Here is a 144,179-nt window from a genome sequence, read left to right on the forward strand (position 1 = left end):
GGTGGTGGTTTAGTTGCTAAGTCATGTCCAACCCTTGTGATTCCATGGACTGTAGCCCGCCAGACTCCTCTGTCCATGGGATTCTCCAGGAAAGAATACTGGAGTGGGTTGCCATTTCCTTCTCCAATACACACACTCACACACACACACACATACATGTACATATAATATATATATATATATACACACACACACACACACACACACACACACACACACACACACACATGGTCTGTTTTGGCCAAAAGATCTTTCACATGACATATTGTGTGTGTGTGTGTGTGTGTACATATATATATATATATATATATGTAACTGATACATTTTGCTGTACAGGAGGATCTAATAACTCTGTAAGTCAACTATACTCTAAAAAAATTTGAAAATATAAAATGATAATTTTCCAGAAACCAATCTTAATGTCATGGAAGATTGTTATCAAACAAATAGAGAATTCAAGAAAATGCCATGAAGTTATTCAATAAGCTGCAAGAAACCATAGGTGATTCTTCTTTGAGAGTAATCTTAGCAATGTTTTTGTATGTATCTCTCCAGGCAAGGGAAATAAAAATAAACAAATGGAGTATATTTGTTTGCACAATGAAGGAAAGCACCAATAAAACAAACTATCCATGGGAAAATATATTTATAATGTATATATCCAATAAGGGATTGCTATCCAAAAATATAAAGGATTGAATCAACTTAATATTAAAAAACAAATAATCTATTAAAAGTAGGCTGAAAATATTCAATAGGCATTTTCCCAAGGAAGACATACAGATCTTCATTGAAGAATATGTGTATTTTGCAGTTTTGAGGTCCCATGGAGGGTCAGAGCACCTAACTGTTGTTCTGTGCAAAGGTTAGCCGTAATGGATATCATCTGACTCTGCCACTTTATGTAAAGATCTGTTAAAATTACCTGTTTGTTCTTGTACAGTTGTCTTAAATTTTTCACTTATTAACATTGTGATGGTTGCTGTCACTTCATATTGTAACAATGATAATTATTTAATTAACCTAAGTTGAATCCAGCTCCACTGTATTATTTTCTTTAGATTCAGGTTTCATTTCAGAATTTTATGTTTTGATCCCTTCTTGATTTGTTTTGTTATTGTCTGTTTGCATTATAAAGCACATCAATACTCAAGTTAATACTTGAAACGGTATGGAAGTCCTTTTGGCAAATATTTATTTAAAGCTTAACTTTAGTGTGATACTTTGTCCACCTTGTACCATTTTCTTCTTAATATCCATGAAAATACTATTGTCTGTTGAATAAGGGTACTGCAGCTGTATGTTGATGCTTCAGGGTGTGGGGATCCGTTTGCCTCTTACCCATGGAAGTTCAGTACTGACTTTGTTGCATATCTAGGTCAGTCTTGACCCACAGGCGAGAGCTATGCTTTTTTGACTAAATCGCTTTGTGTGTCCCCAGGGAGTTTAAGTAGTCTATATATGAGTGGTGTGCTTCAGGAGGGCGTGACAGGGCAGAAGACAGATTTCAGTGAGATTGTCTTACTCTTATAGCTATACATTGACTATTAAATACATTTTAATATCAGCACAATTAGAATCTAGACCATCAACTAGTTTTGTTACTGAGTCCAAGTTCACTTTGCTTGCCACACGACAGGGCAGTGAATCCCAGAGATGAGCTGTTGAGACAAGGAAGGACTTTATCTGGAAAGCAGCTGATGGAGAAGATGGCAGGCTGGTGCCTCAAAATAACCATCGTACAGGGTCTGGATGCCAGGTTCTTTTATAGATCAGAGATGTGGGGGAGGTGAGGAAGCAAAGTAAAAAGACTGTTAGTCTTGCAAACATCTTTCAGAATGGCAAGCTTCAGTCAGGGGATGTGTTAATTTCTCCCTTCTGCCATCTGCAGGTGGACAGGGTTCTGAACAAAGGCATTTTAGTTTATAGGCAAGCACAGGGCCAGGGTCCTCCAGCCAAGCCATTAAGTATGATCATAATAATAGAAGCAAGTCAAAGAAACCATTTCCAACATGGAGTCAGGATTGGCTTCCTCCCTGCAACAGTGTAACTATTAAAGCATAGTGTTGTTGAGCAATACTTAGAGGGGAGGCATCTTTTGTTCTTGGAGAAGGAAATGGCAACCCACTCCAGTGTCCTTGCCTGGAGAATCCCAGGGACAGGGGAGCCTGGTGGGCTGCTGTCTGTGGGGTCACACAGAGTCAGACACAACTGAAGTGACTTAGCAGTAGCAGTAGCTCAACTGGTAAAGAATCCACCTGCAGTGCAGGAGACCCTGGTTTGATTTCTGGATTGGGAAGATCCCCTGGATAAGGGAAAGGTTACCCACTCCAGTATTCTAGCCTGGAGAATTCAATGGACTGTATAGTCCATGGGGTTGCAAAGAGTCAGATACGGCTGAGCAACTTTCACTTTCAGATACCTCTTCAGTCAAATGGACTGTTCATAACCTTAGGCAGATCCTTTCACTCTTTTGAGTCACATTTATGCAAGTGTAGAATGAACTATTAATACATCATAGTGCAAACATCAGAAAATAAAGTTTCATGAAAATAAAATAAGACAACCCATATAAGATTCCAAGCTCAGTGCATGGTGCACCATTTGATGGAGACATATCATCTAACTGACATTAAAAAAAAAAGATGAAGCACTAAATGACACTTCTTAACTTATATCATTAACATGAATGTCCTAGTTGACTTATTAAAATCATCATGAAGCCAATGATCATACTAGTCATGTATTTATATCAAAGGAACATACTTCTATCTCTTGTTGACGAAGGGACTCCCAATTTACTAGAAATCTCAGGAGACTTTCCCACCACAGGACAATATTTTGGAGATCCTTGGAACCTGGTCAACAAAGGTTCCACAGTTTCAGATTTGGGGAAACCATTAACTCAGTATTGCAATAAGCTGGGAAATCCCCATGGACAGAGGGGCCTGGAGGACTACAGGTCACAAAGAGTCAGACATGACTGAGTGACTAAGTGCAGCACAGCATAGCAGTGAAGCTAAAACTCTGGGAGGCAGGAAAGTTCATGGAGAAAGAGTAATAAAGACTGGATTCACCTGTCTTTCAATGTGGGCTCCAAGGAACAGAGTCTCAGCAGGAAAACAAAACAAAAACAAACTCTTTCCATCCATACTAGTGGCCCTGAGGACAATGATGTGAGCAGAGGTGAGAGTAACAGTGAAAGCAGTGCCTAATGAGCAGACACAGGGAGTTACGAATATCTCCTCTACAATCTTAGGCAGACAGGACACACTTCCTGGTTTTCAAGTCATAAATCTGGCTACCTGAGAACTTAAGCAGCCTAACCCAGAGCCAAGAGATTACCACATTTTTTTTTTCCTAGGTTGACTAATACATTTAAAATTGATTGATTTAATATATGAAAAGATTATTGTCTGCTGACTCAGTAATACAAGTATCATTGTTGACAAATGAGTGATGGGAATGGAATTCCAGTTGGATGAGAATGAATAAGGAATGGAAGGAATAAAGTGGCTCTGGCAAAAACAGAACATATCTGAGGAGTTTTGCAGTTCATGGGAGTAGGAAAGCAGAGTATTAGGTTTGGAGGTGTAAGCATTGAAGGCAGGGTATTTAGATTTTTTTTTCAGGCTCAATATTTCAACATGTCCTGTATTTATGAGAAGAATCCAGACCCACGGAGGTAGATGCTATGTTACAACTGCAGTATTTGGGACACATATTTTACAGTATTGCCTACCAACTTGATATTCCCATGAAAAAGAGCATTGTATGGAATATGCACGAAGAGGTATGTCAAGGAGTATTACTTGGTAATTATTTCATTACAGGATGGCTAAGCCTTCCCTGGTGGCACAATGGTAAAGAATCTGCTTGCCAATGCAGGAGACGTGGGTTCAATCCCTGGTCCAGGAAGATCCCTTGGAGAATGGAATGGCAACACACTACAGTATTCTTGCCTGGAGAATCCCATGGACAGAGGAGCCTTATGGGCTACAGTCCATGGAGTTCCAAAAGAGCTGGACACGACTTAACAACAGAACAACACCACCAAAACAGATGTTTGGTTTGTTAGCCATTCACTTTCTATATGCAAATTGTCTTTGCAAGAATTTTGCTTTGTGTCTTGGAATCTGAGTGTCTTTTTTTGTTTTTTCATTCTTTCAAAAATTAGGAATTTTTTCATCAAGTTTGTAGTTTGTCATTTAATTCTTCTATGTAGGTGTAGTTCCATTAATGGGGATGTGTGAGAGTTTATAAATTGTGTTTAGTCAAAACTATCAGTTGGTCACATTGTGTTCCCCTTATTACTTTTAAACATGGAATGTTCATCTTTAGTAGTAAGGAATAGATATTATGCATATTTCTATCTTATTTCATATCCAACTATCCTAATTTGTATTATTTTATTTTGTGATTAAACCCATTTTTTGAAAGCAACTATCTTTTCTGAAGTTGTGGAACAAATTCTTTTGCTTTTAACTAGAGATATCTTATGGGGTTTCCCTGGTAGCTCAGCTGGTAAAGAATCAGCCTGCCGTGCTGGAGACCTGGGTTTGATCCCTGGTTTGGGAAGATCCCCTGGTGAAGGGAAAGGCTACCCACTCCAGTATTTTGGCTTAGAGAATTACATGGACTGTATAGGAGTCGGACATGACTGAGTGACTTTCACTCACTCACATTCTGCCTGCTACAAAGCCTTCTTAACATATATTTTATTTCAGGTTACTCAAGAGCTATTATATTTCAGTGATCTAATACATAATTTATCATGACCTATAAAATTAATGAGAAAAAAACATATCTTTTGCTGTCTCGCATACAGGGTTGATGTTACCATCTTTCTAAATTCCATATATATTTGTTAGTATACTGTATTGGTGTTTTTCTTTCTGGCTTACTTCACTCTGTATAATAGGCCATAATATCATATAAGAAAAAAATCGCCAGTCCAGGTTCAATGCAGGATACAGGAAGCTTGGGGCTGGTGCACTGGGATGACCCAGAGGGATGGTATGGGGAGGGAGGTGGGAGGAGGGTTCAGGATGGGGAACACGTGTACACCCGTGGCAGAGGCATGTTGATATATGGCAGAACCAATACAATATTGTAAAGTAAAAAAAATAAAAAAAAAAAAAACCACAAAAAAACACACGTATCTTTCAAAGTTACATAAACATCCTTGGTGGAGGAGACTGAAACTGTGTATACTTGACTAACGCAGGACTACTGTTGTGATACTCAAACTGTGATCCACAGACCAAGACCTACAAGTTCATCAATACCTAAGAACTTGTTTGAAAGGCAGTTCCTGTGTCTGCGAGAGACCCAATGAACCATAATTTGCATTTGAACCACAAACCTTGATGATTTGTATGTATAATGAGCTTATTGGAGCTCTGGTCTAGAATAGGTTTTCTTACTGTTGGCATTTGGGGCAAAAACATTACTTCTTCGGGATTCTGTCCTGTGGGATATAGGAGATAAGTAGCATCTTTTTCAGTTCAGTTCAGTCGCTCAGTCGTGTCTGATTTGTGACCCCATGTATCGCAGCACGCCAGGCCTCCCTGTCCATCACCAACTCCCGGAGTTCACCCAAACTCATGTGCATCGAGTCGGTGTTGCCATCCAACCATCTCATCTTCTGTTGTCCCCTTCTCCTCCTGCCCTCAATCCCTCCCAGCATCACGGTCTTTTCCAATGAGTCAGTTTTTCACATGAGGTGGCCAAAGTATTGGAGTTTCAGCTTTAGCATCAGTCCTTCCAGTGAACACTGAGTACTGATCTCCTTTAGGATGGACTGGTTGGATAAGGGACTCTCAAGAGTCTTCTCCAACACCACAGTTCAAAAGCATCAATTCTTCGGTGCTCAGCTTTCTTCACAGTCCAACTCTCACATCCATACATGACCACTGGAAAAACCATAGCCTTGACTAGACGAACCTTTGTTGGCAAAGTAATGTCTCTCCTTTTGAATACGCTATCTAGGTTGGTCATAACTTTCCTTCCAAGGAGTAAGCGTCTTTTAATTTCATGGCTGCAGTCACCATCTGCAGTGATTTTGGAGCCCCCAAAATAAAGTCTGACACTGTTTCCAATGTTTCCCCATCTAGTTCCCATGAAGTGATGGGGCCAGATGCCATGATCTCAGTTTTCTGAATGTTGAGCTTTAAGCCAATTTTTTCACTCTCCTCTTTCACTTTCATCAAGGGGCTTTTGAGTTCCTCTTCACTTTCTGCCATAAGGGTGTCATCTGTATATCTGAGTTTATTGATATTTCTCCTGGCAATCTTGATTCCAGCTTGTGCTTCTTTTAGCCTAGTGTTTCTCATGATGTACTCTGCATATAAGTTAAATAAGCAGGGTGACAATATACAGCCTTGACGTACTCCTTTTCCTATTTGGAACCAGTCTGTTGTTCCATGTCCAGTTCTAACTGTAGCTTCCTGACATGCATATAGATTTTTCAAGAGGCAGATCAGGTGGTCTGGTACCTCTTTCATAATTTTCCACAGTTTATTGTGATCCACACAGTCAAAGTATCTTTTTGCTGCTGCTGCTAAGTCACTTCAGTCATGTCCAACTCTGTGCAACCCCATAGAAGGCAGCCCACTAGGCTCTCCCATCCCTGGGATTCTCCAGGCAAGAATACTGAAGTGGGTTGCCATTTCCTTCTCCAATCAAAGTATCTTTTTGGACATCACCAAATATCCCCAGCAGCAAAATCACCTTGGCTGAGAATCACTGCTCAGAGTGAGACCTGGAGGCATCATGACACACTCCAGTCAAGATTCCATCCCTTACTTTGTTTATACTTGTAATCAGAACACTGAGTCCCTCTGAATCCTATTTCTACACTGGAGAATGGAGTTCATAAAAGTATTGCTTCATAGAATACATTGTTGTAGAAATTAAATTTGACAGTCAGCTAAGCTAGTGGTGCATAACAATGTCTATACATGTCTTTCATAGTTACAAGTATTTTATACTGAGGACTCTTAAATGACAGCTATTAACTCCTGATATGAGTAGGGAATCCTTATTGGCTTTGCAAAAACTTTCATGAAACCAAGGATTATAATATCCAAGTTTTATATTAAAGGAGAAAAGTTATCCCCTTTTGAAGAAGGGAACAGTCATATTCAGAGGTTTCAGGGGTTGTGTTCCCAACAAAAACCAAAGCTTTGAAGGCCCTGGGGACCTAGTTGAGGCAAATTATCCATATTATATTAATGAGATAATTTGAACTCAGGGATGTGATGAAGTCTTGGGAGGCTTAGTGCTTTGGAAGGAGGAGAGGTAAAGTCAAAGGAACTACAAAAACTGAATTCACCTAACTTATAATGCAGTCTCGTAGGAACAGAATCAGCAGGAAAAAAAAATTCTATCCAGATCAGTGTCTCTAAGGGAAATAATGTACTTAGAAGCTGAATTAACAAGAGGAAAACATGCCTAATGGACTGACACAGGAAGCTGAAAACATTTCCTCCGCCACAGTCCCTCAGCCTGTGCCTCTTTGATTGCATAGGATGTGGTTATTTACTTTTGCAGTCCTACATCTGGCTGGGAGACTAATGCTTGATTTTTATCCTTTCCTGTTTTCTTGTTTGAGGATAAAACTTTGATCTGCCTTGTCAATTAATTAGGGAGAAATTTTGACCTTCACAGAAAAATCATCTACCCAGAGTTCCCAAGCAGGTGGGTCTGAGAGCCCCACAGACACTGGAGGGGAGGATTAGATGGGATGGAAGCCAGGAACGTGTACCTAAGGTCACCTGAGGACCAATCGAGCATAGCCCAGATGCAGAGGTCTCTGTGGTTGTTTGCTGCTCTTCATAATAATGCATTTATTTATGATGTAAAAAAAGTGACCATTGCACTTGGAAACAAGGATGTCGGTTTTGACAATTAAATCTGCTGGAAGAGGAAATGGGAGACACAGGATATTACCTGTGGTGGGACACACAGTGAAGTGACAGGATTTCTTTTTATTGTAAGATGGGGCATATTAGACTTGGTTTCTACATGCAAGAGAAAGATCTGTACCTAGAACTGTTTGCAAAGACATGCTTGCAATACTTGTGCAATAAACACACACATTGCAGTACCTTCTCTCATGCTAGGTATTCATGTAAGGGGAAAAACTAAAAAACAAACTTAGTTACATAGATGAAAAGATGTATGATAATGAGGTTAACTTTTTAATTATTATATTACCTGTGAGGTTGAATACAGTTGATGATTTGTTAGTCATTCAGTGTTTTTCTATTTAAACATGTCTCTACAATTCTGTTTTATAAAGTGCTGTCACTTATTTTTTTATTTTTAATTGAATCCTTTGAAAGAAGAAATTGTTTTTCCTTTTCTTTCTTTTTTTTAAAATTTATTTATTTTAATTGGAGGCTAATTACTTTACAATATTGTATTGGTTTTGCCATACATCAACATGCATCTGCCACGAGTGTACACGTGTTCCCCATCCTGAACCCCCCTCCCATCTCCCTCCTCATACCATCCCTCTGGGTCATCCCAGTGCACCAGCCCCAAGCATCCTGTATCCTGCATTGAACCTGGACTGGTGATTCATTTCTTATATGATATTATACATGTTTCAATGCCATCCTCCCAAATCATCCTACCCTCTCCCTCTCCCAGAGTCCAAAAGACTGTTCTATACATCTGTGTCTTTTTTGCTGTCTTGCTTACAGGGTTATTGTTACCATCTTTCTAAATTCCATATATATCCGTTAGTATACTGTATTAATGCTTTTCTTTCTGGCTTACTTCACTCTGTATAATCAGCTCCAGTTTCATCCACCTCATTAGAACTGATTCAAATGTTTTCTTTTTAATGGTTGCGTAATATTCCACTGTGTAAATGTACCACAGCTTTCTTATCCATTCATCTGCTGATGGACATCTAGGTTGCTTCCATGTCCTGGCTATTATAAACAGTGCTGTGATGAACATTGGGGTACATGTGTCTCTTTCAATTCTGGTTTCCTTGGTGTTCATGCCCAGCAGTGGGATTGCTGGGTCATAAGGCAGTTCTATTTCCAGTTTCTTAAGGAATCTCCACACTGTTCTCCATAGTGGCTGTACTAGTTTGCATTCCCACCAACAGTGTAACAGGGTTCCCTTTTCTCCACACCCTTTCCAGCATTTATTGCTTGTAGACTTTTGGATCACAGCCATTCTGACTGGCGTGAAAAGGTACCTCATAGTGGTTTTGATTTGCATTTCTCTGATAATGAGTGATGTTAAGCATCTCTTCATGTGTTTGTTAACCATCTGTATGTCTTCTTTGGAGAAATGTCTATTTAGTTCTTTGGCCCATTTTTTGATTGAGTCATTTATTTTTCTGGAATTGAGCTTTAGGACGTGCTTGTATATTTTTGAGATTAGTTGTTTGTCAGTTGCTTCATTTTCTATTATTTTCTCCCATTCTAAAGGCTGCCTTTTCACCTTGCTTATCGTTTCTTTTGTTGTGCAGAAGCTTTTAAGTTTAATTAGGTCCTATTTGTTTATTTTTGCTTTATTTCCAATATTCTTGGAGGTGGGTCATAGAGGATCCTGCTGTGATGTATGTCAGAGAGTGTTTTGCCTATGTTCTCCTCTAAGAGTTTTATAGTTTCTGGTCTTACGTTTAGATCTTTAATCCATTTTAGTTTATTTTTGTGTATGGTGTTAGAAAGTGGTCTAGTTTCATTATTTTACAAGTGGTTGACCAGTTTTCCCAGTACCACTTGTTAAAGAGATTGTCTTTTCTCCATTGTATATTCTTTCTTTCTTTCTTTTTTAACAAAAGTTGAATGGCAAGTCGTTCTTTGTGGGGATTGTATGTTGTTGTTGTTGTTGTTTGGTCACCAAGTTGAGTCCAACTGTTTGCGACCCCATGAAATATAGCCTACCAGGCTCCTCTGTCCATTTGATTTCCCAGGTAAGAATACTGGAATGGGTTGCCATGCCCTCCTCCAGGGGATCTTCCTGACCCAGGTATCTAACCCAGGTCTTCTGCATTGGCAGGTTCATATTTTACCACTGAGCCACCAGGGAAACCTGGGAATTGTATAATAATTCATTTTTTGGGTCAAATTTGGGGCCAATTTTTCTGTTAAATCTGTCAGTTTATGCTATAAAGTATTATGAACTATATATAGTCACCACGCTGTACAGTACACCCCATTTGTTGCTTTTTCATTGTCACTTTTCTTACTGAATGAATTCAGTTATCACTTTAATATTCTTGATGTTTCAATCCTTGTTGTAAACCAAAAAGGAAAGTGAGAATTCTGCAGCATCCTTAGTGATATTAATAATAAGGCAAAGGCAATGGCACCGCACTCCAGTACTCTTGCCTGGAAAATCCCATGGAGGGAGGAGCCTGGTAGGCTGCAGTCATGGGGTTGCTAGAGTCGGACACAACTGAGCGACTTCACTTTCACTTTTCACTTTCATGCATTGGAGAAGGAAATGGCAACCCACTCCAGTGTTCTTGCCTGGAGAATCCCGGGGACAGGAAGCCTGGTGGGCTGCAGTCTACGGGGTCACACAGAGTCGGACATGACTAAAGTGACGTAGCAGCAGCAGCAGCAGCAGCACTTTATACATATTTACTTGTAGTTTCACGACTGTTATTTTTTATTGTTCCTTTTAGCCTTCTAATTAAATCTATTTGCAAAAGTTGCATCAGCTCTGGACATAATTTGAAAGACATTCTTCTTTACCATATTAAACATTGCCTTCACATTTTGGCAACCCACTCCAGTATTCTTGCCTGGAGAATCCTATGGATGGAGGAGCCTGATGGGCTGCAGTCCATGGGGTCCCTAAGAGTCGGACATGACTGAGCTACTTCGCTTTCACTTTCCACTTTCATGCACTGGAGAAGGAAATGGCAACCCACTCCATTGTTCTTGCCTAGAGAATCCCAGGGACGGTGGAGCCTGGTGGGCTGCCGTCTATGGGGTCGCACAGAGTTGGACACGACTGAAGCGACTTAGCAGCAGCAGCAGCATTTCAATATGAGATGAAATTACAAATTTGGTACTGCTCCGTATCCTCATTGTAGATGTCCTGTTATATTCTTTCGTTTCCCCATTTTGGCAATTTCAACGTGAATTAGAGACCAGTGCTGGTATCGTTAAATTCTTACTCTATGTTTTTACTAGTTAGTGGCAGATTTTCATTCAATTTTTTACCTACAGTTGTTCAGGAAGCAATGTATTTTACCTTATTTTGCTTCATAAGGTTAAGTATATTTATTATTGCATAAGTTTTTATTTATGGAATAAGTATTTTTTATTCCTTAAGTTTTTAGTTTCCTTTAAAAATACCCTTCTAAAATATGCACTTATACATATTCACATACTTTTATACAAAGGTATAAATATAATCCTAAATACATCATTAAATTTTCTTTATGTTTTACTGATAAGTGGCCAGTATGTTTAATGTTTTTCTACAATTTATCCACTTTTGTCTATTTCTCAGCAACAACTCAGGGACTTGCTTCTAAACAACTAGTAATAATGCTGTATTAATAGTAATATCATTAATAGCATTAATGCTAGTAATAATAGCATTATTTCAATGTCTGTATAATATTCCATGGCTGTGTGGCTGTGTGACTCATACATTCTATGGTCTGTATCATTGTTTAGCAATAAGGACTATCATATCACTGCTACAAAATTATTTTGAGATTGTTAATTTAACATTGCACTTTTTTTTTTTATTTTATTTTTCTTGAGATTTCAGTTTGGTTTTATTTTTTTTTTCTTTTTTTTTAAATTTTATTTTATTTAACTTTGCAATATTGTATTGGTTTTGCCATATATCAAAATGAATCTGCCACACTGCACTTCTAAACCAAGGATAACTGTCCCTCAGGGGATGTTGAGCAATATCAGTAGACATTTTTTGCTGTCACACTGATGAAGGGCAGGTAGTGGGCAAGGATGCTTCTAAGCATCCTACAATGTACAGGACAGACTCCACTACAGAGAAGGACCTGGCAGAGAATATCCAGTAGTACAGAGACAGAGGACGCTGAATTAAAGAATATTTGTGTTTCTATTATCGATAGCTGTCTTAGGTGGTTTCCACAATGTTCTCCATTTCATATCTCTGCCACAGAAATTAGAGTTCCCCTTATGTCTGTAATACTTGTTTAAAAGTTTCAACCAATACAATATTATAAAGTAATTAGCCTCTAATTAAAATAAATACATTTAATTAAAAAGAAGTTTCAACCTCAATCAACATTAAGTTTTTTCCCAGGCTGAAGGTTGTGAATTAGATATCTTCCTGTTTATTAAACTAGTACTCACTTTGAGCAAAGATTTGTATATTCAGTAAGCAAGTTATTTATTATTACCATACATCTACATAACTTTATGCCTTCTTCTCAACAGTTAACCACATGTCCAAAGATTTTTTATGAAATATTGTTCTGCAATTGATTTTGGGGTGGGTACTTTTGACCATAAAATGTTTTAAATTTTTATATAGTTAAATTTGTTTTTCTTTTTACTTCTGATTTTCTCCCTTCATAAGAATAGTTTTCTCACCTGTAGATTTTATGTATGGTTTTATATGATCATCTGAAATGGACTGTTTGCTTTTACACTGGGGACTTTTGTCTTTTTTAAAAAGATGAATTAAATAGTAAACCACTTCATTTCCTTCCACATAGATGACCATTTATTCCAAATTTTATTCAACAATCCAGCCTTTTCCAATCAAATTGAAGTACAAAAAAAAAAAATATTGGAGTACAATCTTCCCATACACTAGTGTTCATATCTAAGGGGATCTAATTCCTAATCATTCAACAAATATTAACAATACACATGCTATTTGCTAGAAATTCCTGGGTAGATTATATATTAGATTCTCTTGAGTCAAGGTATTTTCTAAATTAGTTATTAATTCATTATTAATTATTGTTTTGATTGTTCTGTTACTGCTAAAAACTGAATGGAACATCAAAAATTGATTAAAACATAATGGTTTTGATGTTCCATTTAGTTTTGTTTAATGCATTTATCTGAAATTACTCTTTTAACTGGTTTAACATTTTTGCCATTCTATTTCATAATTTATAATTGTCTTAATTGTGTTTTTAAAATAAATGCACATGTATTCATGTACATATGGGAAAATAAGAAGTAAACAAGGGAGCTGAAATCACTGATGCTTGGAATCTTGCATTACAGTGACAACATCACAGTATACTGAAATAAAAATGTCCTTAGGCTTAAATCTGGAGAAGGTAATGGCACCCCACTCCAGTACTCTTGCCTAGAAAATCCCATGGACGGAGGAGCCTGGTAGGCTGCAGTCCATGAGGTCACTAGGAGTCGGACATGACTGAGCGACTTGACTTTCACTTTTCACTTTCATGCACTGGAGAAGGAAATGGCAACCCACTCCAGTGTTCTTGCCTGGAGAATCCCAGGGATGGCAGAGCCTGGTGGGCTGCCTTCTATGGGGTCACACAGAGTTGGACACGACTGAAGCAACTTAGCAGCAGCAGCAGCAGGCTTAAATCATGTGAAGAAATTTATCCAGAATAAGAGAATGAATTTTCATGACCTAATGGACTCACAGAGTATGGTCTGGAAAAGTCCTTGCATGCTGTCCAAAGATCAGAACTAGAATTAGGATGTTCCCAGTGGATTTATGAAAAAAATTAAAAACATTTAGCCCAAGAATAACAAATAAAATACATCTCATAAAAAAAAAAAAAAAAAAAAACAGAGATAAGGGCACTTTCCTGGCTCTCCAGTGGTCAGGACTTTGCCTTCCAGCACATGGGCTGTGGGTTCAATCCCTGGTTGGGAAGGTAAGATCCCACATGTCTCACAGCTAAAGACCTAGAACATAAAACAGATGTAATATTGGAACACTTTTAATAAAGGCTAAAAATGGTCCACATCCAAAAAAAAAAAAAAAAAATGAAAAGAGAGACAGGGCAAATTGATAAGGTTTTTCACACCCTACAGATATCATTGCTTCTGTCTTTGGAAAAGAGGTATTTTTCTTTCTGATCTTTCCTGGGTATCAAGGGAGATAGCTGAAGTTGAAATGTTGCCAAATCAAGAACACCACATTGTCTCAGGGGCTATTTGAGCTTGTTAGATCTTTCCCCTTTATTTTATCTCTCTCTCTCTCCCATGCTTTATATATTTATTTAAATATAGGGCAGAAAGTCATTGTAGCTAAAAGGAATCTCAACTGTATTATTCGCTCAGTAGCTTGTGAACTGGAATTTCTGGGTACTATTTAAACATCCTTTAGGAGAAAGATAATCTGATCTCACAAGCTTGAGGTGTCATCACCCATGGCTTAAGGAAGGTGGTGCTGGGTGAGAAAATCATACAGTAACACAGCCCATGAGGCTATGGTGTGTGTGTATACTTGTGCCTTGTGGAGTGAGAGCAGTTGTTAAAGCAAAGGCAACTGCACCCACATATTAAGGTGACATAATAAGGTGACAGAGGCCAAAACTCCATCAAAGATGGTACTAAGAAGATGATCTGATATTATTTACAGGATTTCTTTGCAGCTAAATCCATAAAGTTCTGGAAACAACATGGAAGGATGGATTCTCTATGGACTGAAGGTTCAGCTATAGCAGGGAAGCCACCTTGTTCCTTAGGATCCTTGACACCATCTCTAACGACTCCCCCTCCTGCTTGTTCCTTCACTCCACTGGCTTCCTTGCATTTGAACATGTGACCAGCTTCTTCCTTAGTTACTTTGCAGTGGCCGTTCCCTCTGCCAGACACATGCTTCTCCTGGTATCACAGTATTACCTTCTCTCTTTGCCTTGATGTATCTTCGTAGAACCCCTTGTTTGTAAGCCTTGCCTGAATACTTGGTACAAAATAATGTTCATACTATACTCTCCTTTGTACATGTTTTTGTTTTCTTCATAACACCTGTCACCTTATAACATATTCTATATTTATTTGAATATTATCTTTTACCACCCTTGGATTGTGAGAGATTTGTTTTTAAGTGTCTCTATTTATCCCCTATATGTACTTGAAACATGTTGACTAGCATAATGTTTCTCAAATGTGTAAAAGACTTTCTCATTAAAACTGTAAATGCATGAACTCCTTGGAAATGTTCTGAGAATGAGACAAAAGTATCTAATTAGAGGTGAAATGGAATATACCTTCAAGGAGAATTTATCTATATACAACTCATTAACATCAATTTCTTGTCAGCAAAATAGAAATTACAGAAGTTCAGCTATGTGTGTTACACCTGTTTGAAAATTATTCACGCTATTTTCTTTTTTCCCAGTAGTCATTTCCATCACATGGAATCAAGGAACAAGACACAAATTTCAGAATTTCTCCTTCTGGGACTTTCAGAGGAGCCAGCATTACAGCCCCTTATATTTGGGCTTTTCCTCTTCATGTACCTGATAACTGTGATTGGAAACCTGCTCATCATCCTGGCCATCAGCTCAGATCCCCACCTTCACACCCCCATGTACTTCTTCCTCTCTAACCTGTCTTTTGTAGACATTTGTTTTACATCCACCACCATCCCAAAGATGCTGTGGAACATCCAGACACAGAGCAAAGTCATCACCTATGAAGGCTGCATCATCCAGGTGTATTTTTACTTACTCTTTGCAGCATTAGATGACTTTCTCCTGACCGTGATGGCCTATGACCGGTATGTGGCTATCTGTCACCCCCTGCACTACACAGTCATTATGAACCCCCGGCTCTGTGGACTGCTGGTGCTGGTGTCCTGGATCGTGAGTGCCGTCTTTCCCCTGTTACACAGCTTAATGGTGTTGCGACTGTCCTTCTGCTCAGATTTGGAAATCCACCACTTTTTCTGTGAAATCACATGGCTGTTCTGACCCCTTTCTCAATAACATGATGATGTATTTTGGATCTGTAATTCTCGGGGGTGTTCCCCTGGCTGGTATCCTTTACTCTTACACTAAAATAGTGTTCTCCATCTGTGGAATCTCATCAGCTCAGAGGCAGTATAAAGCATTCTCCACCTGTGCATCTCACCTCTCAGTTGTCTCCTTATTTTATTTTTCAGCCTTAGGAGTGTATCTTAGCTTCACTACTACCCACAGCTCACACATGAGTGCTATAGTATCGGTGATGTACACTGTGGTCACACCCATGCTGAATCCTTTCATCTATAGTCTGAGAAATAAAGACATAAAAAGGGCTCTGAAAAGATTCGTTGGGATGGAAATGTTTGTAAAAGAGCTATTTGCCCTTGGGCTGAAAAACTGCCCATGATAGCAGGGTCAAAGCCTCATAGGGGGATATGTGATTCCTTGATTAGACTATGATAATAGCAATTGCTTCTTCAGTTTATAGCCTGGTATTTCCATTTCTTTGATTTCAACTTCTCTGTATGATTTTAAAAGCAGCCTTTCTTAACTTTTCTGTTCCTTATCATCTAAGATTTTGCTCTTGTTATTTTTCTACTCTTTCAAATTGATTCAAAACCATGTGTGAAACATATGTAAATTCCCATTTATCTCATGATGCTTCATACATGTCTTAAGAACAAATTCTTCTGAAATGATATACTTTATACTGAATAATTTTTCTTTCTTTTTGCTAAAAGAATAATCATGAACTGTGCTACTTCTGTGGGAAAAAAACTAACTTGGAAACCAAACCAATTACATAGTTTCATAGGAGAGTAAATGTGGAACTACAGTTATCATGCCTTAGTTTTTCATACCTTAGAGCATCACTACCATAATTGTTTTTTTTGAAAATGTAGATGTTAACAGATAGTGTATTTCATAAATGGTCATCTGATTTTACTCCTTCACAGGGTACAATTCTTTATTTAACCTAGCGTCTACATTCTGTATAGGAGTTACTGGTAAAGCTGATCATCAAATGCATGTCTCTCATTGACATCTATGTGAAACAGAAATTTCAATAAAGACTTTGACATAATAAGACCTAGAGTCAGAGAGACCTTAAGTATGATGCAGCAAAAATTTGTGTCAGATTATATCTTTGCAAATTATTTTTTCATGATGTCCATTTACTTATTGAGGTATGTAATTTAGTATCTGTGTGTAAAGGGGTTTATTGTTGGGGCAAAAGAGTTTTTGGCATGATTATATCTTTCTGCTGGCAAACTTCCATTGTTGCTTACAAATAAATGGCTCCTTCCTTTGCTCTAGTTGAAATATTTCCCCCATTCCATTTCTGTTATAATCAATGAAAGAGTGAACGAATAATATAAATATCATATTTATATGATATGCACAATATATATAATATTATATATATCCAAATTATGGCTCATTAGACCTTAAATTCCCTTCTAGTCCGGTGATAAATGGGCTTTTCTGATAGCTCATTTGGTAAAGAATCCTCCCACAAAACAGGAGACCCCAGTATGATTCCTGGGTCAGGAAGATTCACTGTAGAAGTGGATAGGCTACCCACTCCAGTGTTCTTGGGCTTCCTTTATGGCTCAGCTGGTAAAGAATCCACCTTCAATGCGGGAGACCTGGGTTGGGAAGATCCCCTGGAGAAGGGAAAGGCTACCACTCCAGCATTCTGGTCTGGAGAATTCCATAGACTGTACAGTCCATGGCATCACAGAGTCAGACTGAGTGACTTTCATGTTTTCACTTTCCTGTGATAAAGGTATATGTTTCTCACAAATAGGCATATCCTTTTAACCTTTCTTGCTTACCTACAAGGAAAACTAAATGGAATCCCTTTTAAAAAAATTGTATGACATAAACTTGAATAATAGAGAAGTCATGAATGCTATTCAGATATCATAACAATTGCCTAGAAATAAAGCAACATATTATTATAATTGTCTCAGTTCTGTTCACTTGGATTAGTGTATATCAATTAGCTGTTGCTACATAACAAGTCACCCTAAAACAAATTATTTAATATAATGATTTTTTTATGTAATGAGTTTCTATGATGGGGAGTTGATCTGAGTTATGATTGTTTCCTCATGGATCTCAGCTGTCAGACTCTATTTTGTGTTTTAAAGGCTGCTCCATGATGGTGTGTTCAGCTACAGTGGTCTTCTGTCTTAAACTACCTTATGTCAATTTCTTCCTTTTATGTAAGTAGGTTAGTCTTTAGTTTATTGAGGATGGTGACTGCATGAGAGTTGGACCATAAAGAAGGCTGAGCATCAAAGAATTGATGCTTTCCAACTGTGGTGTTGAAGAAAACTCTTGAGAGTCCCTTGGTCTGTAAGGAAATCAAACCCATCAATCCTACAGGAAATCAACCCTGAATATTCATTGGAAGAACTGATGCTGAAGCTGAAGTGCCAATATGTTGGCCACCCGATAGGAAGAACTGACTCATTGGAAAAGATCCTGAAGCTGGGAAAGTTTGAAGGTAAAAGGAGAAGGAGGTGGCAGAGGATGAGATGGTTAGATTGCATCATTGACTCAATGGACATGAATTTGAGTTAGCTCTGGGAAATGGTGAAGGCCAGGAAAGCCTGGCATGCTGCAGTCCATTGGGTTGCAAAGAGTCAGATATGACTTAGAGATTGAACAACAGTCTTTTACTTTATAAGAAAAAAAAAAAACTTTATTTCTCAAATGTTAATCACTATATTTAAATTTCACTGTTCCTAAATCCATATATGCCACTTTGCTTTCTTCCCAGTTATAGGAGCTACCTCTCAGCAGTATTAGTGTGATTAATATACTACCCCTGGAAAAGACCCTGATGCTGGGAAAGATTGAAAGCAGGAGGAGAAGGGTATGACAGAGGATGAGATGGTTGGATGGCATCACTGACTCAATGGACATGAGTTTGAGTAAGCTCCAGGAGTTGGTGATGGACAGGGAGGCCTGGAGTGCTGCAGTCCATGAGGTTGCAAAGAGTTGGACATGACTGAGCGAATGAACTGAACTGAACTGAACCGAACATACTACCCTTAAAAATACACAACCAGAAAATTTTAATTCTTAACTAATTCATTAGAGTGTAAATATAATAAACTACACATTTTAAAAATATACAATTTTATAAATGTAAAAACCAGCAGTATACTACATAGTTCCATTTGTGTATAATTTTAAAAGGTCCACAATATATTTTAATTTCTTTATAATGTTATTGTTAATAATGGAAATGCCCTGAGCCTCAGTTTTATCTTTCAGAAGGAAATGTGAGATAATAAATCCTAACTTTACTTGGAGGTTGTGATGAATGTATAAAATGTATGTAAATACTTCTCTGAGTCTCCAAACATTGTTCAAGTTTAGGAATATGTATATGTGTCTGTATCTGTATACACTTTCTTTGAAATAAACACACATGCACACATATATTTAAATATACTGCTTCATTTGTAATTCCATTCGTTGTGCTGAAAGAAAACGTGAGAGAAAGTTTGAAGGATAGAAGTAAAAAAAAAAAAAAAAAGAATGCTTGGTTATTCGAGGTTTTTTGTATTTCCATACAAATTGTGAAATTATTTGTTCTAGCTCTGTGAAGAATACCATTGGTTGCTTCATAGGGATTGCATTGAATCTATAAATTGCTTTGGGTAGTATACTCATTTTCACTATATTGATTCTTCCAATCCATGAATATGGTATATTTCTCCATCTATTAGTGTCCTCTTTGATTTCTTTCACCAGTGTTTTACAGTTTTCTATATATAGGTCTTTAGTTTCTTTAGGTAGATATATTCCTAAGTATTTTATTCTTTTCATTGCAATGGTGAATGGAATTGTTTCCTTAATTTCTCTTTCTGTTTTCTCATTATTAGTGCATAGGAATGCAAGGGATTTCTGTGTGTTGATTTTATATCCTGCAACTTTACTATAATCATTGATTAGTTCTAGTAATTTTCTAGTAGAGTCTTTAGGGTTTTATATGTAGAGGATCATGTCATCTGCAAATAGTGAGAGTTTTACTTCTTCTTTTCCAATTTGGATTCCTTTTATTTCTTTTTCTGCTCTGATTGCTGTGGCCAAAACTTCCAAAACTATGTTGAATAGTAATGGTGAGAGTGGGCACCCTTATCTTGTTCCTGACTTTAGAGGAAATGCTTTCAATTTTTCACCATCTGGAGGAATCAACCTGCCTGACTTCAGGCTCTACTACAAAGCCACAGTCATCAAGACAGTATGGTACTGGCACAAAGACAGAAATATAGATCAATGGGACAAAATAGAAAGCCCAGAGATAAATCCATGCACATATGGACAGCTTATCTTTGACAAAGGAGGCAAGAATATACAATGGATTAAAGACAATCTCTTTAACAAGTGGTGCTGGGAAATCTGGTCAACCACTTGTAAAAGAAGGAAACTAGAACACTTTCTAACACCATACACAAAAATAAACTAAAATGGATTAAAGATCTAAATGTAAGACCACCAGAAACTATAAAACTCCTAGAAGAGAACATAGGCAAAACACTCTCTGACATACATCACAGCAGGATCCTCTATGACCCACCTCCCAGAATATTGGAAATAAAAGCAAAAATAAACAAATGGGAATTAAATAAACTTAAAAGCTTCTGCACAACAAAGGAAACTATAAGCAAGGTGAAAAGACAGCCTTCAGAATGGGAGAAAATAATAGCAAATGAAGCAACTGACAAACAACTAATCTCAAAAATATACAAGCACGTTCTACAGCTCAATTCCAGAAAAATAAATGACCTAATCGAAAAATGGGCCAAAGAACTAAATAGATATTTCTCCAAAGAAGACATACAGAGGGCTAACAAACACATGAAAAGATGCTCAACATCACTCATTATCAGAGAAATGCAAATCAAAACCACTATGAGGTAACATTTCACACCAGTCAGAATGGCTGCGATCCAAAAGTCTACAAATAATAAATGCTGGAGAGGGTGTGGAGAAAAGGGAACTCTCTTGCACTGTTGGTGGGAATGCAAACTAGTACAGCCACTATGGAGAACAGTGTGGAGATTCCTTAAGAAACTGGAAATAGAACTGCCTTAAGATCCAGCAATGCCACTGCTGGGCATACACACTGAGGAAACCAGAATTGAAAGAGACACGTGTACCCCAGTGTTCATCGCAGCACTGTTTGTAATAGCCAGGACATGGAAGCAACCTAGATATCCATCAGCAGATGGATGGATAAGAAAGCAGTGGTACATATTCACAATGGAGTATTACTCAGCCATTAAAAAGAATGCATTTGAATCAGTTCTAATGAGGTGGATGAAACTGGAGCCTATTATACAGAGTGAAGTAAGCCATAAAGAAAAACACCAATACAGTATACTAACGCATATATATGGAATTTAGAAAGATGGTAACAATAACCCTGTATACTAGACAGCAAAAGAGACACTGATGTATAGAACAGTCTTATTCACTCTGTGGGAGAGGGAGAGTGTGGGATGATTTGGGAGAATGGCATTGAAATATGTATAATATCATATATGAAATGAGTCGCCAGTCCAGGTCCGATGCAAGATACTGGATGCTTGGGGCTGGTTCACTTGGATGACCCAGAAGGATGGTATGGGGAGGGAGGAGGGAGGAGGGTTCAGGATTGTGAACACATGTATGGCTGTGGCGGATTCATTTTGATGTGTGGCAGAACCAATACAATATTGTAAAGTTTAAAAATAAAATAAAATGAAAAACAAAAGAATGTTGAATGAACATAAATTAGAAAAAATGTAGAAACGTTAATACATTTTGTTAATAAATGTGACCTGAATTTTAATAATGACTTACTTTTCCTATCTTTAATTCCAAAGGTCTCAGAGTCAGATGCACATTTACACTTAGACAAAGTGAAATTCTCTGTACCAGCTAAGGGGGCGAAATCTCTCCAGAATGACTAAAATTTTCTCCTATTAAAAATCAGAGTGTAACATAAAATGATATTATATAAGGGAAGCTCACTGATTGACTCCAAAGGGTTAAACTCAACTAGGAGCAGTATGTGTGCTGTTCTGTGCTAAGTCACTTCAGTCTTGTCCAACTCTGCGACCCCATGGACTGTAGCCTGCAAGGCTTCTCTGTTCATGGGATTCTCCAGGAAAGAATACTGGAGTGGGTTACCTTGGCCTTCTCCAGGGGATCCTCCTGATCCAGGGATCCTACCTGTTTCTCTTAATTTCCTGCATTGGCAAGTGGATTGTTTAATTTCTGCTGCAAGTAGGAAATCAGTTTAGGCTTTGGAAAACTTGCATGCAACCAAGGATTATAGTAGCCAAGTTTTATATTAAAGGAGCAAAGTTATCCCCTGTTTTGAAAAGGGCAATGGTCATCTTCAGAGATTTATTGGGTTGTGTTCCCACAACAGATCAGAGCATTGAAGACCCAAAGGACCTAGTCAAGACCAATTGTCAATATTATACTTTTGAGAAAACTTGAACTCAGGGATGTGATGAGGTGCTGGGAGACTTAGAGCTTTGGAAGCAGGAGAGGTAAAGGCAAAGGAGTGAGGAAACTGAATTTACCTAACTTATAATGGAGTCTCTTAGGAACAGAGAATCAGAAGAAAAAAATGCATTCTGTCCAGACCAGTGTCACCAGGGGAAATAACGAACTTCCCCTGGGGTAACAAAGGGAAAACATATTTAATGAGCTGACATGGAAGATGTAAATATCTCCTCTGCTGCAGTCCCTCAGCCTGTTCCTTTTTGGTTGGACAGGAGGTGTTCATTGCTTTTGTGGTCCTACATGGGACCACATGGGAGACAAATGTTTGATCTCTTAGCTGTCCTGTGCAGAGACAGGAGATGAGTCTGCATCACCAGCTACTTATGGGGGAACTTTGACTTTCACAGGGAAATTTCCCAGGCAAAGTGAGACAAACCTCCCAAACAGGTGAGTCTGAGAGCTCCACAGACACTGCAGAAGAGGATCAGAAGGATGGAAACCAGGAATGTACCTGAGATCACCTGAGGACAATGTAGCATAGCCCTGAGGCAGAGGTCACCATGGTTGCTTGCTGGGTTTCCTGAAGATGCATTTATTTATGATGCTGAAAAGGAACAGTGAACTTGAAAATGAGATCGTCAATGTTGACAATTAAACCATGCTAGTGGAAGCCCAACAGAAGAACGGATAGGAGGGATAAACTGAATCCAGTAAAATTGGAACATGAGTCTAAGGTTCTTGTTAATTAACAGGAGTAGACAAATAGGGTATTAATTGTGGAGGGGCAGTCAGTGAGGTGAGGGCATTTCATTTTATTGCAAGATGGGGCATATTAGACTGTGCCTCCACACAGAGGAGAAAGATTTAAACGGAGGACTGTTTGCAAATACACACTTTCAATAGCTGTGTAGGAAACACACACATTACAGTATCTTCTCTTGTTTTTGTGTTCACTTAAGAGAAAAAAAAAAAAAAACTTAGTTATATAAGTGTAAGGATGTATGCTAGTGAGGTTTACTTTGCAATCATTTTATTATCTGTGAGGCGAAATAGATCTATGGATTTGTTAGCCATGCAGTGTTTCTCTATTAAAAAAATGTCTCTATAACTATTTTGTTTTACACAGTGGTATCAGGTGTTGTTATTCCTTTTCTAAATTGCATTCTTTGATAGGAAGGGTTATTTTTTAACAAAACTTAAATTTGTGATTTAGCTCTTTTATATATACATAGATGTATTTGTGGGATTGTATAAGAATTGATAAATTTTGTTGGTCAAATCTACCAACCCTCTCCTCATTGCTTTTCCAAAAGAATTTAGGTATAACTGATCTTTGACAATATATGAGTTACAGGTGCACAGCATAATGGTTCAATATTTATATTGCTAAATGATCACCACAGTAAATCTAACATGTCACCACATATAGTTACAATTTATTTCTTGTGAGGAGAGCTTTTAGGATATACTGTCTCTTAGCAACTTACAATTATTCTAAAAAAATGTGTTATGAACTATAGTCACCATGCTGCATAGTACGGGCTGCTCATTGCTCTTTATTGTTACTTTTCTTGTCATAATACTTTAGTTGTATATTTTAATATTCTTCATGTGTCAACTCTTGATGTAAGCCAGAAAGGAAAGTGGGAGTTCTTTAGCATCCTTAGTGCTGATAAATAACTTCTTATACATATTTACTTCTATTAAGACTTTCTCATCTGTTTTTATTTTTATTCCTTTTGGCCTTCTGATTAAATCTTTTCCTAAAAGTTGCATCACCTCTTACCGTAATTATTTACTATTTGACTTACATTCTATAGCCATATTTGAATTCCTCTCTCTATATAAGAGAAAATTATAACTTAGATACTGCTCCTTTCTCACATTGTAAATGTTCTTTTGTTATATTGCTTCACTTCCAAATCTTTGGCAATTTGATCTTGAATTAGTGACCCATGTTAATATTGCTAAATTTTTACTCTTTTGTGCTTTTTTTTTCAGTTAGTTGTAGGTTTTCATTCAATTTTATTATTCAATTTATTATTGTGGCGCTTTTGGTAAAGAACCTGTCTGCCAAAGCAGGAGAATTAACAGATGCAGTTTTGATCTTGGGGTTGGGAAGATACACTGGAGGAGGGCATGACAACACACTCCAGTCTTCTTGCCTGGAGAATCCCATGGACAGATGGAGGCTACTGGCAGGCTACAGTCTATAGGGTTGTATGGAGTCAGACACGACTGAAGTGGTTTAGCACATAGCACATTGCCCAGGAAACAGTACCCTTAACATAATTGCACTCTCACTGATATATTTTGTCCCATAAATTCTTAGTTTTTTGAAAAATCTCTTTCTAAAATGTGTTCTTATACGTACTTACATACTTTTACACAAATGCATCAATATAATCCTGAATACATCATAAATGGTTTTTATATTTTAGTGGCAAATCATCATTATGTTTAATGTTTTCTACAGTTTGTCCCTCTTTTGTTTCTTTCTCAATAATACCTTAGGGACTTGCTTCCAATCAAGCAGTATAATGGTGGTTCATTATTTTAATATCTGTATAATATCACATGGTGTGGCTCAGACATTTGGTGGTCTATAACATTATTTATCAATAAGTGACTATTATATCACTGCTGCAAAAATATTTTGAGATTCTTAGTTTAATACAGCGTCCCCACTAAGGGTGTCCCTCATGGTCCTTTAAAAAATATTCATAGACATTATTTGCTGTCACTGATGAGTGGTAAGTGGTGGGAAATGATGTTTCTAAACATCCTGCCATTTACAGGACAGACTCTACCCCAGAGAAGGATCCAGCAAAGAATGTCCAATACTGCAGAGACTGAAGAATCCAGATTTTAAAACTGTTTCTGATATCAGTAGAAATGAAGTTCCAATGTAGTTTTTTATATATTTGTCTAAAGTGGACTGTTTTATTTTACACTGGTGTCTTTAGTGCCTTTTAAAAAGATGTGTCAGATAAGGAACTACCTAATTTCCTCCTAGATAGATGGCCATTTATTCCAGATTTTATTCAACGATCCTGCCTTTTCCTACCAAATTGAATACAACTGTCCCACAGGATAGTGTTCATATCTAAAGGGATCTAATTCCTAATCATTCAAAACAGTATAACAAAGCATATGCTATTTGCCAGAAATTTCTGGGTCATTGTATGCTATGTTCTTTTGAGTTGAGGTCTTTTTCTAAATTAATTATTAATTCATGTCATAAGTGTTTTATTACTCCTATTAATTCCCTGATGGCTCAGACGGTAAAGTGTCTGCCTACAATACGGGAGACTCAGGTTCGATCCCCTCCTGGGTCGGGAAGATGCCCTGGAGAAGGAAATGGCAACTCACTCCAGTATTCTTGCCTGGAAAATCCCATGGATGGAGGATCCTGGCAGCCTACAGACCATGGGGTCGCAAAGAGTCAGACACGACTGAGCAACTTCACTTTCACCCTTAGTGTATGTCAAGTTTCAGTCAGCTTTTGCTGTTCCATTCAGTTTTCTTTAATATAATTATAGGAAATCAAACTTTCAACTGGTTTCATATTTTATCCATATTTTGTCATTTTATAATTTATCATTTTTTAAAGTGTGTTTTTTAAATAAATGCAAATATATCCACAGACTTGGGAAAACAAGAATTGAACAAGGCAATTTAAGTCTTTGATGATTAGTATCTTGCAATATAGCGACAATGTCATAGAACACTGAAATAAAATATAGTGTCTTCAGGTTTAACTCATGTAAAGAAATTTATCCAGAATAAGAGAAAGAATTTTCATGACCTGCTCAAGCTTTATAGCGTTTGGTCTAGAAAGGCCTTTGCCTGTTGGACAAAGACCAGAACTAGAATTGAAGTGTGCCCATTGGATTAATTAAAAAACTGAAAACATCAAGCCCAAGAGTAATAAACAAATTATGACCTATAAGAAAAGAGAGACAGGGCTTGCCTCATTCAGTATCCGAATGCACAAAAAAGGTCAAACTGTATAGAGAAGCACAGGAAAGACATCTTCTACTGTCTCATATAACATATACATAACTTTTGTCATATTTTATATGTTTTTATTTTTGAATTGTTGAGTTTATGACCTTTACTTATTTTACTCTTGGGGTATTAAATCTGTATGGTTTTTCACATCATACATGTATCACTGCTTCTGTCCTTGGAAATAAGATATGTTTCTTTCTGATTTTTCCTGGGCATTAAAGAGATATAGCTGAAGTTGGAAGGTTGCTAATCCATGGAAGCTTTCCTTCATCAGATTGTTTCGGGGATGATTTGAGTTTTTTAGATCTTTTTCCTTCATTTTATTTCTCCCTCACATTTCATGTTTCTTTAAATACAGGGCAGAAAGTGGCTGTAGCTAAAAGGAACCCCAACTTTACTCTTCCCCCAGAAGTTTATGATATGGAATTTATGGGTGCCATTTAAACATTGTTTAGGAGAAAATTAATCTGATCTGACTAGTTCGAGTGGTTACCACCCCTAGCCTAAGGAGGGTGGGTCTGGTTGAGAAACTCATGACAGAAACACAACTCAGAAGCCATGGTGTGTCTGTGTATTGTGGAGTGGGAGCAGGTCTTAAAGCACAGGCACTGGGACTCATACATTAAGGTGATACACTAAGGTGACAGAGGCCAGAACTCAATCAAAGATGGTACTGAGACTAGGATCTGCTTTAATTCACAGGAAGCCTTTGCAGCTAAAACCATAAAGTGCAGGGAACAATGTGAAAGGAGGGATTCTCTGTGGACTGAAGTGTCAGCTCTAGCTGGGAGGCCACCTTGTTCCTCAGGATCCCTTACACCGTCTCTAATCACTACCCCTCTTGATTATCCCTCTGCCCTGCTGGCTTTCTCATTTGCCTTTGAACATGTGGAACCAGCATCTTCCTCAGGTCCTTTGCAGTGGCAGTTCCCTTTGCCAGACACACACTTCTCCTGGTATCTCACTAGGTACTTCTCTCTCTTCCTTGACATCACTTCAAATAACCCCTTGTTTGCAGCCCTTGCAACTTGGTATAAAATAATGCCACCTACTATTCTCTCCTTTATACATGTTTTTGTTTTCTTCATAACACCTGTCACCTTCTAACATATTATATATTTATTTGAATATCATCTTTCACCATCCTTGGGTTGTGGGGAATTTGTTTTTAAGCACCTCTACTTATTCTCTGTATGGCTTGGGACAAGTTTGCTCTCAATATTTTTCTCAAATGCATGAAAGAACTTCTCATTAAAACTGTAAATACATGAACCATTTGGAAACATACTGAGAATGGGACAAAAATTTCTATTCAGAGGTGAAATGGGGTATAACTTTATGGAGAATTTATTACATACAACATATTAACATCAATTTCATGCCAACAAAATTAAAATTATAGTGTTTCAGTGATGTAAGTTGTGTCTGTTTGGGTGAAAATTCTTCATGCTATTTTCTTTTTTCCTGATAGTCACCTTCATCACATGGAGCCAGGGAACAGTACACAAATCCCAGAATTTCTTCTTCTGGGATTTTCAGAGGGACCAGAATTGCAGCCCCTCATCTTTGGGCTTTTCCTCTCCATGTACCTGATCACTGTGTTTGGAAACCTACTCATCATCCTAGCCGTCAGTTCAGACCCCCACATCCACACCCCCATGTACTTCTTCCTCTCCAACCTGTCCTTTGTAGACATCTGCTTAACCTCCACCATCATCCCAAAGATGCTGCAAAGCACTCAGACACAGAGCAAAGTCATCACCTATGAAGGCTGCATCATCCAGGTGTATTTTTACTTATTCTTTGCAGGATTAGATGACCTCCTCCTGACTGTGATGGCCTATGACAGGTATGTGGCCATCTGCCACCCGTTGCACTACACGGTCATCATGAGCCCCTGGTTTTGTGGACTGCTGGTGCTGCTGTCTTGGGTGTTGAGTTCTATGCATTCCTTGTTACAGAGTTTAATGATTTTGCGATTGTCTTTCTGTTCAGACTTGGAAATCCACCACTTTTTCTGTGAAACCACATGGCTCATCCAACTGGCCTGTTCTGACCCCTTTCTCAATAACATGGTGATGTCATTTGGATCTGTAATTCTCGGGGGTGGTCCCCTGGCTGGCATCCTTTACTCTTACTCTAAGATAGTGTCCTCTATCTGTGGAATCTCATCAGCTCAGGGGCAGTGTAAAGCATTCTCCACCTGTGCATCTCACCTCTCTGTTGTCTCCTTATTTTATTGTTCGGCCTTAGGAGTGTATCTTAGCTTCACTGCTACCCACAGCTCACACACAAGTGCTATAGTATCGGTGATGTACACTGTGGTCACACCCATGCTGAACCCCTTCATCTACAGTCTGAGAAACAAAGACATAAATAGAGCTCTAAAAAGATTCTTTGGGATGGAAACTTTTAGAAAAGGTCCATTTACCTTGAGCTGAAGAATGATAGCAGGGCTTAAAGTCTCAGAGTCAGATAGTGAGATTATTTGTTTAGATTATGGTAATAGCAACTGCTTCCTCATTTTATTACCTGGTATTTCCATTTCTTTGATTTCACTTCTCTCTACAATTTTAAAAACATCCTTTATTAACTTTTCTCTTCTCTGTCATCTAAGTTTTTTCTTTTGTTATTTTTCTGCTCTCTCAAATTGGTTTAAACCTTGTGTGAAACATATGTAAATTCCCATTTATCTCATGAGCTTTCACACACTTCTTAAGAATAAATTCTTCTGAAATGAAATGCTTTGTACTGAGTAAACTTCTTTTTTCATTTTATTAAAAGAATAAACATAGTTTGTGCTACTTCTATGAAAAATCTAACTTGGTAACCAAACCAACTATATAATTTCATAGGAGAATAAAATATGAAACTATAATTTGTTACTGTTTTAATTCATCATACCTTGGAACATCACTACCATAATTTCTCTTTCTGGAAATGTAGACATGAGCAGATGTATGTTTCATAATTGGTCATCTGATTTTACACCCCTCAGGGTACTATTCTCTATTTAGCTCAGTGTTGCATTCTCTACAGGAATTACTGAGAAAGAACAGCATCAGATGCATGTCTCTAATTGGTATCTATATGAAACAGCAATTTCAATACAGAGTTTGACATAATAAGACCCAGAGTCAGACAGGACCTTAAGTATGATGCAACAGAAATTTATGTCAGATTATTCCTATGTAAAGTAGTTTTTCATAGTGTCCATTTAGTTATTGAGGTCTTGGTTTAGTGTCTGTATGTAAAAGGGTTTATTGTTGGGGTGAAGGATTATTTGGTGTAAATATATCTTTCTGCGTGAAAACTTCCATTGTGCCTAAAAATATATGGTTCCTTCCAATGCTCTAAATGAAATATTTCCCCCATTCCATTTCTGTCATAACCAATAAAGGGACAGTGAATAAATGATAGGAATATCACTTATATTGATGGAATATCACTTATATTCCTATCATTTATTCACTGTTCCTTTATTATATATAATGTATATCCTATAATATTCCACATATCTCACATATATATTGTATATATATATATAATATATATAACGTCATATATATGCATATATATATATATATATATATATATATATACATCTCCAAATCATGGCTCACTAGAGAGCTTAAATTCCTATCCAGTCCTGTGATAAAGGTGTTGCTGCTGCTAAATCACTTCAGTCGTGTCTGACTCTGCGACCCCACAGACGGCGGCCCACCAGGCTCCCCCGTCCCTGGGATTCTCCAGGCAAGAACACTGAAGTGGGTTGCCATTTCCTTCTCCAATGCATGAAAGGGAAAAGTGAAAATGAAGTTGCTCAGTCATGCCTGACTCTTTGCGACCCCATGGTCTGCAGCTTACCAGGCTCCTCTGTCCATGGGATTTTCCAGGCAAGAATACTGGAGTGGGGTGCCATTGCCTTCTCCAGTGATAAAGGTGTAAGTTTTTACAAATAGACATATCCTTTTCTCTCTCTCTCTCTTTTTTTTTAAATTAATGTGTTTTTTATTGAAGGATAATTGCTTTACAGAATTTTGTTGTTTTCTGTCAAACCTCAACATAAATCAGCCATATGTATGCATATATCCCCTCCCTTTTGAACCTCCCTCCCATCTCCCTCCCCATCCCACCCCTCTAGGTTGATACAGAACCCCTGTTTGAGTTTACTGAGCCATACAGCAAATTCCTGTTGGCTATCTATTTTACATATGGTAATGTAAGTTTCCATGTTACTCTTTCCATACATCTCATCCTCCCCTCTCCCCATGTCCATAAGTCTATTCTCTATGTCTGTTTCTCTGTTCTTGCCCTGTAAATAAATTCTTCAGTATCATTTTTCTAGATTCCATATATATGTGTTAGAATATGGTATTTATCTTTCTCTTTCTGACTCACTTCACTCTGTATAATAGGTTCTAGGTTCATCCACCTCATTAGAACTGCCTCAAATACATTCCTTTTTATGGCTGAGTAATATTCCACTGTGTATATATACCCTAACTTCTTTGTCCGTTCATCTGTTGATGGACATCTAGGTTGCTTCCATGTTCCAGTTATTGTAAATAACACTACAATTAACAATGGGATACATGTGCCTCTTTCAACTTTGGTTTCTTCAGGCTATATGCCTAGCAGTGTATTGGTGGGTCATATGGTGGTTTTATTCCTAGTTTTTAAGGAAAAAGTCCAAACTCCATACTGTCTTCCATAGTGGCTGTATAAATTTACATTCCCACCAACAGTACAAGAGTGTTCCCTTTTTTCCACACCCTTTCCAGCATTTATTGTTTGTAGACTTTTTGATGAGGACCATTCTGACTGGTGTGAGGTGATATCTTATTGCAGTTTTGATTTGCATTTCTCTAATAATGAGCGACATAGTGGCAGATTTATTTTGGGGGGCTCCAAAATCACTGCAGATGGTGACTGCAGCCATGAAATAAAAGGACGCTTACTCCTTGGAAGAAACGTTATGACAAACCTAGATAGCATATTGAAAAGCAGAGATATTACTTTGCCAACAAAGGTCCGTCTAGTCAAAGCTATGGTTTTTCTGGTAGTCATGTATGGATGTGAGAGTCGGACTATAAAGAAAGCTGAGTGCCAAAGAATTGATGCTTTTTAACTGTGGTGTTGTAGAAGACTCTTGAGAGTCCCTTGGACTGCAAGGAGATCCAACCAGTCCATCCTAAAGGAAATCAGTCCTGGGTGTTCATTGGAAGGACTGATGTTGAAGCTGAAACTCCAATACTTTGGCCACCTCATGTGAGGAGTTGACTTATTGGAAAAGACTCTGATGTTGGGAGGGATTGGGGGCAGGAAGAGAAGTGGACAACTGAGGATGAGATGGCTGGATGGCATCCCCGACTCGATGGACATGAATTTGAGTAAACTCCAGGAGTTGATGATGGACAGGGAGGCCTGGCGTGCTGAGATTCATGGGTTCACAAAGAGTCAGACATGACTGAGCAACTGAACTGAACTGAATATACTGCTAATTTTTAAAATTCAGAAAGTTGAATACTTTAAAAATGTGTAGTTTATTGTATGGAATTTCACTCTAATAGCATATCCCAGAGGCAGAGGTCACCATGGTTGTTTGCTGAGTTTCCTGAAAATGTATTTATTTACGATGCTGAAAAAGGAACACTGCACTTAAAAACGAGAGTGTCAATGTTGAAAATTAAATCATGCTAGGCAAAGGCTACCCACTCCAGTCCATGGGGTCGTGAAGAGTCAGACACAACAGAGCAACTTTAACTTTCAGTGAAAGTCCAACAGAAGAATGAATGGGAGGTAGAAATTGCATCCAGTAAAAGTGGAACCTGAGTCTAAAGTTCTTGTTAATTAACAGGAGTAGACAAATAGGGTATTAATTGTAGAGGGTCAGTCGGTGAGGTGAGGGCATTTCATTTTATTGTAAGATGGGGCGTATTAGACTGTGCCTCCACATAGAGGAGAAAGATCTAAACTGAGGACTGTTTGCAAATACACACTTTCAATAGCTGTGTAGGAAATACACACATTACAGTATCTTCTCTTACTCTTGTGTGCACATAAGAAACAAAAATCTTAGTTATGTAAAAAAAAAAAAAGATGTATGCTAGGGACATTTACTTTGCAACTATTTTATTATCTGTGAGGCTAAATAAATTTATGAATTTGTTACTCATGCAGTGTTTCTCTATTTAAAAAATGTCTCTATAACTATTTTGTTTTATATAGTGGTATCAGAGTGTTGTTATTCCTTTTTAAAATTGCATTCTTTGACAGGAAGGATTATTTTTTAACAAAAACCTTAAATTTGTGATTTAGTTCTTTTATATATGCATAGATATATTTGTGAGATTGTATAAGAACTGATAAATTTTGTTGGTCAAATCTGCCAACATTCTCTTCCTTGCTTTTCCAAAAGAATTTTGGTATTTGGCCTACAACAATATATGAGTTACAGGTACACAGCATAATGATTTAATACTTGTTTATACTGCTAAATGATCACTACAGTAAATCTCCTTAACATCTGTCACCACATATAGTTACAATTTATTTCTTGTGAGGGCAGCTTTTAGGATATACTGTCTCTTAGCAACTTTCAATTATGCTAAAAAGAGTATTATGAACTATAGTCACCATGCTGCACAGTACATACCACTCATTGCTCTTTATTGCTATTTTTCTTACCGTAATAATTTGTCACTTTAATATTCTAAACGTGTCAACTCTTGCTGTAAGCAAGAAGGGAAAGTGAGAGTTATTTAGCATTCTTAGTGGTGATAGACAACTTATACATATTTACTTCTATTTAGAGTTTCTCATCAGTTATTCCTTATTATTCCTTTCGGCCTTCTGATTAAATCTTTTCCTAAAAATTCCATCTCCTCTGATCATAATTCTTTACCATTTGACTTACATTCTATAGCCATATTTGAATTCCTCTCTCTACACATAAGATAAAATTATAACTTATATACTGCTCCTTCCTCACTTCGTAAATGTTCTTCTGTTATATTGTTTCACTTCCAAATCTTTGGCAATTTGATCTTGAATTAGAGATCCGTGTTAATATTGTTAAATTTTTACCCTTTTGTGTCTTTTTATCAGTTAGTTGTATATTTTCATTCAATTTTATTAGATCCTATTGTTCAGGAAGGGGCTTCCCAGGTGTACTAATGGTAAAGAACCCATCTGCCAATGCAGGAGAATTAAGAGATGCAGGTTCGATCTCTGCTTTGTGAAGATCCCCTAGAGGAGGGCATGGCAACTCACTCCACAGTTCTTGCCTGGAAAATCCTTTGGCCAGATGGAGGCTACTGGTAAACTACACTCCATAGGGTCACATGGAGTCTGACATGACTGAAGTTACTTAGCACATGGCATATTGCTCAGGAAACAATATACTTAACATAATTGCACTCTCGCCGATATATTTTGTTCCATAAGTTTTTAGTTTTTGAAAAATCTTTTTCTAAAATGTGTTCTTTCTAAATTCTGTATATCGTTACCATCTTTCTAAGTTCCATATATATGCGTTAGTATACTGTATTGGTTTAGAAAGATGGTAATGATAACCCTGTGTGGGAGACAGCAAAAGAGACACAGATGTATAAACAGTCTTTTGGACTCTGTAGGGGAGGGGATGATTTGGGAGAATGGCATTGAAACTTGTTTCATATAAGAAATGAATCATCAGTCCAGGTTCAATGCAGGATACAGGATGCTTGGGGCTGGTGTGCTGGGATGACCCAGAGGGATGGTATGGGGAGGGAAGTGGGAGGGGGGTTCAGGATTGGGAACACGTGTACACCCGTGGAGGATTCATGTTGATGTATGGCAAAACCAATACAATATTGTAAAGTAATTAGCCTCTAATTAAAATAAATAAATTTAATTAAAAAATAAAATGTGTTCTTATACATACTTATATATACTTTTACACAAATGAATCAATACAATCCTGAATTTATGATAAATGGTCTTTATATTTTAGGGACAAATAGTCATTATGTTTAATGTTTTCTACAATTTGTCCCTCTTTTGTTTCTTTCTCAATAATACCTCAGGGACTTGCTTCCAATCAACCAGTGTAATGCTGGTTCATTATTTCCATATCTGTATAATACTGCATGGTGTGGCTGTGTGACTCAGACATTTGGTGGTGTATTATATTATTTATAAATAAGTGACTATTATATCACTGCTACAAAAGTACTTTGGAATTCTTAGTTTAATATTATTTTTCTCAAACAAGGATAATTGTGTCCCCCAGGAACCTTTAAGCAATATTTCTAGACATTATTCACTGTCACACTGATGATGGGTAAGTGGTGGGCAAGGATGCTTCTAAACATCTTGCAATTTATAGGACAGACCCCACCCCAGAGAAGAATCTGGCAGAGAATGCCCAATAGTGCAGAGACTGAGGAATCCTGAGTTAAAAGTTATCCGTGTTTCTAATATCAATGGAAAAGTAGTTCCAATGTAGTTTTTCATATATTCGTCTAAACAGTACTGCTTACTTTTGCACTGGGGTCTTTAGTCCATTTTATTTTTTTTATTTTTTATTTTTTTTGTGTGTGTGTAATAAAGTTTTAGTAAAGTATAAAGGAGATACAGAAAGCTTCTGACATAGGCATCAGAAGGGGGCAGAAAGAGTACCCACTTGCTAGTGTTAACAATGAAGTTATATACTCTCCAATGAATCCAAAGAATGTCTGGAGGTTGTAAAGACCTCATCAGACCTACTCCCATAAATTACATTTTAAGATAACAGAATTAGCCAGAAGGTTTAATCCAAAGACTGTCCTTAGGCAAGATACATTATTGTTATATAACCCTAAGGAATGTGGAGAAAGAAAAAAAGTTTGTCCTTTCTTCCTCCTTGAGAATTCCAGACCCCTCTTTCCTTGGGGACCCCTAGACTCCCTATCAACCTGCCTAGGAACTGACTCTCTCATTCCCCCATTTTCTTTTAGGAGAATTATGTTGCCTAGGGAAAAGGGGCATCGTTCTTGTTCCATAACTGCTTCCGAGCTGATAAGGGGTGTTGTCCTTAAATTGGTGAGGCAACATATTCTCCTAATCCTCATATTGAGGATATCTGATCCAGGGGCCCCAAATAGTAGTTGGAGGAAGCTACAGCAGTAGCAGGAGTTTGAGCAATCATTTGTAACTTAAAAGCTTTCATGCGGCTAGAAACAAATCCAGTTATACAATTACAGATGCAGAGAGCAAACGGCAAAAACACAACATTCACAATCATAATTAAAAGTCACATTATGTCCATAGTTAAAGTGCAAAGTGTTGCCCCAGTCCATTTTAGGGTCGGTAGATGTCATCAGATGAAGAAGAGGCATCACATGTGATTGTTGTTGAAGGTATTCACAGACTTGGAGAAAGTCTTTTCCTTGAAGTGGAGATGTCCACCACGGGAAGCCTTCCACTGACAAAGAGGGGAGTGCTCTGCAGACCCAGCAGTTAGACCGATTGTGGAATGCAGCATAGGAGTGAGCCCAGGACAGGAAGACATTGTCTTGAGGATCCAATGGCAGACTCAGGATATTTGGAGTCAGCAGAAGTAGACTCACATAGATTATCAGGCCCATCCGCTGCCCTTTGCTTAACTCTAGAGCTCGGGTCAGAGCCATAAGCTCCGCTAACAGAGCACTGGTTCCCTGACGGAGAGATTTTGCTTCCAAAACCTGTTCAGCAGTCACCACGGTGTAACCTGCTTTACGCTTTCCATCCTGAACAAAAGAAGTGCCATCTGTAAATATTTCCATGTCAGGATTGTCTAATGGGGTATCCTTTAGATCCTCCCGAGCTGCATAGTTTAAAGTTAGGAATTGAGAACAATTGTGATCAGGTGTTTCATTTTCCTTCTCAGGAAGGAAAGTGGCAGGATTTAGATTTCCACAAACTTTAAGCTTAGTTACTGGTCCTTCTAACAACAATGACTGATACTTAAGAAGCCTACTGTCTGTCATCCAAATATTAACCTTAGAATTTAAGTTTCCACTCACATCATGAGAAGTCAGTACAGTAAGGTTTCGTCCATTAATTATTTTAAAAAGATGTGTCAGATAAGGAACTACTTAATTTCTTTCTAGATAGGTGGCCATTTACTCCAGCTTTTATTCAACAATCCAACATTTTCCAACCAAATTGGATGCAACCATCCCATAGGATAGTGTTCATATCTAAAGGGACCTAATTCTTAATCATTCAACAAATAATAGCAAAACATTTGCTACTTGCAAGAAATTTCTGGATCATTCTATGTTATATTCTCTTGAGCCAAGGTCTTTTCTAAATTAATTCTTAATTCATGTCATAACTTCTTAATTACTCCTATTATATATATCATGTTTCAGTCAGCTTTTGCTGTTCCATTCAGTTTTCTTTAATACAATTGTGTGAAATCACCCTTTTAACTGGTTTCATAATTTAGCCATATTTTGTCATTTCATAATTTATATTTTTCTTCAGTGTGTTTTTAAATAATTGCAAATATATTCACAGACCTGGAAAAATAAGAATTGAACAAGGCAATTTAAATCTCTGATGATTAGCATCTTGCAATATAGTGACAATGTCACAGTACACTGAAATAAAATATAGTCCTCAGGCTTAAATCATGTAAAGAAATTTATCCAGAATAAGAGAAGGAATTTTCATGGCCTACTCTATAAAGTAAGGTCTGGAAAGGCCTTTGCCTGTTGGTCAAAGACCAGAACTAGACTTGAAGTATGCCCATTGGATTAATTAAAAAATTGAAAACATTAAGACCAACAGTAACAAACAAATTATGACTCATAAGAAAAAAAGAGACAAGGCTTGCCTCATTCAGTATTCAGACCACACAGAAAAAGGTCAGATTATATGGAAAAGCACAGGAAAGACATCTTCTACTGCTTCATGTAACACATATGAAACTTGTCATATTTTGTGTATTTTTATTTTTGAATTGTGAGTTTGCTATCTTTACTTATTCTTCTCTTGGGATATTAAATCTGTACGGTTTTGGTTTTTCACATCATTTAGATATAACTTTCTCTCATTGGATAAGAGATATGTTTCTTTCTGATTTTTCCTGGGCATCAAGGAGATGTAGCTAAAGTTGAAATGTTGCCAAACCAAGGAGGGTTTTCTTTGTCCCATTGTCTCAGGGATGATTTGAGCTTGTTAGATCTTTTCCCTTCATTTTATCTTTCACTCCCATACTTTTTATATTTCTTTAAACACAGGACAGAAAGTGGTTGTAGTTAAAAGGAACCCTAACTTTATTACCCTCTCAGAAGCTTATGAACTAGAATTTCTGGGTACCATTAAAACATTGTTTAGGAGAAATGTAATCTGATCTGACCAACTTGAGTTGTAACCACCCATGGCCCAAGGAGGTTGGTTCTGGATGAGAAATTCATGCCAGTAATGTAGTTCAGGAGGCTGTGGGGTGTGTGTGCCTGTGCCTTGTGAAGTGAGAGCAGTTCTTAAAGCAGAGGAACTGGACTCATATATTAAGTTGGCATGAGAAGTTCACAGAGGCCAGAACTCAATCAACAAATGAAACTATGAAAGGGATCTAATATAATTCATAGGACATTTTTGCAAGAAAATTAATAAAGTGCAAAGAACCACATGGAAGGAGGAATTCTCTGTGGACTGAGGTGTCAGTTGTAACAGAGAAGCCACTTTGATCCTCAGCATCCCTGACACCATCTCTAGTCACTCCCCCTCCTGCTCATTCCTCTGGCTTCCTTGTTTGCATTCAAACATGTGGAACAAGTGTCTTGCTCAGGACCTTTGCAGTGGCTGTTGCCTCTTCCAGCCACACACTTCTCCTGGTGTCGTACTATATCCTTCTATTTCTTTCTTAACGTTTCTTCAGATAACCTCTTGTTTGTTGGCCTTGCCTGAACACTCAGTGCATAATAAATTTCCCTCCTACTCGCTCCTTTATACCTGTTTTTGTTTTCTTCAAAACATTGTTCACCTTCCGACATAAAATATATTTATTTGAATATTATTTTTCACCATCCTTGGATTGTGGGAAATTTGTTTTTCAGTACCTCTACTTATTCCTTATATGTTCTTGGAGCATGTTGGCCCTCAATATAAAATATTCTTCAAATATCTGAAAGAATTTCTCATTAAAACTGAAAATACACGTGTTTCCCATCCTGAACCCTGCTCCCACCTCCCTCCCCTTACCATCCCTCTGGGTCATCCCAGTGCACCAGCCCCAAGCACCCTGTATCATGTTGATGTATGGCAAAACCAATACAATATTGTATAGTAAAAAAAAAAATCAAAACTGAAAATACATGAACTCTTTGGAACTATGCTGACAATGTGATAAAAATATCTGGTGAGAGATGAAATGGGATACATCCTCAGGGAGGATCTGTCTATATACAATATATTAGCATCAGTTTCTTGCAAGCAAAATAAAAATTATAGTATTTCAGCTATGTGAGTTATGCCAATTTCAGGGAGAATTAGTCATGTTGTTCTTTTTTTTTCCCGAGTCACCTTCACCATATGGAACTAGGGAACAATACACACATTTCAAAATTTCTTCTCATGGGACTTTCAGAGGTACCATAACTGCAGCCCCTCATATTTGGGCTTTTCCTCTCCATGTACCTGATGACTGTGTTTGGAGACCTGCTCATCATCTTGGCTGTCAGCTCAGACTCCCACCTCCACACCCCCATGTACTTCTTCCTCTCCAACCTGTCCTTTGTAGACATCTGCTTCACCTCCACCACTATCCCAAAGATGCTGCAAAATGTTCAGATACAGAGCAAAGTCATAACTTATGAAGGCTGCATTGTCAAGATGCATTTTTACATTCTCTTTTCAGGATTAGATGACTTTATCCTGACTGTGATGGCCTATGATCGCTTCATGGCCATTTGCCACCCCCTGCATTACACAGTCACCCTGAACTCCCAGCTCTGTGGATGGCTGGTTCTGGAGTCCTGGATCATTAGTGTCCTGAACTCCTTATTACACAGCTTAATGATATTGTGATTGTCCTTCTGCTCAGACTTGGAAATTCACCACTTTTTTTGTGTGAAATCAAACAGCTAATCCAGCTTGCCTGTTCTGACACCTTCGTCAATAACGTAGTGCTGTATTTTGGATCTGGAATTCTTGGAGTTGTTTCCCTGGCTGATATCCTTTACTCTTACTCTAAGATAGTGTCCTATCTTAGAGTGCAAAGCATTTTCCACCTGTGCATCTCATCTCTCTGTTGTCTCCTTATTTATTGTACATGTTTAGGAGTATGCCTTAGTTCTGTTGGTACCCACAGCTCAGAAGCAAGTGTAATAGCCTCAGTGATGTACACTGTGGTCACACCCATGCTGAATCCCTTCATCTATAGTCTGAGAAATAAAGACATAAAGAAAGCTCTGAAAAGATTCTTTAGGATGGAAACTTTTTAATAGGGCCATTTGATCTTGGACTGAAAAAATGCCCATGATAGCAGAACTCAAAGCCTCATAGGCAGATATTGTGATTCTTTGTTCAGATTGTGATGATAGTAATTGCTTCTTCAATTTATAGCCTGGTATTTCTGTTTCTTTTATTTCAACTTCTCTATACAATTTTAAGGACTTCCCTGGTGGCTCAGATGGTAAAGCATCTGTCTACAATGAGGGAGACCCGGGCTCGATTCCTGGGTTGGGAAGATCCCCTGGAGAAGGAAATGGCAATCCACTCCAGGAATATTGCCTGGAAAATCCCATGGACAGAGGAGCCTGGTAGGCTACAGTCAATGGAGTCACAAAGAGTCAGACACAACTGAGCGACTTCACTTCACTTTATACAATTTTAAAAACATCCTCTATAAACTTTTCTCTGTTATCTAAGTTTTTTTCTTTTGTCATTTTTCTACTTTCTCAAATTGATTCAAACTCTTGTGTGAAATATATATAAATTCCAATTTACCTCATGAGACTTCACCCATTTCTTAAGAATAAATTCTTCTGAAATGATCTACTTTTTACTGAGTAAATTTTATTTTGTTTTACTAAAGAATTATAATGAATTTTGCTACTTCTATGGAAAAAACTGTATACCCAAACCTATTACATAATATCATAGAAGAGAAAAATATGAAACTACATTTTATCACATTTTGGTTCTTCATACCTTGGAACATCACCACTAATTGCTCTTTCTGAAAATGTAGACATTAACAAATAGTGTGTTTCATAGTATGTCATCTGCTTTTATGCCCTCACAGTGTACTGTTCTCCATGTAGCTCAATGTCCACTTTACCTACATGAGTCACTGGCAAAGTGAGCATCAAAATCATACCTCTAATTGGTGTGTGTGTGGGACAAAAATTTCAGTAAAGAGTTTGGCATCATAAGATGTGGAGTCAGAGGGGACCTTAAGTATGATGTAGCAAAAATTCATGTCAGATTATTTCTATGAAAACTGTTTTTCATGGTGTGTGTGATTTCATTGTTTGTGTGTAAAGAGATTTATCACTGGAGCAAAGGATTGTTTGGTGTAATTATATCTTTCTGCTTCTGCTTGAAGAAATTCCATTGCTGCTGCCTACAAATATGATTCTTTCCAGTTCTCTAAATGAAATATTTTCCCCATTCTAATTTCTTTCATAATCAGTAAAAGTCAATGGATAATATAAATATCATATTTAAATGATATATGTGATATAAAATATATAAATAAAACACTTTGACACTTTCCTTTCTTCCTAAAAGAGCTATCTCAATCAATTTTCAGTGTGACTCAATTACCTGTGCTTAGCATATTACCCTAAACCATGCAGCATGGTTTAATTCATGTTGTAACTCAGAAATGTTTAATTTTTAGCTAATTCATTAACATGTAATTACATACATTAAACTGCACATTTTAAAAATATACCATTTTCTAAATTTCAAAAATTAAGGGTATATTACATGGTTCCATTTGTGAATAATTTAAAAAGGTGCACAATAAGTTTTAATTTCTTTGTAATGTTGTTAACAGTATAATTGCCCTGAGCCTCAGTTTTCACTTCATAAGGAAATATGAGATGATAAATTCTAGCTTCACTTGGATATTGTGAGGTATGGATGCAATGCATAGAAATATTTGCTGAGTCCACAAACCTTGTTCAAGGTTAGGAGTACATATATGTTTATATGTGCCTTCATCTGTATCCACCAGTCTCTGAAATAAACCCACTCACACATATATGTATTGCACACAGTCTCATTAGTAATCTCACCCATTGTGTTGAAGGAAAACTTGAAAGAAAGTTGGAAGGATAGAAGTAAGAAAAATAAAAAAAGAATGCTGGAATTAACACAAACTAGAAAGAATGTAGAAATGTTAACACAAAGATTTAAAGTAGGATATTAATTTCAATAATGAGGTACTTTTCCTATCTTAAATTTCAAAGGCCTCAAAATCAGAGCCACATTTACATTTAGATAAAGAAAAATTTTCTGTATAAACTAATGGGAAAAAGATCTCTAAAGTGACTCTGATTTCCTCCTATATATGGTAGGAGTTCAACACAAAATGCCCTATTTAAGAGAAGCTTATTGTGTGAATCTGCCGGAGCCCGCCGGCAAAGTCGATCAGGTCCCGAGAACGTGCACGGCGGGGCTAAGAAAGAAACTAAAGCAAGAGACTACAAAGATGGGGTCGAGAGGTTCAGACACGTCACCACGAAGGGACGCAGTCTGACACCAACTTTATTCAGCATCTTATATTTATACAGAAAAGCGTGAGAAAGACAAGACAGTTGACATTTTTTCTTGGTTGACCTATACATCTTACAAACAGTCACAAGAAATCTTGAGAGCATGGGAATGGCTCCCTGTTATTATTTCTTACACCAGATAACATTTCTCTGTGCGTGAGAAGTTTGCACAGAACTCCAGGTGCCTGCAGTAAATAAGCGCCTAATCTGTGGGGTGGCGGGACAGAGAGCTATGTTTGCAAGCAAACCCTCAAGGACTGAGGCAGCTCCCAGAGCTGTGTCCTTCAGACAGAGGACCCCGTTCTCACGGGCAGCTCCCTGCATCTCCCCCTTTCTTTTTATATAGGCGCACACTTATGTTCCTTTAACTGCAGACCATTTCCATACATGGAAGCCTTTATCATCCATAGATCATCAATTAGTTTTTTAATTAAACAAGGTGCAAGAAATAAAACAGTTTTATTAGTGTATATGGGAATGGTCTGACCCTCCCAGACCACCGGTTGGAGAAGGGGAGGGTCAGGAAAATAAGCCCAGTAAGCATTTGAATATTTTTTAGAGTGTGCAGTGTTAATATGATTTAAGATAATTAATAAGGTTATCAGGAAGCTTAAAGGCGATATTGGATCACCCTGCACAGCAACACGATTCTGTGCCTCTCGCAGCAATGTCTGAAGTTGTTGCCGAGATGGTAATTTATCATGTTTTTGAATCGTCAATCTCCTTATCTGGCTTGCTAGAGATCGTCTCCGCCGTGCGTACCAACCTTTTTGGCAGCCAGCGCGGCGCTTTGGCATCCTGTGGGAAAACACAAACATGTCCTCGTCCCCAGATTAGTACTGGATCTGGTCTATACCATTTTCCCACAAGTGGGTCTTTCTAAAAGACTTTAGGTCTTATTGTTTGTGCATCAAAGTTCCAAAATCGCTGTGCTGCTGAACGGCCACTTATATCCAATTGTAAAAAATTTAGAACAAATAAAGCATGGTTTAGAGAGTTGGAGTGGGTATTGGGATACAATTCCCCCTTCTTTAGTTTTTGTAATTGATGTTTGAGAGTTTGATGTGCCCGTTCAATGATTTTTTGACCTTGAGGATTATAAGGGATACCTGTTTTATGTGAGATAGACAATTGTGTACAAAATAATTGAAAACTTTTTGCAGTGTATCCTGGACCATTGTCTGTTTTTATGGTTTTAGGGGTTCCCATAACAGCAAAACATTTAATGCAATGAGCTATACAATGTTTGCTAGCTTTTCCGGATTGTAGAGAGGCATGTAAAAAGCCGGAGAAGGTGTCAATAGTAACATGAACAAATTTTTGTTTACCAAATTCAGGAATATGGGTAACATCTATTTGCCATATATCGTTTGGCAACAATCTTCGAGGATTAACTCCATAGTGGGGGACGCTAAAAAAATGAGGACATGTTTGACATTGCTTAACAATCTGTCTGGCAGCTTCTCGAGTAATGCCAAATTGAAGTCTTAAGCTATTGTTGTTTTGATGGTGTAAGCTGTGGGAAGTTTTTGCCATTTGTTCCAGTGAAGGAAATATCATACGTGTAGCTTCATCAGCCAAAGCATTGCCTCGTGCTAAAGGTCCAGGAAGCCCAGAGTGAGCACGAATATGACCAAAATAGCATTTATTAACTCTGGAACAAATGATATGTTGTATATCAAGAAAAAGAGTTTGGATAGTAGAATTCAGGGTACCAATAAATGGAACAGTCTCAATAGTGTTTAATGCTCTTATGATATATTGACTGTCAGAATATAAATTAAATGGAGCAGAAATTTGTAATAAAGCCTGAAAAATGGCAAATAGTTCTACTTCTTGAGCAGACTTATAATTAGTATGCCAGGTGGTAGTATTGTCCTGTATAATCAAACTAGCTATTCCATTAGAAGAGCCATCAGTAAATACAGTTAGGGCATCGGCAAGGGGCTGAGAAACAATGATTTTGAGGAAGAGAAATTGGTGATAATGAGCAAATTGCAAAATTTTATCTGAGGGATAATGATTATCAACCGTCCACTAAAACCAGCTAAGGCAATAACCCTTGTAATGCCGTGGCCAAAGTTATGCCTTGAATGTAGGAAGGGCCGATATCAGCACAAATTCGTACATAATCGGATAAGCCTCCCTTTTTCCTGTAAGGTCTCAGGGCAGCTTGACAAGCCGAATTGGCATTCTCATAAGCAAGCTGTTTAGTCAACACCATCCCCGCCTGCTCATCCCCTATCATTTTACCAATTGCCTCAAGCAGGCGGGCAACAAAATCTTGATATGGTTCATCTGGCCCCTGGCAAATTTTAGATAAATCTTCAGTATTTTTATCAGAATTTGGAAGTTTTTTCCATGCTTGTAGAGCCGCAGCACTAATCTGAGGGTAGGCTCCAGGCAAATAGTTAAGTTGACTATTAGTGTCTCGATATTCTCCCTCTCCCACCATCATTTCATAAGTGGTGTTCAGTCCCTGTCGCCGATTGATGTCACCGATTGATATCCCACATTGCTCAGCAAACTCAGATTTCCATAGTAAATAATCTCCTCCAGATAAACAAGCTCGAGCAACCTGTTTCCAATAATTAGGTGGCAGATTTTGATTTCCTAAAGCCTCTATAATAGCCTGAGTAAACGGCGCAGTCGGGCCATATTGTGCACAAGCCATTTTAAACTCTTTCAGTTGCTTAAAGGGCAGCAGCTCATAATACCTCTGCTGTTGAGCATTTTCAAACACTGGATAGATTCCTGAAAACCCAGGAATATGTTCTCCTTCTTCATTAGCTCGCTTAATCGCTTGTTGAAGAGGAGATAATAATATCTCACTTTTAATTTTTATGTTTTCACCGGGCAAAGAAGCAGGGATAGATATAAGCTCTCACGGTTCTACGAAAGGCAGAGGTGGATCGAGTCCAGCAAGAACCGAGGGAGGATATGCTGGAGGCGCAGGCTGGCTGGAGTGGGAGTCTCCCTGTGCATCCTTTTTTAGTGCTATAACAATCTTCTGAATTAAATTCTCCAGCTGTTCTTCAGAAAGCCCTGAATGTTTTAATTCCCCTTTTCCTGAGGGGGACTGCATGTTAACCATCATCTCCAAGGCATATCCTCTCTATGGTACTGAGCCACTTGTTCATTTAACTCTTCCTGTTCATCAGAGCTTAACACATCATCACTACCTCCAGCCTTACAAGCTGTTCCCTCAGGCACAGCATAAAGCGGCTCAGGTGGAAGGGCAGAAGGCTCTGTAACTTCGGGTCCTGTGGAATCCCTGAGAGCCATTTGAATTTTATGTCCCTCATGTTCAGGATCCAGGCAGTCTCTTATGAGAGTCCACAAAGAAAAAGCATCCACAGGAACACGATTGGGACCATGTAAGGAATAATATGTCTGCAATTGTTTTCCTACTTTTTTCCAAGTTTCCAGACTAACTGTTCCTTCCTCTGGAAACCAAGGACAAACCTCTTCTATAAAAAGTAAAAACTTTTCTAGCTGTAACTTATTTACATGAATTCCCCTACCTTTTAACATAGTTTTCAACATATGTACAAATAACTGGCGGCTATTGCCTTGTTCCATGATTTATTACTCTCGAAAATCACCCTCCCTGCCCTTTACTTTTAATTACTTAGGAATTCCTCTTTACTTACCTCAATCTTGGCGGGCAGCGGCCGTCGTCGCACTCCGATTCTCGAGTCCCTGCTTCGGGCGCCACCTGCCGGAGCCAGCCGGCAAAGTCGATCAGGTCCCGAGAACGTGCAAGGTGGGGCTAAGAAAGAAACTAAAGCAAGAGACTACAAAGATGGGGTCGAGAGGTTCAGACACGTCACCACGAAGGGACGCAGTCTGACACCAACTTTATTCAGCATCTTATATTTATACAGAAAAGCGTGAGAAAGACAAGACAGTTGACATTTTTTCTTGGTTGACCTTACAAACAAGTCACAGGAAATCTTGAGAGCATGGGAATTGCTCCCTGTTATTATTTCTTACACCAGATAACATTTCTCTGTGCGTGAGAAGTTTGCACAGAACTCCAGGTGCCTGCAGTAAATAAGCGCCTAATCTGTGGGGTGGCGGGACAGAGAGCTATGTTTGCAAGCAAACCCTCAAGGACTGAGGCAGCTCCCAGAGCTGCGTCCTTCAGACAAAGGACCCCGTTCTCACGGGCAGCTCCCCACATGAATCGAAAATCTTTAGCTCAGCTCCTAGAAATGGTAGATGACTGAACAAATATATTTTAGGCTCCTATTGCTCCAATAACAAATTACCACACCAGTGGGTTAAAAAAGTACCTGTCATAAAATTATTTAAGATCAGAGGCCTGAAGTCTCATTGAGCGAAAATTTAGATATCTACAAGACTGTGATCCTTAAGGATACTCCAGAACAGGTTACATTCAATTTCCTGTTTTACTTCCAGTGGCTACCACCATTCCATAGTTCACGGTCCTTCCTTCATATTCAAATACAGGTGTATGGCATTTTAACTCTCTCTCTAATTCCAATTCTTCCCCTCTCTTTAATGGTTAGAAAAATCATAACTGTATAAGTCTGACCTGGATATCTGTGCTAATATTCTTTTTTTGTGTGATGCTTTCTTTTTTCCCAGTGTTTTATTTATTATTATTATTTTAATTTAAATTTCTTTATTTTAATTAGAGGCTAATAACTTTACAATATTGTATTGGTTTTGCCATACATCAACATGAAATGGAATATTACTCGGCCATTAAAAAGAATACATTTGAATCAATTCTAATGAGGTGGTTGAAACTGGAGCCAATTATACAGAGTGAAGTAAGCCAGAAAGAAAAACACCAATACAGTATACTAATGCATATATATGGAATTTAGAAAGATGGTAATGATAACCCTGTATGTGAGACAGCAAAAGAGACACAGATGTATAGAACAGTCTTTTGGACTCTGTGGGAGAGGGAGCAGGGGATAATTTGGGAGAATGGCATTGAAACATGTATGATATCATATAAGAAATGAATCGCCAGTCCAGGTTCGATGCAGGATACAGGAAGCTTGAGGCTGGTGTACTGGGATGTGCTAATACTCTTATATCAAGAAAAATGATCAGCAACCTTATTTCCTCTGCTATTGTAATTAAACTAGTTATGTAAATAAGGCTATTCCAAAGTTCTTGAGATTTTTCTGTAGAAATCTTTTGGAGGATCTTATTGTGACTACTGCAAAATATTATCCTAATAGAAATTATTTGATGTCACTTTGGTGGCTCAGAGGTTAAAGCATCTGCCTGCAATGCGGGAGACCTGGGTTCGATCCCTGGGTCGGGAAGATCCCCTGGAGAAGAAAATGGCAACCCACTCCAGTATTCTTTCCTGGAGAAACCCATGGACAGAGAAGCCTGCTGGGCTACAGTCCATGGGGTCGCAAAGAGTTGGACACAACTGAGTAACTTAACTAATACTTTTATAAAAAATCAAACACAAAATTTATCACTACCTAACAGGTGACCAAAAATTTTTTCTTTCAAAATTAAGAAAGATTGGAAGATTCTGGGTGAAGGCCTAAAACTACTTACACCTGAATCTAACACAGACCATTTTCTTGCTACTCAAATTGTCATCCACAGGCCAGGACCTGTACTATCAAATAACACTTAGAATCTTGTTACAAATGCAGGGACATGGGCCCCTGATCTGGCCTACTGAATAATAATTTACATTTGAAATACAATCCTTGGTAATTTGCAGAAGCAATGGATTTAGAGAAGTGCTAGTCTAGAATAGGTTTCATCACCTTCTCAGTGTTGATACTTGGGAAGTATGATTACTTGCATTGGATGATGTCCTGTATGTCAGAAGAATTCAGTAGGACCCCTTCAAATATTGCCAAATATCTTTAATTGCAAAATCACTCTTGGTTGAGAATCACTGCTCCAGTGTTTGAAAACTGGGAGCCTCCTGAGAGATTCCAATCAAGACTCCATCTCTTATTTGGTTTAAAATATTGAGCACTTCCCCGGTGGCTTAGATGGTAAAGTGTCTGCCTACAACGCCAGGGACCTGGATTCAATCCCTGGATTGGGAAGATCCCCTGGAGGAGGAAATGGCAACCCACTCCAGTACTCTTGCCTGGAAAATCCCATGGACAGAGGAGCCTGGTAGGCTACAGTCCATGGGGTCCCAAAGAGCTGGGCATGACTGAACCACTTCACTTTCACTTTTATTGAGCATAACATTAAACCCTTCTGAGTATCATTAACATAATGGGGAATGAAGTGCATAAGGGGACTACATCATAAATGTAGTATGAGGACTACATTTATTTATGACTACATCATAAATAAAATTTTTTGCAATCACTATAATGTTCTAAGGTAGGTTATGGTATGTTGTTACTCTTGTTCACTCACTAAGTCAAGTGCTTGGTTTTCATATTAATTAGAAAGATCCTGACCGAGTTGTTCAATCCCACAGTCATGTCTGGCTCTTTGAGACCCCATGGACTGCAGCAACCCAGGCTTCCCTGTCCTTCACCATCTCCTGGAGCTTGCTTAAATTCATGTCCATTGAGTCAGTGATGCCATCCAACCATCTCATCTTCTGTTGTTCCCTTTTCCTCCTGTCTTCAATCTTTCGTAGCATCAGGGTCTTTTCTAATGAGTCAGACTTCACATCAGATGACCAAAGTAATGAAGCTTCAGCTTCATTATCAGTCAGTCCTTCCAATGAATATTCAGGATTGATTTCCTTTAGGATTGACTGGTTTGATATCCTTGCAGTCCAAGGGACTCTCAAGAGTCTTCTCCAATACCACAGTTCAAAAGCATCTATTCTTCTGCACTCAGCCTTCTTTATGGTCCAACTCTCTACCAGAAAAACCATAGCTTTGACTATGTGGACCTTTGTCAGCAAAGTAATGTCTCTGCTTGTTAATACGCTGTTTATGTTTGTCATAGCCTTTATTCCCTGAAGAAAATAAAGTCTATCACTGTTTCCATTGTTTCTCCATTTATTTGCCATGAAGTCATGAGACTGAATGCCATGACCTTAGTTTTTTGAATGCTAAGTTGTAGCTAGCTTTTTCTCTCTCCTCTTTCACCTTCATCAAGAGGCTCTTTAGTTCCTCTTCACTTTCTAGCATAAGAATGGTGTCATATGCCTATCTGCGGCTTTTGGTATTTTTCTGGCAGTCTTGACTCCAGCTTGTGATTCATCCAGCTCAACATTTTACATGATGTACTCTGAATATAAGTTAAATAAGCAGGGTGACAATACACAGCTTGATGGATTCCTTTCCCAATTTGGAACCAGTCCAGTTCTAACTGTTGCTTCTTGACCTGCATACAGATTTCTCAGGAGTCAGGTAAGGTGGTCTGGAATTCCCATCTCTTGAAGAATTTTCCACAGTTTGTTGTGATCCACACAGTCAAAGGCTTTAGTGTAGTCAATGAAGCAGAAGTAGATCTTTTTTCTGGAATTCTCTTGTTTTTTCTATGATGCAATGGATGTTGGCAATTTGATTTCTGGTTCCTCTGCCTTTTCTAAAGCCAGCTTGTCCAACTGGAAGTTCTCAGTTCATGTACTGTTGAAGACTATCTTAGAGGATTTTAAGCATGATCTTGCTTACATGTAGAATTAGTGAAATTGTGCAGTAGTTGAACATTTTTGGCATTGCTCTTCTTTGGGATTGGAATGAAAACTGACCTTTACCAGTCCTGTGGCCACTATGGCCAAATTTCCTGACATACTGAGTGATGCACTTTCACAGCATCATCTTTTAGGATTTGAAAGAGCTCAGCTAGAATTCCATCACATCCACTAGCTTTGTTCATAGTGATGCTTCCTAAGGCCCACTTGACTTCACATTCCAGGATGTCTGGCTCTAGGTCAGTGATCAACCATTGTGGTTATCTGGGTCATTAAGATCTTTTTTTGTATAATTTTTCTATGTATTCTTGCCACCCCATCTTAATATCTTCTGCTTCTGTTAGGTCCATACCATTTCTGTCCTTTATTGAGCCCATCTTTGCACGAAATGTTCCCTCAGTATCTCTACTTTTCTTGAAGAGATCTCTAGTCTTTCCTATTCTATTGTTGTCCTCTATTTCTTTGCATTGATCATTGAGGACGGCTTTCTTATCTCTCCTTGCTATTCTTTGGAAATCTGCATTCAGATGGATATATCTTTCCTTTTCTCTTTTGCCTTTTGTGTCTCTTCATTTTTCAGCTATTTGTAAGGCCTCTTCAGACAACCATTTTGCCTTCTTACATTTCCTTTTCTTGGGGATGGTTTTGATCACTGTCTGGTGAACAATGTTATGAAGCTCCATCCATAGTTCTTCAGGCACTCTGTCTATCAGATCTAATCCCTTGCATCTATTTATCACTTCCACTGTGTAATCTTAAGGGATTTGATTTAGGTTATACCTGAATGGTTTAGTGGTTTTCCCTACATTCTTGTATTTAAATCTGAATTTTACAATAAGGATTGCAAAAATAAATCCTGACCAAGGGATTTATGCAAATACATGCCTACTGCAGCATTACTTGGAATTATATATCTCAGTATCTTGTCTATCTCTGGATATTCACATAAAAATGTTTTATATGAAAATGGGCACACTAAAGAGCTTTAATTATTATTAATTATAACACTTGAAATTATTTTATTACCAATGATGCTGTATATATATTTCAATTTTTTAGTCATTTACTTTCTTGATAAAAAGTATTGTCTGAAAGAGTCTTTTGTTTTGTATGCTCTGGTTGAATTGGTTGGATTCCTATGTTTGATCATACTTTTCAACAAAAATTTGATGTTTCATTTATTCACAAAATTTTTTTTCCTTTTTTAAAAATTTGGTTCTTTTATTTATTTATTTTATTTTTTTTACTTTACAATTTGTATTTGTTTTGCCATACATCAGCGTCTGCCACGGGTGTACACGTGTTCCCCATCCTGAACCCCACTCCCACCTCCCTCTCCATACCATCCCTCTGGGTCATCCCAGTGCACCAGCCCCAAGCCTCCTGCATCCTGCATAGAACCTGGACTGGTGATTCGTTTCCTGTATGACATTATACATGTTTCAATGCCATTCTTCCAAATCATCCCACCCTCTCCCTCTCCCACAGAGTCCAAAAGACTGTTCTATACATCTGTGTCTCCCTTGCTGTCCCACATACAGGGTTGTCGTTACCATTTTTCTTTTCTTTTTTTAAAATTTTATTTTATTTTTAAACCTTACTATATTGTATTGGTTTTGCCAAATATCGAAATGAATCCGCCACAGGTATACATGTGTTCCCCATCCTGAACCCTCCTCCCTCCTCCCTCCCCATACCATCCCTCTGGGTCGTCCCAGTGCACCAGCCCCAAGCATCCAGTATCGTGCATCAAACCTGAACTGGCGACTCGTTTCATACATGATAGTATACATGTTTCAATGCCATTCTCCTAAATCTTCCCACCCTCTCCCTCTCCCACAGAGTGAATAAGACTGTTCTATACATCAGAGTCTTTTTTGCTGTCTCATATACAGGGTTGTTGTTACCATCTTTCTAAATTCATATATGTGCATTATTATACTGTATTGGTGTTTTTCTTTCTGGCTTACTTCACTCTGTATAATAGGCTCCAGTTTCATCCACCTCATTAGAACTGATTCAAAGGTATTTTTTTGAATGGCTGAGTAATACTCCATTGTGAATATGTACCACAGCCTTCTTATCCATCCATCTGCTGATGGACATCTAGGTCGCTTCCATGTCCTGGCTATTATAAACAGTGCTGCGATGAACATTGGGGTACACGTGTCTCTTTCCCTTCTGGTTTCCTCAGTGTGTATGCCCAGCAGTGGCATTGCTGGGTCATATGGCAGTTCTATTTGCAGTTTTTAAAGGAATCTCCACACTGTTCTCCACAGTGGCTGTACTAGTTTGCATTCCCACCAACAGTGTAAGAGGGTTCCCTTTTCTCCACATCATCTCCAGCATTTATTGCTTGTAGACTTTTGGATCGCAGCCATTCTGACTGGCATGAAATGGTACCTCATAGTGGTTTTGATTTGCATTTCTCTGATACTGAGTGATGTTGAACATCTTTTCATATGTTTGTTAGCCATCTGTATGTCTTCTTTGGAGAAATGTCTATTTAGTTCTTTAGCCCATTTTTTTATTGGGTCGTTTATTTTTCTGGAATTGAGCTGCAGGTGTTGCTTGTATATTTTTAAGATTAGTTGTTTGTCAGTTGCTTCATTTGCTATTATTTTCTCCCATTCTGAAGGCTGTCTTTTCACCTCGCTTATAGTTACCTTTGTTGTGCATAAGCTTTTACTTTTAATTAGATCCCATTAGTTTATTTTTGATTTCAACACATTAAAAAGATCATACACCATGACCAAGTGGGCTTTATCCCAGGGATGCAAAGATTCTTCAATATCCACAAATCAATCAGTGTAATATGCCACATTAACAAATTGAAAAATAAAAGCCATATGATTATCTCAATAGATGCAGAGAAAGCCTTTGATAAAATTCAACATCCATTTATGATAAAAACTCTCCAGAAAGCAGGAATAGAAGGAACATACCTCAACATAATAAAAGCTATATATGACAAACCCGCAGCAAACATTATCCTCAACGGTGTTCCTAAAGTCAGGAACAAGACAAGGGTGCCCACTCTCACCAGTACTATTCACAAAATTATTGCATGCAATTTCATTATTTTAAGTATGTAGATATATTAGAATGTTTGATAACATATACTCAATCATATGTTGTTCTTTTTATTACTCAGTTCAGCTAAGTCACTCAGTCGTGTCCAACTCTTTGCGACCCCATGGACTGCAGTGACCCAGGCTTTCCTGTCGATCATCAGCTCCAGGAGCTTGCTCAAACTCATGTCCATTGAGTTGGTGATGCCATCCAACCATCTCATCTTCTGTCATCCCCTTCTCCTCCTATCTTCAATCTTTCCCAGCATCAGGGTCTTTTCTAAGGACTCAGTTCCTTGCATCAGCTGGCCAAAGTATTGGAGTTTCATATTCAACATCAGTCCTTCCAATGAATATTCAGGATTGATTTCCTTTAGGATTGACTGGTTTGATATCCTTGCAGTCCAAGGGACTCTCAAGAGTCTACAACACCACAGTTCAAAAGCATCAATTCTTCAGCGCTCAGCCTTCTTTATAATTCAACTCTCACATCCATACATGACTACTCAAAAACCCATAGCTTTGACTATGTGGACCTTTTTCAGCAAAGTAATGTCTCTTCTTTTTAATATGCTGTCTAGGTTGGTCATAGCTTTTCTTCCAAGGGGCAAGTGTCTTTCATTTTCATGGCTGCAGTCACCATCTCCAGTGATTTTGGAGTCCAAGAAAATAAAGTTTGTCACTGTTTCCATTGTTTCCCCATACATTTGCAATGAAGTGATGAGACTGGATGCCATTTTTTGAATGTTGAGTTTCAAGCCAGCTTTTTCACTCTCTTTCACTTTCATCAAGAGGCTCTTTAGTTCCATAGCACTCAGTCATATGGTGTTCTTTCTATTGCTTTTCTACTTTTTGGATTTTTTTTTAATGCAATAATTGAACTGTCACTTTAATACTTGTCACTTGCAAATCCTTCTTATAAACAAAAACAAGAGTGAATGTTCTCTTGCATAGTGTGAATAAATAAACTTTTATACATTTATACACATGGAAATCTGTTACTTGTTATTGCTCTTATCAGCCTTTCTTGATTAAACATATTTCTAAAAGTTGTATCACTTTTGGTGAGCACTTGGAAAGCATTATTCTTTGCCATTTGAAAAATATCACCGTCATCTTTCATATGTGTATTTGAATCCAAACATACAAACATGAGAACAAATTGTAACTTAAGTACTCCTTTATTCTAACATTTTAAAATCCTTTAAGATATTTTATTTCTAAGTCTTTGGGAATTTAAGTTGAAATAGTAGCTCATGTTGGTATCATTAAATTGTTAATATTTTATGTCCTTATATAAGTTAATTGTAGATTTTTATTCAATATTGTTGCATTCAGTTATCTTGAAATCACTACAAAAAGTGAAAGTGTTAGTTGCCTAGTTGTATCTTACTTTTCAGGATTCCAGGGACTGTAATCCATCAGGCTCCTCTGTCCATGGAATTCTCCAAACAAGAATACTGGAGTGGGTAGCCATTCCCTCCCCAAGGGATCTTCCTGACCCAGGAATTGAATCTGGGTCTCCTGTATTGCAGCTGGATTCTTTACTTACTGAGCCAGCTAGAAAGCCCAATGTGCATTTCTACTGTACCTGATTCTTGATTCATTAAACAAATAATTGAACATCTACTATGTGCCACTGTTTCTAGGAACACTGAGTATTACATTCAGTTAAAACTCATCAGTGGCCACAGAACTGGAAAAGGTCAGTTTTCCAATCCCCAAAAGGGGCAATGCCAAAGAATTTTCAAATTACTGCACGATTGCACTCATCTCACATTCCAGCAAAGTAATAATCAAAATTCTCGAAGCCAGGCTTCAACAGTCCATGAACTGTGAACTTCCAGAAGTTCAAGCTGAATTTTGAAAAAGCAGAGGAAAAAGAGATCAAATTGCCAACATCCGTTGCATCATAGAAAAAGCAAGAGAGTTCCAGAAAACATCTACTTCTGCTTTATTGATTACACCAAAACCTTTGACTGTGTCGATCACAACAAACAGTGTAAAATTCTTCAAGAGATGGGAATACAAGACCATAGACCATCTGACTTGTCTCCTGAGAAATCTATATGCAGGTCAAGAAGCAACAGTTAGAACTGGACATGGAAGAACAGAGTGGTTCCAAATTGGGAAAGAATTATGTCAAGGCTCTGTATTGTCACCCTGCTTATTTAACTTATATTCAGAGTACATCATGCAAAATGCCAGACTGGATGAAGCACAAGCTGGAATCAATACTGCTGGGAGAAATATCAATAACCTCAGATATACCCTTATGGCAGATAGTGAAGAGGAACTAAAGACCTTCTTGATGAAGGTGAAAGAGGAGAGTGAAAAAACTGGTTTAAAACTCAACATTCAAAAAACTAAGATCATGGCATCTGGTCCTATCACTTCATGGCAAATAAATGGAGAAACAGTTGGAACAGTGAGAGACTTTATTTTGGGGGGCTCCAAAATCACTGCATATGGTGAGTGCAGCCATGAAATAAAAAGACCCTTGCTCCTTGGAAGAAAAGCAATCACCAATCTATACAACATATTAAAAAGCAGAGACATTACTTTGCCAAAAAAGGTCCATCTAGTCAAAGCTATAGTTTTTCCAGTAGTCATTTATGGATGTGAGAGTGGGACTATAAAGAAGGCTGAGTGCTGAAGAATTGATGCTTTTGAACTGTGGTGTTGGAGTAGACTCTTGAGAGTCCCTTGGACTGCAAGGAGATCAAACCAGTCCATCCTAAAGAAAATCAGTCTTGAATATTCATTGGAAGGACTGATGCTGAAGCTCCAATACTATGGCCACCTGATGCAAAGAACTGACTCATTAGAAAAGACCCTGATGCTGGGAAAGATTGAAGGCAGGAGGATAAGGGGACGACAGAGGATGAGATGGTTGGATGGCATCTCTGGCTCGATGCACATGAGTTTGAGCAAGCTCCTGGAGCTGATGATGGGCAGGGAAGCCTAGGTTGTTGCAGTCCATGGGGTTGCAAAGAGTCAGACACGACTGAGTGACTGAACTGAAATGCATGTCTACTCTTTTGCCAATTTTATTGCTATTCTATGTCAGATCATTAAGTCAATACCATTTTTTGCTTAAGTTATTTTTTCAATTGAAGTATAGTTGATATGGGCTTTCCTGGTGGTGCTATTGGAAAAGAACCCACTTTCCAATGCAGGAGACATGAGATGTGGGTTTAATCTGTGAGTTGGAATGATCCCTTGGAGGAGGGCATAGCAACCCATTTCAGTATTCTTGCCTGGAGAATACCATGGACAGAGGCCCCTGGCAAATTACTGTCCATAGGGTTGCAAAGAACTGGACACAACTGAAGCGACTTAGCACACACAAGGATAAAGTGCAAGGAGGTTAGACCTCTGGAAGGCAGGCAAGTTCATGGGAAGAGGGTAATAATAACTAGACTCATCTGACTTCTAATTAACCTTCTGGGAAAAAAGACTCATCAGGAAAATTTTCCTATCTAGACCAGTGTCCCACAGGGAAGTGTTGTGCTCAGATGTGGGAGTAACAATGGAAACAGTGCCTAATGAACAGACATGGAGAGCTGTAAAATCTCCTTGGCTGCATCCCTCAATCTGTACAACCTTGAGCTGCACAGGGCATGGTTATTGGTTTTGGAGTCCTACATCTGAATAAGGACCAATGCTTCCCTCTTTCCTTCTGACCTGCCTGAGAACAGAGCTTCAGCCTTCATCATCAACCATCCACGGAGAAACATGGATATCCACACAGGGACTTTCCTCCTGTCGTCCCCATCCAGGTGAGTGTGAGAGTTCCATAGGTACTTCAAGGAAGTTTGAGAGAGAATACAAGTGGAAAACTTTTTTCTGAGGTCACTTGAGAGCCTAATCAGCCCACACCAGGGCTGAGATATTAGCCATTGTTGTTCATTAGGTTGACTAATTAACTTATAATTCATTTATTTTATATGTTAATATTTTTGGAGATGTGTCTGATGAATTCAGCAGCACAAGAATCAGTGTTGACAATTAAGTGATGGGAATGGAAATCCAATTGGATGAGAATGAGGAAGCAATGAGGAGCATAAAGTAGTTCCAGTAAAATCAGAGCATACTACAGGAGTTATACATTTAAGGAGAGTAAGAAAAGTGGGTTTGGAGGCATGTGAAATGAAATATCCACATTTACAAAAAGACTTTTAAAATTGGGAAGTATTTGAATACCTTCCGTTTTTATTAGAATGACCCACATCTATGGAAGTATATACTGCCTTGCAACACTGTTCTTGAGACAAACATTTCACTGTATTTTTCCTCACGTTAGATATTCACAAGAAAATATTGTGCTTAGAATGAAAAGAAGGATATGAAAAGGAGTCTTACTTTGGAATTCTTAAATACCAAGAGGTAGGGAAGCAAGGGAAGAATTTGGAAGGTAGAAAGAAAAAAACAAGCAAATTCACATCTCTGTGATACCTACTAATTTAGTATGAGAAAGGAACTATGCTAAACTTTTACATATATTGACTAAATTTGCCTTCCAACTTAGGAGGATAGATACCACTATCCCCACTATTTGAGTTCGGTCATTAATGTTTACAATGGGTCTGTAGATCCACTACATTCAAACAGCTAATATATGATAACACTGAGTTCCAAAAGTCAGTTTTCTGAATCAAAAGCTTTGTATTTAAGATCATTTACAAAAGTCTGTTACCATTTATCTTTTTTTTTTAATTTTTATTTTTTTTCAGGTTTATTTATTTATTTTCTTTACAATATTGTATTGGTTTTGCCATACATTGACATGAATCACCATGGGTGTACATGTGTTCCCCATCCTGAACCCCCCTCTCACCTCCTTCCCCATCCCATCCCTCTGGGTCATCCCAGTGCACGAGCCTAGAGCATTTATCTTTTAAAATCCTCATCTATAATTGTGTATTGTCTATTTTCTGTTGTCAGTTGTGGGTTTATTCCCTTGGAAGTGTTAGTTGCTCAGTTGTGTCCAACTCTTTGTGACCCCATGAGATCCTATCCATGGATTTCTCCAGGCAAGAATACTGGAGTGGGTTGCCACTTCCTACTCCAGGGAATCTTCATGATTCAAGGATCAAACCTGGGTCTCCTGCATTTCAGGCAGATTCTTTACCATCTGAGCCACCAAGGAAGCCGTATTCCCTTTGCTTACTTTCTACTGTAATGCTCCTGTTGTCCTAAAATGACTACTCCTTCCTGCTTTGATAAATTGCTTTAGAATATTTTATGAGGTATTTTGAGCATCAAGGCAATACAACTGTCATTGGAAAGCTATCAGAATCAAGGAATCTTTCTCTTTTCCATGGTCTCTTAGGGACCAGCTGAGTTTATTCGATTTTGCTTTGAAAATGAAAGTATTCAATACAGGTTTGTAAGGGAGACCATGGTGTAAATCCCTGATGCCATCAGACTTGTCATAGAGGATGAAATGTCTGCATAACTGAGGTATACATACTCCAAGGCCTGTATCCTAGGACAAGGCAACCAACCACCAAGGAATGTGACCCACAGGTAGACCTTATTTTCCTCCACAGGACTTTTCATTTCCTCAGTTTTTTGAACTACTTTTTTTTTTTTTTTAATGCATGCATCCTTCATCAATTGCTTCAGTCATGTCCAATGCTTTGCAAGTCCATGGACTGTAGTCCACCAGGCTCCTCAGTCCATGGGATTCTCCAGGCAAAAATACTGGAGTGGGATCTTCCCAATCCAGGGATTAAACCTGTATCTCTTGCATCTCCTGCACTTCAGGGGGATTATTTACTGCTGAACCACAGGGGAAGCCCAATACAGGGCACAGAGTAGTCACATTTAAATGGAATACAGTCCATAGGAAGTTTACCATCTAGAACTTGGGTACTATTTCTACATTTTCTTGGGCAAAAATAACATAGTGTTGATGACTTTCTTTCATCACTGCTTTCATAATTATTGTAGCCCAAAGTGAAAAGAGCCAGAGTTACAAGCCCATTAAGAAATGATATGTGTGTGTGTGTGTGTTTGTGTGTGTCTTGTGTGTGTGTGTGTTTTGGGGAATGAGCAGTTCTCTGGAAAGTGATTCTTAAATTATCCACTCCAAAATGTTACCCTTAAAACACAGACACAATAATGTCAACCAGAAGATGCAAATAAAGGAATCAATTCATTTTAATTCATAGGAATCAAAACAAATGTAAAAATGTGAAAGTAACAACATGTGGATGAAGGACTTCTTGTGTCTTGAAGGTTCAGCTGTAGCAGGAAAACCTTGTTCCTTAGCATCCTCTGATACCATTTCTCCTCACACTCACTGTTGTTTGTTCTCCTCGACACTTTTGCTGCTTTTTAAGTCTTGAATATTTGAAACAAGCCCTGCCCTCAGGTACTTTGCAGACTCTTTTCTCAATAGGGCACACTGGTCCCCCAGGTAAACTGATGTCTCTGCTTTGTCTTGCTTCAGGTCTCTGTTCAAATGTTTCTGGTTGTTGTTGTTGTTGTTTTTGCATATCTTCCTGAACTCTCAGTAAAATGTAACATACATGCATGGTAATTTATACCTGCCTTTTCCCCCCCATATCATCTGTCACCACATGAGATGACATATATATATATATTTTTTTTTTTTTCATTTGCTATCTCATATTCTTTCTTCATCATTGCATTGTTTGAAGTTTTGTTCTCAGCATCTCACACATTTAGCCTAGAAGATGGTTGATACTCAACATGAATTTCTAGAATATATGAAAGACATTTGCTTTAAAACTAATCATGACCTCTTGGGGAAAAGGTTGAGTGTTAGGAATTTCTAATCACAGATGACACAGTAGATTACTTAAAGATGATTAAATATTGTAATTCATAGCATTTTACTGTGTTAATGTGCACACATGTAGAAATTAATCATGCTATATTTTTCTTCGCTAGTAGTTATCACCACCACGTGGTACAAGGAAATGATACAGGAATGGCACAGTTTATTCTTCTGGGATTATCAGAGAAACTAGAACTGCAGCCTCTCATATTTGGACTTTTCCTCTCCACGTTCCTGATCACTATGTTTGGGAATCTGCTCATCATTCTTGCCACCGTCTCAGACTCCCACCTGCACACCCCCATGTACTTCTTCCTCTCCAACCTGTCCTTTGTAGACATCTGTTCCATCTCCACCACCATCCCAAAGATGCTGGTGAACATACAGACACAGAGCAAAGCCATTTCCTATGGAGGCTGCATCACCCAGATGCATTTTCACATACTATTCGTAGAGCTGGAGAACTTAATTCTAACTGTCATGTCCTATGACCGCTTCATAGCCATCTGTGACCCCCTGATTACACAGTCATCATGAGCCCTATTCTCTGTGGACTGATGGTGCTCCTGTCCTGGATGATGAGTGCCCTGAATTCCTTGGTACAAAGCTTACTGGTACTGAGACTGTATTTCTGTACAGTCTTGGAAATCCCCCACTTTTTCTGTGACTTGAAAGAAGTACTCCGACTTGCCTGTTCTGACATCGTTCTTAATAATGTTGTGATATATTTTGCAATTGGGCTCTTTGGTGCTGTCCCTCTGGCTGGTATATGTTACTCATACTCTAGGATAGTTTCCTCTATATGTAGAATCTCATCAGCTGAGGGGAAGTATAAAGCATTTTCCACCTGTGCATCTCACCTCTCTGTTGTTTCCTTATTTTATTGTACGGGTTTAGGATTGTATCTTAGCTCTACTGCAACCCACAGCTCACACTCAAGTGCAATAGCCTCGGTGATGTACATTGTGGTCACCCCCATGCTGAACCCTTTCATCTACAGTCTGAGAAATAAAGACATAAAGAGGGCTCTGAGAAGATTCTTTGGAGTGGCAGCTATGAAAGGGCCATTTGTCCTGGGGTTGAGGAAGTGCTGATAATTGCAGTGCTCAAAGCATTAGAGTCAGAAATTGTGATTCTTGATCAGATTGTGGAAAGAGCACTTGTTCCTTTTATGTATTGCCTGGTTTTTTGCACTCTTTGATATAAGTAACTTGATTAAGCTTTCTTAATAGGTGATGCATGGACAATTTTCCATTTTTTCTATTTTTCTACTTTCCCTAAATTTTTACCAAACATGGGTAAGAAATATTTGGAAACTTCCATTTCTTTGGTAGGAAAAATTGGATTTATTAAGGCCTTTGTCTTAAGAAACATCCATCTTCTCAAGTATTTTTTTAAAAAAATCATCTTTACTCATGAGGAAAAAACGCCTTTGGCAGCTAAAGTAACTTATAGAATTCAACTGCAGAGTAAAGTCCGAAACCAATGTTTTTATTTTGGCTCTGTAATTTTTCTGTATCACCAGTTTAACTGTCCTTCCTGATAATATCGACTTTATTCATGCTACTGAGTTTTAGAACTGGTCTTTTGGTGTCATACAATTATTCAGCCTGTGTCCCCAATATCTACCACGTGTTGCTGCTATTGTTGTTTAGTCGCTAAATCGTGTTTGCCTCTTTTGCAATCCCATGAACTGTAGCCTGTCGGGCTTCTCTGTCCATGGGATTTTCCAGGCAAGAATACTGGAGTATCCTTCTTGAGCCTCCCTCCCACACCATACTACTCCTCTAGGTTGTCACAGAGCATGAAGTTGAGCTCCCTGTGTTATTCTTTTTTGGCTAAAAAAAATTCTGTGCTGTCTACAATTATGGCATATATATTTAATTATGGCATGTATAATTATGACATATATATCTCTATTGCATATAAGTTAAATAAGTTAAATAAGACAATATACAGCCTTGATGTGCTCCTTCCCCAATTTGGAACCAACCCGTTGTTCTGTTGCTTCTTGACATGCATAATGGTTTCTCAGGAGGCTAGTAAAGTGGTCTGGTGTTCCCGTATTTTTAAGAGTTTTCCACAGTTTGTTGCCATTCACACAGTCAAAGGCTTTAGTGTAGTCAACAGAGCAGAAGTAGATGTTTTTCTGGAACTCTCTTGCTTTCTCTATGATCCAACGGATGTTGGCAATTTGACGTCTAGTTCCTCTACTTTTTCCAAATCCAGCTTGTGCATCTGGAAGTTTTCAGTTCATGCACTGTTAAAGCATACCTTGGAGGATTTTGAGCATTATTGTCCTGGCATGTGAAATGAGAACAAATGTGTGGCAGTTTGAACATTCTTTGGCATTGCCTTTCTTTGGTATTGAAATGAAAACTGACCTTTTCCAGTCCTGTGGCCACTGCAGAGTTTTCAAATTTTGCTGGCATATTGAGTGCAGCACTATTGCAGCATCATCTTTTAGGATTTGAAATAGCTCAGCTGGAATCCCATCACCTCCACTAGCTTTGTTTACAGGGATGCTTCCTAAGATTCACTTGACTTCACACTCCAAGATGTCTGTCTCTAGGTTAGTGGTAACACCACTGTGGTTATCCAGATCATTAAGATCTTTTTTGTATAGTCTTTATGTGTATTCTTGCCACCTCTTCTTAATATTTTCTGCTTTTGTTACGTCCATAGCATTTCTTTCTTTTTTTGTACCCATCTTTGCATGAAATGTTCCCTTGTAATCTCTAATTATTTTTTAAGAGATTTCTAGTCTTTCCCATTCTGTTGTTTTCCTCTATTTCTTTGCATTGCTCATTTAGGAAGACTTTTTTATCTCTCCTTGTTGAACTTGCATTCAAATGGGTGTATCTTTCCATTTTTCCTTGCCTTTTGCTTCTCTGGGAAAAGGCAAAAAGATATGACAGTGAAAGATAAACTCCCAAGGTTGGTAGGTGCCCAATATGCTACTGGAGAAGAAGGGAGAAATAGCTCCAGAAGGAATGAAGAAGCTGAGCCAAAGTGGAAACAGCACCCAGTTGCATATGTGTTTGGTGGTGAAAGTAAAGTCTGATGCTATAAAGAAAAATATTGCATCAGTTCAGTTCAGACGCTCAGTCCTGTCTTACTCTTTGTGACCCCGTGAATCGCAGCACGCCAGGTCTCCGTGTCCATCACCATCTCCTGGAGTTCACTCAGACTCACGTCCATCGAGTCCGTGATGCCATCCAGCCATCTCATCCTCTGTCATCTCCTTTTCATCCTGCCCCCAATCCCTCCAAGCATCAGAATCTTTTCCAAAGAGTCAACTCTTCGCATGAGGTGGCTAAGGTACTGGAGTTTCAGCTTTAGCATCATTCCTTCCAAAGAACACCCAGGGCTAATCTCCTTCAGAATGGACTTGTTGGATCTCCTTGCAGTCCAATGGAGTCTCAAGAGTCTTCTCCAACACCACAGTTCAAACCAATACAATATTGTAAAGTAAAAAATAACAATAATAAAAAATTAACTAATTAATTAATTAATTTTAAAAAAGGATCAATTCGTCAGCACTCAGCTTTCGTCACAGTCCAACTTTCACATCCATACATGACCACTGGAAAAACCATAGCCTTGACTAGATGAACCTTTGTTGGCAAAGTAATGTCTTTGCTTTTGAATATGCTATCTAGGTTGGTCATAACTTTCCTTCCAAGGAGAAGCATCTTTTAATTTCATGGCTGTAGTCACCATCTGCAGTGATTTTGGAGACCCCGAAAATAAAGTCTGACAGTTTCCACTGTTTCCCCATCTATTTCCCATGAAGTGATGGCACCAGATGCCACCATCTTAGTTTTCTGAATGTAGAGCTTTAAGCCAACCTTTTCACTCTCCTCTTTCACTTTCATCAAGAGGCTCTTTAGTTCTTCACTTTCTGCCATACGGGTGGTGTCATCTGCATATCTGAGGTTATTGATCTTTCTCCCGGCAATCTTGATTCCAGCTTGTGCTTTTTCCAGCCCAGCGTTTCTCATGATGCACTCTGCATATAAGTTAAATCAGCAGGGTGACAATATACAGCCTTGAAGTACTCCTTTTCCTATTTGGAACCAGTCTCTTATTCCATGTCCAGTTCTAACTGTTGCTTCCTGACCTGCATATAGGTTTCACAAGAGGCAGGTCAGGTGGTCTGCTAGTCCCATCTCTTTTAGAATTTTCCACTGTTTATTGTGATTCACACAGTCAAAGGCTTTGGCATAGTCAATGTTTTTCTAGAACTCTCTTGCTTTTTCGATGATCCAGCAGATGTTGGCAATTTGATCTCTGGTTCCTCTGCCTTTTCTAAAACCAGCTTGAACATCAGGAAGTTCATGAGTCACGTATTGCTGAAGCCTGGCTTGGAGAATTTTGAGCATTACTTTACTAGCGTGTGAGATGAGTTCAATTGTGCAGTAGTTTGAGCATTCTTTGGCATTGCCTTTATTTGGGATTGGAATGAAAACTGATCTTTTCCAGTCCTGTGGCCACTGCTGAGTTTTCCAAATTTGCTGGCATATTGAATGCAGCACTTTCACAACATCATCTTTCAGGATTTGAAATAGCTCAACTGGAATTCCATCACCTCCACTAGCTTTGTTCGTAGTGATGCTTTCTAAGGCTCACTGGACTTCATATTCCAGGATGTCTGGCTCTAGATGAGTGATCACACCATCATGATTATCTGCGTCATGAAGATCTTTTTTGTACAGTTCTTCTGTGTATTCTTGCCACCTCTTCTTAATATCTTCTGCTTCTGTTAGGTCCATACCATTTCTGTCCTTTATTGAGCCCATCTTTGCAAGAAATGTTCCCTTGGTATCTCTAATTTTCTGGAAGAGATCTCTAGTCTTTCCCATTCTGTTGTTTTCCTCTATTTCTTTACACTGATCGCTGAGGAAGACTTTCTTATCTCTTCTTGCTATTCTTTGGAACTCTGCATTCAGATGCTTATATCTTTCCTTTTCTTCTTTGCTTTTCGCTTTTCTTCTTTTCACAGCTATTTTTAAAGCCTCCCCAGACAGCCATTTTGCTTTGTTGCATTTCTTTTCCATGGGGACGGTCTTGATCCCTGTCTCCTGGTCAATGTCTTGAACCTCCATCCATATTTCATCAGCACTGTGTCTATCAGATCTAGTCCCTTAAATCTATTTCTCACTTCCACTGTATAATCATAAGGAATTTGATTTAGATCATACCTGAAAGGTCTAATGGTTTTCCCTACTTTCTTCAATTTAAGTCTGAATTTGGCAATAAGGAGCTCATGATCTGAGCCACAGTCAGCTCCCGGTCTTGTTTTCACTGACTGTATAGAGCTTCTCCATCTTTGGTTGCAAAGAGTACAATCAGTCTGATTTCGGTATTGACCATCTGGTGATATCCATGTGTAGATGGACATCTTCTTCTCTTGTGTTGTTGGAAGAGGGTGTTTGCTATGACCAGTGTGTTCTCTTGGCAAAACTGTATTAGCCTTTGCCCTGCTTCATTCCATATTCCAGGGCCAAATTTGCCTGTTACTCCAGGTGTTTCTTGACTTCCTACTTTTGCATTCCAGTCCCCTATAATGAAGACATCTTTTTGGGGTGTTATTTCTAAAAGGTCTTGTAGGTCTTCATAGAACAGTTCAACTTCAGCTTCTTCAGCGTTACTGGTTGGGGCATAGCCTTGGATTACTGTCATATTGAATGGTTTGCCTTGGAAAGAACAGAGATCATTCTGTCATTTTTGAGATTGCATCCAAGTACTGCATTTTGGACTCTTTTGTTAACCATGATGGCTACTCCATTTCTTCTGAGAGATTCCTGCCTGCAGTAGTAGATATAATGGTCATCTGAGTTTAATTCACCCATTCCAGTCTATTTTAGTTCACTGATTCCTAAAATGTTGACGTTCACTCTTGCCATCTCCTGTTTGACCCCTTCCAATTTGCCTTGATTCATGGACCTAACATTCCAGGTTCCTATGCAATATTGCTCTTTACAGCATCAGACCTTGCTTCTATCACCAGTCACATCCACAGCTGGGTATTGTTTTTGCTTTGGCTCCATCCCTTCATTCTTTCTGGAGTTATTTCTCCACTGATCTCCAGTATCATATTGGGCACCTACTCACCTAGGGAGTTCCTCTTTCAGTATATCATTTTGCCTTTTCATACTGTTCATGGGGCTCTCAAGGCAAGAATACTGAAATGGTTTGCCATTCCCTTCTCCAGTGGACCACATTCTGTCAGACCTCTCGACCATGACCCACCCGTCTTAGGTGGCCCCACATGGCATCCCTTAGTTTCATTGAGTTCGACAAGGCTGTGGTCCTAGTGTGATTAGATTGACTAGTTTTCTGTGATTACGGTTTCATTGTGTCTGTAACGATGTCCTCTTGCAACACCTACCGTCTTATTTCGGTTTCTCTTACCTTGGACGTGGGGTATCTCTTCTTGGCTGTTCCAGCAAAGTGCAGCTGCTGCTCCTTACCTTGAACGAGGGGTATCTCCTCACCTCCGCCCCTCCTGACCTTGAACGTGGAGTAGCTCCTCTAGGCCCTCCTGAGCCCATGGAACCACCGCTCGTGGACATGGGGTTGCTCCTCTCAGCCACCGCCCCTCACCTTGGGCGTGGGGTAGCTCCTCTTGGACACTGCCCCTCAGGCATGGGGTCCTCCCGGCTTCTGCCTTTTACCTTGGACATGGGGTAGCTCCTCTTGGCCGCTGCCCCTGACCTCGGACACGGGGTAGCTCCTCTTGGCTGCCTCCCCTGACCTCTGATGTGGGGTAGCTCCTCTCAGCCATGCTTATGTGCCATCACAGCCACCCACACTTATTCCTAGTGCAATATTGCATAGGAACCTGTAATGTTAGGTCCATGAATCAAAGTAAATTGGAAGTGATTAAACAGGAGATGACAAGAGTGAACATCAACATTTTAGGGATCAGTGAACTAATATGAATGGGAATGGGTGAATTTAATTCAGATGACCATTATATCTACTACTGTGGCAAACAGATGGGGAAACAATGGAATCAGTGAGAAACTTTATTTTGAGGGGCTCCAAAATCACTGAAGATGGTGACTGCATCCATGAAATTAAAAGATACTTGCTCCTTGGAAGAAAATTATGACAATCCTAGGCAGAATATTAAAAAGCAGAGACATTACTTTGCCGACAAAGGTCCATCTAGTCAAAGCTATGGTTTTTCCAGTAGTCATGTATGGTTGTGAGTTGGACTACACAGAAAGCTGGGCTCTGAAGAATTGATACTTTTGAACTATGGTGTTAGAGAAGACTCTTGAGAGTCCTTGGACTGCAATGAGATTCAACCAGTCCATCCTAAAGGAAATCAATCCAGAATAATCATTGGAAGGACTGATGCTGAAGCTGAAACTCCAATTCTTTGGCTGCCTGATGAGAAGAACTGACTATTGGAAAAGACCCTGATGGTGGGAAAGATTGAAGGCAAGAGGAAAAGGGGACGACAGAGGATGAGATGGTTGGATGGCATCACTCACTCAATGGACATGAGTTTGAGTAAGCTCTGGGAGTTGGTGATGGACAGGGAAGCTTGGCATACTGCAGTCCATGTGGTCCCAAAGAATAGTACACAACTGAGTGACTGAACGGACAGTGGGCAAGAATCCTTTCAAAGCAATGGAGTAGCCCTTATAGTGAACAAAGAGTCTGAAATGCAGTATTTGGGTACAATCTCAAAACAGCACAATGATCTCTGTTCATTTTCAAGGCAAACCATTCAGTATCAGAGTAACCCAAGTCTAAGCCCCACCCACTAATGCCGAAGAAACTGAAGTTGAATGATTCTATGAAGACACTCAAGACTTTCTAGAAATAACATCAAAAAAAGATGTCCTTCTCATCATAGGGAACTGGAATGCAAAAGTAGATAATCAAGAGATACCTGGAGTAACAGATAAGTTTGACCCTGGAGTACAAAATGAAGCAGAGCAAAGGATAACCGAGTTTTGCCAAGAGAATTCACTGGTCACAGCAACACCCTCTTCCAACAACACAAGAGATTACTCTACACATGGACATCACCAGATGGTCAATACTGAAATCAGATTGATTACATTCTTTGCAACTGAAGATGAAGAAGCTCTATATAATCAGCAAAACAACTTTGGGAGCTGACTGTGTCTTAGATCATGAACTCCTTATTGACAAATTCAGACAACTGGAAGAAAGTAGGGAAACCTACCAGGCCATTCAGGTAAGACCTAAATCAAGTCCCTTACAATTATAAAGTGGTGAATGTGACAAAGACTCAAGGAATTAAATCTGATAGAGTGCCCAAAGAACTATGGACTGAGGTGCATAACATTATACAGGAGGCAGTGATCAAAACCATCCCCAAGAAAAAGAAATGCAAAAAGACAAAATGGTTGTCTGAGGAGGCCTTACAAATAGCTGAGGTTTTTATACTTATTTAAATATAAGACAGAAAATGGTCACACTTTAATGAAGCACCAAGTTCACATGTCCCAGGCAGGCTCACCAACTGGACTATGAATGTTATTTCTTTACTCTTTAGGATAAAGATAATTTGATCGACAGCTTTATTTCTAGAGGTTTTTTTTTTTTTTTCTTTTCTTCTTAATTTTGGTGGTTAGGAATGAGAAGGTGCTACCTTGGTGGCTTAGACAGTAAAGACTTTGCCTGCAATGCAGGAGACCTGGGTTTGATCCCTGGGTTGGGAAGATCCACTGGAGAAGGCAGTGGCAGCACATACCAGTATTCTTCCTGGAGAATCCCATGGACAGAGGAGCCTGGTGGGTTACAGCCCATGGGGTCACAAAGAGTTGGACACAGCTGAGTGTCTAACACTTTCACTTTCTTTCAGGGATGAGAAGAGCCTGGGTGTATTGTGCCCCTAACAGGACAAAATATACTCTGTGTTGTGTGTGTGTTGTGGCTGATGCACAGTTCTGAGTGTTGACTACTTGAACCCATATACAGTAAAGTGACTGGTAAAAGACAGAAACCAGAATGTTAACCAACATATGAAGATAAGGAGAAGCCCTGTGACTAGGATCCTTGCCTTGAAATCAAAATTAATGTTGAGCAAAGAAAAGAATTTGACAAAAGGACTCCTTGTGCCCTGAAGTTCCAGTTGTGGTAAGGAGTCCACTCTCTGACACTATCTGTCATCACTCTCCCTGTGCTCTTTGCTCACCACACTGGAAATATATTGAGCCTGGAATGTCTGAAATGAGAATCTTCTTCAGATCCTTTGCACTGACTCTTTTCCCTGCAGGGCACACACTTCCCCAGATAACTCTTTGTTTGCCAACTTTTTTTCCTTAAGGTTTATATACAAATATACCCTAGTTTTTCAGTCTTCCTGAACTTCCAATGAAAATAACAAAACCACCCACTCTCTCTTATGTTTACTTTTGCTTGACATACAACTGTAATTACAGCATTTTCAACATTTTACTGATGTCCATTTATATAAAAATTAATCATAGTATTTTAAAATTTTAGTCTTTACCACCACACATGAAACCAGGCAATGATACTCAATTTTCAGGATTTCTCCTTCTGGGGTTATCAAAGGAACCAGAACTGCAGCCCGTCATATTTGGGCTTTTCCTCTCCATGTACCTGATCACTGTGCTTGGAAACCTGCTTATCATTCTGGCTGTCAGCTCAGACTCTAACCTCCACATACTCATGTGCTTCTTCCTCTCCAACCTGTCCTTTGTAGACATATGTTTCACCTCCACCACCATTCCAAAGATGCTGTGGAATATCCAGACCCAGAGCAAAGGTATCACCTATGAAGGCTACATCACCCAGATGTATTTTTCCATACTCTTTGGACAAATTTCTACTGGCTTTGATGGCCTATGTCCACTTCTTCACCATCTGTCACCCCCTGCGCTACAATATCATCCCGAGTCCCCAGCTCTGGGGACTGCTGATGCTGGTGTCCTGGATCTCGAGTGTCCTAAATTCCTTGTCATAAAGCTTAATGATGTTGTGATTGTCCTCTGTACAGACATGGAAATACCCCACTTTTTCTGTGATCTCAATCAGATGTTCAAACTTGTCTGTTCTGACACTTTTCTTAAAGATGCTGTGTTTTATTTTTCAACTGGGTGCTGGCTGTGGACCCCTTGCTGGTATCCTTTACTCTTTTTTTTTTTTTTTTTTAGTTTTTTCTTGTATTTTTTTTTCTTTTTTTCTTTAATAGAAAATTATTTAATTAGTATACATGTGTTCCCCATCCTGAGCCCTCCTCCCTCCTCCCTCCCCACACCATCCCTCTGGGTCGTCCCAGTGCACCAGCCCCAAGCATCCAGCATCAGATAGTTTCTTCTATATGTAGAATCTCATCAGCTCAGGGGAAGAATAAAACATTTTCCACCGGTGCTTCTCACCTCTCAGTTGTCTTCTTGCTTTATTCTTCTGTCCTAGGAGTGTATCTTAGCTCTGCTGCTATACAGCTCACCCTCAAGTGCAATAGCCTCAGTGACATACACTGTGGTCACATCCATGCTGAATCCCTTCATCTACAGTCTGAGGAATGAAGACATTAATGGGAGCTCTGAAGAGATTATATGGGATGGCAGGTATAAAAGGACCAATCATTCTGGAGGTGAAGAAGTGTCCTTGATTGCATGACTCAAAACTTCAGAACACAAAATTGTGATTCTTTGAGCACTGTGGAATATAATTTGTTTCCAATTATTTCCTGGGATTTCTATTTCTTTGAATTCAACCTTTGTATACAATTTCAACAATTCAATTTATTAATCTTTCTGCTCTGTCTGGATACAGACAGCTTTTCTTTGGGGCCATTTTCATATATTCCCAAAGTTTTCTGTACTTTGTATCAGATATATTTGTAAATTAACATATATTTCATGGAGAGACTTAGATTTTTAAAAAATATTTTCTTCTCAAAAGACTTATACTGTCCCACACAATTGTCCTTAGTTTCCATGAAAGAGCTATCATGAGTTGTTATACTGATATGAATAAAACTATACTTGGCATCTAAGATCATTTATGCAATGCCTTTGTAGGGGGAAAGATGAAACCACAGTTTCACGTTGGTATTGTCACTCTGCTTTACATTATTATTTTAACTGCTCTTCCTGGTAATGTGAACTCTCTCATGAACCCAATTTCAGTATCTATCTACTGATATGATGCTGTTGCCTAAGAATGCCTGGGGGGCGTTGCCCAGGCCCATAATGTTTGTGATTTTGATCTGAACAAATGTTTTGACTAAACCAGCCCTTATGTTGTTGTTTTAAATGAAACATAACTGATATTACCTTATGTTAGTTTCCAGTGTACAACATAATGGCTTGATCATTTGTGTATATCACAAACTAATCACCACAATAAATCAAGTTAGCTTTCATCATGATGTTGTTGTTTTCATTTGCTAAGTCGTGTATGACTTTGTGATGACATGGACTATATAGCACACCAGGTTTCTCTGTTCTCCACTACATCCCAGAATTTGCTCAGATTCATGTCTATTGAGCTGGTGGTGCTATCTAAACATTTCATCCTCTACAACTTCCTTCTCCTTTTGCTTTCAATCTTTCCCAGCATCAGGGTTTTTCCCAGTGAATCAGCTCTTCACATCAGGTGGCCAAGGTATTGAAGCTTCAGCTTCAGCAACAGTCCTTCCAGTGAATATTCAGGATTGATTTCCTGTAAGATTGACTGCTTTGTTCTTCTCGTTGTCCAAAGAACTCTCAGGAGTCTTCTACGGCACCACAATCTGAAAGCATAATGCTTTCTTTATGGTTCAACTCTCACATCATTACATGACTACTGGAAAACCCATAGCTTTGACAACATGGACCTTTGTCAACCAAGTGATGTGTGTGCTTTTTAAAATGCTTGTCTGGGGAGGGAAGTGGGAGGGGGGTTCAGGATGGGGAACACGTGTACACCTGTGGTAGATGCATGTTGATGTATGGCAAAACAAATACAATATTGTAAAGTAAAAAAATAATAATAATAATAAATTAAAAAAATAAATAAAATGCTTGTCTCAATTTGTCACAGCTTTTCTTCCAAGGAGCAAGCATCTTTTAATTTCATGGCCTCAGTCACCATCCAGTGATTTTGGAGCCCAAGTAAATAGAATCTGTCACTACTTCTACTCAGATTATAACTGGGAGATCACTAACCCCTATGAACCCCATTTCTACAATGGAAAACCGAGTTCATAATAGTACTACCTCACAGAATGAAGTTTTCCAAAAATAAATCATACAATCTCTAGGAGATGCTAAGATCTAAATACACCTCTTAAAACTAACAAACACTTTCTAATGAGGAACAAAATAACCAGTCTTGTGCTGGAAGTATGAAATGTGTAACTGTTTTGGCAGTATTGTCATAAATCCAAGCAGTGTCCTGTCCAAGGTTTTATATTAAAGTGACACTGTTAACTCACTTCTTAAAGATGATGATAGGATTTTAGGGGCTGTGACCCACTACAGTTGGTGCTTGATTAGGGCCCTAATCAAGACAGAATACCAATCTTGGATTCTAGATAAAGATGGATTCATGGTTGGGATAAGTTGTTGGGAAACTTAAGGTTTATTCCTCTGGGTAGATACGACAGTTCATGTAAAGAGTAATAAATGTTGAATGCATCTGATTTGTAATATTGTCTCCTAAACATAGAAAATGAGCAGGAAAATTTTTTTATCTGTCCAGACCAGTGTCCCTCAGGGAAATCAGTTATTAGAGGTGGTGGAAACAAGAGAGAAACATGGTAATGAGTAGACCCAGGGAGCTGTAAATATCTCCTCTGCTGCATCCCTCAGCCTGTGCATCCTTGGTCTGGACAGGACTCAGTTGTTGTTTTTGGAGACATAACTGACTTAGGGGACTGATGCTTGACTGCATCTCACTGTCTTGTCTGGGAACAGAGCTCCTATTTCCATCATCAACCACTCAAGAGGAATTTGGACATCTCTGTTGAGACCTTCCTCTCAGAGACTCGCCCAGGTGAGTCAAGAACCAGATAAATACTGCAGAGTGTCAAAGGGAATAACAATCAAGAACATTCACCCGAGTTCACCTGAGAGCCAGTCCAGGCTAACCCAGAGGCAAGATCACTGAGGTTGTTTGTGTGCTTGCTTAATAATATATTAATTTTTTATTCCAAAAATAGAAGTGAAAATTGAACTAACAATTCAAGGTCAAGGTTGACCATTAAAAGATGAACATGAAAGCCCAATGAGAAGAGGGAATAGGAGGTATAAAGTCCTTCCAGTAAAAGTAGAATCTAAGTTTAAGGAGTTTGCAATTAACTGGAGTAGAGACAAAGGGTATTAGCTGTGGAAGGATGTACAGCGATGCAAGGATTTTTGCATTTTTTTTAATATGGAGCATATTTGACTATGATGAGAAGTATCCAGATTAAGGAATGCCTCCACATATTTTCTTGAAACAGCAGTTCATGAGATATATATTTCACAGCATTTCTCCTCTCAATGTAGAAAATAAAACACATTATCATGTGAAAAATGGTGTAGTAATGAGCTTCATCTGTAGTTATTTCCTGTAAGAGTGAATACATTTGTAGATTAGCTAACCAATCACTTTCTCTGTTGAAAATATAAAGACATGACTAATCAGGACCTTTCCTTTTTTAATTTATTTTTTTAAAAATTTATTTACTTATTTTAATTGGAGGATAGTTACTTTATAATACTGTGATGGCTTTTGCAATGCATTAATATGCATTGGCCATAGGTATACATGTGTCTCCCCAGCTGACACCCCCTCACACCTCCCTCCCCACCCCATCCCTCTAGGTGAATCCAGCATGTTTTATTACTGTTTTATATTTTATTCTTTCAAACAATTAAATTTTTTCATCAAGCTTGATGCTTGCCTTTTACTTATTTTCTGTATATACAAAACAATGTATATATAACATGTGAGAATTTATAAATTTTGTGTGGTAAAATCAGTGTCAATTCATCTTATTGCTTTTCACTTTTTGTAATTCATCTCTATTGCTTTAAAAAAAAAAGTTTAACTGAAGGAATAGAGTTGTCATTTAAATATTCTTTACTTGGAAAACCCTTGCTTTAAATAGAAATGAAAATGTTCTTCTGTATATTAGGTGCTAATAAATCATGATTTTAATGCATTTCCAACTACCTTTCCTATCTCTTATCCGTTATTGTTTAAATTATTCTATTTTGATCAGATCTATCTATGAGAGTTGCAGATATTCAGCCACTACCATTTGGAAGGCATTCTCCTTTGCATTTAACCAAAGACAACTTTGTATTCCATACCTGAATTTGAGTCCATATGTCCCCATGGAAGAGGAAATTATAACTTAGGTACTGCTTCCTCCCCACATTAAAAAAGACTTTCTGTCATATTCTTTCATTTCCAAATCTAAAATTGAATTAGTAACACACTTGATATCATTAAATTGTAATTTTGTATATCATTTCTTTGAGAAGTCATTTCTAGATTTTCCTTAAATTTTGTTTCCTATAGGCATTTTTTAAAGGTATCTTTTATTGAGATGTAATCAACACATGTTATATTATATTAGTTTCAGGTTTATGCATAATGATTCAATATTTATATATATTGTGAAATGGTTTTCAAAATGAGTCTATTTAGTACAAATCACCAAGTGTACTTTCAAATATGCAATGCAGTATTATTAACTATTGTCACAATACTGTGTATTATAGCCCCATGACTTATTTATCTTATAACTGGAAGTGTGTACATTTGACCCCTTTCATCTAGTTTACCCTCTCCCACTCCCTGCTCCTGCCTCTGGCAGCCACAATCTGTTCTCTCTGTCTATGAGCTTGGCTTTTGGCTTTCGGCTTTGTTTTGTTTTGTTTTGTTTTGTTTTTGATTCCACATATAAGCAAGATGTCACAAGTGTGTGTTTGTCTCTGTCTGACTTATTTCACTTATCATAAAAGCCTGCATGGCAATGAAGACCCAGGACAGCCAAAATAAATAAATAAATAATTAAAAAAAATAATAAAGAAATAAAACAAAACAAGATATAAATCTGTAATAGGCAGAGTATAACCAATATTTTGTAATACTTTTAAATGGAGTATAATCTATAAACATATCAAATCACTATGTTGTACACCTGAAACTAATAAAGAGTTTAGATCAACTATATACCAGTTCCTAGGAAAAGAATGAAATCTTGCCATTAGCAACAACATGGTTGGAACTTGAAGCCATTATGATAAGTGAGATAAGTCATATAGGCTTTTTAAAATATGGAGTTTCCTAAAGCACTGAAGAAAATTTATGACCAACCTAGATAGCATATTGAAAAGCAGAGACATTACTTTGCCAACAAAGGTCCGTCTAGTCAAGGCTATGGTTTTTCCAGTGGTCATATATGGGTGTGAGAGTTGGATTGTGAAGAAAGCTGAACTCCAAAGAATTGATGCTTTTGAACTGTGGTGTTGGAGAAGACTCTTGAGAGTCCTTTGGACTGCAAGGAGATCCAACCAGTCCATTCTGAAGGAGATCAGCCCTGGGATTTCTTTGGAAGGAGTGATGCTAAAGCTGAAACTCCAGTACTTTGGCCACCTCATGCGAAGAGTTGACTCATTGGAAAAGACTCTGATGCTGGGAGGGATTGGGGGCAGGAAGAGAAGGGGACAACAGAGGATGAGATGGCTGGATGGCATCACTGACTCGATGGACGTGAGTCTCAGTGAACTCCGGGAATTGGTGATGGACAGGGAGGCCTGGTGTGCTGCGATTCATCGGGTTGCAAAGAGTCGGACATGACTGAGTGACTGAACTGAACTGACTGAAAGCACTAAAGACACATGTGGGCTTCATGATTTGAAGGTTCAGCAGTAACACGGAGGCTACATAATTTTTCAACCTTCTCTGACAATATCTCTCCTCACTAATCCTCCTGCTCATTTTCTCTCACCAGATTGGCTTCCTTTTATCAACTTGGTCATCTTAAGCAAGCATTCTCCTCAGGGCCTGTGCACTAGTTGCTCCCTTGTAAGGACACCCTCCCCCAAGTCTGTTCATGACAGTCACCCTTCTTTGAAGTCTGTTCAAATAACATCTTGTTTGCAGTTCTTGTCTAAACAGGCCTAAAATAGTATTTCCTTTTCACCCTTGCTTTTATGCCAGCTTTCTTTTCTTTTTATTTTATGAGTCTCTTTTTAAGAGACCCATAAGCATAAGACATGTTATATATACATTTAAATTTCTATGTAACTTTTTATTTGTTTATATTCTCTCTGCACAACCAGATTTTATGAGCTTTTGTTTTCCAACACCCTAACTCCCTGCATAGATAGTACCTCGAATATTGTCACAATTCAATTTATATTCCTCAAGTGTATGAAAGAATTTCTCATTAAAATTGTAGTAAATACATGTTATGTAAAATACATAACATGTTGGGGGAAACTGACCATGAGACAACTTTGCTAACTAGAGATGACACAGGAGATTCCTTCAAGTGCACAAAATCCATGAACAAAATGCTGAAAGCAATTATTGATGGCAAAATATAAATGGTAGCATTTCTACCACATGAGTAATGATGCTTTTGTGTGAAAATAAATCATGCTATTTCCCTATTTTTCTATAGTCACCATCAACACATGGCAATAAGAAACCTAACAGGAGTTTCACAATTTCTTCTTCTGGGAGTCTCAGAGGAATTAAAATTGCAACACTTCATATTTGGTCTTTTCCTCTCCATGTACCTGATCACTGTATTTGGAAACTTGCTCATCATCCTGGCCGTCAGCTCAGACTCCCACCTGCACACCCCCATGTACTTCTTCCTCTCCAACCTGTCCTTTGTAGACATCTGCTTCACCTCAACCACCATCCCAAAGATGCTATGGAATATCCAGACACAGAGAAAAGTCATAACCTATGAAGGCTGCATCACCCAGATGTATTTTTTCACACTCTTTGCAGGACTGGACATCTTGCTTCTAACAGTGATGGCCTATGATCACTTCATGGCCATCTGCCACCCCCTGCACTACACGGTCATCATGAACCCCCAGGTCTGTGAACTGTTGGTGCTGGTGTCCTGGGTCATCAGTGTCCTGCATTCCTTGTTAGAAAGCTTAAGTTTGTTCAGACTGTCATTCTGTACCTTCTTAGAAATCCCCCACTTTTTCTGTGAACTCAATCAGATGATCCAACTTGCCAGTTCTGACACCTTTCTCAATAATGTGGTGATGTATTCTGGAGCTGTGTTCCTGGCTGGGGGTTCCTTCATGTGTATTCTTCACTCTTACTCTAGGATAGTTTCTTCCATAGGCAGAATCTCATCATCTCAGGGGAAGTATAAAGCATTTTCCACCTGTGCGTCTCACCTCTCAGTTGTCTCCTTATTTTATTGTACAGGTTTAGGAGTGTACCTCAGCTCTGCTGGTACCCACAGCTTCCACTCAAGTGCAACAGCCTCGGTGATGTACACTGTGGTCACACCCATGCTGAACCCCTTCATCTATAGTCTGAGAAATAAAGACTTAAAGAAGGGTCTGAAAAAACTCTTTAGAAAGTTAATCATAAAAGGTCCTATTGGCATAGGTCTTAAGAAGTGCTTAGCCACTCAGTCATGTCCAACTCTTTGTGACCTTTTAGACTGTAACCCGTCAGGCTCTGTCCATAGGATTTCCCAGGCAAGTATACTAGAGTGGGTCGCAATGCCCTCCTCTAGGGGATCTCCCTGAACCAGGAATCGAACCCATATCTCCTACATCTCCTGAATTGCAGGTGGATTCTTTACTCACTCAGCCATCAGGGAAGCCCAATAGATCTGAATTCTCCTGGCTTATAACCTGATCTCTTGAGAACAGAGAATCAGCAGGAAAAATTTCTTTCTGTCCAGACCAAGTTCTATAGGGAATTCATGTGCTTATAGGCCATTGTAAAATGAGAGAAATGTACATAATGAGCAGACAGAGAGAGCTGTAAATATCTCCTCTGCTGTGGTCCCTGAGCTTGTACAACTTGGGTGTGGATGAGACACAGTTGTTGCTTTCGGAGTCCTAAGTCTGGCTCAAATTTCGATAGTTTAACCCTTCATGCTGTCTCATCTGCACACAGAGCTTCAGTCTCCATCATCAACCATCCAGGAAGGGATTCAGACTTCTGCCTAGAGAACTACCTCTCAGAGTTCCCATGCTGGTGAGTCCAAGAACCCAAAAGACACTGCAGGAACAGGTCATAGAGAATGAAAATCAAGAATATTTGCCTGAGGACACTTGAAAAATAATTCAGTCTATCCCAGAGTCCAAAGAACATTGTGGTGGTTTGCTTGTTTGATTGAAATATCAAAGTATTTTTTAGATGCTAAAAAGAGAACTCAGTAAGGCAATGCTCAATGATGACAATTAAATGACAGGAAATAAAGCCCAATTACAAAAGGGAAGAGAGACATAAAGGGCTTCCAGGCAGAATATAATAGAATGTATATCCAAGTATGTTACTAATTCACTGGAAGAAAGAGGTAAGGTGTTAACTGGAGGGACATAAAATGAAGTGAAGGCATTTTTTTCGAACTTTCAATATAGGGCATATTTGACTATATTTCCTTATTGATGAGAAAGGTCCACACCAAAGAAGGCCTGCAAACACATCCTTGCAACAGTAGTTGCAAGAGACATGTATTTCACAGCATTTTTTATGGGGAAAACAAAGGAAGGAAAATAATTAATTTGCATAAAGAGGAATGCTAATGAACTTGAATTATTTATTCCATTACTTGTGATGCTTGAATATGTAAGTGGATTTGATAACTATTTACTTTCTGTATCTCAAATTATCTTTGTGACTCCTTTCCTTGGTAGAATAGAACTGGAGAATTTCTATTCTTGTTTATAATTGCTGCTGCTGCTTCATCTTGTCCGACTCTGTGCAACCCCATAGATGGCAGCCCACCAGGCTCCCCCATCCCTGGGATTCTCCAGACAAGAGTACTGGAGTGGGTTGCCATTGCCTTCTCTGTGTTTATAATTATGATCTTTCAAATAAACAGTTGGAGGTTACCACTACCCCCTCATACTGGTTGTTTGTCATTTTGTTCTTTATTTATGTATAGATGTGTTTGAGGGGAATTGTGAATATATATGAATTTGGTGTGGTCAAATTTCTCAATTAATCATATTGTATATTCTCCATTGCCTTCTATTTATTTATTTATTGGTGTATAGTTGTTTTACCATATTGTGTTAGTTTTTGTAGTGCTATGAAGTGAATCAGCTGTATGTATACATACATCCCCTCCCTCTTGGGCCTCCCTTCCATCCCCCATCCCATCTATCTAGGTCATCATGGAGCACCGAGCTGAGCTCCCTGTGCGGCACAGTAGGTCCTCACTAGCTATCTGTTTTACACATGGCAGTGCACCTGCGTCAGTCCCAATCTCCAAATTCATCCCCCTTCTCCCCCCTAGCTGTGTCCATATGTCTTTTCCCGACGTCTGTGTCTCTATTCCCGCCCAACAAAAAGGTTCCTCAGTGCCATTTTTCTAGATTCCATGTACATGCATCACTATATATTTGTTTTTATTAAAAATTTTTTTTTTCTGAAAGAAACTGAGCTGTCAGTTTAATATTCTCCACTTGCCGATCACTGTTTTAGACAAAAATGAAGTTGAAAGTTCTGTATCCTTTGTGCTAATAAATCACTGATTACAGTTTTTCCAACATGCATTTACATCTCTGCTATTTCTAATTGCTCCTTTATTTATTTATTTTTGGCCACCCTACATGGCATATGGGATCTTTGTTCCCTGACCAGGGATGGAACTTGTGCCCCCTGCAATGGAAGTGCTAATTCTTAACCACTGGACCACCAGGGAAATGCCTAATTGCTCCTTTTGATTAGACCTATGTTTAAAAGTTGCTTCACATCAAACCATCATTTGGAAGGCATTCTTGTTTATCATTTGACTAATGTTCACTATACCTTCTGTGAAATTTGAAAGTGAAGTCATTCAGTCATGCCAGACTCTTTGTGACCCCATGGACTCCTCTGTCCATGGAATTCTCCAGGCAAGAATACTGGGGTGGGTTGCCATTCCCTTCTCCAGGAGATCTTCCTGACCCAGGAACTGAACCCAGGTCTCCTGCATTGCAGGCAGATTCTTTTCTATCTGAGCCACCAGGGTACACTGAAATCCACAACTATTCATATAAGGTGAAATTATAACTTAAATACTGCTTTTTCCCTACATTTAAAAAGTCATTCTGTTTCATTCTTTTTTTCCAAGTCATTGGCAACTTAACTTTATATTAATGATCCATGTTGATTTTGTTAAATTGTTACTATTTCACATTTTTATATAGCATAGATTTTCATTCCATTTTGTTACATACAGTTGTTTTAAAACTACTCTACTTGACCTAGTCTCACTCAAGTTAATATTTCTTTTGCCATAAATTCTTAGATTATTTTAAAACTTCTCTTTCTGTATTATGCATGAAGTCTTAACTACCAGACTGCTAGGGTAGTTCCCAAAAATTAACATCTTGTTTGTACTGTCCACTTTGGATATATTCTTGACTATGGTAATTGTTAAAGATGTTTGTCAGCCTGAAAGCATTTAAATTCCTAATGGAAAAAATCTTACTCATTATTGAAATAAAAATTGATTTAAAGTGAAAAAAGAATATTTTTAGTTTAACTATTAATAGCTATCTTCAGATTGTTTATCAGAGACTGCTTCTTTACTGCTACTAGCACTTTTAGGGGTAATTATTCTTACCCCAAAATCTGAAAGGCCTTTAAGTTTATCCCAGAACAATGGTATGAAAAATATTTTTTGTTGTTCTCTTAAACTATATACTGAGTTCAAGCAAAGATTTTTATGCTTGGTCATGATTTTGATTTGCCTGGTATTATTATTATGTACCCACATATTATATGTCCATTTTTCTATCAATATCAATATTTCAAATAATTTTTACAAAAGACTGTTTTTGAACTGACTTTAATTACATGCTTTTGGTCATAAATTAAAAAAATTCTCTCTAGTTAAAAATGTCTATCATCTTACTTCTGAGTATCTTGACTTATTTATCAGGATTTTGCGCATGCAAAAACTTTATAGGTATATTGCAAGATGTTTATCTATGAAGTCTCTGTTACACTTACACTGAGGTCATAATCTTTCTAATTTTTTGCAAGATGTTTTGGGGTAGGAAACTACAGACTTGGTAAAATAAATAGACACTTGTGTTTAATTTTATCAACAATTCACTTCTTCCAAATAAAATGAAATACAACCTTACCACATATTAAATGTCCATAAATAGAAACCTAAGTCCTAATGTATCCATCAAATAACTGAGAATATGCTATATACCAGATCATTCTAGGAGGATTATGTTTTATGTTATTTGATACCTAGGTCTTTGTCAACTTAATTAATCCATTTTTATATCATGAGTCAGAAAGTCACTCAATCATGTTGACTTTTTGCGACCTATGGACTATGCATACAGTCTATGGCATTCTCCATGCCAGAATACTGGAGTGGGTAGCCATTCCCTTCTCCAAGGGATCTTCCTAACTCAGTAATCAAATCCAGGTCTCCCGCATTGCAGGTGGATTCTTTACCAGTTGAACCACAAGGAAAACCCATAAGTTATTGCTATTATATTTCTTATACAATTAGTTTTGAATGCTCCATTCAATTTTGTTTGCTAAAATTGTCTTGAAACCATACTATTTAACCTGGTTTCATTCTCCTTTCCCCAATTTTTCATTTTTTTAAAATTCATTTTTGTACAAGCACATATATATTCACACATGGTTAAAATACAAAGTTGAACATAACAGGTGAAGTCTTTGTCTGCTTGGATTCTGTGTTCATTGAGAAGATGAGTACAATGAAAGAAATGTACAAATAACACAATGTCTCAGGTAACTAATATGAAGAATGTTACTCAGAAGGTTGGAATCATCATGACGTGTATATCTTATGTGTATGGACCTTGGAAGTCACTGATGGTTGGGCAAACTAGGACCAAAGTGTGCATACAAGAATTAACAGAAAAAGGATGAAAACCCAAGGATAGCAAAGAGAAGGGGCCACATACGAAAAGAGAGAAAGAGGACTGCCTAGTCTGCTATCAGACCACATAAAAACAATTAAACAAAAAAATATAAAACAGGCACAGGAAAAACAGGTTTTGCTGCCTCATCTTACAGATGGGCTTTCCAGGTGGCACTAGTGGTAAAGAACCTGCCTGCCAATGCAGGAGACATGAATTGTGGGTTAGATCCCTGGGTCAGGAAGATCCCCTGGAGGAGGAAATGGCAAGCCACTCCAGTATTCTTTTTTTTTTTCTTCACTTTTCTTTTTTTCTTTTTTAACTTTACAATATTGTATTGGTTTTGCCATATATCAACATGAATCCGCCACAGGTATACATGTATTCCCCATCCTGAACCCTCCTCCATCCTCCCTCCCTGTACCATCCCTCTGGGTCATCCCAGTGCACCAGCCCCAAGCATCCAGTATCGTGCATCGAACCTGGACTGGTGACCTGTTTCATATATGATATTATACATGTTTCAATGCCATTCTCCCAAATCATCCCACCCTCTCTCTCTCCCACAGAGTCCAAAAGACTGTCTGGAGAATCCCATGCACAGAGGAGCCTAGAGGGTTACAGTCCATGGGTTTGCAAAGAGTCAGACATGACTAAAGTGACTAAGCACAGGATACCACATTAAAAGTGGCCAACATTCATTTTACATTATGTATTGTACTTTATATACATCCTTTTACAAGCGTTGTTTTTTTGCCTTTACTCATTTTTATCTTGAGTGGTATAAACTGCAAACGTTTTATAGCATAGACATGACTACTTTATCTTTTGGGTAAGTGTATTCTTTTTTTTTTAATCATTTTTCCTGTGCATCAAGGGAGTATTCAGTTCAGTTGCTCAGTCATGTCTGACTTTGCAACCCCATGAATCACAGCATACCAGGCCTCCCTTTCTATCACCAACTCTTGGAGTCCACCCAAACCCATGTCCATTGAGTGGGTCCATTGAGATGGCATCCAACCATCTCATCCTCTGTTGTCCCATTCTCCTGCTGCCCTCAATCTTTCCCAGCATCAGGGTCTTTTCAAATGAATCAGCCCTTCGCATCAGGTGGCCAAAGTATTGGAGTTTCAGCTTCTACATCAGTCCTTCCAATGAACACCCAGGACTGATCTCCTTTAGGATGGATCTCCTTGCAGTCCAAGGGACCCTCAAGAGTCTTCTCCAACACCACAGTTCAAAAGCATTAATTTTTCAGCACTCAGATTTGTTCACAGTCCAACTCTCACATTCATACATGACCACTGGAAAAACAATAGCCTTGACTAGATGGACCTTGGTTGGCAAAGTAAGTCTCTGCTTCTGAATATGCTGTCTAGGCTGGTCATAATTTCCTTCCAAGGAGTAAGCGTCTTTTAATTTCATGGCTGCAATCACCATCTACAGTCATTTTGGAGCCCAGAAAAATAAATTCAGCCACTGTTTCCACTGTTGCCCCATCTATTTGCCATTAAGTGATGGGACCAGATACCATGATATTCGTTTTCTGAATGTTGAGCTTTAAGCCAACTTTTCTCTCTCCTCTTTCACTTTCAAGAGGCTTTTTAGTTCCTCTTCACTTTCTGCCATAAGGGTGGTGTCATCTGCATATCTGAGGTTATTGATATTTCTCCAGGCAATCTTGATTCCAGCTTGTGCTTCTTCCAGCCCAGGGTTTCTCATGATGTACTCTGCATAGAAGTTAAACAAGCACGGTGACAATATACAGCTTTGACGTAGTCCTTTTCCTATTTGGAACCAGTCTGTTGTTCCATGTCCAGTTCTAACTGTTGCTTCCTGATGTGCATATAGGTTTCTCAAGAGGCAGGTCAGGTGTTCTGCTAGTCCCATCTCTTTCAGAATTTTCCACAGTTTATTGTGATCCACACAGTCAAAGGCTTTGGCATAGTCAATAAAGCAGAAATAGATGCTTTCCTGGAACTCTCTTGCTTTTTCGATTTATCCAGCGGATGTTGGCATTTTGATCTCTGGTTCCTCTGCCTTTTCTAAAACCAGCTTGAACATCTGGAAGTTCATGGTTCACATACTGCTGAAGCCTAGCTTGGAGAATTTTGAGCATTACTTTACTAGCGTGTGACATGAGTGCAATTCCGCAGTAGTTTGAGCATTCTTTGGCATTGCCTTTCTTTGGGATTGGAATGAAAACTGAACTTTTCCAGTCCTGTGGCCACTGCTGAGTTTTCCACACTTGCTGGTATATTGAAAGCAGCACTTTCACAACATCATCTTTCAGGATTTGAAATACCTCAACTGGAATTCCATCACCTCCACTAGCTTTGTTCATAGTGATTCTTTCTAAGGCCCACTTGACTTCACATTCCAGGATGTCTGGCTCTAGGTGAGTTATCACACCATCGTGATTATCTTGGCTGTGAAGATCTTTTTTGTACAGTTCTTCTGTGTATTCTTGCCACCTCTTCTTAATATCTTCTGCTTTTGTTAGGTCCATACCATTTCTGTCCTTTATTGAGCCCATCTTTGCATGAAATGTTCCCTTGGTATCTCTAATTTTCTGGAAGAAATCTCTAGTCTTTCCCATTCTGTTGTTTTCCTCTATTTCTTTACACTGATCGCTGAGGAAGACTTTCTTATCTCTTCTTGCTATTCTTTGGAACTCTGCATTCAGATGCTTATATCTTTCCTTTTCTCCTTTGCTCTTCACTTCTCTTCTTTTCACAGCTATTTTTAAGGCCTCCCCAGACAGCCATTTTGCCTTTTTTTTTTTTTTTATTCTCAAGGGAGTATAGAAGCACATGAAATGTCACCAGAACCAAAGAAGGTTTTCTTTACCACAATCTGTCAGGGACCATTTGAGTTTATTAGATTTTTCTTTTCTCTTCTGTCCAGTTTCCGTCTCTCTCCTTTGATACATACACACATCATTTTTCAGTTTTATTTATTTATTTATTTTTGCCTGTGCTGTGTCTTCATTGATGTGTGGGCTTTTCTCTAGTTGGGCAAGCAGGGGGCGCTTTCTAGATGCACTGTGCAGACTTCTCATTGTGGTGGTTTCTGTTTGGGGGAGCACGGGCTTTAGGGCACTCTGGCTCAGTAGTTACCATGCATGGGCTTAGTTATCTGGCAGTATGTGGAATCTTCCTGGACCAGGGATTGAACCTGTGACCCCTGCATTGACAGCCAGATTCTTAACCATTGAACCACTAAGGAGGAAGTATATATATATATATATATATATATATATATATATATATATATATATTTGAGAATGAAAATCATATATATATGTGTGTATACACACACACACACAAGCATATAGCATCACAGACTCAATGGACATGAATGCGAGAAAACTCTAGGAGATAGTGAAGGACAGGGAAGTCTGATGTGCTACAGTCCATGGAAAGAATCATACATGACTTATCGACTGAACAAAAACATGAGTTTATGTAATACATTTTCAACATAAGTTTAATAGAAAACATAAACTGGCTATATAAAAACAGAGCTCCAAGTTTATTGGTTCTGTGTTCAGTTGTTTCAGTTGTGTATAATTCTTTGCAAGCCTATGGACTGTAACCCACCAGGCTCCTCTGTCCATGGGATTCTCTAGGTAAGAATACTGGAGTGGGTTGCCATGCCCTTCTCCAAAGGATCTTCCTGACCCAGGGATCAAACTTGGGTCTTTTGTGTCCCCTGCATGGCAGGCAGATTCTTTACCTGTAGAGCTATCTTGGAATGTTGGAAAATTTACAAACTGGAATTTCTGGATGCCATTTCTAGATAATTTGCCATGATCATCTTGAGTTATATCAACATCTAACTTAATAAGGGTAGTTAGGGGTGAAAAAGACATGGAAGTTACACAGCATAGGAAAGAAGATTCTACTGTGTGTGTGTGTTTTCATGCCCTGTGAAGTGTGTGAAGTCCTCCAAATAGGAGTACTGAGCACATATATTCCAAGGTGAATCTTATAACAGGGCTCTAAACTCAACTGACAGAAAGGATTCATTAGTACTTACAAGCCAACTTTGCAACAATTTCCTAAGGTTCTAAAAATACGTAATGTATATAAGGGACTCCTTGATATTTGATGTTTCAGCAGCAGCAGGGAGGCCACCTTGCTCCTCAGCACCCTATGACATCATCTCTCCTCACTTTCCCTCCTGCCCATTACCTTTCCCATACCGCACATCTTAAAGAAGTACCTCTCTTTGCACTGCTGTTCTCCCTGCCTGGCACACATTTCATCTGATATGTTCATGGAAATGTCACCTTGTTTTTCAAGTTTTCAAGCCTTAGCATGAACATCCATAAAAAATAGCACCCCTTCTTTACTCATTCTCTTATACCTGCTTTCATTTTCTTCATAGCATCTATCACGGTCTGAGAAGATATACATACCTTTTTTTTTTTTTAATTCTCTGGATATTTCTCTGTAGATGGATAGTAAGAATTTTTATTTTTAAGCTCCCCATACTCATTGACTAGACAGCACCTGGAACATTGTCAGCACGCAATTTAAATGGCCTGAAAAAATGAAAAAAAATTATCCTTCAATATGAGAAATATTTGACTTGCCAGGGAAAATGCTGAAAGTTGAACAAGCTTGCTAATAAAAGATTACATAAGAAATTCCGCCAAGGGGACTGAATTCATAAACAAATTTTTGAAATTAATATTTTGATAAGTGATTATAAATGGCAGCCCTTCAACAATGTGAGTAATATCTGATTGTGTAAAAATCAGTCATGTTATTTTCCCCTTTTCTCATAGTTACCTTCAGCCCATGGTACCAAGGAACCTAACACATGTTTCAGAATTTCTTCTTCTGGGATTTTCAGAAGAACCAGAACTGCAGCCCCTCATATTTGGACCTTTCCTCTCCATGTACCTGATCACTGTGTTTGGAAACCTGCTCATCATCCTGGCCGTCAGCTCAGACCCCCACCTCCACACCCCCATGTACTTCCTCCTCTCCAACCTATCCTTTGTAGACATCTGTATCACCTCCACCATCACCCCAAAGATGCTGTGTAACACCCAGACACAGAGCCACATTATAACCTATGAAGGCTGTATGATTCAGATGTATTTTTTCATGCTGTTTGCAGGGTTGGATGACTTCCTCCTGACTGTGATGGCTTACGACCGCTTTGTGGCCATCTGCCACCCCCTTCACTATACAGTCATCATGAACCCACAACACTGTGGAATTCTGGTTTTGGTTAGCTGTATCATTAGTGTCCTACATTCCTTGTTAGAAACCTTAATGGTATTGACACTGTCCTTCTGCAGAGAGGTGGAAATCCCTCACTATTTCTGTGAACTCAAGCAGTTGATTCAACTTGCGTGTTCTAACAACTTTCTTAATGAACTGGTGATGAATTGTGCAGCTGGGCTTCTGGGTGGTGTTCCACTTGCTGCTATCCTTTACACTTACTGCAAGATAGCTTCCTCAATATGTAGAATCTCATCAGCTCAGGGGAAGTATAAAGCATTCTCCACCTGTGCATCTCACCTCTCAGTCGTCTTCTTATTTTACTGTACATGCTTAGGAGTGTATCTTAGCTCTGCTGCTCCCCACAACCCACACTCAAGTGCAACAGCCTCAGTGATGTACACCATGGTCACACCCATGCTGAACCCCTTCATCTACAGTCTGAGGAACAGAGACATTAAGAGAGCCCTGAGAGCGTTATTTCAATTGTGAGCTATAAAAAAACGTAATTCACCTGGGCTGAAGAAAGGCCTCAGAATCATAAATTGCCAGGCTTTGATCAGGCTGTGGAAGTTGAACTTGCTCTTTCAATTTATTTCCTGAAATTTTCCTTTTTTTGACTTCAGCTTCTCCATACGATTTATATACCTTAGTTAAAGCTTGTGATATCTCTCATAATTCAAACATTTTTTTTTTTCATTTTATGGTTTTCCCACTTTCTCAGATTTATTCTTAGCCTTGGATCTGGATAATTTGGGAATTAATCCTTTTTTCATACAGCTAGATGAATTTCTTAAAATTGCATGCATGCTAAGTCACTGTAGTCAAGTCCAACTGTTTGTGACCCTATGGACTATAGCCTGCCAGGATCCTCTGTCCATGGGATTCTCTAGGCAAGAATACTGGAGTGGATTGCTGTGCCTTCCTCCATGGGATCTTCCGGACCCAGGGATCTAACCTGCATCTCTTATGTCTTACCTGCAGGTTCTTTACCACTAGCGCCACCTAAGAAATCCTTCTTAAAATAATTTATTCTCTGATCATCTGTTTTACATATGGTAATATGCATGTTTCAATGGGGAGGGAGGTGGGAAGGGGTTCAGGATGGGGGTACATATTGCACCTGTGGCTGATTCATGTTGATGTATGGCAAAACTATCACAATTTCATAAAGTAATTATCCTCCAACTAAAATTAATTTATTAAAAAAGAAAAAAAATATTTGTTCTCAAATAAAACATATAGCATCAATGACTTTTTTGTTGTTTGTATAAAGAATAGTCATGAGTTGTAGTTCTGCTATGAAGAAAAACTACTCTAAGCATTTATGTCTGTTCATGTATTTGTAAAGATTAAAATCTCATACAACAGATTTGATTTTTGTTTGTATCATTTCTTTGTATATAACTACCTTCACTCTTTTTCCTGATATTCTAGACTTTTAAAATTTAATGTCATTTGTAACATGCAATTTAATTGTTTTCTCCTCTTTAGGTTCCTATTATCTTGTTCACATACCTACCATGTGTGTGCATGCATGCTCGGTTGCTTCATTTGTGTCTGACTCTTTGTGACTCTATGGACTGTAGTCTGCCAAAATTCCTCTGTCCATGGAATTTTCCAGGCAAGAATACTAGAGTGGGTTTCCATGCCTTCCTCCAGGGGATATTCCCAGTCCAGGGATTGAACCTGTGTTTCCTGGGTCTCTGGCATTGCAAGCAGGTTATTTACCCACTGAACCACCTGGGAAGCCCCATACCTATCATAGTTAATGGCAAAAATAGATAATCAAATGCCTGTATCCATGTGGTATCCCCAAGGCAATGCACTTTTGGAACTTTTCCCCTGATTTTTAAATCTGAAGTAGAGTTGATTCACAATGTCTTATTTATTTCAGGTGCATAACACACTGATTCAGTATTTTTACAGATTATTTTTTGCTGGGGTCCAGCCCCAGCTGATCCAGGGTATTCAAAGGGGAGAAGGAGTCAGCGACTATTTAAATATTCATCAAAGATATAAAGAGTAATAGAATGAGGATAGCTCAGTAGGAAAATTCAGTGGAGAAAAGAGGCTGAGTAGCTTGGTTTACGCGGGAGACCAATAAAACTTCAAGACAAGAAGCTTGCACCACGTACGTAGGCCACAGGCATCCTTCCATTCTCCCGAAGGAGAGGAGACACTGAGGCCTCCCTGGTCGGATCTTAGAAGCCCAGGCATAATTAGTAAGCATGGCAGGTTCCACGCTCCAGATGGAGACTCAGCCAGAGTTTGAGAGAGAGAGAGACATGGGGAGACCAGTATTTCGAGGAACTGATCCCAATTCTTTATTTTCCAGAATCTGTTTTTATACACTGAGATGTTATGCAAAAGTCGTCAGGTGCTTCACACAAATGTATACAGAGGTCTTAGGGGTGTTACATCATCTTCTGGCCAGGGGGGCCTGCTGACAATTTACGACCCTCTCCTTGTGACAGTGGTCAGTCAACACTTATTTCTCCAGGGTTGATTATTCTTAAAACAGATGTCACTCAAATAAAGTTACATTCCTATAGGGTGAGGGTGTAGTGGGTTTTAGTTAAGGAAAGAATTTACTTGGCCTAAGGTCTAACGTGATTTATATCAAAGGTTAATACTTATTTCTTCTATATATTCATTAATGTGTGTAAGGGCAGGGGATGTGGAGTCTTAGCAACAAACATTGGCTTAACAAATGAAAAACCCTTCACCAATACAATTTCTAATCAGCCCACTATACTTATACTAATGGTTTTCTAACTTTTCTAAGGAACCTGTTTTTAGAAGGTTTAAAGCATCTCGTGCCTCTCACGGTTGGGAGGCTGTGAGCAATCACATGTGGCCGGACAAGCCTGTCAGGCAGGCTAGAGAACCTTCAGAGGAGTTTGTAGGTTGAAACACTCCTATCATGCCCAGGAATTATTATTAACTGAAGCTCTAAGTTAACTCCTTCTCCAAAAGAGGTGGTGGGGGACAGCCCCCCATAAAGTCAGAGGTGTAGGGGAGAGCACAAAGTAGTAAAGTAGGCAGGCTCTGGTTATGGGGGTAGATGCTCGAGAATTTCCAGGGGGACTCCTGAGGCTCGATCCTGCCTTTGCATATGTTGAGTCTCCTTCCTCATGACCTTTGCCATGGGCAGAGTGCCTCACGCCAGCCCCCAACAATTTTTCACTAAAAGTTAATAAAAGATAATGCCTATAATTGCCTGTGCTACACAATATATCCTTGTTACTTGCCTATACAGTAACTATCCTCTCTTTTTCCCATACTGCTAATTTGCTCATACCCCATTTTCTTTACAGTCTGGTAACTTTTAGTTTGTGTTTTGTATCTGTGAGTATATCTCTGTTCGCATATATTCTCATTGTATTATTTTTAAGATTCCATATGATCATTTACCATACATCGTAAGTTATATCATACACTAGTTTTTCTCTCTCTGACTTATTTCACTAAACCTAATAATAATAGGTCCATCCACATGGCTTCAAATAGCAGAATTTCATTTTTTAATGTCTGAGTAACATTTCACTATTTATACATATTAATGTTTATTTATTTGTGGCACATATTCTTTATATACTTGTCTATTGTTGGACATTTGAGTTGCTTCCATATTTTGGCTATCGTAAACAGTGCTGCCATGAACATTAGGGTGCATGCATCTTTTCAAATTTGTCCTTTTATAGTTTGGGGGTATATATTCCCAGAAGACTGGAAAAGGTCCGTTTTCATTCCAATCCCAAAGAAAGGCAATGCCAAAGAATGCTCAAACTACTGCACAGTTGCACTCATCTCACATGCTAGTAAAGTGATGCTCAAAATTCTCCAAGCCAGGCTTCAGCAATACGTGAACTGTGAACTTCCAGATGTTCAAGCTGGTTTTAGAAAAGGCAGAGGATACAATTATGTAAAGTTTAAAAATAAAATAAAATTAAATAAATAAATAAAAATAAATAAAAAATTTTACCGAAAAAAAAAAAAAAAAGAACAGGCAGAGGAACCAAAGATCAAATTGCCAACATCCGCTGGATCATGGAAAAAGCAAGAGAGTTCGAGAAAAAAACATCTATTTCTGCCTTATTGACTATGCCAAAGCCTTTGACTGTGTGGATCACAATGCCAGTCCAGGTTCGATGCACGATACTGGATGCTTGGGGCTAGTGCACTGGGATGACCCAGAGGGATGGTATGGGGAGGGAGGAGGAAGGAGGGTTCAGGAGGGGGAGCACATGTATACCTGTGATGGATTCATTTTGATGTTTGGCAAAACTAATACAATTATGTAAAGTTTAAAAATAAAATAAAATTAAAAAAATAAATAAATAAATAAAATAGAATGATATTCCTGCTAGGAAAAAATCTTAACAAATGGAACAGAAAAAAATAAAAGTTTCAAAGATTTAACACAAGAAAAAATTTATGAAATGGTAAAATAAAGTTGTGCTGTGCTAAGCCAAAAAAAAAAACAAACAAACAAACAATAAACTGTGGAAAATTCTGAAAAAGATGGGAATCCCAGACCACCTGACCTGCTTCTTGAGAAAGCTATATGCAGGTCAGGAAGCAACAGTTAGAACTGGACATGGAACAACAGACTGGTTCCAAATAGGAAAAGGAGTACATCAAGGCTATATATTGTCACCCTGCTTATTTAAATTATATGCAGAGTACATCATGAGAAATGCTGGGCTGGAAGAAACACAAGCTGGAATCAAGATTGCCTGGAGAAATATCAATAACCTCAGATATGCAGATGACACCACCCTTATGGCAGAAAGTGAAGAGGAACTAAAAAACCTCTTGATGGAAGTGAAAGAGGAGAGAGAAAAGTTGGCTTAAAGCTCAACATTCAGAAAACGAAGATGATGCATCCAGTCCCATCACTTCACGGGAAATAGGTGGGGAAACAGTGGAAACAGTATCAAACTTTACTTTTTTGGGCTCCAAAATCACTGCAGATGGTGACTGCAGCCATGAAGTTAAAAGATGCTTACTCCTTGGAAGAAAATTTATGACCAACCTAGACAGCATATTCAAAAGCAGAGACATTACTTTGGCAACACAGATCTGTCTAGACAAGGCTATGGTTTTTCCTGTGGTCATGTATGGATGTGAGACTTGGACTGTGAAGAAGGCTGAGCACTGAAGAATTGATGCTTTTGAACTGTGGTGTTGGAGAAGACTCTTGAGAGTCCGTTGGACTGCAAGGAGATCCAACCAGTCCATTCTGAAGGAGATCAGCCCTGGGATTTCTTTGGAAGGAATGATGCTAAAGCTGAAACTCCAGTACTTTGGCCATGTCATGCGAAGAGTTGACTCATTGGAAAAGACTCTGATGCTGGGAGGGATTGGGGGCAGGAGGAGAAGGGGACGACAGAGGATGAGATGGCTGGATGGCATCACTGACTCGATGGACACGAGTTTGGGTGAACTCCGGGAATTGGTGATGGACAGGGAGGCCTGGCGTGCTGCAATTCATGGGGTCGCAAAGAGTCAGACACGACTGAGTGACTGAACTATATAACTATTCCCAAGAGTAATTTTCAGGGTCATATAATAGTTCTATTTTTAGGTCATTGAGAAACCTCCCTGCTGATTTCCAGAGTGAATGAGTGAGTGAGTGAGTGAAGGTCGTTTAGTCATGTCTGACTTTGTAACCTCATGGAGTAGACAGCTGATGGAATTCTCCAGGCCAGAATATTGGATTGGGTAGTCTTTCCTTTCTCCAGGAAATCTTCCCAATACAGCGATCAAACCCAGGTCTCCCACATTACAGGCAGATTTTTTACCAGCTGAGCCACAAGGGAAGCCCAAGAATACTGAAGTGGGTAGCCTATCCCTTCTGCAGCAGATCTTCCCAACCCAGGAATCAAACCAGGGTCTCCTGCACTGCAGGCGGATTCTTTACCAACTGAGCTATGAGGGAAGCCCATTTTCCTTAGTGGCTGTACCAATTTATAAACCCAACTATATTAATGGACAGATGGTCCAAACAGAAAATCAATAAGGCATTGGTTGTCTTAGATGACATTAGTCACTTAAATAAACCAGTTGGATAATAGGTAACACAAATTTGAATAAATATTTGACATAAAGAATGTGACCTCTCCTTTCTGGAGAGGACATATGCATGCCTATGGCCCATTCATGATGATGTATGGCAGAGGCCATCACAATATTATGAAATACGATATAGCAAAATCTTTGTTATATGTCAACTCCTTAAATTATGGAAAATCAATATTCAAGTGAGAGGAGGTTTATATGTTGAAGTGAAGGATTCAATGGCTTATTTTATGTGCTTTTATTAGATTATCTTCTGGTTTCTGGTTGAAAACTTAGAGTGCTGCCTATACATGAATTCTGCTGCTGCTCTAAAAAAATATCGTCCTATTTTCTAAGTTAGGCATAATACTAACTTAGGAGAAATGCATATACATTACAAATAAGAACACTTTTATGTCCTCTCTATGGTAAAGAATCTCTTCAGTCTTTATAATAAAAGGGTGACTCACAAGAACAATTGAATTCCTGTCTAGTCCTGTGTTTTAGGGTCATAAGTTTTTCTCCACATTCATTTTCTTTCAAACTCCTCTGGTTCCCCGAAAGGGAACTTTAATGGAGTTACATTTTAATAATGTGATCTAAATTAAACTTGAATAACAAAATGGTCATTTATGTTGTCTTGATAGCAAACCAAATGTCAAAAGTCTTCACTTCTGCTCATTTGGGCTGTTGTATCAGTAAGCTCTTGTTGCATAACAAGCCATTCTTTTTTTTTTTTTTTTTAATACTTTATTGAGGTATAGTTGATTTACAATGTTGTGTCAATTTCTGCTATATAGCGAAGTGATTCAGTTATACACAGATACGCTTTATTTTTAAATCCTTTTTAATTATGCTTTATCACAGAATACTGAATATAGTTCCTGTGCTATAGTGTAGGACCTTGCTGTTTATTCATGCTAAATATAATAACTTGTATCTGTTAATTCCAAACTTTCAATCCATCCCCTCTACACTCCCTCTCCCTTGGCAACTGCCAGTCTGTTCTCTATGTCTGTGAGTCTGTTTCCGTTTCAGAGATAAGGACATTTGTTACATTTGTGTCATATTTTAGATTCTTCATATAAGTGATATCATATGGTGTTCACAGCAAGCCATTATAAAAGCAAACAATTTGACATGTTTTGCTAACATGAAATTATATGGTGATGTTTCTTCTGGTGCAAATAAAAATTGTTTACCTTGAAATTTTCTTGTGTCTGTATTGCCAAATATTTCTATCTTAGTCAGTTTTAGTATATCTCATAGACTTAAGTATGTGATATTTTTATTTTCATTTGTCTTCAGGTGATTTTCTATTTCTCCCTTGGTATTTTTATTGACCTCATAGTTGTTCAGTAGCATGTGTTTCAGTTTTCACATAGTTCTGTTTTTTGTTTCCATCTTTCCTCTTTTATTTAATGTCTAGTTTTATATCTTAGTGATTGGAAGAGAAGCTTGATGTGATTCAAAATTTCCTAAATTTATTGAGGCTAGTTTTGTGTCCCCAGAACGCGGCCTATTCTTGAGAATGCCCCATGTACACTTGAGAAAAAAGTGTATATTCTTCTACATTAGGATGGAATGTTCTATATAAATATATAAAATGCATCTGGCCTTATATTTAATTTGCTGCTACTGCTGCTAAGTTGCTTCAGTCGTGTCAGACTCTGCGACCCCAGAGACGGCAGCCCACCAGGCTTCCCTGTCCCTGGGATTCTCCAGGAAAAAACACTGGAGTGGGTTGCCATTTCCTTCTCCAATGTATGAAAGTAAAAAGTGAAAGTGAAGTCATTCAGTCGTGTCCGACTCTTAGCGACCCCATGGACTGCAGCCTACCAGGCTCCTCTGTCCATGGATTTTCCAGGCAAGAGTACTGGAGTGGATTGCCATTGCCTTCTCTTCTCTATTTAATTTAGCTGATACTTATTTTTTGACTTTCTAGTTGGATGATATTTATTCATATATCAGGATTGTTAAAGTCATGGGCTATTATTGTGTTACTGTCAATTTCTCCCTTTAGGTCTGTTAACTATTGTTTTATATGTTTGGTGCTCCTATTTTAGGTGCTTGTAAATAAAAAAACGATTATGTGTTCTTGATGAACTGTCCCCTGTAGCATTGTATTCTGTCCATTTTTGTCTTTTGTTTCCTCTTTTATCTTGAAATCCACTTTTTTTCTGGTATGATTATGGCTACAGCTTTTATGTTGCCATTTGCTTGGGCTATCCTTCTCTGTCACTTAATTTTAAATCTATATCTAGACATGAAGAGTCTCTTGGGTTTAGTATGTATGTGGGTCTTGTATTTTAATCCACTCTGTATTTTTTATAGGTGCATTCAACACATTTAGAATGATTATTGACAGATGAGGATTTAGTACTGCTATTTTATCTTTTCTATTCTGGTTATCCTATTCCCCACCCTCCTTTTTTCTTTTTCCTGAGTTTCTGTCTGCCATTTGGATTTGGTCATTTTTCTATGATTTGTTTTAATCAGCTTCCTCTTTTTTGATGTTTTGAGTCATTAGTCTAGATTTATGTTTTGTGGTCACCATGGGTTTATGGTAAACATCTCATAGGTAAAAATAGTCCTTTTCCCACTGATAGCATCTTATTTTTGTTGCACACATGGGTTCCTTAGTTTCCCTCTTCCCGTTTTGTGTTTTAGTTGCCTTTTTATGTTGTGAGCTTGTTACCTAATTGAAGTAGCCATAATTGTTTTCTGCTTTTTCTCCTCTTTGCACATTTCATGATAATAAGGTATTTAAAACTCTGTTCTGTAGTATTTTATAATTTTATGACTCTATTTGTCACCTTACTCAAAGTTTTGTGTGTTTTTGCCTTTTTTGTTTCATGTTGAAGAGCTTCTTTCTACATTTCTTGTAGGTTAGGTCTAGTGTTGCAAAACTCCCTTAGCGTTTGTTTGTATGAAAAAGTATTTCTCCTTCATATCTTAATGATAATTTTTATGGATAGAATATTTTGGGGTGAAAGTTTTTATCTTCCAGAATTCTGAGAATGCCATTCCATTCCCTCCTGGCTTGTAGAATTTCTGCTGTGAAATCTTCTTTTAGCCTAATGAGTGTTTCATGAAGGCTACAATCCTGTTTTTTTCTGTCTCAGCCTCTAAATGATTTTTTGTTCATGATTTTTGACAACTTTAATACGCTGTGTCCTGGAGAATGTCTTTGTGCACTGAGGTAATAAGATGATCTTAACTTTATGGACTTGTATTTCCAATTCTTTGCCCAGGTTTGGGAAATGTTCAGCTTTATTTATTTGAGTAAGCTCTCTACACTTTTCTTTTTTCTCTTCTCCTTTCCAGACACTCATTACCTTAAAGTGGCCCTTCTTTAACGAGTCAGTTACCTCTCCTTGAATTTCCTCATTTTTAAATATCTCATTTCTCTTTCTTCTCCTACTTGTATCATGTCTAGCTTTCCATCTACAAACTCACTAACTCTGTCCTGCTTCCAGTGATTTCTAATGCATTCTTCATCGGGCTTATGTTTGCTTTTCAGCTCTAGAATTTCTGTTTAGTTTTATCTTAGAGTTTCAATATTTTGGAAAAGCATTCCTTCTGGTCATTAATTTTATTCCTGGGTTCATTCAGCCGCCTTTCTCAGTTTTCTTATATTGAATTTCTTCATGACAGTGTTGAAGTTTGGCTGCTGGACAGTTATTGTTTTCTTTGGGTGGTAATGTTTCTGTGGTTCTTTCTCGTGTTTGATGTGCTGTTCCTCTCAGGTGGTGCCTTTGAAAAAGGGAGCAGTTTTCTTTTTCCTTCTAAATCAAAAATGTGTTGCTTTTTTAATCCACTAGGTGGCATACCTTTTTCTTTTTTCTTTTGGTTTTTCAGTCTTCCTACCTGAGCAGCCCTTCATTATCATTTAATGCACTGGGATGACCCGGAGGGATGGTACGGGGAGGGAGGTGGGAGGGGGGTTCAGGATGGGGAACACGTGTATACCTGTGGCAGATTCATGTTGATGTATGGCAAAACCAATACAATATTGTAAAGTACTTAACCTCCAATTAAAATAAATAAATTTATATTAAAAAAAGAACTTAAAAAAATAAAGAAAATAAAATAAAATGCAGTCCAGATTGTGAGGTGGACTCATGCAAAAAAGATAAAATAAATAAAATAAAATAAATAAATTTAAATTTAAAAGAATTAAAAAAAAAAAGAAAGTATACAATTTCCAACCTCTGTCAAAGATGCTCTCTTTCATCCTAATTATAGTTTCCTGTGCCTCTGGGATTGTTAGTACCTTGCTTGCTGCCACTGTTACTGATATGCTGCCTGGGCCACTGGGATTAAGGCTTTTCTAAAGGGTCTGAGAAATACTGAGTCACAGGCTCTATCACCCTCTTGTATGTAGTTGGCACCTCCTATATGTCCCCACCTTAGAAGTACAGGTTTGTGGAGTTCTCTGATAACCTGGTATGTTGTGTAGAGGCACCTTTGTTGTGTTGTGAACGTTATCTTGGCTATTGATTGAAGGGGAGAGACAAAAAGGAGTCTTTCATTAAGCCATGATGTAGAAGACAAAATAATTTAAATGGAAAAACCCAAAGTCTCCACCAAAAGTGTATTAGAACTATTAAATTAAATCAGAAAAGCTGCAAGATAAAATTTTAATATACAGAAATTTAGAGCTCCCTATACACTAATAATCAACTATAGGAAGGAGAAAGGTAAAAAAATATATATATATAGTTAAAATCAAATTTAAAAATGCCTAGAAATAACCTTAACCAATGAGGTGAAAGATCTATATTGCAAAATGTATAAAACATTGATGAAATAAATCAAAGATGATACAAAGAAATGAAAAAAACATTCCTGTGCTCTTGGAGTGGAAGAAGTAATACTCTTAAAATGACATACAACCAAAAGCAATCTACAGATCTCATGCACTCTGAATGAAAATACTCATGATATTTTTCACAGAAGTAGAACAAAATCCTAAAATTCACATGAACTACTAGAGACCCAGAATTGCCAAAGCAATCCTAGGAAAACAACAGCAACAACAACAAAGCTGAAGTCATAAGGATCCCAGACTTCAGACCATACTATCAATACCAAGATATGATAATCAGAACTGCATGGTACTGGCACAAAAACTGATGCATGAATCAATAGATCATCCAAGCAATAAATCCAAACAGTTGTGACCAATTAAGCGATGGCAAAGGAGGAGGCAAGAATGTACCATGGAGAAAAGATCAGTCTCTTCAACAAGTTGCACTGCCAAAACTGAATGAGCATTTGTGCATACTCAGTCATCTCCAGCTCTTTGCAGCCTTGTGGATGAGCCCTCCAGGCTTCCCTGCTGGTGGGATTTCCCAGGCAAGAATACTGGAGTGGATTGTCATTTCCTTCTCCAGGGGATCTTCCTGACTCAGGGATAGAACCTGTGTCTCCTGTACTGGTGGGCAAGATTATTTACCAGTGAGCCACTTGGGAAGGTGGTGAAAACTAAATGGCCACATGTGAAACAATGAAATTAGAACATTTCTCCACACCCCATACAAAAAAAAAAAAAAAAAATTCAAGATGGATTATGGACCTAAATGTAAGACCTGAATCATAAAATTCTGAGTAGTGAGAACATGGGCAGAATATGTTTTGACATAAATCATAGTGATATTGTTTTGGATATCTGTCTTGTGCTTAAGGAAATAAAAGCAAAAATAAACAAATGGAACTTAACTAAATTTAAAAGTTTTTTCAAGCAAAGGAAACTAAAAAATGAAAAGATATCTATGAAATGGGATAAAATATTTGCAAATTATATCACTGGCAGGGATCAAAATCCAAAATATATAAAGAGCTCATACAGCTCAATATAAAAAATAAACAACTCAATAAAAGTGGGCAAATGATCTGAATAGACATTTTTTTTCTAAAGAAAACATACAGATAGATAACCAAAACATGGAAAGTTGATCAGTATCACTATTTCCTAGAGAAATGCAAACCAAAAAAGGATGAGATGTCACCTTGCACTTGTGGGGATAGCTATTATAAAAGAGTCTGCTGCTGCTGCTGCTAGGTCGCTTCAGTAGTGTCCTACTCTGTGCAACCCCATAGACAGCAGCCCACCAGGCTCCCCCGTCCCTGGGATTTTCCAGGCAAGAGTACTGGAATGGGGTGCCATTGCCTTCTCCGATCAAAGAGTCTACAATTAATGAATTTTGAAGAGAATCTCAAGAAAAGGAAACCCTGTACACTGTTGGTAGGGGTGTAAATTGGTGCAGACACTATAGAAAATAGTACAGAAGTTCCTCAAAAACTAGAAATAGAACTAGGCTGTGATTAAACAATTCCACATCTGAGTATTTATCCAAAAGATGTAAAAACATTAAATAATATATATTACTAAATTCACTGTCACATAGTTAAGATAATCAACTTATGGTTTCAACCTAAGTGTTCACTGGCAGAAGACTGGACAAAGATAATGTGTTCTATACAATAGAATACTACTTAGGTATAAAACAGTGAAATCTCACTATTTGCAACAATATGGCTAGACCTAGAGGTTATGCTTGTCTGAGGAGGCCTTACAAATAGCTGAGAAAAGAAGAGAAGCTAAAGGAAAAGGAGAAAGAGCTTGCTCAAATTCATGTCCATTGAGTCAATGATGCCATTCAACTATCTAATCCTCTGTCTTCCCCTTCTCTTCCTGTCTTCAATCTTTCCCTGCATCAGGGTCTTTTCTAATGAGTTGATTCTTCACATCAGATGGCCAAATTATTGGTGTTTCAGCTTCAGCATCAGTCCTTCCAATGAATATTCAGGATTGATTTCCTTTAGGATGGACTGCTTAGATCTCCTTGCAGTCCAAGCGGCTCTCAAGAGTCTTATCCAACACCACAGTCCAAAAGCATCAATTTTTCAGTGCTTAGCTTTCTTTATAGTCCAACTCTCACATCCATACATGACCACTGGAAAAACCATCGCCTTGACTAGATGGACCTTTGTTGGCAAAGTAATGTCTCTGCTTTTTAATATGCTGTCTAGGTTGGTCATAGATTTTCTTCCAAGGAACAAGTGTCTTTTAATTTCATGGCTGTTGTCACCATCTGCAGTGGTTTTGGAACCCCCGAAAATAAAGTCTGTCACTGTTTCCATTGTTTCCCCATCTATCTGCCATGAAGTGATGGGACCAGATGCCATGATCTTAGTTTTCTGAAAATTGAGCTTTAAGCCAACTTTTTCATTCTCCTACTTCACTTTCATCAAGAGGCTCTTTAATTATTCTTCATTTTCTGCCATTAGGGTAGTGTCATCTGTGTATCTGAGGTTATTGCTATTTCTCCCAGCAATCTTGATTCCAGCTTGTGCTCCATCCAGCCTGGCTTTTTACATGATGTACTCTGCGTATACATCATTACATGATGTACTCTGCATATACATGTATACTGTGGGCAGGAATCCCTTAGAAGAAAGGGAGTAGCCATCATGGTCAACAAAAGAGTCTGAAATGCAGTACTTGGATGCAATCTCAAAAACAACTAAATGATCTCTGTTCATTTCCAAGGGAAATGATTCCATATCGTGGTAATCCACGTCTTTGCCCTGACCAGTAACACTGAAGAAGTGGAAGTTGAACAGTTAAAGTAGGGAAAACCACTAGACCATTCAGGTATGACATAAATCAAACCCCTTATGACTATACAGTGGAAGTGAGAAATAGATTTAAGGGATTAGATCTGATAGAGAGAGTGCCTGATGAACTATGGATAGAGGTTCATGATATTCAACAGAAGACAGGGATCAAGCCCATCCCCAAGAAAAAGAAATGCAAAAAAGCAAAATGGCTGTCCGAGGAGGCCTTACAAATAGCTGTGAAGAGAAGCGAAAAGCAAAGGAGAAAAGGAAAGATATACCCATTTGAATGTAGAGTTCCAAAGAAAAGCAAGGAGAGATAAGAAAGCCTTCTTCAGTGATCAATGCAAATAAATAGAGGAAAACAGTAGAATGGGAAAGGCTAGAGATCTCTTCAAGAAAATTAGAGATACCAAGGGAACATTTCATGCAAAGATGGGCACAATAAAGGACAGAAATGGTAGGGACCTAACAGAAGCAGAAGATATTAAGAAGAGAAGGCAAGAATACACAGAAGCACTGTACAAAACAGATCTTCAAGACCCAGAATCACGATGGTATGATCACTCACCTAGAGCCAGACATCCTGGAGTGTGGAGTGTGGAGTCAAGTGGGACTTAGGAAGCATCACTACAAACAGCTAGTGGAGGTGATTGAATTCCAGTTGAACTATTTCAAGTCCGGAAAGATGATCCTGTGAAATTGCTGCACTCAATATGCCAGCAAATTTGAAAAACTCAGCAGTGGCCACAGAACTGGAAAATATCAGATTTCATTCCAATCCCAAAGAAAGACAATGCCAAAGAATGTTCAAACTACTGCTCAGTTGCACTCATCTCACACGCTAGTAAAGTAATGCTCAAAATTCTCCAAGCCAGGCTTCAGCAATACCTGAACTGCGAACTTCCAGATGTTCAAGCTGGTTTTAGAAAAGGCAGAGAAACCAGAGATCAAATTGCCAACATCCGCTGGATCATCAAAAAAGGAGGAAAATTCCTGAAAAAACACCTCTTTCTGCTTTATTGACTCTGCCAAAGTCTTTGACTGTGTGGATCACAATAAACTGTGGAAAATTCTGAAAGAGATGGGAATACCAGACCACCTGACCTGCCTCTTGAGAAACCTGTATGCAGGTCAGGAAGCAACAGTTAGAACTGGACATGGAACAACAGACTGGTTCCAAATAGGAAAAGGTGTACGTCAAGGCTGAATATTGTCTCCCTGCTTATTTAACTTATATGCAGAGTACATCATGAGAAATGCTGGGCTGGAAAAAGCACAAGCTGGGATCAAGATTTCCAGGAGAAATATCAATAACCTCAGATATGCAGATGACACCAACCTTATGGCAGAAAGTCAAGAAGAACTAAAGAGCCTCTTGATGAAAGTGAAAGAGGAGAATGAAAAAGTTGGCTTAAAGCTCAACATTCAGAAAATGAAGATCGTGGCATCTGGTCCCATCACTTCACGGGAAATAGATGGGGAAACAGTGTCAGACCTTATTTTTCTGGGCTCCAAAATCACTGCAGATGGTGATTGCAGCCATGAAATTAAAAGACACTTACTCCTTGGAGGAAAGTTATGCCCGACCTAGACAGCTTATTAAAAAGCAGAGACATACTTTGTCAACAAAGGTCCATCTAGTCAAGGCGATGGTTTTTCCAGTGGTCATGTATGGATGTGAGAGTTGGACTATTAAGAAAGCTGAGCACTGAAGAATTGATGTTTTTGAACTGTGGTGTTGGAGAAGACTCTTGAGAGTTCCTTGGACTGCGAGGAGATCCAACCAGTCCATGTTAAAGGAGATCAGTCCTGGGTGTTCATTGGAAGGACTGATGTTGAAGCTAAAACTCCAATATTTTTTACACCTGCTGGGAAGAGCTGACTCATTTGAAAAGACCCTGATGCTGGGAAAGATTGACCACAGGAAGAGAAGGGGATGACAGAGAATGAGATAGTTGAATGGCATCATTGCCTTAATATACATGGGTTTCAGTGGACTCTGGGAGTTGATGATGAACAGGAAGGCCTGATGTGCTGTGGTTCATGGGGTCGCAAAGAGTTGTACATGACTGAGTGACTGAACTAAACTGAACTCTGCATATAAGTTAAATAAGCAGGGTGACAATATATAGCTTTGATGTACTCCTTTCCCAATTTGGGACCAGTCTGTTGTTCCATGTCTGGTTCTAACTGTTGCTTCTTCTTTTTTTTAATTTAAATTTATTTATTTTAATTAGAGGCTAATTACTTTACAATATTGTATTGGTTTTGCCATACATCAACTTGAATCTGCCACAGGTGTACACGTTCCCAATCCTGAAGGAGGCAGGTAAGTTGGGCTGATATTCCCATCTGTTCAAGAATTTTCACAGATTGTTGTGATCTACACAGTCAAAGGCTTTGGCATAATCAATAAAGCAGAAGATGTTTTTCTGGTATTCTCTTGCTTTTTCGATGATCCAACAGATGTTGGCAATTTGATCTCTGGTTCCTCTGCCTTTTCTAAATCCAGCTTGCACCTGTGGAAGTTCATGGTTCACGTCCTATTGAAGCCTGGCTTGGAGAATTTTGAGCAATACTTTGCTAGCATGTGAAATGAATGCAATTTTGTGGTATTTTGAACATTCTTTGACCTTGCCTTTCTTTGGGATTGGAATGAATACTTGAAAACTGATTCCAAATAGCATACGATAAAGAAAAATCTAATTCTTTGCTCGAATGAAGTAATCCAGAAATACAAAAGGACTTGATCAGGCAGTTTTCCATAGAGAAAGTAGCTGTCTAATTGATCTACAAATATAGTCAGTCCTACAGGAAATGGAATAATTGCAAAGTAAGCTAATTAGCACACTCCTTTTCATATAATAATTATATTTTTATTTGAATACTAAAAGAGGAAAGATGCTGTGAAATATTTGTCTCATGAACTGCTCTCATGAAAAATTGTCAGCATTCCTTGGTCTGGATATTTGTCATCACAGTCAAATATGCTCTGTGTTTTCAGAAGTGTCCTTATATCACTATCAGTTCAGTTCAGTTCAGTCGCTCAGTCGTGTCCGACTCTTTGCAACCCCATGAATCGCAGCATGCCAGGCCTCCCTGTCCATCACCAGCTCCCGGAGTTCACTGAGACTCACGTCCATCGAGTCAGTGATGCCATCCAGCCATCTCATCCTCTGTCGTCCCCTTCTCCTCCTGCCCCCAATCCCTCCCAGCATCAGAGTCTTTTTCAGTGAGTCAACTCTTCGCATGAGGTGGCCAAAGTACTGGAGTTGCAGCTTTAGCATTATTGCTTCCAAAGAAATCCCAGGGCTGATCTCCTTCAGAATGGACTGGTTGGATCTCCTTGCAGTCCAAGGGACTCTCAAGAGTCTTCTCTGACACCACAGTTCAAAAGCATCAATTCTTCAGCGCTCAGCTTTCTTCACAGTCCAACTCTCACATCCATACATGACCACTGGAAAAACCATAGCCTTGAGTAGACGAACCTTTGTTGGCAAAGTAATGTCTCTGCTTTTGAATATGCTATCTAGGTTGGTCATAACTTTCTTTCCAAGGAGCAAGCGTCTTTTAATTTCATGGCTGCAGTCACCATCTGCAGTGATTTTAGAGCCCCCCCAAAATAAAATCTGACACTGTTTCCCCATCTATGTGCCATGAAGTGATGGGACTATACATCCCTCCATTTTAAATACCCTACTTCTTTATTTCAGTTAATCACATAGGTCCTTGGAATTATCTTCTATTTTTAGTGGAAGCAATTTTACCTCCTATTCTCTTTTTAAATCAAACTTCCATTTTCATCATTTAATGGTTGACTTTGTCCTTTACATGACTGAGTTCAATATTCACTTATATCTTTGTCATCATCATTTAATAAATACTCAAGTGAACAAACTAATGCAGTGATCTTAGCTTCAGGCTAGTCTGAATTGGCTGTCATGTGAACTCAGGTAAATGTTTGTGACTTCCATTCCCTTTGACTTTCTCCTGCAGTATTTTCTGGGTTCTTGGACTCATGTGGGTGAAGTCTCTGAGGGCAAGGCCTCCACAATGATGTCCAAATTTGCCTTGGATGGTTGATGATAGAGATAGAAGCACTACTCACAGACAAGACAGCAGAGTGTTCTCAAACGTTTGTCCTGCACTGAGTTATGAATAACCACATACTATTTAGCCCAAGGTTGTACATGTTGAGGGGCACAGCAGAAGAAACATTTATGTCCCTCTTGTTACCACCACCTTTAATAATTGATTTCCCTGAGAGAAATCACTGGTCTGGACAGAAAAAGTATTCCTCTCATTCTCCCTATCTAGGACACAATGTTGTGAGCCAGATAGATTCAATGTTTATTAATCATTCTCTATGATCTCTACTGCCTTCCAAAGTTATAACCCTTAAGATCTCAGCACCTCATCCCAACTCTGAGTTCAAGTTTTCTCTAGGGTCTAAGATTGAGGATACCCTTTTGACTAGGTCCCTAATCAAAACATTGCCTTTGGTGGATCACAGTCCATGATATCTCTAGTAAACAATAATTCCCATCTTCAAGAAATGTTAACTTTGTTTGGTTTTTAATCTAAATTCTTGGGTTGTACATGGTTTGGATTCATGACAACTCTACCAAAACAACTAGCAATTTCAACTTTCTATTACTAGCTAATAGCTATCCATCCCTCATCTGAAAATGCTTCTTAATTATAAAAGCTGTGTTTAGATCTTAGCACCTTATAGGTTCGTCACATTATGTATAAAAATGAGGTTTTAAAATCCCATTGTAAGTCTTGAAACCATAAAACTCTTAGAAGAAAACGTAGGCAGAATACTCTTTGACATAAACATCGTAATATTTTTTAGAACTCTGCTGTAAAGCAAAAGATGATGAAAATTTCTCAGTCGTGTCCGACTCTTTGCGACCCCATGGAGTCCATGGAATTCTCCAGGCCAGAATACTGGAGTGGATAGCCTTTCCCTTCTCCAGGGGATCTCCCCAACCCAGGGATCGAACCCAGGTCTCCCACATTGCAGGTGAATTCTTTACCAGCTGAGCCACAAGGGAAGCCCAAGAATACTGGAGTGGGTAGCCTATCCCTTCTCCAGCAGATCTTCCTGACCCAGGAATAGAACTGGGGACTCCTGTGGATTCTTTACCAACTGAGCTATGAGATAAGCCTAAAGAAATAGATGCAAAAAACAAACAAATGGGACCTACTTAAATTCAAAAACAGTTACATAGAAAATGAAACCATCTACCAAGCAAAAAGATAAGCTGTATCTTTTTGTAGTAGATAAGGTGTATGCAGTTATAAAAAACAACTGACAAGGAGTTAATATCCAAAATACATAATCAGTTCATACAACTCAATATGATATAAATGAAAAAGAAAAAAAAAGCAATGAAACATGAGAAGAACAACTGAACAATATTTTTTCAAAAGAAGACTCATGGCAGATCAACATTATTAATTTTAAGGGAAATGCAAATCAGAAGAGAAGAGCATTGAAATATATACATTACCATATGTGAAATAGGTAGCCAGTGGGAATTTGCTGGATGACTCAGGGAACTCAAAGCTGGTGCTCTTTGACAACCTAGAGTGGTAAGAGGGGGAGGAAGGTGGGAGGGAGGGTATAAGAGGGAGGGGACATATGTATACCTATGGTCATTTCATGTTGTTGTATGGCAAAAGCCATCACAATATTGTAAAGTAATTATCTTACAATTAAAAATAAAATTAAAAAAAATCATTGGGATTGATGGGAAAGAAGTCCTGTGTAAAAAGAACAACAACAATCAAAAACTGAACAGAGAAACTAAAAAATAAAAACCACAATGAGATTCTACCTTGCATCTATCAGATTGTCTATTATCAATACATAAGAACCAACAATGCTGGTGAAAACATAGAGAAAATAGAACCCTCTTACACTGTTGGTGGGAATGTAAATTGGTGTAACCACTATGGAGAACAGTATGGAGGTTCTTCAAAAATTTTAGAACTAACATATGATCCAGGAATTTCATTCCTGAGTATTTATCCAAGTAAAAGGTGCAGGTGTGCTCAGTTGTGTCCAACTCTTTGTAACTTCACAGACTGTAGCCTGCCAGGCTCCCCTGTCCATGGGATTTTCCAGGCAAAAATAATTGAATGGGCTGCCATTTCCTTCTTTAGGGGAGATTTCTGATCCAGGGATTGAACCCCCATCTCCTGTGTCTCCTGCATTGGCAGGCAGACTCTTTACCACTGAGCCACCAGGGAAGGCCCTTCTCAAAGTAAATGAAAATACTAATTAATATGCATCACTATGATCATGGCTGCATATTTATGATAGTCAAGATATAGATATAGCCTAAGTACTCATCAACAGAAGAATGGATAAAGGCGATGTGGGTAAAGGATATATATATAATGGATAAAGGATAAAGGATATATATGTGTGCATATATAAACCTAGACATGCAGTGCAATACTACTTAGGTAAAAAAGAGTGAAACTTTAGCATTTTCAACAAAATGGAAAGATCTTGAGGGTATTATGCTAAGTGAAAGAAATTACAGCAAAAGACAAATAGTATATAATTTCACATACATGTGGAATATAGAAAATAGCAATTCACAAACAAAACAAAAATGTACATATTGATAAAAAGAACAGAGTAGTGGTTACTTGAGGGAAAGTGTGATAGATGGAGGACAAAATGAATAAAGAAGGTGAATAATATTAACAGATGAAAACAAAAAAAAAAAGTGTTGCTGCTATGCATACCACTGTGTACAGAGAATTCAGAATATAATGTTGCAACATTAAACAGTTATAATACTATAAGCTAATATCACCTCAATAAAATGAAATATTGAAATACTACCTCAATTAAAAAAAATAATAAAAAAAAGATAGTTGGATGGTATCACCAACTCGATGGGCATGAGTTTGAGCAAGTCCTGGAAGTTCGTGATGCACAAGGATGCCCAGCATGCTGCAGTCCATGGGGTCACAAAGAGTCAGACATGACTGAGAGACTGAACTGAACTGAAAAAAATGAGAATGTTAGTGTTGGTGTGGAAGTGCAGAAAAGTGAACTCTTGCATACTATTTGTGTTAATGTAATTTATGGTACCGCCACAATGCAAAAAAAGTAGAAAAGTCAGTTAAAAATGAAAAAAATTGAAAGTGTTAGTCATCTAGTCCTGTCTCTTTGTGACACCAAGGACTATAGTCTCCCAGGCTCCTCTGTCCCTGGAATTCTCCAGGTAAGAATACTGGAGTGGGTTGCCATTCCCTTCTCCAGGGGATATTCCCAACCCAGGGATAGAACCTACCTCTCCTGCATTGCAGGCAGGTTCTTTTCCATATGAGTCACCAGGAAAGCCCTAAAACTGGGATATTATCTAGCACTTCCATGCCTGGGCATATATCCAAAGAACTAAATTAATTCCCTTGATGAGATATGTACAACCATGTTCACTGCAACATTGCTCACTATATGCAAGACAAGAATACAACCAAAGTGTCCATTGGTCTGTGAGTGGATTAAAAAACAATGTTTTCTGTATGTATATTATAATATCTTTGGCAGTAATAAAGAATGAAATCCTGCCGCTAGTGATAGTATGGTTGAACTTTGAGGACATCATGCTGTGTGAAATAATTTAGTCAGTGAAAAACAAATACTGTGTTATCTTACATATATGTGGAATTTAACAAGTCCAGCATTATAGAAATAAAGAATACAATGTTGGTTTCCAGAACCTGGGGAGTGGGGAATTTGGGGAGATGTTGGTCAAATAATCCAAACTTCCGGTTATAAGATGAATACATTTTGAAGATCTAAGAGTCAGCCTGGTGGCAGTAGTTAACTGCCATTCAAGTATATCCTTGAAATGTGCTAAGAGAGTAAATCTTAACTGTTGTCACCCAAGAAAAAATAATTTCCAGAGGCAATCAAGGTATTAACAAATTTTATTGAGTAATTGTTTGGGGATATATCAATATAACAGATCATTATACTGTATACCTTAAACTCGCACAATATGATAAGTGAACTACCTGTCAATAGAGCTGGAAAAATAAAATAAAGTGTACAGTTTGTACAAATGAAATAACCATATACAATCCAATTACATTCTGCCTTATTCTATTCGTGCGTGTCAAGGAAGTGCAAAATAGTCTTTCTTTGTTTTGAATGTAATTGTGAAAAATGTAATCTCCCCAAGCCTAAATATCATTATTTCTGAATGTGTCATAGGATAATAATGAATGAATGTGCTACTAATGAATGTGCAGGCTTCCCTGACAGCTCAGTTGGTAAAGAATCTGCCTGCAATGGAGGAGACCCCGGTTTGATTCCTGAGTCGGGTAGATCCCCTGGAGAAGGGATAGGCTACCCACTCCAATATTCTTGGGCTGGGACGATCCCCTGGAGAAGGGATATTCTACCCACTCCAGTATTCTTGGGCTTCCCTTGTGGCTGAGCTGGTAAAGAATCCACCTGCAATGTGGGAGACCTGAGTTCGATCTCTGGGTTGGGAAGATCCCCTGGAGAAGGGAAAGGCTACCTATTCTAGTATTCTTGCCTGGAGAATCCCATGGACAGATGAGCCTGTAGCCTATGGGGTGGACATAGTCAGACATGACTGAGCAAGCACACATGCAATTGATTATGGACTAAACAATAAAGAAGCCTCAAGCCTAGACTCTGGAGAAAATGTGAACTCAGGGATGGGATTTGGTGCTGGGATCATAATGTTTATTCCTCTGGAGGACAGAAGAGCTCATGGAAGGAGTAATAAACACTGATTTGTCTGGCTTGTTACATTGTCTTGTAGACAAAGAGAATAAACAGGAAAATCTTTCTGTCTACTCCTATGGGGAATGAATTACTTAGAGGTGGTGATAACGAGGGAAATGTGCTAATGAGAAGACACAGGGAGCAGTAAATATATCCTCTGCTGCATCCTTCAGCCTGGGCAACCTTAGTCCAGCCAGGACATGGTTGTTGCTTTTGGAGTCATAACTCCTGCTGGCAAACCAATGCTTGACTCTGTCCCACTGTAACATCTGGAAACACACCTTCTTTCTCCATCATCAACCATCCAAGAGGATTTTGACATCTATATTGAGACCTTCATCTCAGAGATTCCACCCAGGTGAGTTCAATAGTCCAGTAAATATTGCAAGATAAGGTGAAAGGGAATACAAGTCAAGAACCTTTACCTGAGTTTACCTGAGAGGCAGTACAGACTAATCCAGAGCTAAGATCACTGGGGTTGTTTTTGTGCTTAACAACTAAATATATTAATTTATGAAGCCAGAAGTAAAAGGGAACATTAAACTCTACAATGCAAGGGTCATTGCAACTCTTTGGGCTATAGCCCACCAGACTCCTCAGTCCATGGAATTCTCCAGGCAAGAATACTGAAGTGGGTTGCCATTTTCTTCTTCAGGGGATCTTCCTGACCCGGGGACGTAACTCTTGTCTCCTGTGTCTCCTGAATTGGCAGGCAAATTCTTTACCATATGAGACACCTGGTAAGTCCTAATAGTGAAGATGGAAATTCAATTAGAAGAGGAAATGGGAGGTTTAAATTATTCCAGTAAAAGTAGAACATAAGTCCAAGGAAGTTTGCCTTTAATTGAAAGAGAGGATCAGAGTGTTGTGGAGGCATGTACAGTGATGTAAGTACAGTGCTTTTTCTTTTTTTTTTTAAAGATTCTATCCAAGGAGTGCAGGCAAACATTACCTTAAAATAGCTTTCATGACACAAGCATTTCACAATATCTTGAGTTAATATTCAAATAAAAAAAAAATATTGTGTGAAAATGGGAATGCTAACCGGCTTAGTTTGCAATCATTTCTCTACCTGTAAGACTGAATATATTTGTAGAATACTTTGCTAGTTACATTCTCTATTTGACTGTTTTACTATTTGCTTAAGTCCTTTGCTTTTATAGCAAACTCAAATTTTTTTTTCTTATTTCTTTTTTTGTTTGTATCCTCAAAGAATTGGAATTTTTAATCAATTTTTTCTTTACTATTTAGTTATTGTATGTGTATTTATATATCAATTCAGTTTAGTCGCTCAGTCCTGTCCGACTCTTTGTGACCCTGTAGACTGCAGCCCTCCAGGCTTCCCTGTCCAACACCAACTCCCGGAGCTTGCTCCATCAAGTCGGTGATGCCATTCAACCATCTCATCCTCTGTTGTCCCCTTCTCCTCCTGCCTTCAATCTTTCCCCGCATCAGGGTCTTTTCCAATGGGTCAGTTCTTCACATCAGGTGGCCAAAGTATTGGAGCTTCAGCTTCAGCATCAGTCCTTCCAATGAATATTCAGAACTGATCTCCTTTAGGATGGACTGGTTTGTTCTCTTTGCAAGTCAAGGGACTCTCAAGATTCTTCTCCAACACCACAGTTCATAAGCATCAACATGTATATATATATATAAGTATGTGCAAAATTGAACCCATGTCTCTTGAGTCTCCTGCATTGGCAAGCAGATTCTTTACCACTGAGACATCTAGGAAGCCCCTCTTTTGCATACTTGGTGTTATTAAATCACTCTTTGCATATATCCAACTACTTTTCATATCTACTGTTCCTCATTGTTCCTTTCCTTCTTTGGTGATTAGATCTATTTCTAAATGTTGCCTCAAAATAACTATTTGTTAAGGCAATCATCTTTACATTAGACGAAAATCACCTTTGTCTTCCATATGTGTATTTGATTCCTTTTGTCTCTGTGTAATGGAACTTCCCAGGTGGCTCAGCCAGTAAAAAATCTGCCTGCAATACAGGAGACCTGGGTTTGTTTCCTGGGTGGAGAAGATCCTCTGGAGAGGGGAATGGCAACCCATTCCAGTATTCTTGCCTGGAGATTTCCATGAACAGAGGAACATGGTGGGTTACAGTCCGTGGGGTCTCAAAGAGTCAGCTTTGAGAGAGACTAAGCAGCTGAGAGACTAAGCACATGCACACACACACACAGGCCTTTGTGTAAGAAGAAATGATAACTTATTTAGATACTACTTCCTCTCAATATTGCCGGGAGCCGGTGAGGCATTCCACTCATGACAAAGGTCATGAGGAAGGAGGCTCAGCATACGCAAAGGCGGGATCGAGCCTCAGGAGTCCGCCCGGATATTCTCGAGCATCTACCTCCCAAAAAACCAGAGTCTGCCTACTTTATTGCTTTGTGCTCTCACCTCTGACATTACTGGGGGCTGTCCCCTACCACCATCTCGCTCTCTCTGTCAAAGAGTTAACTTACAGCTCCAGTTAATAAAGTTCCTGGGCAATTAGGAGTGTTTAAATCCAAACCCCTCAGATGGCTCTCTAACTCGCCTGACAAGTTTACCCGGACTCCTACAGCTATGCATACGATTGTTTACAGTCTCCCAGCCTCGAGAGGCACGGGAAGCTTAAGATATTCAAATAGCTTAGAGCCTCTCAGAGAGTTAAAAACTGTCAGGATAAACTAGTAAAGGATTTCATTGATGAGTCAATGCTTGTTGCCAAGTTTTCACATCCCCTGAATTGTATCCTTGAATATGTATTAATTAATAGTTGGTATGTAGAAAAAATAAGTAGTGGCCTTGGTGTTAGTAACTTTAGACCCTTAAGGTAATAAATTATTTTCTTTGTTGTAAACCCATTACACATCCACCCTATAGGAATGCAATTTTATCTTCGGAAGATGACGCCAAACCTTAAAATAATTACTCTTAGAGAAAATAAGTCTTTGTTGATAAGTCCTTGTCAAGAGTCATAAAATGTTAATAGGCCTTCTGTCCAGAAGATGATGTAAATCACCTAAACCATTTGTATACGATAAATTTGCAGGAAAGAAACCCTGGTTTTTGATAAGGATCAAAAACTGCTGACTGTGCATCCCCTATTATCCTCTATGTGTAACTTAGGGTATAAAAGCCCCTGTTAAAAATAAAGCTATGGGTCTTGCTCACCAATGCTTGGTCTCCCCATGTCATTCTTTCCTTTAACTTCCAGCTGAAGTCTCCATCTGGATCGTGGATATCCTCTGCGACCACTTATTTGCCTGGGCTTCTAAGACCCACTCGAGAAGGTGTCTAAGGTGGGGCACCTTCTGCTATTCGAGAGGGCGCCTGCAGCCTCCGTGGTCAGAGCTAACCTGGTGTCACGGGTTATATTGATTTTCCGCGTAAACCAAGCTACTCAGCCTCTTTTCTCCACTGAATTTTCCTACTGAGCTATCCTACTCTTTATATCTCTAATTACCATTTGAATAGGTCGCCGACACTGTCTCCCCTTCGAATACCCTGGATCAGCCGGGGCTGGTCCTCGGCACAATATTTTAAAAGATTTTCTCTTATTTAATTTTATTCCCAAGATTTTGGTAATCTATAAGTGAATTAGTGGCTTTTGCAAGCCAAAATCTTGGCTATCTTGGCTTTCTTGCCCACCAAAAATGAATAAATTATACAGAGACAGAATTTGGAGGAAATAGAAAGGTGGCTTTAATTCTCAGCTGGCAGAGGAGGGAACACAGCAGGCTAATGCCTCAAGAACTGTGCCTCTCTCCATGAGGAGTCTAGGTGATGTAGGAGACAGAAGGGCCCTAGGTTAGATGTTTACAACCAGCCTCCTATTTATATGTCCTGAGACAAGAGATAGGTGACCTCCAATTGAGGAATTTACAACTAGCCTCCTGTTTGCCCCAAAATGGAAGTAACAACAGAAACAGCATAAATGGGCAGTCTTTGTCTCTTGTAAACATCTCAGGGAAATAATCATGGCAAGGACAAAGGGAGGCAAAACTCTGTCTGAGTAAAGGGTTAAGGGATTTCTGTTCCTCCCTCTTTTGGGGACAAGGGAGACACTACACATGCTCAGAAGGGCTCCTTGTGGGTCAAAACTCAAGGGATAATGCCAGACAATAATGAGTCTTGTTCCTCCCAGAAGCCTTAACTTCGACATATATCTTGGCTGAGGTGTGTGTGAGCCTGCATCCCAGGGGAGGGACCCAGGGTAGGTCAGGTGTAGAAAAAGAAAGCAGGCAATTGGCCTGAAGGAAAATGAAGACCCAGAAGAACTGGCCTATATACGTGATTAGCCCTCTCACTAGGGGTGAATGCCCACACTCTTTATCTCTGGGTGTGCATCTCTGCCTTGCTTCTACCTCAACTAAACAAACCATTACTGTATGTGCTTTCCCACTTGTTGTTCTGTGTCTCTAATAATAAACTTTGTACCTGCATTTATAGTTTCTGCCTCTGTGATAAACACACTTTTCAGTGGGAGCAAAAATCCAGAGAAAAGCAGCCTCTAGCCTATAGCCCTTGCTGGTTTGGTGGTGAGAAATGAAAATGTCTCCTGCCATATCAAGAAACAAGACATGTCACAGCCATCAGCGATTTCTGGCCTCCAAATGTGAATGTGAGCTCCCTAAGCTATGATCCAGCAGATGCTGCCACCTGCAAGTTGATTGCTGAGGAGCTGGGGGAATGCAAGAGGCAAGGTGAGCAAGGAAACAGGGTTGGCCCCAGATAGCTGAGATGCATATGAAAGGAATGAATTCAGTGAGCCCAGAGGCTTGCATCTTCTCATACATAGAATGTAAATTCCTTGACTTGATATCTGATCTTTGATGTTCGGACTGCCTGCTCCCTTTGTTGCAAACTTGTATATAGCCTGACATCCCCTCCTGCCTCCTTGGAGCAGTTTTCTCAGAGCTACTGAGATTCTATCTCCCTGGCTCTGAGTCCTTAACATTCCCACCAAATGAAATAACTCTCTACTTTCAGGCTGTGATTATATTTTTTAGTGGACAGTAACTAGGATTCCTGGTTCTCATTCGGGCTACCCAGGTTCAATTCCTGGGCAGAGAATTTAGATCTTGCTTCATGCCACTGCTCACTGCTCCCTCACTGAGATCATAGAGGCTTATATAAGATGAAGGCTCACAGTCAGGGGTTGGTGATGAGGAACAAATGTGCAAGGATCTTGTCTTCTTCCTCTTGTTTCAAAAAGAGTCATAGGCTGGCATCAGTAACCTAGTAATTGAGTCTGGCAGTCAGGGGACTCTGTGACTTTCTTCCTGATATGTAGAAAGAACTAAAAGGAGGAGAGTGCTGTAAAGGTAAGCACCAGGTAAAGGATGTATTTAGCATAGAGTCAAAGGATAATCAGGGCTAGAGTTAGGGTTAGACAGGGAAGCCTGCGGTGCTGCTGTCCATGTGGTGGCATGAGTATGACATGACTTAGTCACTGAACAACAACAACAGCAAAAAAGGATAGTAGGTACAAAATGTAGCTCCTGCAGACTTTGGGGGCAGAAAAGCAAACTCAGTTAAAGACTACAGATTAGGAACAGTTGAAGTAAAAACTGGGAATGTTCAGGCCTGCTCAGTGTTATCTGTGTCTTCTTCATTCTCAGGAAAGGGACAAGAAAAACTCACTCCTCTTTTTTCCCAGTTCACTGCAACATGACCCACACTGATAGTAAATATAACTAAAATATATATGTGTATACATATACACACATGTATGTATAAATATGTAGAGATTGGTTTTGGATGTCTATCAGTTTTGTTTCATATGGTCTTTTAAAATTGAATTTCATAAGTGCTGAAAGTACATAATGTTGATATGGGGACTCTGTGTCTTGAAGTTTCAGCAGTAGCAGGAAGGCCATCTCATTTTTATACATCTTCTGACACAATCTCTCCTCTCTCACTCTCCTGCTCATGTCCCTCATTAGAGTGGCTTCCTTTTTTGGACTGGATCATCTTACATGAGGACTTTCCAGGCCCTTGCACTGGCTCTTCCCTTGCCAGGCACACACTTTCGCAGTTATACTCACGTCACTGGCTCTCTCCTCCTTGAAATCTGTTCATATATCACCTTGTTCGAAGTTTCTTCCTGAACATGTATTTTAAAATAGCATCTTTCTTTGACTCTCTCTATTACATCTGCTTTATATTTTTAGCATCAATAACCATTGGACACACTTCATATTGTTTTTTATTTGCTTCTCTTCTCCATAACTGGATTTTGGAATTTTTGTTTTTCAGAACAGTGCATTTATTGCATGTACAATGCCTGGTCTTTGTCTCAATTCAAGACAAATTCCTCAAATATGTGAAAGAATTTCTCATTAAAGACTTGAATATATGACATCTTGAGGAAAAACTTGCTAATTAGAGATGGCACAGGGAAATCCCTAAAAAGATTCAAATCCATGAACAAAATACTGAAATTAACTTCTTCATGGCAAAAGATATATGGTCCCATTTAAAAAACGTGAATAATGCCAGTTTGTATGAAAACAGTCATGATATTTACCGCTTTCCTGGTAATCATACCCACCGTGAGACAGTAAGGAACCAAACAGCAAGTTCAGAATTTCTTCTTATGGGATTTTCAGAGTCACCTGAACTGCAGCCCCTCATATTTGGGCTTTTTCTCTCCATGTACCTGATCACCATGTTTGGAAACCTGCTCATCATCCTGGCCGTCAGCTCAGACCCCCACCTGCACACCCCCATGTACTTCTTCCTCTACAACCTGTCCTTTGTAGACACCTGCTTCACCTCCACCACCATCCCAAAGATGCTGAAGAACATTTGGGCACAGAGTAAAGTTATAACCTATGAAGGCTGCATTATCCAGATGCAGTTTTTTGCACTCTTTATAGGATTGGACGTCTTCCTCCTGACTGTGATGGCCTATGACCACTTTGTGGCCATCTGCCACCCCCTGCACTACACGGTCATCATGAGCCCCCGGATCTGTGGACTGATGGTGCTGGTGTCCTGGATCGTCAGTGTCCTGAATTCCTTGTTAGAAAGCTTAATGATGTTGAGACTGTCCTTCTGTACAGTCTTAGAAATTCCCCATTTTTTCTGTGAACTCAATCAGATGATCCAACTTGCCTGTTCTGACACCTTTCTCAATAATTTGGAGATGTATTTTAAAGCTGTGTTCCTGGCTGGTGGTTCCCTTATATGTATTGTTTACTCTTACTTTAAGATAGTTTCCTCCATACATAGAATCTCATCTGCTCAGGGGAAGTATAAAGCATTTTCCAGCTGTGCATCACACCTTTTAGTTGTCTCGATATTTTATGTACAGGCTTAGGTGTTTACCTTAGCTTGGCTGGTACTTGCAGCTCACACTCAAGTGCAGCAGCCTCGGTGATGTACACTGTGGTCACACCCATGCTGAACCCCTTCATCTACAGTCTGAGGAATAAAGACTTAAAGAAGGGTCTGAAAAAACTCTTTGGAAAGGTAATTTTAAAAGGTCCTATTGTCATTAATCTTAAGAAGTACCTGTAGTAGCAGAGCTCAAACATTGAGCCCAGTGTTGCCATTGTTTGGTGAGATTGTGGAAATAGAAGATGCCTCTTCTGGTTTTCTTGAAATTTTTATTTTGATTTCAACTTTGTACAATTTATGTAACTCACTTTTATGCTTTGTGATGTCTGATATCCTATATTTCTCCCTTTTAAGTTTCTTATTCTCCCATATTTCCAGTTTTGGATATAAAACATTGGAAATCCCCATTTATATCAAGGGACTACATGATCTCTTAAGAATAATTTCTCCTCAGATAAAATAGTAAGGCTAGAGTGAGCATTGTTTTCTTTTGCTTGACTAAAAGAAGAGTTATGAATTATTCAACCCCTATGGGGGAAGATCCCTAGTTTTGGCATTCACAACTATTAATAAGTTTATAAAAGAGGAAAACTGAGAACGTAGTTTTAATTTTTCTCAGCATCATTCTATGCATATGCCTGTCCTGATTACTCTTCTTGATAATACAAAATTTAAATTACTGGTCGTTATCACTGATCATAGGATCTTTTTCTATTTATTAGGATCTTGCTCTGCTATACAGCTGGTGTCCACTGTGTCTTCCATCATTACTGGCAAATACTGATAATATACTACATGTTTCCAAGTTAAATCTACACTGAAAGACAAATATGAAAAAATAGATTGATATAATATGACCTTAGACTTCACTTTAGTTAAGACAAAGCAAAATATGAAATCATGCATTTATTACTATGCTAAATCTATATTTTCAGGTGATTCATAGATTCATTAAAATATGGACTATGAGTATCTGTTTGAAAGGCACATTTTTTAAGTTGAAGGACCGGTGGGATATATATATATATTTTTTTAAATTATTTTTTATTCTTGATTAGAAATTTGTAGTGCTTTCAGTAATTATTATTCTTTCCATTTCTCTTAATAAAATATCACCATCTATTCACAGTTTTGTCAGGCCTCTATGGGGTCAGAGAATGAACAGTGTCAATAATATCCATTAAGTATTATCCTCATTATTAAAGGATGACACAGAAAACTCAGATTCTCTTCAGGTATGTGATTTGTGGACACAGGTGTTGTGCAAACATCCATGTCCTTCCAACCTCACCATGGGGCATCAAAGGGACCTCACTGGAGTCCCATTTTCAAAGAGCTATATGAAACAAACATGAACAACTGAGTGATTATGAATGTTATCTTCAACTTCAGAACAAGGTCCTAGAATACATAGAATCACTTTATTATTATTGCTCTCAGTTTCATCCAGTTTGATTATTTCATCAGTTACTTATTGCTGCATACAAACTTGCCTAAAATAAAATTGTTTAATATAGTATCTCTCTTTTCAAACGAGATGGAACAGTGCGAAGTTCTGATCTCTGCAGGGCTTCTCATGAGTCTGTAGTCGGCATGAATCTCTACCTTGTATTTCAAAGGCTCATCCACGATATTGTGTGTGGTTGTACTGCTCTTCTGTCTTGAAGAATTTGTCACTGAACAACTTTCATATGTGGAGGTTAAGCTTCTAATTTGCAAGGGGAAATAAATTTACTAAATGAGAATTACCTTAATTTGACTACCTTAATTCACACATATGAAACCTTAATTTTTGTCAGTTAGAAGAGAGGACCTCCCATCCCAGTCAGCCATGACTGGGACATTTGCTATATTTACTCCAGATCCAGCCTTGGCAAGGACATTGAATTTTTAAAATTCTAAGAAATTTATTAAAGCAAAATTACAAGCAGTAAACTGTACTCATTTAAAGTGTACCAGGTGAAGAATTTAGAAAGTCGTTTAACAGTTTAGAGTATGTACTGCCTGCTTCCATTTTTATACAACTTGAGAAGGTATATGATAATTTTACTGTTTTGTTATGTATTTTTCAGAAATGTGATTCCCCAGCCCCCCTTTCCTTACTTCCAAAGGTAATATGAAAAAAAAATAGCATAATTTGTGAAGAAGGATGCTGTGAGAAAATCTGAAACTATAAAAGTACTTGTGTAATCAAAAGAACACATTCAATATTATGAAGTATGTACATGTGTGTGTTATTTATGTATTTATTCTCTCAATTAAGCACACTTGTTAGGGATAGAGTAGGATTTTTAAAGTAGGATAATTAAAGGAGAAGGCAATGGCACCCCACTCCAGTACTCTTGCCTGGAAAATCCCATGGACGGAGGAGCCTGGTAGGCTGCAGTCCATGGGGTCGCAAAGAGTCGGACACAACTGTGCGACTTCACTTTCATTTTCACTTTTCATTTTCATGCACTGGAGAAGGAAATGGCAACCCACTCCAGTGTTCTTGCCTAGAGAATCCCAGGGACGGGGGAGCCTGGTGGGCTGCCGTCTAGGGGGTCACACAGAGTCTGACACGACTGAAGCGACTTAGCAGGATAATTAAATAGTTTAGAAATATCACTAGAGGGTTAAAGATAGAGAGGGGATTTTAAGGGAGTTTTGGAAATATTGTAATCTAATGACCACTCAAGAAAAGATCTTAATAACCAAGCAACAATATCCATATGTAGTTAAAGAATAAGACAACGGGTTTAGGATCTACATATTGTTACAGAAAGTCAAGAAGATAATGGTCCTTGAAGAGTGGCATTTCTGCATGAAGCCAAGACAGGAGTATAGGTGAAAAGGGAAAGAAATAAGGTGAAAGGAGACATTATAATGAAACTTGAAATTAATAACCTTATTTTGGTATATGTCGTCACTCTTTTGCTAATATATTATTTCAACAGCACCTTGACAGTATGGGTTAGACCATATAGGGTCAAATGAGGCAGGACATAGATGGGCTTCAGGTTAAATATTTACAACTGGCCTGTTTGCATTTCCTGAGACAAGAGATAGGTGGGCTCCAGTTTAAGGCATTTACAATCGGCCTCGTTTGACCTCTGAAATGGAAGTAACAACAAAAACAGGGTAAATAGGGTAAATAGCCAGTCTTCACCTCTTGTAAACCTCTTAATGTATAGACATGGCCAGGACGAAGTAAAGGATTAAGGGATCTCACTCCCCCCTCCCCCTCTCCCCACCCCTGGTTTTAGGAGAAGGGAGACTCTGCACATGCTCAGAAAGTTTATTTGGGGGTCAAAACTCAGGGGATAATGCCAGGCCATTAAGAGTCTTGCTCCTCTCAGAAGCCTTCGCTTTGAGAACCATCTTGGCTGAGGGATGTGGGTGCTCCCAAGGGAGAGTCCCAGGGTAGGTCAGGTGTGGAAAAAGAAACCAAATAATTGGCTGAAGGTAAACGATGACCAGAAAGAACTGAGCCATATAAATCACTTAACTGCCACTTAACTATGCTCTTCCTCACTGGGGGGACCCCCACCCACTTTGTCTCCAGCTGTGCATCTCTGCCTTGCTTCTGTCTTAACTATAAAAGCATTTCTCTATGTGCTCCTCTGCCGGGAGCCGGCATATTGCATATTGAGTGCATATTGCATATTGCATATGGAGTGCAGCACTTTCCACAGCATCATCTTTCAGGATCTGGAATAGCTCAACTGGAATTCTATCACTGCCGGGAGCCAGTGTGAGGAACCCCGCCCATGACAAAGGTCATGAGGAAGGAGGCTCGGCATATGCAAAGGTGGGATCGAGCTTCAGGAGTCCCCCTGGAAATTCTCGAGCATCTAGCCCCAAAACCAGAGTCTGCCTACTTTCTGCTTTGTGCTTTCACCTACACCTCTGACTTTACGGGGGGATGTCCCCCACTACCTCTCTGAAAAAAGAGTTAGCTTACAGTTCCAGTTAATAATTCCTGGGTGTGACAGTGTTTAACCTACAAACTCCTTTGGAAATCCTCTAGCCTGCCTGAATAGGTTTTTCCGGCCACATGTGATTGTTCAGAGCCTCCCAACTGTGAGAGGCAGGAGATGTTCTAAACTGTCTAAACACAGATTCTTTTGAGTAATTAAAAGATTGATTAGAAATTGTATTGGTGAAGGGATTTTCACTTGTTGGGCCCATGTTTGCTGCTAAGTTTCCATATCCCTTACCTGCTGTGTCCCTGGCAGTGTATTGATTAATATAATTGGTGTAAGTAGTAGCTTTAATGTTTGTAACCTGGGACCCTTGAGTTAATTCTTTTTCTTGTTATAGCCCACCACATCATTGCGCTGTAGGAATGCAACTTTATCTAATGCTTTTGGAGGGTGGCTCCTGACCAATCACCTTTAGAGAAAAATAAGTTTTTTGAAGAAAAGGTCTTAAAATGTTAACAGGCCTCCGGGCCAGAAGATGATGCAAATCACCTAAGCTTTTGCATATGATAAGTTTGCAGGAAGAAAGCCTGGCTTGCTGCATGACTCTACCCCTTCCCCCATTATCCTCTATGCATAACTTAAGGTATAAAAACTACTTTGGAAAATAAAGTGCGGGCCTTGTTCACCGAAACTTGGTCTCACCATGTCGTTCTTTCTCTTACCTTCTGGCTGAATTATTCAGCCTCTTTTCTACACTGAATTTCCTCACTGAGCTATCCTTATTTCAGCCTCTTTTCTCCACTGAATTTCCTCACTGAGCTATCCTCATTCTATTACTCTTTATATCCTTAATTAACATTTAATTAAGCAGTTGTTTCCTGATCTTCGCCTACGCCGTCTCTCCTTCGAATACCCTGGATCAGCTGGGGCTGGTCCCCGGCACTCCTCCACTTGTTGTTGAGCTATGTCTCTAATTATAAACTTGTACCTGCATTTACAGGTGAAGTTCTAGAAGTCAGAAGTCAGAACTCATTTATTGAGCCGAATACAGGATGTCTGGGAAATCTGGGATCCATGTGGATACTCCAGGGAAGAAGGTCTTGCCTTCCTAGATTACTTTCTAGGGATACCTTCATTCCTTCTCTCTTGGTCCTTCCTTATCTTCAAAGCCAGCAGGGTAGCATCCTCAAATCTCTGACTCCAATTTTTCTTCCTCTTTCCTCCACATTCAGAAGTCCATTGTAATGACTTTATACAAACCGAGGTAATTCATGGGGCTTCCCAAGGGGCTCAGTGGCAAAGAATCAACCTGCCAATGCAGGAGTTGCAGGTTCAATCCCCATGTTGGGAAGATCCCCTGGTGGAGGAAATGGCAATCCACTCCAGTATTCTTGCCTGGAAAATCCCATGGACAGAGGAGCCCAGTCAGCTACCATCCATTGGGTGACAAAGTCGGACATGATGGAGCACACACATCTTTCTGTTGGTCAGCAGTTTGGCATGTAACTCCTTTCAGGGTCTCTGTTCAGTCAAAGGCCTATTACAGCCTCTGAAACCTGAACAAGGCTACTTCTATTAACTTCTGCAACAATTTGCCTTTATGTATGTATATTAAAAGTTCTTAGGATTAGGATGTGGACATATTTTTGAGGCATTTATTCTGCTATTATTACAAAGTATTTTCTTGATGTATGTGATTTGATACAATTCAAGAGCAAACTCTGGGAGATAGTGAAGGACAGGGAATCCTGGCATGCTGCAGCTCATGGGGTGGCAAAGAGATGGATATGACTTAGGGACTGAAGAAACAACAACAAGAATCTTTATATGAAGAATCAAAAACAGATTTTACTACAACCTCTGCAGGGAGTAAAACCTTTTGCTTTAAAAATTACATACAAAAGTGGATTTTCTTTTGGTACAGAACACCTAAACTTACCTATGACTTACACACAGTTATAGCCTTGTTACTCAAAGTGTGACCCACAGACCAGGACCTGCAGCATCACACCTCCTGGTAGCTGTTAAAAATGACAGGCCCTTGGGCCCACTGAACACCTACTTAGCTGGAATTTATAATTGAATTAGAATCCTCAGTGACTTGTATGCACAATACACTTGGAGCTGTGTATGTGTGCTAGTCACTCAGTTGTGTTCGACTCTTTGAGACTTCATGGACTGTAGCCCTCCAGACTCCTCTGTCCAGATTTCCCAGGCAAGAATTCTAGAGTGGGTTACCATTTCCTTCTCCAGGGGATCTCCTGACTCAGGGATCGAATCCACATACCCTGCATTGATAGACAGGTTCTTAACCACTGAGCCACCTGGGAAGCTAGAAACTTGGAGCAGTGCTGGTTTAAAGTGTGTTTATAACATTCTAGCTGTTAACAGTTTTGCAGGACAATTATCTGTGTTGAGTCCTGGGTATTGTGGGTGTTTAGCAGCATCTTCTTTGACATTGCCACATATCTCCAGGATCAAAACCCAGTTCTCTGACTGGGAACCATAAACCAGAGTTACAGAACTGGAAACATCCTGATAAAATTCCAGTCAAGACTCCATCCCAAAACAGGTTTGTAATTTTTAGCATAATGTGAAATAACTCTGAACCTCATTCCTGAAATGGAGGATGGAGTTATAGTAGTACTACCTCACAGAAGAAGCTTCTCTAAAAATTAAATCTGATAATCTCTGTAATCTGTTGAGGTAGGTTATGGTGTTTGGCAGTATCTAAATATATCTCACAACTTACAAACCTTTTTAAATCAAGGGCTAATTGGTAGCTCTTAACTTCAGATGTAATATGGAATTCCTAAAGGTTTTAGCAAAAGTGTCAGGAAGCCATGGATTGAACTGCCCAATGTTTAACGTTAAAGGAACACACTTGTCCCTCTCAGAAAGGGTAAAAAAGCTTTTCTAAGGATTTCATGAGCTATGTCCCCACTATAGGTCAATACTTTATTGAACCAAGGGACCTAGTCAAGACAGTTACCTGAGTCTCACAGGCTAGAGAAAACTTAAGCTCAGGATTGGGATAAAGTGCTGGGAGATTTAGATAGCTGGAGGGCAAGAGAGTGAATAGAGAAATATTAATACAAATTTAGTTCTTCTGGCTTTATTACCTGGTGTCCTGAGAACAGACTATCAATAGGGAAAAACATCCTTTCTGTCCAGACCAACTCCCTCAGGAATTTCATGTGCTTACAGGTCATTGTATTAATAACCAGAGGGGAATATACATAATGAGAACTGTGAATATCTCCTCTGCTGTATCCCTGAACTTGTACAACCTGGGCATGGATGAGACAAGTTGTTGCTTTTAGAGTCCTAAGTCTGGTGAAGGACTAATGCGTGGCCCTTTCCTGCTGACTTGTCTGGGGACAGAGCTTCAGTCTCCATCACCAACCATCCAGGAAGGGTTTCAGACTTCCACACGAGGTCCTTCCTCTCAATGTTCCCATGCAGGTGAGTTCAAAAGCCCAAAACACACTGCAGAAGATTGACAAATAGAATGAAACCCAAGAACATTTACCTGAGAAAATGTTTATCTCAGTGTATCCCAGAGACCATTGTGGTTGTTTTCTTTCTTTTTTATTTTTTTTTAAATTTTATTTAATTATTTAACTTTACAATAGTGTATTGGTTTTGTCATATATCAAAATGAATCCACCACAGGTATACATGTGTTCCCCATCCTGAACCCTCCTCCCTCCTCCCTCCCCATACCATCCCTCTGGGTCGTCCCAGTGCACCAGCCCCAAGCATCCAGTATCGTGCATCGAACCTGGACTGGTGACTCGTTTCATATATGATATTATACATGCTTCAATGCCATTCTCCCAAATCATCCCACCCTCTCCCTCTCCCACAGAGTCCAAAAGACTGTTCTATACCTCAGTGTCTCTTCTGCTGTCTTGTATACAGGGTTATTGTTACCATCTTTCTAAATTCCATATATACGCGTTAGTACACTGTATTGGTGTTTTTCTTTCTGGCTTACTTCACTCTGTATAATAGCCTCCAGTTTCATCCACCTCATCAGAACTGATTCAAATGTATTTTTTTAATGGCTGAGTAATATTCCATTGTGTATATGTACCGTAGTTTTCTTATCCATTCATCTGCTGATGGACATCTAGGTTGCTTCCATGTCCTGGCTATTATAAACAGTGCTGCAATGAACATTGTGGACCACGTGTCTCTTTCAATTCTGGTTTCCTCAGTGTGTATGCCCAGCAGTGGGATTGGTACTGGGAAAACTGGTCAACCACTTGTAAAAGACTGAAACCAAAACACTAACACCATACACAGAAATAAACTCAAAATAGATTAAAGATCTAAACTTAAGACCAGAAACTATAAAACTCCTAGAGGATAACATAGGCAAAACACTCTCCGACATATATCACAGCAGGATCCTCTATGACCCACCTCGCACAATATTGGAAATAAAAGCAAAAATAAACAAATGGGACCTAATTAAACTCAAAAGCTTCTGCACAACAAAGGAAACTATCAGCAAGGTGAAAAGACAGCCTTCAGAATGCGAGAAAATAATAGCAAATGAAGCAACTGACAAACAACTAGTCTCAAAAATATACAAGCAACACCTACAGCTCAATTCCAGAAAAATAAATGACCCAATCAAAATATGGGCCAAAGAACTAAATAGACATTTCTCCAAAGAAGACATACAGATGGCTAACAAACACATGAAAAGATGCTCAACATCACTCATTATCAGAGAAATGCAAATCAAAACCACTATGAGGTACCATTTCACACCAATTAGAATGGCTGCGATCCAAAAGTCTACAAGCAATAAATGCTGGAGAGGGTGTGGAGAAAAGGGAACCCTTTTACACTGTTGGTGGGAATGCAATCTAGTACAGCTGCTATGGAGAACAGTGTGGAGTTTCCTTAAAAAACTGGAAATGTCGTTGTTTTCTTGCTTGATTAAAATATCAATGTATTTTAATGATGCTAAAAAGAATAGTGAACATAGAATTCAGGAAGACGATGCTATGTGATGTCCATTAAGTGTTAAGAATGGAAGCCCCATTAGAAAATGGGGGAGACACATAAATTCCTTCCAGTAAGAGTAGAATGTTTGCCCAAATATCTTAATTACTTGGAATAGAGAGATAGGGTATTAGTTGGAGGGCTATAAAATGAAGTGAAAACATTTCTTTTTAATTTTTAAAATGGAGCATATTTCCATAATGTTTCTGTAATGGTGAGAACATTTCACGCCAAGAAGTGCTTGCAAATATATATTTGCAACAGCAGGTGTGAGACATTTTTCACATTATTTTCTGTGAAAAAGAAAAAGAAAAAAATTAAGAAGTGTAAAGGGTGATACAGATGTGCTTACCTTGAAACTATCTCATTATCTGAGAGGATGAATATGTATGTGGATTTATTAGTCATTTACTTTATTTCAAATTATCTGTGTGAATTTTTTGCTTTAGTATAGGCAGATAGGAGAATTTTTCTGTTGTTACTTTCAATCTTTCAAACAACGAATTGTTATGTTTTTTTCTGTGTGTGTGTGTGTGTGTGTGTGTGTGTGTGTGTTTTACCCCCATAGACTGGCTATTTGCTATTTAGCTGATTTATGTATATATAAGGGCTGGACAGGGAAGTCTGGCATGCTGCAGCCCATGGGGTCACAAAGAGTCCGACACGACTGAAGTGACTTAGCAGCAGCAGCAGCAGATTTTTGGCCCAGGATGTGATCTATCCTGGAGAAGCTTCCGTGTGCGCTTGAGAAAAAGGTGAAATTCGTTGTTTTGGGGTGAAATGTCCTATAGATATCAATTAAGTCTAACTGGTCTATTGTATCATTTAAAGTTTGTGTTTCCTTGATAATTTTCTGTTTAGTTGATCTATCCATACATGTGAGTGGGGTATAAATTCTCCCACTATTATTGTGTTATTGTTAATTTCCCATTTCATACTTGTTAGCATTTGTCTTACAGATTGGGGTGCCCCAATGTTGGGTGCATATGGTTTATAATTGTCATATCTTCTTCTTGATTGATCCTTTGACCATTATGTAGTGTCCTTCTTTGTCTCTTTTCACAGCCTTTGTTTTAAAGTCTATTTTATCTGATATGAGTATTGCTACTCCTGCTTTCTTTTGGTCTCTATTTGCATGGAATATCTTTTTCTAGCCCTTCACTTTCAGTCTGTATGTGTCCTTTGTTTTGAGGTGGATCTCTTGTAGACAACATATATAGGGGTCTTGTTTTTGTATCCATTCAGCCAGTCTTTGTCTTTTGGTTGGGGCATTCAACCCATTTACATTTAAGGTAATTATTGATAAGTATGATCCCATTGCCATTTACTTTATTGTTTTGGGCTCAAGTTTATATACCCTTTCTGTGTTTCCTATCTAGGGAAGATCTTTTAGAATTTGTTGGAGAGCCGGTTTGTTGGTCTTGAATTCTCTCAGCTTTTGCTTGTCTGTAAAGCTTGTGATTTCTCCTTTATATTTGAATGAGACCCTTGCTGGGTACAGTAATCTGGGCTGTAGGTTATTTTCTTTCATCACTTTAAGTATGTCCTGCCATTCCCTCCTGGCCTGAAGAGTTTCTATTGAAAGATCAGCTGTTATCCTTATGGGAATCCTCTTGTGTGTTATTTGTTGTTTTTCCCTTGCTGCTTTTAATATTTGTTCTTTGTGTTTGATCTTTGTTAATTTGATTAATATGTGTCTTGGGGTGTTTTGCCTTGGGTTTATCCTGTTTGTGACTCTCTGGGTTTCTTGGACTTGGGTGATTATTTCCTCCCCCATTTTAGGGAAATTTTCAATGATTATCTGCTCAAGTATTTTCTTGTGGTCTTTCCTTCTGTCTTCTTCTTCTAGGACTCCTATGATTCAAATGTTGGGGCATTTAACATTGTCCCAGAGGTCTCTGAGATTGTCCTCATTTCTTTTAATTCATTTTTCATTTTTCCTCTCTGATTTATTTATTTCTACCATTCTATCTTCTACCTCACTTGTCATATCTTCTGCCTCCGTTATTCTTTGGTTGGTTCCCTCCAGAGTGTTTTTTATCTCATTTATTGGATTATTCATTATATATTGACTCTTTTTTATTTCTTCTATGTCCTTGTTAAACCTTTCTTGCATGTTCTCAATCCTTGTCTCCAGGCTATTTATCTCTAACTACATTTTTTTTTTTTTTTTGATCCTCAAATTATTTATTTATTTTTTTTTTCTAATTTTATTTTATTTTTAAACTTTACATAATTGTATTAGTTTTGCCAAATATCAAAATGAATCCGCCACAGGTATACATGTGTTCCCCATTCCGAACCCTCCTCCCTCCTCCCTCCCCATACTATCCCCCTGGGCCGTCCCAGTGCACCAGCCCCAAGCATCCAGCATCGTGCATCGAACCTGGACTGGCAACTCGTTTCCCACACGATATTTTACATGTTTCATTGCCATTCTCCCAAATCTTCCCACCCTCTCCCTCTCCCACAGAGTCCATAAGACTGTTCTATACATTTTGTTTTCAAGATTTTGGATCATTTTCACTATCATTATTCAGAATTCTTTATCAGGTAGATTCCCTATCTCTTCCAGGGCCAGCCTTAGACAGTTCCCGAAGAGCAACATAGAGCCTAAGCAGTGTAGACAGGGAAAGCACACACGCTGTGAGCACGGGCAAACCCAGTGTGGCCAAGACACTGTGAGGCTGGTCCTGGGTTGTATGCACTTCCCAGGTCTAAGCCGCTCAGGTTCACGTACTCAGGTAGTCCTCAGAGGTGCAGACTCAGTTGGGCCTTCATTTTGTGCCCTTCCCAGGTCCAAGCAGCTCAGGTGACCGGGTGTTTGGCGAGGGCGGTCACTGCAACTTATTGCCTCCCATGTCCCTGCTGCCTGGTTTTCTGGGTGTACAACAGGCGCATCTTAGGCAGATGTTGACCGTACAGAATCCCAAGAAGTCTTGGTTAGCAATGAAGCTTGTTTGCAGTTTGGTAGAGGATGCCTCTCTGGGGCCATGATTGCCCTCTTCTGGCTGTGGTTCCCCTCGCCTGCCTGTTTCTGGTGGGGTATGGGCTGGTCCGCAGCCGGCTAGCTCTTCTCAGTCCTTTGTTTTGTGAGCGGGCCTGGCGGTGTCTTATGTTAGGGCCTTTCACGTGGTAGCTATCCCACAGTCTGATTTGCTATCCCAAGTTAGTTCCCTCAGATTGCCCTCGGGGCATTCAGGCACGGTCCTTACTCTAAACAATGCAGCCTGCTCCTCCCTGCCCAGCCCCCACTTGCTAGTGGTGGATGCGGGCATCTGCCCTGCTTCTCCGCTGGGGGAGTTACCGTTGGGCACGTAATCTGTGGGGTTTAATTATTTATTTATTTTTCCTCCTGGTTATGTTGCCCTCTGAGGTTCCAAGGCTCACCACAGACTCGCCAGTGAGAGTGTTTCCTGGTGTTTGGAAATTTCTCTCTTTTTTAAGTCTCCCTTCCCAGGATGGATCTCTGTCCCTACCTCTTTTGTCTCTCTTTTTATCTTTTGTATTTTTTCCTACCTCCTTTTGAAGACAATGGGCTGCTTTTCTGGATGCCTGATGTCCTCTGCCAGCATTCAGAAGCTGTTTTGTGGAATTTACTCAGCGTTCAAATGTTCTTTTGAGGAATTTGTGGGGGAGAAAGTGGTCTTCCTGTCCTATTCCTCCACCATCCTAGGGCCGCCCCCCTCCCCCACCCGCCACTCCTGTATTCTTGCGTGGAGAATCCCATGGACAGAGGGGTCTGGCCGGCTACAGTCCAAAGGATTGCAAAGAGACAGTACTGAGCGTGTAAGCATGAACAAACAAAATAGGTATTATGGAAATAAAGCTGAATAAGGGAATGGAATCCAAAAGAGGCAAATAGAGTGACAACTAACAAGACGTAGTGTATGTTAAAGTTCAGAATATCAGGAAGAGCAGCTAAGGTGGTGATAGATAAAGGAATGATGTATGCAAACATGAAATCAATGGTCTGAGATTTTCCTTGTTATAAACACATAAATAGTCATGAATGTCTTGAGTAGTTCCCCCACCCCACCCCCATAGGATCAATACAACTCCTGACTATTCTTTATTAAAATGAAAGAAAAGCATTTAATACTTTAAATATTATTTGAGAATACACTGTTTTTAAGAATTTTCTCAACTTGCATGATAAACAGTAATTCCCTTGTTGTTCAGGTCCAAATTTCAAAACAAATTTGAGAAAGAGGGAAGCCACAACATAAACAACTCTTGGATAAGAGGGAAATCACTAAGCTTAATCAAGTGAGTTACATGAATTTATGAAGGAGGTGAAGTCAAAGAAATGGAAACTCCAAGAAACAAATGGAAGGAGCAAATTTTACTTCCGGAATCTCATAAAAAATGGTAGCTTCTCCCTGTGAGGTTTTAAACATTTCATTCATGCTCCCTTCTTCAGCTTGGAGCAATTGGCATTTTAATAGTTGTCATCAGATGAATGGATAAGCAAGCTGTGGTACATATACACAATGGAGTATTACTCAGCCATTAAAAAGAATACATTTGAATCAGTTCTAATGAGATGGATAAAACTGGAACCTATTATACAGAGTGAAGTAAGCCAGAAAGAAAAACACCAATACAGTATACTAACACATATATATGGAATTTAGAAAGATGGTAACAATAACCCTGTGTACGAGACAGCAAAAGAGACACCGATGTATAGATCAGTCTTATGGATTCTGTGGGAGAGGGAGAGGGTGGGGAGATTTGGTAGAATAGCATTGAAACATGTATAATATCATGTATGAAACGAGTCGCCAGTCCAGGTTCGATGCACGATACTGGATGCTTGGGGCTGGTGCACTGGGACGACCCAGAGGGAGGGTAGGGGAGGGAGGAGGGAGGAGGGTTCAGGATGGGGAATGCGGGTATACCTGTGGTGGATTCATTTTGATATTATCAAAACTAATACAATATTGTAAAGTTTAAAAATAAAATAAAATTTAAAAAAAAAATAAAAAATATTAAAAAAAGAATGCTTTCAGAGCCATTTTTATGTCTTTGTTCCTGAGACCGTAGATGAAGGGGTTCAGCATTGGTGTTACCACAGTGTACATCACTGAGGCAATTTCACTTGAATGTGATCTCTGGGTAGCTGAAGAGCTAAGGCACACTCCTAAGCTCCTACAATAAAACAAGGAGACAAGTGAGAGGTGAGACACACAGGTGGAAAATGCTTTAAGCTTTCCCTGAGCTGACAAGATTCCACATATGGAGGAAACTATCTTAGAATAAAATATCCCAGACAAGGGAGCACCAGCCAGCAGCTCAGCTGCAAAGTATATCACTGTGTCATGAAGAAAGTTGTCAGAACAGGCAAGTTGGACCATCTGGTTGAGTTACCAGAAATAGGGATTTCCAGCTCTCTACAGAGGGACAGTCTCAACACCATTAAGGTTTGTAACAGTGAATGAAGGACACTGACGGCCCAGCTAACCAGAACCAGAATTCCACAGATTTGGGGATTCCTGATGACTGTGAAGTGCAGGGGGTGGCAGATGGCCACAAAGTTGTCATAGGCCTTCTCAGTCAGGAGGAAGTCATCCAACCCTGCAAATAGTGTAAAAAAAAAAAAAAACATATACATCTGGGTGATGCAGACTTCATAGGTCATAACTTGGCTCTGTGTCTGGATGTTCCACAGCATCTCTGGAGGTAGTGGAGGTGAAGCAGACGTCTATGAAGGAAAAGTTGGAGAGGAAGAAGTACATGGGGGTGTGGAGGTGCTAGTCTGAGATGACAGCTGGTTGGATGAGCAGGTTTCCAAACACATTGATCATGCAGAGGAAAAGCCCAGATATGAAGGGCTGCATTTCTGGTTCCTCTGAGAATCCCAGAAGAAGAAATTCTGAAACACCTGTGATGATCCTCTGTGCCATGTGGTAGAAGTGACTACAAGTAAAGGGAAAAAAACATGACTAATTTTCATGCAAGTGAACATTACTCACATTGTTGAAATGCTACCTTATATATTTTGCAATTAGAAAATTAATGTCAATATTTTGTTCATACAATGAGTACAGTGTTTTGGTATTCAAAATCTCCTAAAATCCAGTAATGGAGAATTAATATAGCAAATAAAATATATATAGCATGTCATATGGTGACACACAGTATGAATAAAATGAAAGCAAGTATAAAGGGAAGAGAAGAGAAGGGATGCTATTTTTATGGGTCTTCAGGTAAGACAGCAAATAAGGTGACATTTGAACAGAGACCTCATGGAAGAGAGAGCAGGAGCCATGGATTTATCAGAAGTGTGTGCCTGGCAGGGTGAACAGCCAGTGCAAAGGTCCTGGGGAAGGTGCTTTTTTAAGATGTTCTAGTTGAAAAAAAGAAAGCCAGTGTGGTGAGGGAAATGAGAAGGAGGGAAAGTGAGGAGAGAAGGTGTCAGAGGGTGTTGAGGAACAAGGTGATTCTGAAACTGCTGCTTCACAAAGCATCAGACATGACTTAGAGACTGAACAACAGCAACAACAATATATCTCTCTATATACGAGAGAGAGAGAGAGAGAGAGAGAGAGGACATGAAAGAGAATACAGATCTAATAAACTCAAACGGTTCCTGAGAGACTGTGGTAAGAAACTTTTTTTTGGTTTTATATTCCCTTGATGCCCAGCAGAAATAATTAAAGAGAAAAAATAAATTTATCCAAAATAGCAATATGTTATGGTCTAAATACTTATGGGTTTTATGACCCCAGAGAAAAATGAGCAAAGGGAACAAAGTTACACTTTACAAAAGGATGCTTGCAAAACACAGTGGATAGGAATTGAACATTGGCCATTTTTAATATCAGGCAGCAAAACTTGTTTTTCCTGTGCTTATTTCATTTTCATTTGACTAAATGTTTTTATATGAAAGCAGAGGAGCAAGCCTCTTTCTCCCTTTTCAGATGTGACATCTTTTTTTGTTGTTGTTGTTATTCTTGGATTTTGATCTTTTTATGATGAGTCCTAAGGACATACTCTAGCCCTATGTCTGATTCTTGCCCAAAAGATCAAAAGTCCACACACATAAAACCTGGATACACAGACCATTTCAACGTTTTCACTAACTTGCTTCATATTAGTCATCTGAGGACATTGTTGCATGAATCAGGGCTTAGGTCTCCTTATGTATGGACATTTAGTATATGTCAAGGTTTTATTTCAATTTATTTGCAAAGATTGAATTGTTCCTAAAGCTGGCACAAACATTTATCTTTCAAAAAATGGCTTCTCACTTACCTCAAACATCTTACAAATATTAGTGAGATTATGTCCTCAGTGTAAGAATAACTGACATTTTAGATTAACACTTTGACATGAAAATATATAATATCAACTGAAAATTGCTCAGTCGTGTCTGGCTCTTTCAAACCCCATGGATTATACACTTCACGAAATTCTCCAGGCCAGCATACTGGAATGGGAAGCCTTTCCCTTCTATAGGGAATCTTCCCAACCCATGGATGGAACCAAGGTCTCCCACATTGCAGGTGGATTTTTTACCAACTGAACCACCTGGGAAGCCAATATAGTATCAATGGAGAGGGGGGTGTCAAAATCACCTTAAATAATGCAAGAGACTCATAAACAAGGCAATAGTCCTATATAACTAAAAAAAATTTTAAAGAAAATTTAAGGCCAAATATACACCTCACAAATCAACTGAAAAATAATCATTTTAAAGAGTCATTCGAAAGGCTTATATGTGTAGAAAAATGGGCATATAACATGTGTTCTTGTTGTTTAGTTGTTAATATTGTATATAGTAATAATTATTGTTTTTGCTATTTAGCTGCTAAGTCGTGTCTGACTCCTTTATGACCCCATGGACTGTAGCTCACGAAGCTCCGCTGCCCATGGCATTTTTCAGGCAAGAATACTGGAGTGGGTTGCCATTTTCTTCTGCGGGGAATCTATCTTCCTGACCCAGGGATGGAACCCACATCTCCTGCACTGGCAGGCGAATTCAAACTTAACACTGAACCACCATGGAAGCCCATACATAATAATAATAGGCAAATAAAAAAAGGTGAACAAATATATAAATCTTTGCTCTAGCTCAATATATAGTTTAAGAAAGCAACAAAAAACTCTCTTTCCTACCTTGGTCCTGGGAAATATCTTGAAAACTGGTCAAATGTGGGCTGACTTCTGGACTAGGAGCAAAGGAGACTCTGATTTTTCTGGCAGAAATGTGAACTGTTACAATATTTTATGGAAAAATCTGAAGATAGCTATCAGTTCAGTTCAGTTCAGTCACTCAGTCATGTCCGACTCTTTGCGACCAAATGAATTGCAGCACGCCAGGCCTCCTTGTCCATCACCAACTCCGGGAGTTCACTCAAACTCATGTCCATCGAGTCAGTCATGCCATCCAGCCATCTCATCCTCTGTTGTCCCCTTCTCCTGCCCCCAATCCCTCCCAGCGTCAGAGTCTTTTCCAATGAGTCAACTCTTTACATGAGGTGGCCAAAGTACTGGAGTTTCAGCTTTAGCATCAGTCCTTCGACGTTCACTCTTGCCATATCCTGTTTGACCCCTTCCAATTTGCCTTGATTCATGGACCTGACATTCCAGGTTCCTATGCAATATTTCTCTTTACAGCATTGGACCTTGCTTCTATCACCAGTCACATCCACAGCTGGGTATCATTTTTGCTTTGGCTCCATCCCTTCATTCTTTCTGGAGTTATTTCTCCACTGATCTCCAGTAGCATATTGGGCACCTACCAACCTGGGGAGTTCCTCTTTCAGTATCCTACCATTTTGCCTTTTCATACTGTTCATGGGGTTCTCAAGGCAAGAATACTGAAGTGGTTTGCCATTCCCTTCTCCAGTGGACCACATTCTGTCAGACCTCTCCACCGTGACCTGTCCGTCTTGGGTGGCCCCACATGGCATGGCTTAGTTTCATTGAGTTCGACAAGGCTGTGGTCCTAGTGTGATTAGATTGCCTAGTTTTCTGTGATCATGGTTTCAGTGTGTCTGCCCTCTGATGCCCCCTCACAACATCTAACATCTTACTTGGGTTTCTCTTACCTTGGACTTGGGGTATCTCTTCATGGCTGCTCCAGCAAAGTGCAGCCACTGCTCCTTATCTTGGACAAGGGGTCCTCACTACCACCCCTCCTGACCTTGAACGTGGAGTAACTCCTCTCGGCCCTCCTGTACCTGTGCAGCCACCACTCCTTGGACATGGGGTTGCTTCTCTTGGCCACAGCCCCTGACCTCAGGCTTGGGGTAGCTCCTCCCAACCACTGCCCCTGACCTCAGATGTGGGATAGTTCCTCTCTGCCACTGCCCCTGACCTTGGACGAAGACAGCTATCAACCTTCAAAATACAGAAAGATTTTAACTCAAAGTCCTCCAGTGTTGGCACCACTGACATTCTGAGCCAGGTAATTTTTGTGGTGGCGTCTCTCCTGTGCATTGAAGGATATATAGAGCATCCCTGACTTATGGAGCCTTCTATCTGTGACAGACAAAAATCCCTGGGGGATGAAACCATCCTTGGTTAGAATGAGAGTTTGAACTCCACTATCTCAATGTATTGTGTACCTTTGGTATAATAGCAACTTAATGATAAAGAATATGAAATACCATCAAAGTGTTAGTAGTACAGGCACAACATGACCTGTTGTACAGCCATAAAACTAATGAATTCATCATTAGACTTGTGATTTGAGGCAGGTCTGTGAGAAATTATTGAGTAAGAAGGAAAATGGGGAAAAAAGGAAAATGGGACAAAAGGTAGGAACAAAGACTGCACTAGTGGTGTAGTCGTAAAGAATCCACCTGCCAATACAGGAAACATGGGTCTAATCCCTGGTCTGGGAAGATCCCCTGGAGGAGGAAAGGGCAACTCACTCAAGTATTCTTGCTTGGAAAATCTCATGGACAGAGCAGCCTGGTGGGCTACATTCCAAGGGTTGCCAAGAGTTGGATATGATTTAACAATGAGACAACATCTTAACAACTAAAAAACATCTCTGGTTCTTTGTTTGAAAGATTGTAATCAAAGATAGGAATTCTATTCTGATCCTTTGTAGAAAAGCAAAGGACTCACACACATAATTTAAGATAGAGAAAATAAATGGCTAACAAGTCTACACAACACATTCAGCCTCAGAGATAATGTAGCAATTGCAAGGTAAGCTCATTAGCACTTCCCCAGCAGCTCAGTGGTATAGAAGCTGCCTGCCAATCCAGGAGACACTGGTTCAATCCCCATGTCCGTAAGATCCCCTGGAGGAGAAAATGGCAACCCACTCTAGGATTCTTACCTGGGAAATCCCATGGACAGAAGAGCCTGGCGGGCTACAGTCATAAAGTGTTGGACACAACCTAGTAGCTAAACAACAACAAGCTCATTAGCACACCTCTCTTTACATTTGAATTTTTTTTCCACAGAAGATACTGTGAAGTGTATATCTCAGACAAATACTGTTGCAAGGATGTATTTACAAGCATTCTTTGGTGTGCATATTTATTTATTTATTTGGTGGTGCTAGGTTGTTGTTGCTCAGTGGGTTTTTCTCTAGTTGCGGTGAGGAGGGTTTAGTCTTGTTTGCGGTGCATAGGCTTCTCTTTGCAGTGGCCTCTCTTATGGCAGAACATGGACTCTAGGGTGTGAGGACCTGCGTAGTTGTTGTTGCTGGGCTCTAGAGCACAGGCTCAGTACTTGTGGTGTTCAAACTTAGTTGCTTCAAGGCAAGTGAGATCTTCCTGGTCCAGGGATCAAATCCTTGCCTCTTGCACTGGAAGGCAGATTCTTTACCACTGAGCTCCCAGGGACGCCCAGTATGTATGTTTTTAATCAATATGAAATATGGTCAAATATGTTCCACCAAAAAAATTAGAAAGAAATGCCCTGACTATATTTTATATTCCTACATCACTAATACACTAATTCTCTACTCAAACTATTAATAAGAAACATGGACATAAATTCTACTTTTACTGGAAGCACTTTATGCCTCCTGTGTGTTCAGTTACTCAATCATTTCTGACTCTTTGTGACCCCATGGACTGTAACCTGCCAGGCTCTTCTGTCCATGGGATTCTCCAGGCAAGAATACTGGAGTGAGTCGCCATAGTACTGGAGATAAACCCTTTACAGGAGCACTTCCCTTTCCTCCTTGTGCCTACAAGTCAGCAGGAATTCTAATTCAAGTGCAAATTCTGATTGAATAGGTCCTCAGTGGGCCCTCGGACCCTGCATTTCTAACAAGCTACTGGGCTGTGTGTTGATGCAGGTCTGAGTATGAGGGTCACAATTTCAGCAACAAAACACTGGTTCTGTGTTTAATACAGTTACAGGAACTTGAATTTATATTAAATTCAGGTACAGGTATTTGAATTTATACATGGCTGAGTGACTGAACATGCACACACACACACACACACACACACATATATATATATATATATATATTCATATATATATAATGCTAGTTGCTCAGTCATGTCTGACTGTTTGTGATCTCCTGGTGTGCGACCTGCCAGGCTCCTCTCTCCATGGAATTCTCCAGACAAGAATACTTCAGTGGGTTGCCATTCCCTTCTCCAGGGGATCTTCCCAACCCAGTAGGTCTTTGTTGGTTATCCATTTTATATAGAGCAGTGTGTACATGTCCATCCCAAACTCCCTACCCCTTCCCTATATTGGAAATATAAATCATTTTTTGTGTGTGTGGAGGGGGAATTTTGGATTGGATTAGGTAATCTTTTCATTATTTCAATCCTTCATGCCAGCCAGAATGAGACAAATTTATCTCTGACCTCTGAAGTTATCTATTGTAAAATATGCGACCTGCTTTCTGGGTTTATTCTGAGATGAGAAGTGGACTGGAGAGTCATCAAAGGCAGGCTGGAAGCTACAAGCAAGAAATGGAAACTCATGGGGATGGAATAAAGCCTGTGTTCACCTGTGTTGCTTCTGACCTCAGTGATGAGGGATCCTGAAAAACCCAGAGCCCTTTCTCATGGAGATAAATGCTCACACTTGGCCCAAGAGGTGGAGAGATTCAAAGAGGTTCTCTGGGAATGTAGAACAGTTGTAGGTCCATCTGCAGCTTCATGTGAGTGTGTGCTAAGTTGCTTCAGCCATGTACAACTCTTTGTGACCCCATGGACTGTAGGCTGCCAGGCTCCTCAGTCCATGGAGTTTCCCAGGTAAGAACACTGGAGTGGGTTGCCGTCCCTTCCTCTGGGGGAAATCTTCCTGACCCAGGGATCAAACCTATGTCTCTTCTGTCTCCTGCATTGGCAAGCAGGTTCTTTACCACTAGCACCCCCTGGAAAGCCCCGGCAGCTTCATTCTAGTGAGCAAATCATCAGTTCTTCAGCAGTGTGTGTGTGTCCACAAATGACAACTGATTTCTCCAAGTACACTAAGAATTTTCCTTACAATCTGTGTTAGTTCCCTATGGCTTCTGTTACACATTACCACAATGTGGGTGCCTTATAGGGCTTCCCCTGTGGCTTAGTGGTGAACAATCTGCCTACCATGCAGGAGACTCTGATTCAATTCTTGGATTAGGAAGATGCCCTGGAGGAGGGCATGGCAACCCACTCCAGTATTCTTGCCTGGAGAATTTCATGGACAGAGGAGCCTGGTGGGCTACAGTCCTTGGGGTTGCAAAGAATTGGACATGCCTGAAGCAACTGAATACATACACACAGGTTCCTTATAGGAAAAGAAATTATTTTCTTACAGTTCTGGAGACCAAAAACCCCAAATCAAGATATCAGCAGGGACAGAGGAGCCTGATGGGCTATGGTCCATAGGGTTGCAAAGAGGGTTGGATGTGACTGAATCAACTTAGCATGCATGCACCCCAACCTTTTTGGAACAATTGTGGAAGACAATTTTCCCTACACCTGGGATTTCAGGATGTTTCAAACACATTATTTTTGTTGAGTTTGTTGAGCAGGAGGTGGAACTCAGGTGGCAATGCAAGCAGTTGGGAGCAGCTATAAATACAGATGAAACTTCACTTGCTGGCCTGCTGCTCACCTCCTGCTGGGTGGCTCAGTTCCTAACAGGCCATGGGCTGGTACTGGTGCATGTCCTGGGCTTGCAGACCCCTCCTGTAGAAGAGAATCCATTCTTGCCTCTAACAGCTTCTGGTGGTTCCAAGAGCTCCTTGTCTTATGGCCACGTCACTCTAATTTCTGTCCTAATGTCTGGGACTTTCTCTTGTTTGTTTCATCTCCTCTCCTATATCTTTTTTTTTTTTTAACTTTTTTAAATTTTATTTTTAATATAAATTTATTTATTTTAATTGTAGGTTGATTACAATATTGTATTGGTTTTGCTATACATCAACATGAATTTGCCATGGGTGTACACGTGTTCCCCATCCTGAACCCCCCTCCCACCTCTCTCCCTGTACCATCCCTCTGGGTCATCCCAGTGCATGGATAAAACATTTTTAAAGTTTATTTTTATTTATTTAGCTGTGTCAGGTTTTAGTTGTGGCTTGTGGGGTCTTCCTTGTGGCACGGGGTCTCTCTAGCTGTGGCACACAGACTCAGTATTTGTGGCTCAGGCCTTCATTGCTCCAAGGTTTGTGGAATCTTAGTTCTCCAGCCAGGGATCAAACCCAAGTCCCCTGCATTGCAAGGTGGATTTTTAACTACTGGACCAGCAGGAAGTCCCTCTCTTGTGTCTTTTAAGGACAACTGTCATTGGATTTAGGGCACACCCAAGCAATCCATAATTATCTCATTTTAAAACCCTTAATTAAATTGGCAAAGATGCTTTTTCCACAAAGGTCACATTTACAAGTTCCAGGTAGGCATATCTTTTGTGGTGTTGCCAATCAAGTTACTATATGGTTCAGGAAATGTAACTCAGTCTAGTTAAGACAAAGATTTTACTGGTCCCAGGAAATAGAACCATGAGTCAGGCAAGAGGAAAAAACCATGAAAGGTGTGTTTATCAAGCTGATTACCACCATTATCAACTGGGACTTCTGCTGGGGAAAGATGGGGACCAGTAAAATATGTGTGCTTCAGACTTATTTCACTCAATGGGCAAGTGATTTATACACCAGTTCCTGTTGGTCTTTGGTTAAGGAGTGATTCCTGGGACATTAATTCTCTAAACATGGGCAGAGCAGACTAGAGAAATTTCTTAGGTAATGGATGCAGATATGAAAGTTTGAAGCCAGACAGAATACACTAAAGTGGTCAGTGATGAAGGGCTATCTTCTATATTATACTTCTCCATTCCACCTTCCTGGGATGCAGTTGCAATTGCTGGAAGGGCAGAAGCCATTTTGTGACCATGAGGGTAGAAGCCCACTGGTCAAACTAGAGATAGAGCAGAAAAGCAGAAGGATCCTGAGTACTTGATGGCTAGCTTTGAACTGTTCAGCTCCAGAATTCACGTATCAGGAATGAAATAAATATCATTAAGTTTGATGTGACTGAAAGTTATTCAGAAAAAAGACACTTCTTCCAGTTCACTTAATTCACACAACCTCAGAAAACATCTCTGTAAATGAATTTGCAGGGCAACATTTCCATAATAGGTATACATCCCATCACTTTGAGGATATATATTAAAAACATGATATTCAGTTTATTTTTTAAGAAATTTAAATCATCTCTAAGTGTAAAAGAAAAGATCAGGTTCAATTCATATGAAGTTAAAATTCATATGGTTACAAATTGAAAAAGGGAACCAAAGATATAGTATGAAGGAAAATAGAGAGGGCTGTGAAGACCCAAGGAAGGTTTTTCTTTAAAAATTGAGTATTAGGAAAGATAAAAAACATTAAATGAAGGAAGCCAGGATGTCTGGTCCTCAATATTATGTGCCCAGTTACTTATGAGAGTCCTCTGAAGGCCCTGTGAATGAGAGATGGTGCCCTGCTAATGAGCCGCACAAGAGCCCCCTTCATGTCTCTGTTCCTCAGACTGTAGATGAAGGGGTTCAGCATGGGGGTGACCATGGTGTACATCATTGAGGCCACCAGACTTGTCCTAGAGGATGAAGTGACTGCAGAACTGAGGTAGACCCCTAGGCCTGAGCCATAGAACAAGGAAACCACTGAGAAGTGAGACCCACAGGTGGAAAAAGCTTTGCAGTTGCTCCTGACTGATGAACTTCTCAGGATGGTGGAGAAAATATGATAGTAAGAAAAGAGGATCCCAGAGAGAGGAAAAACACCTAGGATAATAGTCACAAAATACACCACTGTGTTATTGATGAGGGTGTCAGAACAAGCGAGCTTCAGGACTTCAGGAAGATCACAAAAAGAATGTGGGATCCTCATGCTTCTGCAGAAAGACAGCCTTAAGATAGTCAAGGTCTCAGGCAGGGAGCCTGTGACACTGAGGCTCCAGGACCCCAGAGCCAGCAGCCCACAGAGCTGGGGGTTCATGATGACCATGTAGTGCAGGGGGTGACAGATGGCCACGAAGCAGTCATAGGCCATCATGGCCAGGAGTAAATTGTCCAGGCATCCAAACACAACAACAAAAAATTCCTGGCTTAGGCGGCCTGCATAGGTGATAACTTGACTCTGTTACTGGATGTTCCACAGCATCTTTGAGATGGTGGTGGAGGTGAAACCGATGTCAGCAAAGGACAGGTTGGAGAGGAAGAAGTACATGGGGGTGTGGAGGTGGGAGTCTGAGATGACGGCTAGGATGATGGCCAGGTTCCCAGTGAATGTGACCAGGTACATGGACAGAAACAGCCCGAAGAGGAGAGGCTGCAGGTCTGGGTCCTCTGTGAATCCTAGGAGGAGAAAGTTTCTGACTCCTGTTTGGTTTCCTCTTTCCATGAGTATGCTGGGCTAGCCAACAAGGAAGAAAAAAGGAACACAAAATTTACCCCAAAGAAATACTCCCCAGAGAGACAGAAATGTCCTTACTCCAAACCCAGGGAGATCATGAAGTCATTCATTTTGGCTAAGGATTGACTTCATTTGATGACAAATTGTGGTTACTGTTGATACCTACAAAAATTGTCTTTGAATTCAGCAGTTCTCAAATTGTGATTATCTCTGACCATCTCATCCCATATTATCAACTTTATTTACTATGTTATATCCCTGGAGAAGGAAATGGCAATCCCCTACACCATTCCTGCCTGGAAAACTCCATGTACAGAAGAACCTGGCAGGCTACAGTCCATGGAGTTGCAAGAGTTGGACACTACTTAGCAACTAAACCACCACCACCACCACCATGTTATATGCCAGATATCCAGAGTTTATTCATTTTGCATAATGAAAAATTTATGCACTAAGAATTCCCTGTTTCCCTTGCCTTCTAGCCACTGACAATCAGCATTCTATTCCCTGCTTCTATGAGTCTGATGATTCTAGATGCCTCATGTGAGTGGAATCATATATCATTCAGTATTTGTTCTTTTCTGTATGGCTTATTTCATTTGTTATAATGTCCTCTAGATTCATCCAAAGTTTTCGAGCATCAGGGTTTCTACATGGTATTTTAATGTGTTTTAGTTTTAATGTTATTAATAATGACATTTAGTCCTTGACATTATATCTCTGACATTGCCTTTATATTAGGAAAGCTTTAGATTTTGTTTTTTTGTATTTATAAGCTGTTATGGACATTTTCTACATTTCCATATTAATTTCAAGATTTTCTTATTATTTATATACTTTCCCCAAATAATATTATTTTACAACATCTGTTTGTCTTTAGGTCTAATTGCTATGAAACTCGACAACACTGTTCAAATTTATGTTGAGTTGGAATTCTTACTATTCTTCTTTTCTTTCAGGGAAATAATTCTAGAGTTCTTATTTAATATATTTATCATAATTTAGGATCACTGACTCAATGGACGTGAGTCTGAGTGAACTCCGGGAGTTGGTGATGGACAGGGAGGCCTGGCGTGCTGCGATTCATGGGGTCGCAAAGAGTCGGACACGACTGAGTGACTGAACTGAACTGAACTGATATGTATTTTTATTATCTGAACTTTCATTTTTATTCTAGATATCTTAGATGGCCTTTTAGAGTTATAAATAACTATTTCACAATTGATTAATAATTTAGAAAAAATAATGTTAAATTTTATCTCCATATTTCCTAGTGAATTTCAAATATTAAGTGTGGAGCAAGGGACCATATAGACTATCAGAAGAAAATAAATAAAATACATAGATAATATAATTTATATACGAATATATGTAATTTTTAAAAGTAGATGTTCTCTCTGAATAAAAAGTCTTTGATAGAAATAAGTGGAGAAAAGATCAATAATTGGACCATAAATTGAAATATTATTAATGAGAAATGTGCCATGCAGAAAGTTGGAATGCAAAAGATAATGCATTTGACTAATAAAAATTAGTATCTTTAATCTATAAAGCCTTAATTGTAAATCATAGAAACATTAATGTATTAGCTGGGAAAAAGGCATAAGATATTAAATATTTATAAAAAGTGTAAAAAGGGTAATAAAGGTTTGAGAATTTTTTTTACAGTATTAATCCATGAGTGTGAAAGTAAAATAAGATACACTTTTCATTGAGGTAATTAGGAAGCCATTGGGAAAAATAAAGATTCAGAATGCAAAATTTCATCAACTGGAAAGAGAAATCGCACTTCATATACTTCTCTGAGATGATAATTGATCTTTTTTTCTGGACTGGAAAACTTAAAAATCTGCATACAGCTCTTTTATGTGTCCTTGCACTTATCCAAGGAAAATGACCTACAAGAAATATCAAAATGTGGACAAGAATCACCTTGGAGTGATAAAATGAGTCTTGATTTTTACATTCATTTTCTTCTATTACATATTTCAAAAAACTACAAATGACCACACATGTAATCTATCCTCAAGAAATAAACACGTGAAGATTTGGAAGATGTTGTTAATGAAAGTTACACATGACAAACCTAAGTAGAGAATAAAATTAAGATAGAAGCAGAGTTAATGAATTAAAAAGCAACTTTGCAAGAACATATTAATTAAAACTTCATGCTAAAAATCTCTAAGAAATTAATTTATTTCTGGGAAGATATACGTGTCCAAATTTGATTCAGGATGCAGGATAATAGATCAATAATTAAGGAAGGAATTAAGCAAACAACAAGACTTACTTCCAAAAATGCCTTTGTGGTACCTAAAGGCAGGAACAATAGAAGAATTCCCTTTAAATATTAAAGAAGAAAAGAAAGTTTACCATCACTATTATCAATTCCCAGGAAGTTCTAGCCAATGCAATGCAAAGAGAAAAAGATACAAAAGATGTTAAGTATCAAAAAAGCAATTATTGTTTGAAGATGATAGATTGGCTGAAGATAAAAAAATTGCAATGGAAAACTTCTTTTCAAATGTATTTTTTATTGGAGGAGGACACCTCTGGACTGAAAATGATTTTAGTAAGGCAACTGATACCAAAAAAAGAAAGTAAA

The 144,179-nt window shown here is 39.0% G+C and overlaps 4 protein-coding genes and 7 pseudogenes across 4 annotated transcripts; 8 read left to right on the forward strand and 3 right to left on the reverse strand.

Moving 5' to 3' along the window:
- Positions 15,341-16,280, forward strand: OR7A181P (olfactory receptor family 7 subfamily A member 181, pseudogene; annotated as a pseudogene).
- On the forward strand, positions 27,913-28,869 carry OR7A107 (olfactory receptor family 7 subfamily A member 107). Its single transcript, NM_001390505.1, has one exon. The coding sequence runs from the start codon at positions 27,913-27,915 to the stop codon at positions 28,867-28,869; it is 957 nt and encodes a 318-aa protein (NP_001377434.1).
- Positions 38,975-39,885, forward strand: OR7A141P (olfactory receptor family 7 subfamily A member 141, pseudogene; annotated as a pseudogene).
- LOC107132600 (endogenous retrovirus group K member 7 Gag polyprotein-like) lies at positions 44,200-46,426 on the reverse strand (annotated as a pseudogene).
- OR7A176P (olfactory receptor family 7 subfamily A member 176, pseudogene) lies at positions 59,834-60,759 on the forward strand (annotated as a pseudogene).
- On the forward strand, positions 69,194-70,246 carry OR7A182P (olfactory receptor family 7 subfamily A member 182, pseudogene; annotated as a pseudogene).
- Positions 76,324-77,844, forward strand: OR7A130 (olfactory receptor family 7 subfamily A member 130). The gene is made up of 2 exons (XM_059888859.1): positions 76,324-77,272; positions 77,792-77,844. The coding sequence occupies exons 1-2, from the start codon at positions 76,324-76,326 to the stop codon at positions 77,842-77,844; spliced, it is 1,002 nt and encodes a 333-aa protein (XP_059744842.1).
- Positions 77,845-86,552: 8,708 nt separating this feature from the next.
- On the forward strand, positions 86,553-87,476 carry OR7A121 (olfactory receptor family 7 subfamily A member 121). The gene has a single exon (NM_001390250.1). The coding sequence runs from the start codon at positions 86,553-86,555 to the stop codon at positions 87,474-87,476; it is 924 nt and encodes a 307-aa protein (NP_001377179.1).
- Positions 87,477-115,925: 28,449 nt separating this feature from the next.
- Positions 115,926-116,995, forward strand: LOC112447477 (putative olfactory receptor 7A2). Its single transcript, XM_059888860.1, is given in 2 exon segments — positions 115,926-116,781; positions 116,784-116,995. Coding segments are annotated over 2 exon segments (1,068 nt in total).
- On the reverse strand, positions 130,737-131,651 carry OR7A156BP (olfactory receptor family 7 subfamily A member 156B, pseudogene; annotated as a pseudogene).
- LOC787834 (olfactory receptor 7C2-like) lies at positions 140,600-142,025 on the reverse strand (annotated as a pseudogene).
- Positions 142,026-144,179: the final 2,154 nt, after the last annotated feature.

This window comes from Bos taurus, chromosome 7, assembly GCF_002263795.3.
Source record: "Bos taurus isolate L1 Dominette 01449 registration number 42190680 breed Hereford chromosome 7, ARS-UCD2.0, whole genome shotgun sequence".
Taxonomy (NCBI): Eukaryota; Metazoa; Chordata; class Mammalia; order Artiodactyla; family Bovidae; genus Bos; species Bos taurus.

Bases quoted from the DNA above. Each gene is read 5' to 3' on its own strand.
- OR7A107 (NM_001390505.1), top strand. From the start codon at position 27,913: ATGGAGCCAGGGAACAGTACACAAATCCCAGAATTTCTTCTTCTGGGA.
- OR7A130 (XM_059888859.1), top strand. From the start codon at position 76,324: ATGGCAATAAGAAACCTAACAGGAGTTTCACAATTTCTTCTTCTGGGA. The intron at 77,273-77,791 runs GTCTTAAGAAGT...ATCTGCACACAG, and splicing joins AAAAGGTCCTATTGGCATAG to AGCTTCAGTCTCCATCATCA.
- OR7A121 (NM_001390250.1), top strand. From the start codon at position 86,553: ATGGTACCAAGGAACCTAACACATGTTTCAGAATTTCTTCTTCTGGGA.